General features: G+C 43.6%; 1 protein-coding gene and 1 long non-coding RNA gene across 3 annotated transcripts; one reads left to right on the forward strand and one right to left on the reverse strand.

The window, feature by feature from the left end:
• Nucleotides 1-26,141: 26,141 nt before the first annotated feature.
• On the reverse strand, nt 26,142-119,877 carry BLM (BLM RecQ like helicase). 2 transcript variants are annotated; one of them, XM_061394500.1, is made up of 22 exons: nt 118,446-119,876; nt 93,296-93,397; nt 91,376-92,076; nt 89,452-89,614; nt 86,683-86,804; nt 82,955-83,087; nt 81,344-82,047; nt 79,182-79,373; nt 77,627-77,745; nt 76,574-76,687; nt 73,652-73,750; nt 73,279-73,427; nt 63,070-63,176; nt 61,387-61,547; nt 52,433-52,628; nt 48,856-49,046; nt 42,070-42,217; nt 35,906-36,105; nt 35,249-35,441; nt 32,306-32,428; nt 30,188-30,389; nt 26,142-26,462 (listed from the first exon to the last, which is right to left on the reverse strand). In XM_061394500.1, the coding sequence occupies exons 2-22, from the start codon at nt 93,391-93,393 to the stop codon at nt 26,285-26,287; spliced, it is 4,293 nt and encodes a 1,430-aa protein (XP_061250484.1). In that variant the 5' UTR covers nt 93,394-93,397; nt 118,446-119,876; the 3' UTR covers nt 26,142-26,284. The 2 variants fall into 2 exon arrangements, with proteins under 2 accessions (XP_061250484.1, XP_061250485.1); XM_061394501.1 differs by lacking the exons at nt 42,070-42,217; nt 48,856-49,046 and having other exon boundaries at nt 118,446-119,877.
• On the forward strand, nt 81,836-108,312 carry LOC133234219 (uncharacterized). Its single transcript, XR_009732063.1, has 3 exons — nt 81,836-81,925; nt 83,370-83,418; nt 106,343-108,312. It is a non-coding gene; the product is annotated as an uncharacterized LOC133234219 (long non-coding RNA).
• Nucleotides 119,878-144,179: the final 24,302 nt, after the last annotated feature.

Here is a 144,179-nt window from a genome sequence, read left to right on the forward strand (position 1 = left end):
GCTCAATTATAATGTGCACTTTCAAAATGCATATTGTAATTAACAAAAGGTTTGTTTAAAAAAGAAATCTTTCCTTACCCTTAGGTCATAAAAATATTCTCTTAGATTTTCTCCTAAATGTGTTAAACGTTTTGTTTTTCACATGAAGCCTGGAATCCACCTGGAGTTGTGTGTGTGTGGTGTTAGTTGGGGATCTAATTTTACTTTTTCCATATGGATCACCACTTGTCCCAACACCATTTATAAAAGAGTCTGTCTTTTCCCCTCTGGCTAGTGATGCCTCCTTGTCATATAGCAAGTTCTCCTTTATGCACAGTCCTGCCTCTGGGCCCTTCTTCTGTTCATTTCATCTCTTTATAGCCCGATGCCAAAGCTGGTATCCTTAATTTCCTTTAAAAGGTTAAATATTCAGTAGGACCCCTCAGAGGGTTTGAGGACAGGAAATGGTGGAGTCAGAATGATGCTGTGTCGAGGTCACTCTGAGGAGTGGAGAATGGATTTTAGGCCAAGGCCAAGGGGTCAGGAGTCCAGTTGGTGGCTGCTGCAGTGTCCAAGCCAGAGGAGAGCAGCAAGGCTAAGGAATGGATTGATATTGGATCTAGAGAGGACGGGATCTGCTGACGGGTAAGAACTGGGGATCCAAGACGACTCCTTGTTTTTTGGCCACAGTGGCTAGTGGTGTCATTGGCTGAGATGGGAAGGTCTGGGGTGCAGCTGAGAGGTGGGGCCTTAGAAAGTGCTTGATAATTGACTGAATGAATGAATGAGTGGGGGCAGGTAGGAGGTGTGAACTGGCAGGGCCGCCCCACCTGCTACAGCTTTGCCATCGGATTCCTTGGGGAGGATGAAGCACCACCCTCTTTGTTTTTCACATGCTTTGGCTACCAGACCCTGAGGCTGGGAAAAGATTGAGGGCAGGAGAAGAAGGGGATGACAGAGGATGAGATGGTTGGATGGCATCACGGCCTCAATGGACTTGGGTCTGAGCAAACTTCAGGAGACAGTGAAGGACAGGGAAGCCTGGTGTGCTGTAGCCCATGGTATTGCAAAGAGCTGGACACGACTGAGTGACTGAACAAGTTTTTTCAGCACGTGTGTCATTTCCCCCAAGCAGGACTCTCATTGCTGGGGCAAGGGGCGGGGGGAGGGTCATCTTCCTCCCCACCCCCATCCTGGCTCAGCTCGGGGCCCTTGGATTCTTGGTCCCAGGATACTGGCTTCCAGACTCAGTGAACAGAGGCACCGGAAGGACTGAGCTGCGTCTGAGGCTGTAGGACCGACTTTGTTACTCACCTCCCTCCTCAGTTAAGGAAGTGGCCTGGATGAGTCTCCATGTAATTTTTGGGGGCGTGGGGGTAGGGAGTTTGTGTTATTATTTGCCAGGATGGAGGAGAAGCTTACAGCCTGGGAGGCCCTTGTGTGGGTGGGGCCTTAAACCAGGGCCATTTTTTTTTTTTTTGCTCTATTTACAGCCTGCTATTGATTCATCAACGCCGGCTGTTGTGAAAATACCTTTAGTCCATAAAATGTGGAAAATTGCATCTGAGCACTCATGCTGAGTCATTTCTCTGAGCATGTATTCAGCCAGGACAGCTTTCTTGAGGCCAGGCCCAGGGTGAGGCCTCTGTGTGGGTCTGTGTTTATTATTTTTTCTTTAAAATTTTTTTATTTATTTCTTAAAAAATTATTTATTTATTTGGCTAGGCCAGGTCTTAGTTGCAGCTTGGGGATCTTTTACGTTTTGGCATGTGGATCTAGTTCCCAGACCAGGGATCGAACCCAGGCCCCCTGCATTGGGCACACAGAGTCTTAGCCTGTGAACCACCAGGAAAGTCCCTGTGTCTATATTTAGCCTGTAGGCAGCCCCCGGTGGCCCCATCAGCCAGCTCACAGCACACAGGCTTCACTCATTCATTGAGTCAAGAATAATTTTAAGCCCTTTGTGTGTTGAGAGTGAAGCTGTGTCACCAAGATGGGGAAGAGCATGGAGGGACTCCTGGGGGTTCTCAAGTCTCCAAATAACTTCAGGGGTGTGTCAAGGGGTGGGGTGTGGGCAGGATGAAGAAGAGAAAGTGAAGGTAGCATCTCAGTTGTGGGGTGGGGAGGAAGCCTAGGCTTAGCCTGAGTCCTGCGGAACCCTTGGCCTGAGCGCTGTCCACTCCATCACAGCCCTGGCCAGGGGCGACCTAGACGCTGGGGCCTGGCATGACTCTCGGCTGGTAGGGAAGGAGGGAGGAAGGCAGGAGACGAGAAACCAGTCTTTCTTAAGCAACTACTTCATGCCAAGTCCTCGCCTGAGCTTGTTCTTAAGGTCTCGTGCCTGGTCCAGGAGCGCTGGTGGCTGGGACTACAAGGCCCTGGGCCAGGGACTTCACCCCTCAAGTCTTTTATCCTCGTCTGCCTCATCTTTCTCATCTGGCCTCAGGCTTGTTGCGAGGCTCAAGTGAGGCGATGCAAAGGCACAATCAATAAATGGCCCTTCGTGGTTTTATAAATAATAATGACACGGTTCACATTTATTGAGTACACCCTGTCCAGGCTCTATGCTAAGTGTTTTCCTTGCAGTAAATAATTTAACCTGCCCCCCTGCTGCAACTCTGAGGCGAGTTTAGTCCCATTGTACAGATGAAAACATCAAAGTGTAGAGACATTAACTTGTCCGAGGCCACAGGAACACTAATGGTGGAGCCAGGATTCTGACCCAGGTGATAATGATTTATATCTTGTTCAATACATCAAGCCAGTTGAATTAAATTGGTGTTTCTCAATGTGAATTCTCCAGAACCCTCACCTTTGCCCCATCTAAAAAATTCGCTTTACTATCTGATAAGCATGAAAAATGCTGGAACACTGCATTCTCTGGCACTCTGATATATCAGAGGCTCTCAGACATGTTGTGACAAAAAAGGAAAAAGCAAAGAACCTGTTTATGTGTAACCCAGCATTTTGAAGCTTGTTCGCTCTTGGTGTCCTACTTCTGAGTCTTACTTCTTACTTCTGGGATGCCCTTACTAAGATCAAGATGGAGACTTACACATTTTCCCTGACTTTCGCCTGCTGCATCAGGAGTCTTTTACTTTCTTAAAGGGGTGGGGGGCATCCTGTGGACCACCTGGTTTCTGTTGTTGTTTAGTTGCTCAGTTGTATCTGACTCCTTAGCGACCCTCATGGACTGTGGCCTGCCAGGTTCCTCTGTCCATGGGATTTCCCAGGCAAGAATACTGCAGTGGGTTGCCATTTCCTTCTCCAGGGGATCTTCCTGACTCAGGGATCAAACCTGGGTCTCCTGCGATGGCAGGTGGATTCCTTACCACTGAGCCACCAGTAAAGCCACCCTGATTTTAGGATGCCGTCTTTTTGCTTTGTTCTCTCATTCATTTTACTTATTCATTCAACAAACGTATCTTGAGTTCTCACAGGCACAATGAGAGCTGGAGAAGACGCAACTTCTCTTTTGAGAATCGCGTGGTCCGACGGAGGAGATAGTGTGACCAGAAGTTGCACAGACGGGGCTTCCCCAGTGTCTCAGTAGTAAAGAGTCCTCCTGCCAATGCAAGAGACACGGGTCCCATCCCTGGTCCAGGAAGATCCCGCGTGCCTTGGAGCAACTAAGCCTGTAGGCCACAGCTAGTGAGCCTGTGTTCAGGGCCCGGGAACCACAGCTACTGAGCCCACGTGCCTAGAGTCCATACTGTGTGACCCCATAAGTCCCCAAGCTGCAGTAAAAAGTAGCCCCCACTCTAGACAGCTGGAGAAAAAGCCCTCTCAGCAACGAAGATCCAGCACAGCCAAAAATAAATACATAAATAAAATTAGATATTAAAAAAAAAAGGAGTTGCAGGGGCTAGGGAAGCAGGATGGATAATACCCACCCTGTCTGAAGCCAGGGAGGGCATTCTAGGGGAGGCGTGACCTCAGCAGGTCAGGTGAAGGGCTTTGGGTGCTCAGGGTGGTGGGCAAATCATTGTACTATCTATGGAGAAGCCCTGCATTACTTCAACTCTGCAGGACTCCCCTGGGATTATCGGATTCCATTTTATGAAGGCTGTTTTACAGCTCCGCAGATCCTAGGTAACTGATGGTGACGCAAACCAACTTCGGTCTATACTGTGGATTCAGAGCCCGCCTGTGGAACATGGACTGACTGCCCCTCCCGGGTTTTGCCTCCATGTCTACATTCACTTCAGTAGTCCCGATCAATAAGTGTGTTTGTTCTTCACCTTCTCTTTTGAACTGGTTATATCTCCTAATTTTCCTATGGATTGAGGAGTGTAATAAACTCTTTAACACATGTTCATTTTTACATACGTGTGACAGTCATGATTTGACCTCTTTTTCAAAGGATAGTAGCTAGAGGCTTCTCAGGTACAGACCCAAAGGCTTGCTGTCAGCACTAGGCATTGAGTAGCAGGTGGCCCGACCCAGATCCTCACCCGACCAAACCGTTGGGAGCAACTGAAATGGGCTGTTTTTTCAGCCTCCACTCATGAAGAGTTGTCGTTCAGTTGCTAAATCGTATCTGACTCTTTTCGACCCCCATGGACTGCAGCACACCAGGCTTCCCTGTCCTTCACTATCTCCCAGAGTTTGCTCAAACTCATGTCCATTGAGTCAGTGATGCCATCCAACCATCTCATCCTCTGTCGTCCCTTTCTCCTCTTGCCTTCAATCTTTCCCAGCATCAGAGTCTTTTCCAATGAACAATCCCTCTGCATCAGATGGTCAAAGTATTGGAGCTTTAGCATCAGTCCTTCCAATGAATATTCAGGGCTGATTTCCTCTAGGATTGACTGGTTTGATCTCCTTGCAGTTCAATGGACTCTCAAGAGTCTTCTCCAGCACAACAATTTAAAAGCATCAATTCTTTGGCGCTCAACCTTCTTTATGGTTCAACACCCCCCGCCTCCAACCACCACCCCGGGTCTCCTGCATTGCAGGCAGATTCTTTACCATCTGAGCCACCAGGGAAGCCATGGGGGCAGCTAGAATAAAACAAAAACATTGTTGTTTAGTCACAACAATGTTGTGTTCGACTCTTTTGTGACCCCATGGTCTGAAGCCCGCCAGGCTCCTCTGTCCATGGAATTCTCCAGGCAAGAACACTGGAATGGTTTGCCATTTCCTTCTCTGGCAAATCTTCCCAACCCAGGGATTGAATCCAGGTCTCCTGCATTGTGGTGGATTCTTTACCACTGAGCCACCAGGGAAGCCCAGAACAAAAAACATGCTAATGATCGATTGACAGGCATCGATGTGCATGGAAACTGAATATTGCTTGGCTCCGTGTCACCTCCCAATTGGCATGTCTGCAGAGGAGCTGAACATGACTCTTCTCTGGTGAGATCCATAGCATCTTCTGATGCTGCCATCTATTCCTCAACAACAGTCAGGGAGCAGACAACAGACACAGCTAATTTGTTTAATGAGCTTGCCCTGAGCATAGATGCAGGCAAAACTCACCAAGAACAGAGGTGAGCAGGGACACCTGAAGCCTGCGTCTGAAACGAGGCTTGTTAGAATCGCCAATCTAGGCACCAGAGCCCTTAAGATAATAAGCCAAAAAACAATTCCTGAAATGCGCCAAAGAAGGTGAGAGAAACGACTCTATCTAGGAACGTCATGTAATATAGGCATTATTTGAAGGAAGCTGGCCTGGGCTCTTCCAGCCTCACCCCGCAGGCCTCGGGCTCCAGGAAAGGATTTCTTCATTTCTCTTCCTCCTCCCTCTTCTTCATTTGTTGCTAGTACCTCTGGCCGGAGAGCTGATGGGGCCCCATTTCTTGTCCTCCCTGGGGCCGGGCCCTGCTTGGGGGCCCTCAGCCAGACACGACTTTGCCCCACTCTCTGTCAGTGTGGGACTGGGAGGGTTTCCAGTGGGCCAGAGCACTGGGCATGTATGATGTACCCAGGCTCTGTGCCGGTGCCCATGACCTAGACCCATTCACTGTGCAGAAGGGTCAGGACTGTGGGCACAGGGCGCCCCCATCAAATATTCCTGCAATACCCAGGGACTCTGTAGGCATCTGAGGAGCCAGAATTGGCAAAGGGCAAGGAAACGGCCACACAGTCTCAGCACCCGCCCAGACTGGCTTCTGAGCTCTCTGGAGGGATTCCAGGAACGCAGGAGCTGGGGTGATGGCTGGACCCGTTTCCCTGTGTCCGGGTGGTCACTGTACCTTCCTTGAACCCCTCAGGACTCCTGCAGGGGTGGAGTCCCTAAGGTCCCCTTCCTCCCTGGCAGGCAACCCAGCAGGAAAGTGCCCCTGATCCCCAAGCTCGGCTTCCTCATCTGATTTGCTTAACAATCTGCCCAGACCAGCTCTGTCCATTGAGCACCCAGGGCTGGAGCCCAGCACTGCCCTTTGGCCAAAACCCCAACCAGCCAAACAAACAAACCTCTGATGTAAGGACAGGCTATCGGTGGTTCCTGGGCAGTCTTTCTGGGGAGCTGTCTCCTGGGGACTGGCTGGCTTTGGAGTAAGCTTGGGTCAGTCCCAAGTGAGGGGCCCTCCTGGAAACTGCATCCTCCTGGCGAGAGGCCCACCATCCCATCTGTGGGACCCAGATGGGGGGTTCCCACATCGACCCAGGGGCTGGAGGGAGCCCTGGGAGAATCTGTCACACACACACACACACACACACACACAGGCAGACACACACAGAGGCACGGAGAGGGATGTCATCACAGTGCTACCTGTCTTAGCAAGACTAGAAATAACCTCCTCCGTGTCCACGAGTGGGGGAAGGGATCAAGGATTCTGGGCTTCCCTGGCAACTCAGTGGTAAAGAATCCCCTGGCCAACGCAGGAGATGTAGATTCGACTCCTGGGTCCGGAAGATCCCCTGGAGAAGGAAATGGCAACCCACTCCAGTATTTTTGCATGAAAATTCCATAGACAGTGGAGCCTGGTGGGCTACATACAGTCCATGGGGTCGCAAAGAGTAGAACATGACGTAGCACGCAAGCACACGTTTCCGTGGAGTACTGCAAGCCCAGAAAAGGAATGAGGGTCTCCAGAGTGTGCTCACAAGGGGAGAGGGTAGCTTCTTCGCGCCCATCCCCTCAGTGCACTCAGCAGCTCAGTCATGCCCAACTCTTTGTGACCCATTGACTATAGCTCTCTAGGCTCCTCTGTCCATGAGATTCTCCAGGCAAGAATACTGGAGTGTGTTGCCATTTCCTCCTCCAGGGGATCTTCCCGACCCAGGGATAGAACCTGCGTCTCTTGCATCTCCTGCATTGGCAGGTGGATTCTTTACCACTGAGCCACCTGGGGAGCCCCCCATTTCCTCAGAGGCTGCCATAAACCCTGTAGCCAGGCTCCCATGTCCCTCAGAGACCCCACTCCCCCTGCAGCCTCACTCAGTGCTCCCTGTGTCTCACCACCCTGTTTCGGCCCAGCCCTGGGACTGGGGCAGAAGAGTGAGGCAGAAGAGCTCAGAGCCGGGTAGGCCTGCCAATCTCATCTGGGTGACCTAGAGCAACCCAGAGCCTGCTCTTTGCCTCAGTCTCCCTACCTGTAGAATGGGGACAATCTCCCCAGCTCGCAGGTGAGATGAGCTCCTGGTTCACAGAGTAGGAGTCCAATAGGGGTGAATGTGACTTAAGTTTTGCTCCCTGGGAACTATGGGGGTGCAGACCAGAGGCTGGGGGGATTGGGAAGGTGGGGGAGCCGTGGGCAGGGGTGGGGCAGGGGCTCAGACGGCGGCCTTGCCTGTCACACGCTCTGCGTGTGTGTCAGGGGTGCTGAGCCCAGCTCCTCGGGCCGCCCCCACAGCAGACGAGGGGAAGAGCTCACGCCACCGTTTCCTGGCGGAGTGGGGAGGAGGCGCATCAGGCGACACAGGATGACGGCCCCAGCCCTCCCGCCCGCCCCCGGCCTGCTCCAAGAGTCACTCGGCGCTGCTAGAGTGGGGAGACCTCAGTTCACCCACGGGCGCTGAGGGCTTTATCCCAGAGCCACGTTTGCTCGGCGAGCTCACTACATGGATAGAGACAACGGTTTTAGGGAACTTCTTGGGGAGCTGATGGACGCTGTGTGGGGTGATAATTCCCGGGGCTCTGAACGGGGCTGAGCTAGAAAAGCTGGGAGTCTGAGAATGAAGTTCCCACTGGGTCTGCAGGCGGGGATGCCCAGCCCTGCCTGTGATCTTCCATGAGCCTGACGGCATCCAACCCCTGGACCTGCAGACCGGCAGTGCGCTTTGGAGGGATTCTCTGTCCCCTCTGGAAAGTTAGACTTTTTTTCCCAATTAAACCTTTCCAACTTGATGATTTATTTTCCCCTTTCACTTTCCCTTCCTCCTTTAAGTGCATATCTCATTGCTATTCTTGCAACAGACCTTAAAATAAAGCAATATGAATTATATTCTTTATTCCCTTTGAGTGCCCCATGAGGAAGACTTGACAATGTCCTTGTTTTTCAGATGAGGAAACAGTCAGCAAGGACCAGGGACCTCGCTGAGGTCACCCAGATGGTAAGGGGCCAAGGCCCAGTCTCACCCACACGCTTTCCTGCCTCCCGGACAGCAGGCCCGGCTGGCACTGGGCTGTCCCAGGGGGCACTCAGCCCACAGCCAGAGGGCAGGGGCCTGACCTGAGGGGTTGGGAGGTATGTCAGGGAGGCTTCCAGAGGAAGGGGTCTGGGGATCTAGGGGCAAGGGAAGGAGGCAGGAAGAGGGTTCTGGTGGAGGAAAAAAGTGTGTGCAAAGGCAGGGTGGTGTGGGGAGGGTGGACTTAGGTTGGGGTGGCTAGAGTGAGGGGACAAACGGAGAAGGGCGGGGTCAGGGCTCCGCTCAAGAGGTGGGAGTGTGGAACTTCCTTGGAGGTCCAGTGACTAAGAATCCACCTTCCGGGCTTCCCTGGTGGCTCAGTGGTAGAGAATCTGCCTGCCAGTGAAGAGGACACAGGTTCGATCCCTGGTCCAGGATGATCCCACATGCCTCGGAGCAACTAAGCCCCTGCACTACAGCCACTGAGCCTGTGCTCTAGAGCCCAGGAGCCGCAACTTCTGAAGCCACCCTAGAGCCTGAGCTCCACAAGAGAAACCACTGCAGTGAGAACCCCATGCTCCGCAACTAGCAAGTAACCCCCACTCCCTGCAACTAGAGAAAAGCCTGTGCAGCAACAAAGACCCAGCACAGCCAAAAATGAATAAAATTAAGAAAAAAAAGAAACGCCCTTCCAATGCAGGGACATGGATTCAATTCCTGGTTGGGGAGCTAAGATCCTGCCTGCCTCAAAGTGTGGCCAAAAATTAAAAAAAAGAAAAAAGAAAAAGAGGTGGGAGTGGGAGGTGAGGGCAGTGGAGTCAGATGGGGCTCAGGCATCCCCAGGGCTGAGGGAGGAGAACCCTGGCCGGGCACTTCCCAGACACTTAGCAAGACTGGGCTGGGCCCCCAGCTGCCTGGTTCCGGTGCCTGGTAGAGTGGGCGTCTGTCTCATAGGCTTAGGATCCCAGGGCAAGGATGGGGTAGAGTGGGCGTCTGTCTCATAGGCTTAGGATCCCAGGGCAAGGATGGGAACTTCTGGCTGAGGGGCTCAGGAGACAAGCTCAGAGATTCTTTCAGCTGAGGGGGTCTGAAGACCTCGGGACCACCTCCCCTCTTCAGCTCTTCCCAGGAGTCAGGTTCCCCAGGTCAGGATCTGCAGAGACTCTGGGTCCTCATGCTGACTTTCTAAAAACCTTATTTACACTAAAGTGTTAATGACTCATATTGCTCACAAGGTAGTGGGTCTCAACTCTGACTGTTCAGAAAAGTCATCTGAGGTGTGTGTGAAGGTAATGACTGCTGTTTTTATAAGAATGATACACGCTCCTTCTCAGACAAAATAAGCAAGTTAGAAAAGTACAAAGAAGGAAGCCATAAATCCCCTGGCTAGAATGCCAACTTCCTGAGCGCAGGAGCTTTATCTCTTCTGTTCTGTACTGTGTTCCCAGATCCTAGAACTTTCTGGCATGGAGTAGATGCTTAATACAGCCAATTATCCACTGCTAACATTTGGTGAATGTCAACTGTACACAGAGAGCTTGGGGGAGATAATGAGGTACTGGTAGAAAGGTAAATTGGTGGTTGTCATTTAGTGGCTAAGTCGAGTCCGACTCTTTGTGACCCCATAAACTGTAGCCCATCAGGGTTCTCTGTCCATGGGCTTCTCCAGACAAGAATATTGGAGTGGGTTGGCATTTACTCCTCCAGGGATCGAACCCTATGTCTCCTGCCTTGCAGGCAGATTCTTCACCACTGAGCCACCTGGGAAGCCGAAATAATTTTAAAACGTGGGATTGTATCACACCTGCTCTATTTTAAACAAAAAGTATTTAATTTTTATTGAGTTTAATGGAAAGAAAATGAAAAAATTGCTGAATCTTAAATAAACTTCTATTTTCCACAGAGATATTCGTTCATAATGAATTTATGAAACATTAAGAAAAAAATCATGAAACCCATTAAGAGATTGGAGTCCTGGGGAAAAAGAATAAACCCTTCACTTTGGGCAGGCTCAGTATGTCCTGGGATTGCTTCTTCCTTTCCCACTCCCCACAGCTCCTGGTTTTGATGTTAATATTTTCACTTTGTCAGGGTTTATAACACTTATACTCTGTTCTGCATCTATAATTCTCCTAGTATTTTGGCTTAGTTCTGTACTTAAATAGATTTCATTCTTTCTTTTGAGCACATCGTGTCCCTGAATTTTGCGTTTGGAGTCATCTCCCGGTTGAATCAGTAAAACCTGTGAAAGACTTTGAATTTGGAGCAACAAAAACAACAAAAGCCTGGTGGGTGTCCTGTATCTAGAAATGCAAATTGGTTTTGTCCAGTGGAATGCAATTGACTGCTGTCTGTGGCCGTTGAGCAGTTCCTGCTCATACATGTAAATTCATTTCAGTATTTATCTGCCTATATATGTGTGTGTGTTGTTCCAATTTTCCTTTGAACTAGTTGGAAAGTATTGCTTGTTCTTCATTACTTAATGAGTTTAATAAAAATTTCGACGTGTTCATTTTATATTGTCTGAGAGTCATGATTTTACCCTTTTTAAAAAATAAAAAAATATTTATTTATTTGGTCGTTTCGGGTCTTAGTCGTGGCGCACTGACTCTAGTTGTGGTGTGGGGGCTCAGATGGCATGGGGGATCGAACCGGCGTGCCCTGCATTGTGAGGCAGGTTCTTAACCACTGGACCACAAGGGAAATCCTTGTTTTTTTTACCTTTGGAAAAAATGGACACTTTTTTTGGGTGAGGGTATCACTCTGCATGGCTGGTAGGATCTTAGTTCTCCAGCCAGGGATTGAACCCCGGGCCACGGCAGTGGAAGCACTGAGCCCTAACCACTGGACTGCCAGGGAATTCCCCAAAATGAACACTTCTAACAGTTAGCTGGATTCATGACTACGTTTTTTTTTTTTTTTTCCTTCAAAAAAAGGCTCAAGGATACTATTTCCATGGTGTCTACAAATCGAAACAACCCCAGCGGGTGTAACATTCTTGGTTTCCCCTTTCCATACCACTGTGAACACTCAGCTCTCTTGTCTTCTGGTCTTGAACGTTGCTGTGGAAGAATCTGAGGTTGTCAACCAAAAAAAAAAAAACAAAAAAACCCAGGGAAGACTACAAGTAAGAAAAGAGTTTATTTGGGGTCTTAAGAAGCTTAAGTCAGAAGAGATAGACTTGGGTAAAACTGAGTGTTCAGGAAAGAGGAAGAGTTGGGGGCTTGTAAAGACAAAAGCCACAAGGCTGGACTCTGACACAAGAAAGGAAATTATTTATACTTAAGGGATGGGCTGTCATGAGTTATTTTAGGGTAAGTAGTTATTTTAGGGTAACAAGTATCTGGAGTTTCTGGAACATGGGCAGATGTGTTGAGTAGATTCCATTTGGGCCGTGTGTGGGTGCTTGGTTGCTCAGTCGTGTCTGCCTCTTTTCAACCCCATGCACTGCAGCCCAGGGCTTCCCACATGGTCCTAGTAGTAAAGAACCCGCCTGCCAATGCAGAAGACATGAAAGATACAAGTTCGATCCCTGAGTGGGGAAGATCCCCTGGAGGAGGGCACTCAAGTGTTCTTGTCTGGAGAATCTCCATGGACAGAGGAGCTTGGCCAGCTACAGTCCATGGGGTCGCAAAGAGTCGGACGAGACTGAAGAGACTTAGCACGCATGCACAGACTGTTGCCTGCCAGGCTCCTCTGTCTATGGGATTTTTTTTTTTTTTTTTGTCTATGGGATTTTCCAGGCAAGAATACTGGAGTGAGTTGCCATTCCCTTCTCCAGGGGATCTTCCCAACCCAGGGATCAAACTCTGTCTCCTGCATTGGCAGGCAGATTCTTTACCACTGTGCCGCCAATTAACAACGCTGTGGTAGTTTTAGGTGAAGAGTGAAGGGACTCAGCCACACATACACATGTATCTATTCTCCCCCAAACTCCCCTCCCATCCAGGCTGCCACACAACATTGAGCAGAATTCCCTGTAGTTCAATAGTAGGTCCTGGTTAGTTATCCATTTAAAATGTAGCAGTGTGTACCTGTCCATCCCAAACTCACTAATTGTCGCTTCCTCCCCTCTCCCCCAGCATCCTCCACCATAATGACATGCCTTAAAGGTGGAATTCAAAAAGAAGTGATACAAATGAGCTTCATTACAAAACAGAAAGAGACTCACAGACTGGAGAACGAACTCCTGTGCTCTTTTTCCACTCCACTCATCTTACTGACGTTTCTCTCTCCTCAAGCTATTAGTTTCAAGGAAGCTGCCTTTGATCCTCGGCCCCATCCCCTTCCAACCATGCCCTCATGTGATTTCCTTCCCTTTCCTGGTGGTTGGCAGGGTGGCCTTGCAAGTTCTTTTCATCTTGCTCAGTTAATTCAAGCATCTCCTGCAAATGGTCCACTTCTCACTCGGGAACCACGCTGCCTTCCCCTGGAAGGATGGTTTTGAGGGCTGTGTTGTTCTCAGTTTTTTGGGAGCCCCAAGTGTGCAGGGGTTGGGGGAGAGGCCCCCCTTGCTCAAGGCACGGGTCTTCTGTTTCTTGCCCTTCACATACCCTGCACCCCAGACCCCCTCTGGCCAGCCAGGCCTGTGTCCTCCTCCTGGGATCCATGAGATCGGGGGGCCCTGGAGTCCTCTGCTGGAGACTGTTTTCTTAGCGTGTTGATTCATCTCTCATAATCTGTCATTCTTGTTCACGTTGTCAGGTACTGGGGTAGGGAGAGTCTGTGTTCTCCTCTCAGTCTGCCATCTAAAGCCTGAACTCCTCTCCTAGGCAGTCTCTTTGAAAGCAATTTAAAAAATATATATTTTTATTTTATTCTTTACCATCTGAGCCACCAGGGAAACTTCAGATGGAAAAGAATCCACCTGCAATGCATGAGACCTGGGTTTGATCCCTGGGTTGGGAAGATCCCCTGGAGAAGGGAATGGCAGCCCAGGAAATTCCAAGGACAGAGGAGCCTGGCAGGCTACAGTCCATGGGGTCGCAAAGAGTTGGACACGACTGAGTGACTAACACTGTTATTTTATTTATTTTTCTGGCTGCCTCGGGTCTTAGTTGCATCATGCAGGATCTAGTTCCCTGACCAGGGATGGGTCCCCTGTGTTGGGAGCGAGGAGTCTTAGCCACCGGACCACCAGGGAGGTCCCTGGGCGGCCTCTTAACGCAGATCTCCAGGCCCTGCTCACCCAGAGGCCCAGAGCCTCAGATTCTGTGAGTCTGGGTGGGACCTCTCCCTCTCCACTCCGAGAGAAATGGGTGGACAGGCCAGGGTTGAGGACTGCTGAGTCATCTACCGGGGTCATTTGCATTTTCGTCAAGTTAAAAGAATGTGGCTCTGATTATGTAAAATCACATATCTATAAACATATCACAGTTTTGGAATGTCCTAACAGATGGGCATATTGGATCATTCGTTCTAATGATGAGGCCACTGAGGCCCAGAGAGGGGAAGTGACTTGCCCAAGGTCACCCAGCATGTCAACAACAGGTCTGAAGACATGGAAATGCCAATCCCAAATGTGGGACCTCGGGAAGAGGGTAGCCCACCTCGAGGGCAGGAAGGTCTCTGCCTGTAGCAAGAGCAGCTCCCTTCCCACCTCGGGGCCTTGGAGAGAAGATATGGGTGTGGCTCTTCCCTGGGGGCATCGCTGGCGAGGGTGGCCAGGCCAGGAGGCACACCGCCAGTCCAGGAAGAGTGACCCCACTTCTCCTCCTGCCTGCCTCACCCCATCACCCACTGCCCCAAAGCCACGCTCTGCACATGAGTCCCAGATCTGGTCAGGACCATGGGCCGGGCGGCAGGTTGAGCCGTCCTGGTGAGAAAGCAGCCTCAGAACAAGTGGGGAACCTGGGATGAGGGCTGGAGAGGGGCTGGTCAGGCCTTTCTGGGAGGGATGCCTGCTGGCCCAGGGAAGGGGCTGCCGGCGCAGTTGGGCCATGACCAGGCAACACAGCTTGACCATCCATCAAGAGGATGGGCCTGGCAGTCCAGTGGTTAAGACTCTGTGCTTCTACTGGAGGGGGCACAGGTTCGATTCCTGGTCAGGGAAGGTTCCTGCCTGCTGAGTGGCTTGACTGAAAAAAAATATATACATAAGGATGGGACAGGACCCTCAGGCATTTAGGTCAGCCACGCCGGGTGTCCTGGGTATTATCAGCCCCCGGCCTTTTTCCTCCCGGGCTTGCTGTAGAGCCAGGAAGCCCATGCACATGGTGATGTGGTTAAGGCTGGCTGCAGCAGCAGCTGTGTTGGTGCAGCCCGAGTTGGCACCTCCTCCCCGGGCGCCCTGTGTGTGATGGAGTCCTGCTACGGGGTTACGTCCCTGTACTTCCCAGAGCGCAGCGAGCGCAGTGCAAGCCCCGGCCTCCCTCATGATTCACATATTCCCTGGGACATTCGCATGCTCCCTGGGACTCTGGCCAGCCTGATGACATCGGGCAGCCTGGGGAGAATCTGGACCCAACCCTGCCTGCTTTGATGGTTCCACCGCCTGCCTCAGGGACAAGCAGGACTCTCTCGAAGGTGGTGGGGAGGGTAGATTTCTGTAAAGGTGCTCTCCTGAGCTCAGAACAGGAGGTCTGTTTTTTGTATTTTTGCGAGGAGTTGAAAAGGAATCTCGCCATTCACCATAACAGAGCTGCGGCTGAGTTTCTCTCTGGGATGTCTCTGCTCTTTCCTTGCTCAACACGCCCCCCACCCTGTCCTTTCCCACTCCCGCCTGACCTGGAGTCCCCTCTACTGTTCAGCTTCAGCCCTCTGTTTGCACAGCTCTTACCACAACTGGGGGTGCTGACAGTGGCCCCCCGAGGGTGCCCCAGGGAGTGTATGAATCACGAGGGCAGCTGGGGCTTGCATGGGGCTCGCTGCACTCTGGCAAGTACGGGGAAGTGACCCCGAGGCAGGACCAGAGACTGTGCGCACCTTGCTCTGCAACTCCTTGGGCGGTTTTAGTCTGACTGCACCACGGACTCCAAGCACCTCTCCACACCCGACCTCCCAGCTGTCCCAGCCAGCCTGCCTAGCTTGCCATCCGCTGGGTTTGTGACAGGGCAGCTCCACTCCCTCTTCTCCAAGTCTTGTCTCCTCCTTGACATCACAGGCAGCTGGTCATTATGCCCAATTGTCATCAGACATTTTTGCCTGGGGTTTTACACTTTCTAATTTGCTCTCATTTTTAATTTTTTGGCTGCACCACAGCATGCTGTGTGCCAGTGGCAAGTGACTGAGCCCTTGAGCCTCAGTGTTCTCATCTGTAAAATAGGAGTATCCTATATAATAGCAGTATCCTAGGGCTTCATCGGAGAAGGCAATGGCACCCCACTCCAGTACTCTTGCCTGGAAAATCCCATGGATGGAGGAGCCTGGAAGGCTGCAGTCCATGGGGTCGCTGAGGGTCAGACACGACTGAGCGACTTCACTTTCACTTTTCACTTTCATGCATTGGAGAAGGAAATGGCAACCCACTCCAGTGTTCTTGCCTGGAGAATCCCAGGGACAGGGGAGCCTGGTAAGCTGCCGTCTATGGGGTCACACAGAGTCGGACACGACTGAAGTGACTTAGCAGCAGCAGCAGGGCTTCATAGGTGGCTCAGGGGTAAAGAATCTGCCTGCCAAGTAGGAGACACAGGTTCAACCACTGGGTCAGAAAGATCCCCTGGAGAAGGAAATGGCAATCCACTCCACTATTCTTGCATGGAGAATCCCATGCACAGTGGAGCCTGGCAGGCTGCAGTCCATGGGGTCACAAAGAGTTGGACGTGACTTAGCGACTAAACTACAACAGTGCGTTGGATCTTAGTTCTCTGACCAGGGATCAAACCCACCCACCCCTGCATTGGAAGTGCCGAGTCTTAAGCACCAAACCACCAGGGAAGTCCCGCTCTCATCATTTTATAGCGGTGAGTCCTCTCCTCACTGTGAAGAAGGCTTGGTTCTCAGGGAAGGAGATGCAGAGCTGAGCTGCTCCCATATTCTTCCTGGGTCTTGGTTTCAGGGACTCCCTGTGTGTTCCTCGGAGGGGCTATACTGTCCAGGGAGTCTGCTGAGGACTTCTTCAGCCTCTGAGGCAGGGTCTCTGGACCTTCCAGGTGTGCTGGCCTCTCTGACCATCTGATGAAGGTCTTGGCCCCTCTCCCAGAAATCTGCACAGATATACAGAAATAATACATACACTTTAGGGGTTTATACATCCTCTGCCATCCATCCCTGGATCTTCCAAGGGCTCCTAGAGTCTGCATGGAGACCTCTTATGTTAGGAGGTGCTGTCTGCCACTCTCTAGAACCCAGAGTCTGGCTGCTTATGATGGTTAGAGGGCTGGATGCTTCCACACCTGAAGGAGCCTTCTTTTACTGAGAGAGCAATTTCAAAAAAAGAACAGGTTTCGGGGGGCTTCCCTGGTGGTCCAGTGGGTGAGAATCCACCTGCCAGTGCAGGGGACATGGGTGGGATCTCTGGTCCAGGAAGATCCCACGTGCCTCGGAGTAACAAAGCCAGTGCACCCCAACTACTGAGCCTGAGCCCTACAGCCCCGGTTCCACAACAAGAGATGCCCCTTCAATGAGAAGCCTGAACTCGGCGACTGGAGAGTGCCCTTGAGCAGCAACAAAGACCCAGCACAGCCACGGGAAAAAAAGAATCAGGTTGAGAGTGGCTGAGCCCTCTGTGAGAGCGAAGTCCAGTGTATTCACCAGTCAACTTCTGCACAGATACATGCAACAGAAAACACAAACATAGGGGGGGTCCATGCCCCAGTACCAACAGTTCATGTTCAGTGAGTGCCAGGCATGGCACTGCCTGCCGACCATGCATTATCTCATTAAACACTCATCAGAGTAAATCTCACAGGGGTTATGCTCTTATGAGCACTCTGAGGCGCAAAGAAGTTAAGGAGCTTACTCGAGGTCACACAGTAAATTGTTTCAGTTGGCCTCTGACCTCAAGCACTCTGACTCCAGAACCACCTGATAGTCCTCATGCCTTTATGAAAGTGAAAGTGTTAGACTCTCAGTCGTGTCTGACTCTTGGCGATCCCCATGGGCTGTAGCCCGTCAGGCTCCTCTGTCCATGGGATTTCCCAGGTACGAATACTGGAGTGGGTTGCCATTCCCTTCTCCAGGGGATCTTCCTGACCCAGGGGTTGAACCCAGGTCTCCCAGATTGCAAGCAGATTCTTTACCATCTGAGCCACATTTCATAGCGGGTGGTGAAACACAGCCAGTGGGGTGGGGGCCGGGGGGCGGGGGGACTGGCCCTGTCCTCTCCTGAGACGTGGCTTTGGATGTTGTGGGGTCAAGGCAAGGAGAGCAGGCTCTAAGTGGATGCTGAAATGGTAATGTTCTGGAATGCCTCTGTAGCACGTTGGTGCCCCCAGCCCTGTATCACGAAGTGGTGTTTGCCTGGCTTGGAAGGGAGACAGAACTCCACTTCCCCCTGCAAATTTGGGTGGTGATGTGACCCCATTTGACCTCACAGGCTGGCAAAGCCTGCGGAACATCAGCCTACACTCCTTTCTAGTGCTTTTAAGTTTCCCTTTACCTCCAGTGCTCTCTGCAAACTGCCTGTGGGAAACCATGTTCCTGTCCCTGCTTCCTTGGTGAAGGCAGACTTGGGCGCTGGAGGAGCTTTTTCATGAGGCCAGACCACTTCCTGCAAATGGCTTTCCCACCCATGCATTCCTAAACACCCTCCGGAGGCTTCCGGCCCACCCGACAGGCTCAGCTGACGTTGCGGGGGAAATCAAAGCTGAAAGAGGTTGCCTTGGACTTCCCTGGTGGTACTGTGGATAAGAGTCCACTTGCCAATGTAGGAGACACAGGTTCGATCCCTGGTCCGGGAAGATGCCACATGGCGCAGAGCAACTAAGCCTACATGCTGCAACTACTGAGCCTGTGCACCTGGAGTCTGTGCTTTGAAACAAGAGAAGCCCGTGCACCACGACCAGAGAGCAGCCCCCACTCACCACAACCAGAGAAAGCTCAGGGGCAGTGGTGAAGACCCAGCACAGCCTAAATAAATAGATAAGAAAGAGGTTGCCTTGCCGACAGCCCAAAGCTACATTTCCAGCAGCCGAAGTTTGTATTCACCCTGAGGGCTGACTCCCGGGGCTCTCCCTCTGCCCGAGGCCAGCGGTTCTCAAAATGTGGGCCCCGGGGAGACTGATGGCCTCAGCATCACCAGGGAGCTTGTTAGAAATGCAGACCCTTTGGCCTCTCAGCCCAGATCTTCTGAATCAGAAACAGTGTTTACCCCACCCTCCAGGGATGCTGAAGCTTTGAGAACCGCTGCCCTGGGCTTCTGCCTTCTCCGCTGGGATGAAGCTCTGCACACATATTGATGATTGAAGGTTGAATTCCAAGCCCTCCCTGCATCGTGGTCCTCCCCAAAGCCTTCCCCATAAGACAGTGAAAACTCCACGTGCAGAGGCTAGAATGGGGAGCTAGAAGCAGACGCGGGTGGTTGTACGAACCTTAGCAAGCGGTGAATGGTGCACCTCCGAATCAGTAAACAGGGAAATCAGCTAGTTTTCTGAGAACAAACAAGACACTGAGAGCCAAAAACAACAACGCACACATACAAAAGGAAATGTAAGTGAATACCGAGGCCAAGAAAGTTGAGAAAAGTTGAAAGTGTTAGCTGTTCAGTCATGTCTGACTCTCCTTGACTCCATGGACCATAGCCCGCCCGGCTCCTCTGTCCCTGGAATTCTCCAGGAAAGGGTAGTGGAGTGTTACCATGTCCTCCTCCAGGGGATCTTCCCAACCCAGGGATCAAGCCCAGGTCTCCTGCACTGCGGGTGGATTCTCTACTGTCTGAGCTACCGGGGAAGCCACTGAAGCCAACTGGAAGGCAGCTTTCACTTCGTGAAGCCAACAGACGTGGTGAGGGGGGAGTGTCCCCACAGGCCTGGCAGTGCCAAATGGGCAGCGAGATTCTAAGATCCAGCAGGCCCCAGGCCCCGGTCCCCATCCTGCTATCTTACCCACCATGGGGAGGGGAGCCTGGGCAGGCGCCTTCGTATCGGCCCCTTCGCCCACTCATGCGTGAATATCATCTGGCGCCTGCTGTGTGCCAGGTCTTCTCAGCCAGAACCCTGGTCTGGGGCAAAGCACAGACCTCAGCTAAGGACTATGGGGGGAGTGGCAGGACTTGTAGGGTGGGGGTCCTTGCAAGCCATCTGGGGTCCTCTTCTCCTTGTCCCTGGGCACCACCCTCTCCTTGAGCCAGAGTTCCACTGTGCTCCTGGTTGTCACCTAGTCAGGAGACCCAGCCCAAGGCACTTGTCCCCTAGAAGCGAGAAGGATGGCCAGGTGGGGAAGTGTTGCTTTCTGTTCAGGAATGGGCAGGGTGGCCCCATCGGCAATGGCCAGACCCTGGGCTCCCCGGCCTGGAGGCCATGGGGCCACTCCAGCCTCAGCACCCTGTGCAAGTTAAAGTTCACTGACATCTGTTGGCTTTGCTTGATCCTGGCTGGTGCCGGCCCTGGGCAGGGGCATGCTCGTTCCTGGCCCCATGGCCCGTTCCTAGTCCACTGGAGGTTCCGACCCCACCATCCCCAGCCCTCCTGAGCAAAACTGAACCCCAGAGTGTCTGAACCCCAAAGTGTCCCTTGCTTTCTTCTGATTATAAAAATGATACAGGGCTTCCCTGGTGGTGCTCAGTGGCAAAGAATCTATCATGCCAAGGTGGGAGACACGGATTCAGTCTCTGGTCCCAGAAGATCCCGCACGCTGTGGAGCAACTGAGCCCATGTGCCACAACATCTGAGCCTGTGCTCTAGAGCCCGGGAGCTGAGCCCATGTGCTGCAGCTAGTAAAGCCCGTGTGCCTAGAGCCTGTGCTCTGCCACGAGAGAAGCCACCAGCATGAGAAGCCTGCGCGCTGCAAGTAGAGAGTAGCCCCTGCTCGCTACAACTAGAGAAAAGCCTGTGCAGCAACAAAGACCCAGCCCAGCCATAAATAAATAAATAAGGAAGCCTCAAAATTAAAAAAAAAAAAAATACAGAGCTTTTTTGTAAAAAATCAGGCAATTCAGAGAAGTAAAAATCACCTCAATCCCACCAACTGTTAATATTTTGGTGAGCAACCCTTTATCTAAACACATACACACACACAGATAAAGTGACAAAATCTTTACTAGCGATGTTGTTCTATAGCCTGCTTTAAAAAAAAAAATAACAAAAACAAAACGAGCTGTCGTTTAAGATGTCAATGCCAAGAGGGCTATGCCTATGACATGGCCCTTCCTGCAGACCATGAGGGACCCGGGGTCCCGGGCTGGGCAATCGGAGGCAGGGACTTACAGCAAAGCAATAGAACCCTGTTTGGCTCCTCACATATGTGCTGTGAATGATTTTCTAGGTCAATCAGCACAGCGTTCATTACATGCTCTTAAATATAAAAAATAAATTAGCACAGAGCTGGCTTTGTTGGTGGGGTGCTGGTGTGGCCTTTGGGGATTACTTGCCAAGCTCAGAGGAGGCCACGTGGGCTGCACGGACCACCATCACGCGCACACCAGGCACACCCCATACTTCGCAGGATATGGTGGACCCGGGGCTCCCAAACTGACCCCTCGGGCAACACAGCCTCTTCCTGCCTGGGAAGGGCAGGGTCTGTTGGTGTCCCTGGGTGGGAGCACCATCTCTCTGGGATGTCTTCAAAGCACGTCAACAGCCCCTGTCCCCACCCCATGTCCCCTCCTTGCCGGTGGGATCTGGCTTCTCCTGCCACTTGTTTCCCCGAGGACTGCTGCTTCTCTTCCTGGACAAGCATGAGCCTCCTGCCTCTCTGCTGGCGTCTGGCCTCACCTGCCTCAATCCGTTTCTGACCCTGTGATCAGAGTCATTTCTCAAACACAAATTGGATCATGTCTCTCTGGCTTCAGAGCCTTCCCCGGGGACAGGTCCCCACTCCTCAGCCAGGACCATCGCGGCTGGCTCGTCCACCTCCCGCCCTTGATTGGCTCGTCCTTCACCCCAGGGCGGCCCCCTCTCGGTCCAGGCTCCATCACACCTCCTGCCTTTACCTCTGCGGCTCCCCGGGGTCTCCTCCTCCTGTTCTGAATTCCTACTCATTCTCCAAGGCTCGAACTTCAGGCTGGACTAGGTCTCCCTTGGGGCTCCCGTGGCACCCCGTTCACCCAGTGCTGCTTCTCCTCTCCTTCCCCAGTGGTGAGTGAGCACGGCTTCCCTCTCTGATTGTGAAATCGCCCAAAGCCACGGCCATGCCGGGGTCTCTGGTTTCAGACCGGCAAACATTTGCGGGGCCTCTGACCAGAGGATACCATCACCACCTTGGGCGGCAGGGCCGGCTGTTAACGATTCCCATGCAGATGAGAAGCTGAGGCTCAGGAAGGCCAGGGGGCTTGCAAAGGTCACTCAGCGCGTGTGAAACGAGCAGGGCCGCGGGGCTGGGAGCTGGGACCAGCGGTGACGAGTGGATGGTGGTCCCCCACCGCCCCCCACCCCCACCACGGTCCCTCGTGGCGGAGCGCGTGCAGCTGCAGGTGGCGGCCCTTGGGGCTGGCGAGGGCGGCCTGCTCTCAGCTGTAACTGTCAAACCACGGCCGCCACAGACGTTCACACTTCCGTCTTGAGGTTGATGGGGTTCCCTGTCCCTCGGGTCACAAGATGCTTGGGGCCCTTGCTGGGGAAGGGTGCTGGGTGTGAGCGGGACTCCAGCCACAGGGCTCATTTCTCAGACATGCCTCCTTCCAGGCTAGGGTTCCAGACCTCTCCTCCTGAGAGCAGTGAAGACCACCAGGTCCTGTCGCCTACCGTGTGCCCAGAGGTGTGTGGCTTATTCCTGCCCCTCAGAGGGGACCTGCGTGCTCTGCTCCCGCCCAGAGCTGGGCCAGGGACCCCGACCTCTGTGGGGGCTTGAGGCTCCTGCCAGTGGCCGAGCCCCTGGGGCCGCGTGTGTGGGGGACCCAGGGGGATAGATGGAGCCCCACTGCGGGGGCGTCCATATCCAGAGTAGGCTGAGGGGCCACCCTAGTCACTGACGGTCACCACAGCCTCTGTGGGATGGGGCACCCATGCAGCTGAGCTGTTATGACACCAAAACCCCATCACCCACACCTCTGAGCAGCAAGGACGAGCCTCAGACCCTCCTCCCTACTTGGGAAACGCCTCCCTGCCCGAGGGTCTGCGGACTCAAGATTCCGCTTCTGCCCAGCCTCTCATCCTGTCCTCTGTCCTCTGCCCAGAACAGAGGCCCCATGGCCCACTCCAGCCCCTATGGGATTTTGTTCCCTCCTTCCTTTCTCTCTCGCCGACAGGGAACATAGGTCTGGCTGAGGAAAGCTGTTCTGGGGGTGGAGAGGACAGGAGAGTAAGTGGTTTTTGAAAAGCAGGAGCTTTCTAAAGGCCAAGGGTGCTGGTTCGAGCTGCTCTGGTGATGCCTGGCACAGCTGTAGAAGCTGAGCCCTTGATGCCTAGCCAGTCGGGGCTGGGTCCACGGCCTGGGGAACCTAGCAGGGGCCGGTTGAGGCTGGGGTCCCCCGAGCGTGTCCCACCGGCCTGCTTCTCCGAGTCCTGTCTGTGCAGCTATGTAGGGGACATGACTGCTGTCCTGAGGGGAAAGTGATGCCTCTTGGGGTCTCCACTGAGGGCCCAGGGGCAATGGCCCCCTGCTCAGAGGCCTCCACCAGGGTGGGAGCCCCAGAGTTCACTGAGATTCACCCCAGCATCAACCCAGACTGCTGCTCAGAGGAAAGCCAGGCTGGGGACCCAGCAAGCCTCTCGGCACAGGGTGGGCCCTGGGGGCTTCGAGCAGCTCCAGGCTGTAGGAAGAGAGGCAGTGTCTTGAGCAGAACGAGGGGGCCTGGACCACAGCCTCTGCTTTCTCTTCTGGAGAAAAACCACAGTTCAGCTGTGCTGGCTGATAAGCTCTGCTGCTTCTGTGCCTCGAGCCTGCCCCAAGGTTCTGAAGTTTTGAGCCCTAGGGTGGTCCTTGGGGCTTTGGGAGGGAAAACGGGCTGGGAGAGGAAGCTGGATTGTCCAGGGAAAGAGTACAGACCTGGATTCCTTATAATTTAGCATCGAAACTGGAGCGTTTTCAAGAATTGAAAGGGAGTTGTCTTATTACACCAGGGCAGCAGATACCAATTGGGACTCCTCAGGGCAAACCGAGACGTATGTTACCCTACTTACTAGCATTTCTGAGCTGTGTGCATTTGGGCAATTACATAACCTCTCTGAATTCCAATTTCTGCATAAAGGCTGATCCTGTGTGCCTGCCTCCCAGGGCTGGTGGAGGGAATGTTGTTGTTTAGTTGGTAAGTCCTGTCCAACTCTTTGTGACCCCATGAACTGCAGCACACCAGGCTTCCCTGTCCTTCACCATCTCCTGGAGTTTGCTCAAACTCATGTCCATTGGGTTGGTGATGCCATCCAACCATCTCGTCCCCTGCTGTCCCCTTTTCCTCTTGCCCTTGCTCTTTCTCAGCATCAGGCTGTTTGCACATCAGGTGGCCACAGTATCGGAGCTGAGGGATTGAAGGAGGCCATTAAGTTATGTGAAAATGCCTGAACAGCCCTCAGCATAGACTGGGCTCTCCGTTTGTTCTCTTTCAGAGAGGAAGGGGGCTCCTTGTCCTCGGAGGGAAGCAGGGACCTGTCACTCTCTGGAGGGACTTCTCGTGGGGAGCGGCCAGGGAAGGCATGCATGCAGCTGGACAGTCAGATTCCAGTCTTCGCTGTGCCTTCCCGCAGGGTGACAGTGCGGCCCCAGGACTGCCCCATCCTCAGGCCGACCTGTACCTGGGGACGGCGGGCCAGTGAAGGGTCCTAGGCGGCAACTCCCTTGTGGACTTGTCCCCTCCCCTCCTCCCAGGTGGTGGTCTTTGGTACTCATGGAGGACCCCTCCCAGCACCTGGCCTGAAGTGGCTTTGCTTTCTGCCAGAGGTCCCAGTTTTGGCTGAGAAAGCCTGTGTACTTCTGTTCTCTGAGGTTGCCCTGTATGAACACAGCTGTTTTCTGGGAGGTCCAGGAAGAATTTAAGGAGGCTGCCTGCACTTCCTGCGGCTGCTCCTGGGGACTGAGAAATTGACCAGAACCTGTGCCAACCCAGCATTTTGAACGAGGTGGTGAGGTGGGTGTGGGACCTGCCTCTGCCCCTTGACCCCGGGCTAGCCTGAGGTCTCCAGGCCCCAGGTTCCTGCAGGGAGTGCCTCCTCTGGGCTTGATGACAGGCATGGGTGGTGCTGCCCTGCTCAAATCCTCTGCATTTCACCCCAGGGCCCCCAGGCACCACCTCTGCCTGCCCCCTCCCCTCCACTGCCCTGGGAGCCCCTGAAGGCAGAGTGGGCACTGTGGAGAGGACAATTAGCTGAGTCTGGACAGAGGTGCCCAGTAGAGGACTGAATGAGTGCGGTCAGAGCTGGGAAGCAGTCCAGTGTGTGGCACACTCTGCATGGAGGCTGCCCCCACATTCCCTCTGTCCCCAAAGCCAGAGCTGCTGCAGGCGGAAGGTGCCAGATGCCCAGGTGCATGGTCAGCTCTCCATGGAGGCCTCAGGCCAGCAACATGAACCCTGCAGTCCAGACCACTGGCTACTTTGTTCTCCACTTCCTCCTCTCACCCCAAGGAGGCTCTTCCCGCCACATGAATCAGGACTTGCCAGAAAAGTGGTTTCTGAAGAGGTCAGCTCCAGGAGGCATCTGGATCTAACAGCGCATGGCCCTCAGCAGACTTCTGCCTCCCAGTCTCCTCCATTAAACGAAGGCCCAAGGCCTCAGTGGCAGGGGGTAGGCATGGAGCTCCGAGGGTGACCCCTTGGGGTGGGTGCAGGGTCGGCCTCAGCGTCATCTTCGGGCCAAGGCCGCAGACTCCCAGCCAACTCCTTCTTTAACAAGTTTGGCCCAGGCAAGGGCTCCCCAGCTCTATCCTCTTGACAAAGGACAAGAAGTGGGGTACCCAACAGGTGTCACCAAGATTACACGATAGCTGAGAAAAGATGTCTCCAAAAATGAGGGGCTGGAACTGCAAGAAGAGGTGCCAAAATCCCACTGTAAGACTTTCTGGCTAATCAGCCAGTTCAGGGAGGGTCTTGACAAGTAAGGCTTCTTTGATGCTAAAGGAAGACACCAGTATTAATACATGTTTTCACACAGAACTTCTGACCCTTCTCTTGCAGACCCCAGATTTATCATCTAGGGCTGACAATTTCATAGGCAAATGAATGGCAACTTGTTGTTCTAACTGATATTTTAAACAAGGGTGATTGAGCATTTTTCACATATTTGTGGGCTGTTTGCATTTCCTCTTCTGAGAACAGCTTATTCACATCCTTTGCTCATTTTTCTACTAGCTCGTCTTTTTTTCTTAATGATTTGTAGGTACTCTTTATATATTATGGATATGAACCCTGTGTGGTGCGTTTTCTTCCCTTTTTTCTGTCATTTACATTTTAATGTTGTTTATGTTGTCTTCTACAAAAAGTTTTACAGTTTCAAGCTGTCCCGTTTGAATCTTTCCCTCTGGCTTCTGTGTTTCATGTCGTGCTTAAGATTTCTCTCAATGAGATGATTCAGCTGCTGGTTCAGACATTCTGAGAAACAACGGCCACAGCGTTTGCAGTGGCAGCAAATTGTGCATGTATTTCAAAAGAAAATAAGAAAATGTTTATTGTAAAAAGCCAGAACTGTCACCCCGAGCATTTATTTAAATATTAATAGATATGGGTAAAAATTTACAAATGGTATAACGAAACTAACAGCTTTATATTCACAGATGGTCAGATGCTGACAAACAAGAAATGAGATCTATGTACATTGAGATTTGGTTGTTACGAAAATGCATATGAAGGCTTCAGAAATGGTCTATTTATAGGCTTTGGTGGAGCCATAATCCCCAGTTTCCTACTGACTCCTGATGCTGCTTGAGAACTATGAGAAGTGGAACTGGGTCCGATTATGTTGGAGGGTTTAGTTTTAGAAGGTATCCTTCGGCATGTGTTGGACCCCCTAAAATGTGACAAAGAAAAGAGAAGTAAAATGTCAAATGAAACCAAAAGCGAACAGTCATTTTTATCCTAACCTGCATTATTGTGATTTAGTTGCTCAGTCATGTCCCAGCTCTTTGCGACTCTATGGACTGTAGCCCACCAGGCTCCTCTGTCCATGGGATTCTCCAGGGAAGAATACTGGAGTGGGATGCCATTTCCTTCTCCAGGGGATCTTCCTGACCCAGAGATCAAACCCGTTTCTCCTGCTTGTCAGGCAGGTTCTTCACCACTGAGCCCCCAAGGAAGCCCTTTAACCTGTATGCACTGTATAATCCATGCTTTTCCTTGGTGTGACATGTCTCTCCATTTCTGGCCTATGATGGCCCTGGGGTGAGGTAAGTTTCCTTTGCAATTCAAGGAATAAAGGACTGCTGCCCTTTACACACACTTGTCCTAGACGTGTCTTCCTAAAATGTCAAGGCCTCTCTGACTTGAGCCCAGCCCCAGCTGCCTTCTCTCTCCTCTCCAGTCTTTCCACCCGCCCCTCCAGACATCTGAGCTGAGACTCACATTCCCCACCTACTCCAACCACACAGAAAGGTGACAGCACCTCGTCTCAGGCCCCAGCGCCTGGACGACAGGCGTGGTGGGACTACTGCACTCCCACAGCCCAGAGGAAGGGAGCTTTGTGGGTGGGCGGAGGCGGCGTGGAGCAGGGGGCCCGCCAGTCTCAGGCAGGCTGCAGACATGGCTCCTGGGCGGGAGCAGCTTAGGGCTGCCATGTCTTCATAGGACCCTGTTGCCAGTGGGTCGCTCGCTTGTCTACACTCCAAGGTCTGCCTGCTCTCACCTTCCACTCGCTACCTTTAAAACAGGTTGAGGAGCCCCTGCCACAGTCTACTACAGAGGCCTTCCAGCACCTCACTTCCCCCATTGATCTGAAGATAACAGCTTTTCTCTCCCCACCGAATAAACTGTTAAAAAAAAATCACAGGGCCAGTGTGTTTACAAGGCTAACAGCAGGCAGCATTTGCCACAGAAGCTTGTCCCTAAACCAGTATTTCCCGTCGCTTTGCAGCCAGGCTGAATTCCTGCCCCGTGTTAATTTCTGGTCATCAGGGCACCCAAGTGGCCCGGTGTCAGGGCCATCAGTCTGCTGATGATATTTTGGTGGGGCTGAGTGAAAAGTGGTTTTTCAACATTTTAAAACTCTTGCTCGAGGGCAGTTTTACTGCAGAACTGGTAAAGATCTGCTAAAACTAGCAGAGAAGCAGCCTTAAATCTCCCTATGCTGATTTCCTGCTGAGAAATTAAGCCCCGAGAGAAAACCTGCTGCTGATATTGATTTACAGAATGAATCTGCCAACTGCAGCCTCCATTTTCACCAGAGCCATCCATTTCACTGCCACTCAGGGCCCAGAACACAACCAGTTCATTGTGTGTTGTTCGGAAGATGTGAAACTCTGAGGGCAGGGTGGGGAGGTGAGGGCACTGGCAGGGAGCCATGTTGATCCCGTGGCCGCTCGGGGCCCCAGCCAGGTGAGCGGCCCGGACACGTGGGGAGCCACCACCTTGCAGAGTGGGTCAGTGGAAATGTGGAGAACTGGGCACGGAGACAGCGAGGCTGCTGCAGGGTAAAGCAGTATTACACAACTGCTGCTTTTCGCCAGCAGGGACTAGCAAAGAACCCTGCCGTAAACACACAGGCTAATTAAAAACCAGCATCACAACTGTGCTGGCTTTGGGACAAGTGTGAGTTTCTCTGTGCTGCTGAGTTCAGTCACTAAGGCATATTTGCGACACCCCACAGATTGTAGCCCACCAGGCTTCCCTGTCCATGGGATTTTCCAGGCAAGAATACTGAAGTGAGATCCCTTCTCCCAGGGATCTTCCCGACCCAGGGATCCAACCTGCGTTTCTTGCACTGGAGGCAGGTTCTTGACTACTGAGCCACCAGGGAAGGCCCTTACCAGCTTAGGTTCCAGGCCACAGGGCAAAGTGCTTCCCTCCGAAAAACAACAGTTGCGACAGCACTAAGGGAGACAACGGTCTGCTTTGTTCTAAAGCGCAGCAAGAGGAGGCCATGATGGAACCTCCGCGGGCCACGTGCAGCCGTGCAAGTGCTCTGGGCAGGCCTGGGCGAGCCAGTGTCCAGCCCCACCTGTGAGACAGGGGCCAGGCCAGGGGACACAGGCCTTTCCCAGGGGAAGCTTCAGGAAGCCCCCGTGTCCTCAGCGTGAGTCCCAGGGAGTGGGACAAAGGCCTTGCAAGGTCTTCTACTCTGTGTGAGTGCCTGAGCAAATGAGTCTTTCCCCAAATGGGGAAACAAGTGAAGAAATTAAGAAAACGTCCCCACGGAAGGGCACTGGTGGGTCACTTGCACATCAAAACCCACAGAAATTACTTAGCCATAAAAATGAATGAAATCCTGCTAGTTACAATACGTGTGGACCTCAAGGGAGTGAGCCTAAATGAAATAAATCAAATACTCTATGATCTCTCTCATAGATGGAACCTAAATACATATGAATATTTAAACCAAGTTCATAGATGCAGAGGACAGACTGGTGTGGTGGTTGCAAAAGGCATGGATGGGGTGGGGTGTAGGATAAATGGGTGAAGTTTAAAGTTTAAATAGAATTAAAATAGAGAAATAAAACCCACAAAGTTAAACTAATATTTACTAATGTCTTTAATTTCTGTCCCCCGACAGAAGGATTAGCACATACAAGATGTTTGTTTGCGGACTTAAGCAGAAAAGTCCTAGACGGTGAGGGCAGAGGACGTTCTTGAAGAAGATGGGAAAGAGCAGGGCAATGATGAAGAGACAAAAACGCTCTTCAGATCATCACCCCGGACCTGACGACAATGCTTTGTTCCGCCTTGGTGAGCAGACAGCACCCCAGTGCTGGGGCATCCCAGCCCCGGGGGCCAGGCAGACGTGGGAACAGGGAGATGGCAGGGCTGCACTGACCTCTGCAGGGTTCCAGTCCTCACCTCTTCTCTGCTACCCTGCTAAGGTCGGGAGGCTGGCCTCCCGGCTGCTACTGAATGACAGGGGTTGTGCGGGGCCTCCCGGTGGACGCCCTGCAGATGCTGCAGCAATAAAAGCAGTGTAGCAAGTACTGGCGGGATCATAAGAGTCATGAGGAAACAAAAGCCTTTTGTTTATTCAGCTAGCGAATGACTTACGGGCTTCCCTGGCGGCTCAGTGGTAAAGAATCTGCCTGCCAAGCAGGAGATGCAGGTTGATCCCTGGGTCGGAAAGATCCCCTGGAAAAGGAAATGGCAACCTACCTCCAGTACTCTTGCCTGGAGAATCCCGTGGACAGAGGAGCCTGGCGGGCTACAGTCCATGGTGTTGCAAACAGTTGGACACAACTTAGCAACTAAACAACAACAATATGGTTTACAGTATTTTAGGTGGAAAAGTCTCTTCAGTGCAAGTGTAAAAAAAAAAAAAAAAAAAAAAAAAAATTTTCCCCCCTTGAAGGTAAGGTCAAAATTGGAGCTTTTTTACAAACTAGAAAACTTCAGTGATAGTCAACCTAGGAGCAGATATAAAAATCCGCAACAAAAAAAATTTTTGTTTTGGATCAAAGCTTAATCCTGACTCCACGAGTTGGACCAGGCAACACTGAACAACGGCTTATTTTAGTGAACACTGCAAAGCAAAGCAGGGCAGCCCTGCTCCCTTCTATCCTCCCTTCCACCCGACACTGCAGACAAGGTGGCAGAACCTACCCTTTCGTCCTGGAACCACTGAAACCAGTTCTTCTCCTCTTGGCTTTTTGGGAGGCTGGCATCCTTTTCCTCTTTCTTTCGTTTCTGGTTTTATTTGCAAAGTAGTGAGAAGATATGGGTGCTCCCTCATCCGACTCCTCAGGAGTGTTTTTTCTGGTGCCTCTGCTGCTGGAGGGGCTTCTCCGTGGGGAGGTGTCCTCAGCTACAAAGGACAATACAGACATTTACTGGCGATGCCGCGCTGACAGTCTACGTGCAGACGCACAGCACAGGGCGCAGTTCAGCCGAGGCCCTGCTGCTTTCCTGGAGCACCCCGCCACTTGGGTTCAACCATCCCACAAGAACCTGCTCTTCTTTTATTTCAGAAAGCCCCAAAGTCATCAATGGCAATTCAGTTTTAAAGAATGGGGGGTCAGAATTCATGAAGAAAATAACCAGAGTCAGGTTTATTAGCTCACTCTCTGCAGCCCAAGTCCCTGCTGTTGTTTGTGCCATTAATCCCATTAAGCTCTCTGAAAAGTAGAAAGTGCTAACTAAAAGACAATTTATTAGTTTACATATGCTGAACATCTTCAGAGATAGTTACTTAGAAGTGAGTGTCGGAAAATTCTAGACTGTATTTTACTTTTCTTTGCATAATAGCTGTGAATGGTTTACATACTGTGCAGGAAATGGGCCTGTACAAAGCACACATTTGCAAAGAAGATGGTAATTTCCATAGGTATTTGCAAGCCAAGGCACTCCCAAAGCCTGAAATCTCCCCACCAACAGTGACTGGGTCTTCATTTCTGAAGGTACTTCTGGGCTGGCCTGGTTGGTTTTACCCTCGGGCTACCCTGCCTCACTGCCTGCTGGGAAGGGCGAAGAGCTCAGTCCTTCCAGCTGTGGGACTTTAGGAAAATGAAAAACCTCGCCCCTGTCCACCTCCAAATTGGGTGTGGGGAAGTCCCTGGCGGTCCAGTGGTTACGACTCTGCCCTTCACTGCCCGTGGGTCTGGGTTCAGTCCCTGCTTAGTGGACTAAGATCCCATAAGCTGCACGGCGTGGTCAAAAATAAAACAGGAAGGACTGAATGACACCAAACGGGCGAAGCTCTTCACTTAGCATCTCTCCCTCAGTAAGTGGGGTGGTCATCACGGCGATTTCTGCACAGCTGCCCTGTCTGACGTGGGTAAATACCCTCCCAAACAAGGTGCTACACTAACCAAGCGTTAAGTTCCCACCAAGAGTTCAATGTGTCTGAAGTAAGGCTTTTATGGAATAATTACCGTACAGAAGAACTAACGAGAACCTGACTCTTCGTGCCAAGGGATAAAAACGACTGTGGAGAGACAGAACGCGACTCGCTCGTTTCTCATCCCACTACCATTTCCCTCAGCCCTGGGAAGGACTGGAGTCACAGAACAGTTCTCTTGGCTCGTATGCATCATGATACCCTGGAGGCAGGCACCTGACTCCTGCACCTGACTTATCGCCCACAGCAGTCTTTGTTCTCCATTTTCCCTGCATCCACACTTTCCATCGTGATGAGCTCTGTTATCAGAGGTGCTACACGACAGGCCTCACGCAGCCTCTGGGAACGTCCATAAGGATGCACTTGCTCAGGCAGCGCCTTTCAACGCTTAGCGACAGTAGAGGCTCTCGCGTTCCAGTTACATGTTCATTTTCCAAAACATTTCAACTTAATCTTTAGACATGCTTTTCGGATAACACGTTCCTTCCTCAGATAAGGAAAGTGAAACACAAAAAGGTTATTCGTGGCCTGCCAAGGATCACACAGGGGGATCAATCTGACCAATCTGCAACCGGCACCTGGGGGCTCCAGGGTCCTCAGGCGCTTGCTTTAACAGAATCAACAAATGCTGGGCCCATAGGCCCTCCATTGGGTCCTATTAGCAGGTCTGCTAACTGGCACCCCCAGGGGACCTAAGCACCAGTGTTCTCTATGAAGTGCCTGGCACCCCACCGGGGTCTGCTCGGAGCACTTGGATGTCAGTGTGACGAAGTGTAGGAAGCAGTGACACAACCCAGAAACCACACAACTCTCATCCAGTGAGAGGCACTGCTTAACATTAAAAGAGGCTTTTGGAAAAACACGTATTTGGCTGTATACTGAACCTGGCAATGTCCACTCAGAGTATTTCTGTAATATTGGAATCACTTCAGCACCATATTTTTCCAGTTTGTCTTCGGTAACACCATCAATTTGAAGCAAAACCTCAGGATCAGAAGATAAAGATTCTGTACATGGGCATAAAATTAGAAATTTAAATTACCACCCAGAGAAAACCCACTGGATTTATGCTCATTCACCCATTCAGCGCCTGTGTGTTAAGTGCCAACTGACTGCAGAGCGCTGGGTACACGGGCCAATTTTCTACAAAGGCAGCTAATGCCAACAGAGGCAGCAGACAGGCCCAGAGGGCAGGCGCCCACCATCGCATTCCAGCAGCAAAGGTGTGTGGTCAGGGCAGAGAATAGGAGGGGGTCGAGGACGTTGGGGCGAGCAGAGTAGGGGGGTATCCGGTCTTTGCTCTCATCCACTGTTCACATTACAAAGACGAGTCTAGTTGCAATTATGGGGATCCTTTGTTTGCAGAGAAGGCCCACATGTGTGCTTCCTTCCACCTCTGACTTTTCCCCTGCACTCCTGACTTGCATCCACTGATCAGTAAGGCCTCAAATGAATTCTCACTCCCCCCTCAACCCAAACCTGTCCTTCCTCTGGCCTTTCTGCACATGGGCGAGGCAAGTAGGCCATTAAGAGTCCTCTGAGCACAGAAGGCACGTGAGTCTTACAGCTAGACAAGTCTGTCGTTGTAAATACCACTCTGGCTGCTGTATGCAAAATGGACTGTAAGGGAAAGAGGAGAAACTGGAGCCCTGAGGAAGCTGCTCAGGGGCAAGTGAGGATACTGTGAACTAGATGGAGAGAAGCAGCAGATTCGGACATGTTTTGGAGGCTAGGTCTGTAGGATTTATTGATGCACTGGCTATGGGGAGCAAGTGAGTATTCCCCACATATTTGAGTTGAGCAAAGGGTGGATTTCAAATCCGTGATTCTCGCATCATTTCTACATTTAGAGGAAAAAGAACAGACCTGTGGGACAGACCAGGGGGTTAGCAGAAGATAAAGTTAGGGAGGCAAGGAGAAATGCCGATCCCTGCAGGTTCCCTGGGGGTCCAGTGGTTAATGTTTGATCCCTGGTCACAGAACTAAGGTCCTATATGCCTCGGGGTGTGGCCAAAAAAAAAAAAAAAGAAATGCAAATCCCTGATAGAGTTTGTACTTTATCTGAAGAACTGCTGGAGCTTTAAAGAGTACTTAGAAGATTAAAATGAGTATCATGTTTATATCTGGAGTTAAGGAGTCCAGTTAAGAAACTTCAGTGAGAACCTAGGAACGAAATACAGTATTTTATTGATTCTAAGACATACACTTTTTTTTTTTTTTTTGCATTTTGGCATTCCTGAGGTCAAGCTGCGTCTTACCAGTGCAGATGGTCAGATGGCAGCTGTCCAGCGGCTGTCACCGCCTGTGCACGTGAGAACATAGTCACAGCATCAGTCAACAGCACCACTGCAGTGCTGGTTCCTCACAAGTTGAGTTTAACTGCACATGAATTGTCTTCAAAAAGACTAGACTGGGATGAGCACTGAGAAAATGATGTGGGGACGTCCCTGGTGACCCAGGGGTCAAGAATCCACCTTCCCAGGCAGGGGACACGGGTTCAATCCCTGGTCAGGGAACTAAGATCCCGTGCTGTGGGGTTGAGCCACAACAAAGACCCAAGGCAGCCAAAAAGAAAAAAATAATAATTAAAAAAAGAAAACGACTGTGAATGCAAAAAAGCTCAGACACGGAGTAATGGGGAATAAATGTGGCATTAACAAAGCAAATGATTTGTTCTGGAGGAGATGACAATTTCATAGTTTCTTGTAGGCAACAACCAAGTGCTTTACATGACTTGTGTTGCTAAGAGATGCGTGCCCATCTGTGGACAACTTCCTGGTATCATTAAGAAAACACCACCATCACATTGGAAGGGGTGATGGGGATTTTGATAAAAGTTTGGGGGATATAGTGGAACATGCTAAAAAGGCTGTATCACTAACGTCCCTGATGACATGAGGGAAAAACAGTGACAGCTGAGTCAAAAAAAAGGTTCAGAAGAGTCAGGCTTTGAATGTGAATTTTTACAAGTAGTTAAATCAACCTACTTTGACTTATGCGTTTTTCCACAGAGGCACAGTTATGTATGTTAAAAATCTAAATTAACTAGAATACAACTCTTTCAATAAAAGTACTGTGTCACAATTTAATTAGCAGAATTTTTTTCTTTCTCAATAGTCCATAAAATAACAACGTGGCATCTTAGAGTTGATGAGATACTATAATGACCTATGGTGGCCAGAGTGGGAATGGGAAAGAGGGAAGGTGGTGATTATGGGTTTTTATAAAGGATAAGCATGGAAGGAAATGTACACTCATCATCAGTCAACTACTGGCCAACTTATTTTCCAGGGACTTTACTACAAGAATTCTGGGTGGAGCTATCTGAAGCCATGGGGATAATTCAGGTCAGCAAGTATTTATCACAAAATACTTAAGACACAGCCATGTGCTAGGTCTGGATTCGGAGAAACATAAAACAAAATCTCTTTTCATAAGGAACTTATGTTTTAGGAATGTGAAGCTAAGGTCCTCACGAAAACAAAACAAAACCGTGTGCACAATTCATTAAAAATAAGGCAGGCAAGTAATGCACACAAAGTAAGAGACACCTGGTATTAGCAATTACAATTATCCATATCTTAACATGGAGCATTAAACCAAAGTATAAGATTAAAATTATATTAATACCATATGTCTGAAGAACAAAGTACTGTGTTTATCTTCAAGAATATATTTTATTTCAAGAATGAGTTTAAAATTGTTTGAGCTTTCAATTCAGAGATGAAAAAGACTGAGATACACTTATGCTCTTGATGAGTTCTTTATCAGGATTAACTTTGGCCCATTCATTTATGCTGTGCAGCAGGAGACACACACATACCAACCTGCGAGCTTCTTGAGAGTGACGGTATTAAAAATATTAAAGTAGTGGACGCCAAAAACTTTCCCCAGAGATTTGCAGACTTCTGTAAGTTCTCCAAGACATTTCTTCACCACCTCTTCCCTCTGAGACACCTTTGCCACTAACGCTTTTTGTTTTTTCACACTGCTGGAATTTTCCGTTTCCATAAAGTCTACCTTTGTGAGAGAAAAACAGAGCACAAGAGTGGGTGTGTGCATACTTGTAGCCAAACAGAGGCTTTATTTAATGCTTAATTACATTTCTTGGGGTCAGGGTAGGGGTATTTCTGTTATGTCAAGTAGATAGTAAGTCTCTTGGGAACAGGGGCTGTCCATTCTCCATCTTCACATTTCCAGTGACAGCACAGAAAAGCTTTTTAATAAATGTTTACTTAATGAATATATGATGATCTAATGATCTGATAGCCCATATAATTCATTTTGACAAGTATGACATTACTTGGGCTCAAGTTTAAGATCTCTTTCTAAACTAAGAAGAACAGAATATGTTCATATAGGGCAGTACATGTAAGTTCAATGTCCATCAGCTCATCAGCTTAGGAAAAGACACTTTAACTCACAGTAATATATTTCTATCTACTGTTTGGGAGATAATAAAATCAACATTTAAAAAATCATACCTTTAAATGCCCATTTAGTACGGTTTGTGCTTTACTTCCGAGCATCACATAGGCAATTGCTTGATCATTGGCATTGATATATAAGTCTTCATCCAAAATCCTGTCAAGTATCAGTTTTTTAAAAAGTCTTTCGGCGTTGTGTCTTGAATAAGTAGATCCTTTTCCAAATATTCCTGACTGAATTTTTGCACTCTTACTCCCTGGCAAGAAGGTACAAGAAGTTAGACTAGTAAATATAGGTATATCATAACTGAGGGCTTCCCTGGTGGCTCAGATGGAAAAGAATCTGCCTGCAAGGCAGGAGACCCAAGTTCGATCCCTGGGTTGGGAAGACCCCCTACAGAAGGCAACGGCAACCTACTACAGTATTCTTGCCTGGAGAATTCCATGCACAGGGGAGCCTGGCAGGCTACAGTCCACGGGGTCCCAAAGAGACAGACATGATTGAACAACTTTCCCTTTCACCATAACTGTAACAAAAGAAGCTAAAAAAAGTTATTTATGGGGACTTCCCTGATGGTCCATTGGTTAAGAAGCTGCCTTCCAGTGCAGGGGACATGGGTTCAATCCCTGCGTGGGGAACTAAGATCCCACATGGCATGGGGCAACGAAGCCCATGAGCCACAATCAAGAGCCTGCAGGCCACGACTAAGACCCAATGCAGCCAAATATATATATATATATATATATATATATATATATATATATATATATTTAAAAGTCATTTATGGACAGGTCTGGATAAAGGGATAGACAACTCTTCTTCAGGAAAACCTATGGCACAAACAGACACTCATTTCCATCAAGTAAGAATATTTGAGTAGAATTCTAAAATAATTTCATGTACTTCTCTTTATATAACAGGCATTGACCAAACACAGCAACAAAATTCAGTTGGTCATTTTAGGATGCTGCCTGTACACCTTATAAAATTATATGACAGCAAACAAATCAAAGACAAAGTTTATGTCAACTTTAATAGCTTCACATGACTGCTGCTGTATTAGGATAACTACGTATTGTTGATCTGGTTCCAAAAAATTTTTTTGACAATCAACTTTATAAATATCTCTGATCCTGTGATGAAAGTGCTACTCCTTTACAATCAAAGCATTTAAGTCTACACATTCTGTCATCCTCACAGATGAAACCTATATAAACTCCAAAACAAGAGCACAGCATTCCAGGAGGCCATGTACTTCCCTCCTCCCCCAGGGGGCTGACTGAGAGCTCCACAGAAGGCTGGATACTTGGTTTCACATCCCAGCTGCTGTGATGACAAGTGTCTGTTTTTTTTTAAATCATAAGCAGTTATTTTTTTCTTTAATAGCAATCTATTTATGAAGGTTGGAGAAGGAAATGGCAACCCACTCCAGTATTCTTGCCTGGAAAATGCTATGGACAGAGGAGCCTGATGGACTATAGTTCCGTGGGATCGCAGGAGTCAGACAAGACTTAGCAACTAAACCACCACCACTTAAGAAGGTTGGTGACACTGATTATAATCAGAATTAACAGCTATATTTTGTAAGGCTTTAGCTCTATTGTAAGAGCTCCAAATAGTTATGTTACTGTAAATTTCAGATGGCTTCTGGTCACAGGTGCTGAATGATGCAAGTTTTACTTCTTCAAGTGATCTGGACATAAAGGACTACTGCTCTGGTAAAGGCCTTGGTGACGTGGACCCAGTGCTAGTGCTGAGGGTAACTAAGAAAGCTGGATGGAACATAAACAGTTTTCTTAAAAACATACGAGAGCTGATAAGAAACTGAAGTATGTGTCAGAAAAATGTCTGACTTAGCGATCTTTCTAGGACCCTACGTGAAAGCTACAGAGATGCAGATGAAGGTGTACTTAAAAGGCTATTTATCACACATTCTACAGAATGTGAAAACAGAATAGGAAAACAGCGAGTTGGCCAAAAGTCCACTTGGGGTTTTCTGTAAGATGTTACGGAAAACCCCTAACAGACTTTTTCACCAACCCAATATGTCCTACAATAAAGCTATTAAAACATATTTCATCAACCTGATAAAATATAAACTAAAAACTACTTCAAGAGAGTAAAAAAATTTTAAAGTGCTTATATTATTAAATAAAAATGATAGAAATTATACATTCAATATGATAAATATGTAATTGTGAGCAAACGCATTAAAATATTAGTAGTTTTTTTTCTGGAGTTTGTATTTTTCAGTTCTCTACATGTAATAATGTAGAATGATTATGTATCATTCTTATAATAAACTGCTTAACCTACAACCCTTTGTGCTCCCAAACTAGAAGGCAAGAATCCAGAAAGGGGGTCCAGCATTAAAAGCTACTTTGTCCTGAGAAATGTGTGGATCCAGAAGCAGCAGCTTAGAAACTGAGCAAACCACCTCCCTTCCCCAGTGGAGGCTATTCGTGGTTTAACTGCTTTAGATTTTAAATTAAAGTAATACATGCACATAGGGAAAAATACAGTACAGGAGGGTTTGTAATTAAAAGCAACATTCCTCTATTGTACCCTTCCCCTCCCTAGTCTCACTCTTTTCCAAGTCAATCGCTTTTTTAAAAATTTCAATTTTTTTTCTGGCTGTGCCATGCAGTATGTAGGATCTCAGTTCCCCAATCCCTGGTCAAACCCCTGCCCCCTGCAATGGAAGCGTGGAGTCTTAACCACTGAACTTCCGGGGAAATCCCAAGGCAATCACTTTTTAAATGGCTTGTTTTCAGCTCTTCTGGTGGTTACCATTCATGGAACCCACACTTCTGCTGTCATTTCAAGCCATCTGTATACTCCCCTTTTATTTTTATCTGTTTATTGGTTTTGCGAAGGCGTTCTCTAGTTGCGGCAAGCAGAGCTACTCTTTGTTGCAGCGCATGGCCTTGTCATCGTGGTGACTTCTCTTGTGGAGCACAGGCTCTAGGTGAACCTACGCCCTAACGGGCCCGAACAGGCTCTAGCGAACATGGGATCGATAGCTGCAACTTGAGGGCTCGAGAGCATAGGTTTAGTTGTGGTGCTTGAGTTAGTTGCTCCACAGCATGTGGAATCTTCTTGGATCGGGGATCAAACTCATGTCCCCTGCATTGCCATGGCAGGTGGATTCTTACCCACTGTACCACCAGGGAAATCCCTATTTTTACTTATTCTACTTGCATTCTTATATCACCAGGATTAACCACTATATCCTGTCCTGTTCTCTAACCACGTTTAAGTCTATAAGTTGACTCTGCTGCTTATCAGCAGTGTTTAGATTAGGACAAGCTTCCTTTCCCTCTCAGAACTCCTGACTCTTGTGCAACTAAGGAGGATGTTCACTGTATCCAGACAGATTATTTTGTACATTTTATCAATTACGCAACACGGTGTGGCCACTTCCTTCATTTTCTAGTTGACCTCCGCTCTCTTGTATAATCTTTTCCCCGGAGTTTCTAAGTGCCTTTCTCCTTTTGTTGTTGAGAAGTAACATTTGTGGCCTTTTCTGTCATCAAAAAGAAAAAAAAAAAAATTCATTTCTTGTTCTTTCTCTATATTGCGTGGGACTTATTTTTCCGACTTTCTGTTAATAATTTCTACAGACTGCTTCAGGACGATCCCCTGGAGAAGGGCATGGCAACCCACTCCAGTATTCTTGCCTGGAGAATCCCATGGACAGAGGAACCTGGAGGGCTACAGTCCACAGAGTTGCAAAGAGCTGGACACAACTGACTGACTGAGCATGCATGTAAAGACTGCTTACTGTGACTCTGGGATTTCTTCTCCCTGGACCCATGGGTCTGTTCCTGTTTATGGTATAGATCACATCATCTTCTTTGCCTACAAGTCTCCAGGGTTGCTGGTATTAATATGATGTCCTTTGGTTTTGGTTGTCTTTTTCTTTCCAAAGCTTTTGGGAGTATCTTTGAAGGGGTTCAGAATATGCCACAATGGCATCAAAACTATTCTGAGCAGAAGGTATCTGAGCTCCTGAAATCTATCTGCCAAAAAGCAGACACTCCCCAAAGAACTCAATTGTCTTAAATCCTAGCCCCCGCCCCAGCCCCGGAGCAACCAGAAGACTGACTCACATCATCGGAGATGAGAACTTTCCATACAACACCCAGACACTGTTACAAAAATGACCACGTGTTCCCCTCCCCTCCCCCGCCATCTTTCTCCTAAGGGCCCTATGATCCCCCCCCTCCACATCATTTGTTTCCTCCTAACCCTTCCTGCCTCTCCTTCCCTTTAAAATGGTAGCTAAGCCTCAGATTCTAATGGCTCCTTTGAGTCACATTTTCCATGAATTCCCATTACATATCTGATTAAATCTGTCCTTTCTCTTGCTAATCTGCCTCTCCTAACTACAAGAGAAAAGGCTTTTCCTCCCTAACATGGCTTTACTTTTGGTATTCTTAAACCTCATCTTATAAAGCATTTATTTGGCATTAAGCAGGCTTTTTTTTTTTTTTAAATTTAAATTTTGGCACACCACACAGCTTGTGGGACCTCAGTTCCCTGACCAGGGACTGAACCCAGGCCATGGAAGTGAAAGTGCCGAATCCTAACCACTAGGGAACTCCCCCAGTGGGCAATTAAGGCTTTTTTCCTTTTCGGAGAAATTTCCTTTTATTGTTGGTTTATTTCCTATTTCAAAATTCTGTCAGATTTTACATTTCCTAAGAATTGATCTGTATTTTCTCTCTCACATTTTCCATATATTTTTGCTGAGGTCTTCAGAAAATTTTCTTGATGTTATCTTCCAGCCTTTCTACTAAATTTACTTTGTTAATCATTTAAAAATTTTAAAAGCTCTTTCTCCATCTTTGTTTCTTTTCCATACAAGTGAAAGTTGTTTAGTCATGTCTGACTGTGACCCCATGGACTGCAGCCCAACAGGTTCCTCTGTCCATGGAATTCTCCAGGTAAGAATACTGGGGTGGGTTGCCATGCTCTCCTCCACAGGATCTTCCCAACCCAGGGACTGAACCCATGTCTCCTGCATTGCAGGTGGATTCTTTACCATCCAAGACACCGTAACATTCTATTATTGTTTGTCTTTGTGAAGATACTAATGAAGAGTTCCCCTTCCTGTCTCCCCAGAAGTACTGCCTACTTTCTAAATTACCTCTATCCCCAGGATCAAATATGTTACTTCTTTGGCCTTTCTCTCATTTTTCTTTGTGGCACGCAAACTCTTAGTTAGGGCAGTGGGCTCTAGTTCCCTGACCGGGGATCGAACCCGGATTCCCTGCTCTGGGAGCACAGAGTCTTAGCCACTGGACCACCAGGGAAGTCTCTGGTCTTTTCTTGATCGTCTATTTATATTTACTCTTCAGGGACCAGATTAAACTTTTTAAGTGGATTTCTTATTATTTTGTATCAATGTCTGTTTCCCCCCAAATTTCTCCCTTAAAATGTAATGTCCAGTTATCAGGTTTGTTTTAGGGTAAATGCGCTGGTAGCCCCCAACTTGGCTGTCTTTCTGCTCCTCAAGCAGTTTGTTTATCTTTGTTCTAGAACGAGTTGCAGGCTGGTACTCCATGCAGTTCTTCTGTGAGCAGACTTTCTTCCAATTGTCCCCTCCTATTTGGAGCTCCCCTGCTTTCACTTCTACCCCTAGGTCTCTAGGACTCCAGGTTCGGGGCCTGGGGACAATGGCGTTCCGCCTGGTTGACAGTCCCTTGGCTGTAACTTTCTCCTACATTTATTTGCTCTGTGATTTATTGAATTTCATTCCATTCATCAATATGCTTTCATCCATTTTGTAAAAGATTTTTAAAACTTCTAATCCGATGATGGTCTCTTCCTGGTTCTTTATGCTGTTATGGATTGAGTCCTCCTTCTATTTCCTTGCTACTATTTTAAAAGGGCCTCAAGGAAGAAAAAAGAAGACAGATACTTAATGCTCAAGCTGCCGTCCCAAACTAGAAGCTCACTCACTCAGATGAAACTCCGTGAGCTTTCTTTTTTTTTCATTTGTGAAAACTGATTTTAGTGACTTATATAAATTCTATAAAAATAACTGTTATAATGCATAAAATGGCTTTTCCTTTATTACTCTAAAAGGTTTTTATTCTAAAGCCCTTAAATTCTTTAAGAAAGCGACAATAGAGGTGTTTCTATGTAGCTGTAATGACTTCTTTAATGTTCAAATTTAATTGATGTAATTCAAACGATAAAACAGCTGACTTACCCAAGAAAATGTCAACCAGCATGTTCATAGTGAACCTCCCAGAAGGACCTATATGCTTTATATTTCTTGTTCCCTGAGATGAACTGTGTTCTTGAACAAATCTTACAATATTTTTCACATCTTCAGTCACATCTTTTGTCTTAAAATCCTATGAATAAAAAGAGATTACCTTTTTATATTTATTAGCTTTTACTGTTATCTTTATAATTAAGATAACAATACCTAGATTGCTAGGGTTTAATACTAACTGAAACAGTCCCACAACACGCCATTCCCACACTAAAACCAAGAGCAAAAACTAAGGAAGTTGCAAATGTCCTTCTTTTCTAAGTTTTTATATTAATCTTGTGTCTAGAACAACTAGCAGTCTGCTCTATTTCATTAGTTTCACAGACTGTTACCGGAGAGCACTCTGTGGGTAGAAACATTTTTTTCCCCCAAAATCCTTCATATTTTCTCTGTCACTTACTGTATGGTGACCTCTGGAATGAAAAACACTGTCTAACCATGCAAATGTATGAGTTCTGATGTCCTTTGGGTCTTTGGTGCCACAGTCAATCCTTTTTGTTATTTCCAGTCAGTTTCCTTTATCATAGCCCTCAGTTCAGTTCAGTTGCTCAGTCGTGTCCGACTCTTTGCGACCCCACGAATCACAGCACAACAGGCCTCCCTGTCCATCACCAACTCCCGGAGTTCACCCAAATTCTTCTCCATTGAGTCGGTGAGGCCATCCAGCCATCTCATCCTCTGTTGTCCCCTTCTCCTCCTGCCCCTAATCCCTCCCAGCATCAGGGTCTTTTCCAATGAGTCAACTCTTTGCATGAGGTGGCCAAAGTACTGGAGTTTCAACTTTAGCATCATTCCTTCCAAAGAAATCCGAGGGCTGATCTCCTTTAGAATGGACTGGTTGGATCTCCTTGCAGTCCAAGGGACTCTCAAGAGTCTTCTCCAACACCACAGTTCAGAAGCATCAATTCTTTGGCACTCAGCTTTCTTCACAGTCCAACTCTCACACTCATACATGACCACTGGAAAAACCATAGCCTTGACTAGACAGACATTTGTTGGCAAAGTAATGTCTCTGCTTTTCAATATGCTATCTAGGTTGGTCGTAACTTTCCTTCCAAGGAGTAAGCGTCTTTTAATTTCATGGCTGCAATCACCATCTGCAGTGATTTTGGAGCCCCAAAACATAAAGTCAGCCACTGTTTCCCCATCTATTTGCCATGAAGTGATGGGACCGGATGTCATGATCTTCGTTTTCTGAATGTTGAGCTTTAAGCCAACTTTTTCACTCTCCACTTTCACTTTCATCAAGAGGCTTTTTAGTTCCTCTTCACTTTCTGCCATAAGGGTGGTATCATCTGCATATCTGAGGTGATTGATATTTCTCCTGGCAATCTTGATTCCAGCTTGTGCTTCTTCCAGCCCAGCGTTTCTCATGATGTACTCTGCATAGAAGTTAAATAAGCAGGGTGACAATATATAGCCTTGATGTATTCCTTTTCCTATTTGGAACCAGTCTGTTGTTCCATGTCCAGTTCTAACTGTTGCTTCCTGACCTGCATATAGGTTTCTCAAGAGGCAGGTCAGGTGATCTGGTATTCCCATCTCTTTCAGAATTTTCCACAGTTTCTTGTGATCTACATAGTCAAAGGCTTTTTGGCATAGTCAATAAAGCAGAAATAGATGTTTTTCTGGAACTCTCTTGCTTTTTCCATGATCCAGCGGATGTTGGCAATTTGATCGCTGGTTCCTCTGCCTTTAGCCCTCAGGTGTCTCCAAACTCTGCCAACCATTTTTTTCCTTTGCTCTTTGAATTTTATTTTATTTTCTTTTTTGGCTCTGCTGTGTCTTCATTGTGGGTTTTCTCTAGTTGTGCTTGGTGAGGGGGTGGCTCCTCTTCATTGCAGCGTGCTGGCTTCTCATCGCAGTGGCTGCTCTTGTCGCAGAGCACAGGCTCTAGGCGTGTGGGCTTTGGTAGTTGCAGCACAAGGGTTCAGTGTCTGTGGAGCACGGGCTTAGCTGATCTGCAGCATGTGGGGTCTTCTTGGACCAGGGACTGAACTCGAGTCTCCTGCACTGGCAGGTGGACTCAGCCACTGGACCACCAGGGAAGTCCCTCTGCCTTCCTCTTGGAAGTCCCCATTACTATGTGATGCTTTACTATCATCACATCACAGGATTGCTGAGCACCTGCAGTTCTCAGAAGTGGCATCGTGCTTCTGTATATGAGTCCCTCTACCTGCTAATCCCTGCTCAACCCCCACAGTCCTGAAGACAGGTGGGTTTTTCATCCTATACTAACAACTGGTAGTTATTCTGAGGCTCTACCTGGCATTGTCACGAGAGAGTGCCCCCATTGCTCTCTCCAACCTGACTCCTGTCTTAATTCTTGGTGACTTAGTACACAGAAATGATTCTCCCACATGTTGGCCTTGGGCAACTTGATCTCCTGTGCTCTAGTGATCCCATTCTCCACAAATGTGGCCACTCACTCTAATGGTCACGCCCACTACCTTAGTCTTACTAATATCAGCAACACTCTGTTCTCTGACCATCACCTCCTACCTTTCAAAATCAGGCCAGCTAGTATGCTGACTCCAACAATCCTCTGGGACTGCCTAGCCATTGACCCACCCTCTTAGATGTTCTCTAAGTACTAAGATATTCAGTTGATATCCCAGAGCCAATCTCTCGCTTTTTAAAAAAAATTGTAACACCACCTTTCACAGAACAGCTTCAACTCCCTTGCCCTTATGTCTCCTAGTTTGACAAACACATTACATCCCATTCTCCACCACTTCATGCCTGTATCTTTGTAGCTACACCTGGCTGGAGAAACACTTGGACAACTGAGCTGTTTTCACTTTCGACTTCATGGCTTCACTGACTTGATGGACATGAGTCTGAGCAAGCTCCAGGAGCTGGTGATGGACAGGGAAGCCAGGCGTGCTGCAGTCCATGGGGTCTCAAAGAGTCAGACACGACTGCTGAACAGAACTGACTTTCACTTTCAACACAGGGCCACAGATCTCAAGTGCACCCTTTGGTGATCATGACAGGTGTGTGGTCTATCTTCCTCCATTCTCTTAGAATAGGAGTCAGCAAATTATGGCCCATGCGCTATACACCTGCTTTTGTAAATCAAATTTTATCAAAATACGACCACGGAAAATCGATGTATTTATTGTGCTTTATGTCCCCCTTTGGGCTAAAATGGCAGAGTTGAGTAGCTGGGACAGAGACTGCCCACAAAGCCTGGAATGTCTGCTCTCTGGCCCTGTAAGGTAAGCCTGTGGACTCCTGTCTGATTTCACACTCTTGCTTCCTGCACACACCTTGCTTCCTACTTTGCTGAGAACAGTGAATCGATGAGAAGCAACTTTCGCAAACTCCCTCCACTACATCTGTCACCAGCGCCTCTCCCACATTTTCTCTCCTCCTTCCTGTTATTACAGATGAACTATCCAGGCTACTGTCTGAACCCATCTTGGTGCCCTCGACGAGCTCCCAGCCCCCCTCGCCACCCCAGGGACCCTGCTGCAGCACATCTTCCTGTCCTCACACATCAGTTTCCATCCTCTGTAGGTGTGTTCCTTTCAGCACACAACTACAGCATTTCTCCTATCTTTTCTTGACTCCAGCTCTCCTGGCAGATATTGTTTCTCTGTTCATCCCTGAAACAAAACTTGAAAGAATTTTCCATAAGCACACTGCCTCCAGCTTTGCCCCTCTCCACTGTAACTGGTCATGTCCAGGTCCCGTATTTCTGTAGGGCTACGTTCGTGGGGACGTCTTGGTCCTTATGATATGGGGTTGGCAGCAGTGTATGACCAGGCAGCACTCCCTTTTCCCTGAAGCTCTTCCACACTTAGCTGCCTTGCTCTTCTTCCTACCTCACTTGTTCTCTTTCCTGGGCTCCTTTCCTAATTCTCCCTCTTCTCCTCAGGCTTTTGAAGCACCAGGGCTCGGTCTTTCATTTTCTTTTCTTCCATGTAAACAGAAACCACTGAAGGTTTCACCTGCTTTTATGACTTTCAATTCAACCCCCGGGCCAAGCACTTCCAGCTATGGTATCACCAGCCTCCTTCCAGAATTCCTGAATCTAAGATAAGAGTGTCTAACTCACTGTGCCCCAGGCCGAACTCCTGATCTTCCCTGCCAATAGGTCTCCTCTGCTGAGGGTTGTTCTACTTGGCCAGTCTCTCCGCCCTCCAGATAATGCTATGGCTGGCTGTTACCTTTCCCCTGACTAACTCTTAGCCCAGGGCAGGCTTGTGAGTTCCCTTGCTATCTCTCAAACATACAGGCACATCCCCACCTCAGGGCCTTTTGTCTTGGCTTCTGCCAAGAATACCCATATTTGAGAGCTGCTCAGCTAAACTCCCTTCAAGTTTTTGCTGAGGTCTCATCACATCAGCAAGAGAGTTCCAGAAAAACATCTATTTCTGCTTTATTGACTATGCCAAAGCCTTTGACTGTGTGGGTCACAATACACTGTGGAAAATTCTGAAAGAGATGGGAATACCAGACCACCTGACCTGCCTCTTGAGAAACCTATATGCAGGTCAGGAAGCAACAGTTAGAACTGGACATGGAACAACAGACTGGTTCCAAATAGGAAAAGGAGTACGTCAAGGCTGTATATTGTCACCCTGCTTATTTAACTTATATTCAGAGTACATCATGAGAAACGCTGGGCTGGAAGAAGTACAAGCTGGAATCAAGATTGGAGAAATATCAATCACCTCAGATATGCAGATGACACCACCCTTATGGCAGAAAGCGAAGAGGAACTCAAAAGCCTCTTGATGAAAGTGAAAGAGGAGAGTGAAAAAGTTGGCTTAAAGCTCAACATTCAGAAAACGAAGATCATGGCATCTGGTCCCATCACTTCATGGGAAATAGATGGGGAAACAGTGGAAACAGTATCAGACTTTGTTTTTTTGGGCTCCAAAATCACTGCAGATGGTGATTCCAGCCATGAAATTAAAAGATGCTTACTCCTTGGAAGGAAAGTTATGACCAACCTAGATAGCATATTGAAAAGCAGAGACATTACTTTGCCAATAAAGGTCCATCTAGTCAAGGCTATGGTTTTTCCTATGGTCATGTATGGATGTGAGAGTTGGACTGTGAAGAAGGCTGAGCGCCGAAGAACTGATGCTTCTGAACTGTGGTCTTGGAGAAGACTCTTGAGAGTCCCTTGGACTGCAAGGAGATCCAACCAGTCCATTCTGAAGGAGTTCAGCCCTGGGATTTCTTTGGAAGGACTGGTGCTAAAGCTGAAACTCCAGTACTTTGGCCACCTCATGCAAAGAGTTGACTCACTGGAAAAGACTTGATGCTGGGAGGGATTGCGGGCAGGAGGAGAAGGGGACGACAGAGGATGAGATGGCTGGATGGCATCACCGACTCGATGGACGTGAGTTTGAGTGAACTCTGGGAGATGGTGATGGACAGGGAGGCCTGTTGTGCTGCGATTCATGGGGTCGCAAACAGTCGGACATGACTGAGCTACTGAATTGAACATCATTGTAATAGGACTTCCTAGGGCCACTGCCTCCTAAATCTCATTTATCATTCCTGACTCCTTATACTGCTGTACTTTTCACCAAGGCTCTTCCCTCTTCAAAAGACCCTGATGTTGGGAAAGATGGAGAGCAGGAGGAGAAGAGGGCGACAGAGGATGAAATGGTTGGATGGCACAATCAACTCAATGGACATGAGTTTGAACAAACTTCAGGAGATGGTGAAGGACAGGGAAACTTGGCATGCTGCAGTTCATGGGGTCTCAAAGAGTCAGACATGACTGAGCGACTGAACAGCAACAATTTCCCTCTTCACATGTACTTATAACGTATGTTGTCTTTATTCAGCCTTCCTCTGCTTGAAAGTGAGCTCCACAAGAGTTAGGGATCTTCATATGTTGCTCGGTGATATATCCCAAACTCCTAGAACAGTGTCTATCACAGAGCAGGCACTCAACAAATATTTGTTGAATGAGTGAACAGATTAGGAACATCTACAGAGTGGGGCGCGATGGGTGGAGATGGCTGGGAATCCACAGAGACAGAGTAAATTGCTGTCTGCTCGGCTAGTGCTGCCTATCTGTAACTGGATTTATAACACAGTATCACAATGATATGAATACAAACATGTCTTTCTCTCCTGTCTGTGAATCCCTAGCACCTTGCACAGACATTTCAAGTAATACATAAAACAAGAAAATGCTCCATAAACTGTGAAGTAGAGAAGACAAGGATTGAATTTAACCACCTCCCAAGGTTGTTTTTACGAAAATTGATAGCAAACTCATCTTGAAGCTATTGCCATTATTCTTTATAGTTTAAAACCAATTTACAGAGTAATCTAATTGATCTGAATTCAAACATATAAGTATACTAGTTATAACCCTTTTGAGAATGGGATGCTTAAATGTAACTACAATTGAATGGAAATTATTCTAGCTGCCCATATTGGATCTTTTTGGAAATTTATAGATTAACGACATTTCTAAAGTATCCTATAATTGCTGAAACAGGTACAGTATATATTTTTTAAACAGGCTTCGAATTCTAAGGGTATGTCACAGAATTATTATCAAAATGTTTCTATTTCCAATTAACATGGGGAGGAAGCCACTGTTCCCTTGTTAAACTCCTTAGGGCCGACTTGATTGCAGTCTAACCTATATCTAACTATTCTAAATTAAGAGAAGAAAAAAAAAAAAAATCTTGGCAATTTCCTTATTACAAAGAATTTAAAACCTGCTTATTTTACCTTTGTTTTATAGCAGTTATCACATGAAACATCTGGGTATTTCTTACAAAAATGAGGATTAAATTCATTTTCGCCAAAGTAAGCCAAAAGCTGTATTCTCCTACATTCTGTTATATTTTCACAGTAATGTACCATGCTATACAAATTATTGAAGTGGGTCTCTCGTGTATGACGGTTTCCATCTTTTTCCACTAAAAGAGATGAAGAACATAGTAAAACATACTTATTAAAGTAGAAACGTTGAATATATCACAGAAGTATTTCAAACAGATTCCTATAATTCTAAATATTTATATTATAATTAACTGAATGTTTATGTTCATCTCCAAGATTTATCTCAAGAGAAGACTCTTGAAGGTTCCTTGGACAGCAAGATCAAACCAGTCAATCCTAAAGGAAATCAACTCTGAATATTCATTGGAAGTACTGATGCTGAAGCTGAAGCTCCAATACTTTGGCTACCTGATGCTAAAAGCCAACTCATTAGAAAAGACCCTGATGCAGGGAAACACTGAAAGCAGGAGAAGGGGATGACAGAGGACAAGATGGTTGGGTGGCATCACTGACTCACTGGACATGAGTTTGAGCAAACTCTGGGAGATGGTGAAGGACAGGGAACCCTGGCATGCTGCAGTCCAGGGGGCTGAAAAGAGTCAAACACAACTGAGGGACTGAACAACAACAACCAAGAATTTAGTTTTATGGGAATAAACACAGGTTGTCAGGAGTAGCTGAAAACATTTTGCATATCTTCATTATTCCTAATGATAACTATCTCAACTATATTTACTACATTTATCAAGACAAGCATGAACTAAACCTAGCATCCAGAGTGAGCAGAGACGGGCCGTGGCAGTGGGCTGTGCATCTTCTGGAGTATTTGGGACCAAAGTGGTGAAGCCATTGGTTCTGAAACTGTGTGCGAAGGACCTCCTGGGCCAGGGTGGGTGCTGCAATGAATGCACACGGCTGCTGGTCGGTATTTTAAATTTAAGCGAAACACAGCAACACCTAACACATGTTGAACTCCACATACACAACTTGATTGAGCTAGTTCACAATGAGCTTGTTGTTTAGTCACTAAGTTGTGTCCAACTCTCGTGACCATACAGACTGTAGTCCGTCAGGCTCCTCTGTCCATAGATTTCCCAGACAAGAATACTGGAGTGGGTTGCCATTTCCTTCTCCAGAGGCTCTTTCTGATCCAGAGATTGAATCTGCCTCTCCTACACTGGCATGTGGGTTCTTTACCACTAAGCCACCAGGGAAGCCCTCATGATGTGCTACTTTTCTTCTGATGACATTGTTATTGTTTTTTATTTAATTTTTTTTTGTTTTCCTGCCCGTGCCAGGCAGCATGCGGCATCTTAGTTCCCTGACCAGGGATCGAACTCTCACCTCCTGCATTGGAAGCGTAGAGTCTTAGCTACTGGACCACCAAGGAAGTCCCTCTAAATGCCACTGTGAAGTTAAAATTTTGGCAGTTGCTATCATGAACACAATTCAGCTCAGTTCAGTTCAGTCACTCAGTTGTGTCCGACTCTTTGCGACCCCATGAACTGCAGCACGCCAGGCCTCCCTGTCCATCACCAACTCCCGGAGTTCACCCAAACCCATGTCCATTGAGTCGGTGACGCCATCCAACCATCTCATCCTCTGTCATCCCCTCTCCTTCTGCCCTCAATCTTTCCCAGCATCAGGGTCTTTTCAAATGTCTTTACCTCCAAAAAAATCAACCTGAAACAGGAAATGAGGGTGGTAGCGTGTACTCTGATTCCAAGGTTTGAGAACAACATGTTCATAATTTTCATTCATAAGCAACTGTGGTTCGTTAAAAAGGAAATTAAAAAAAATTTTTTTTTCTGCTTTATGAGTATTATTTTTTTCAGATGGCTTCTAAGTATTTAGGGTTTAAATACTTACTAAATTATTTGGACCTAACTTAATATAGGTTCTTTTCAAAAACACACTAAGTTTAAAAGTTTCACTTTTTTGGACACGCTAAGTTTAAAAGTTGCATTTTTTCACTGAGAATGATCTTGGTATAGTGCAAGGGAGGTGAATCTTGGATTCAGATGAACCTGGATTCCACCAGGGCTCTGCCACTTATCTAGCTCTGTATTTCGAGGAAATTCTTCTGTAAAATGAGAAGAGTAAGAGTAGTGTCTCTTAGGGATCTTGTGAACATTAAGTGATGTACGTAAAGCATTCCAGACAGTGGCATACAGTAAGTAAGTGCTAAGGAAACATTATCATTACCATGACAACTCCCCCTGCTACCGCTGCTGCTGCTATTGGGAGCAAGTTATAAAACTTTTCTGAAGTTCACTTTTCTCTTGGGACTGACTCTATCTCTAAAGCCAGTGGCTGGGAATTCCCTGGCGGTCCAATGGTTAGGACCCTGCCCTTGCTACCGGTTACGAGCAAAACAGGTCAACATTATCTGGCACAGAACTTGGTAAGCGTCATTTCACGCACTCAGTATCTTTGCCAGAGTTCCTTCAAAAGTGGTCTCAAAACAGGCAAGTTTACTTATCTATTAAAAGGGAACTGGTTCAATAAACAAGGAATATGATTCTATAGAATTCTATATAGTCAAGCTATGTGTACTTGTTGGAATCATAGTCACACCCTGGTGTTGACTAGAAAAAAATCTGGTCAATATACATATATATTTAAAAAAGCACATTTATATAATAACTGTATGTAAATAGAGTAGGCTTCCCTGGTGGCTCAGAGGGTAAGGAAGGCATCTGCCTGCAATACGGGAGACCTGGGTTTGATTCCTGAGTCGGGAAGATCACCTGGAGAAGGAAACGGCAACCCACTCCAGTACCCTTGCCTGGAAAATGCATGGACGGAGGAGCCTGCTGGCTACAGTCCATGGGGTCACAAAGAGTCGCACATGACTGAGCAACTTGACTTTCTTTCACTACATATATAGAGTATAACCTTTAAATCACTGTGTTGTACACCTGAATGACTCAACAATACTTCAGCGGGGTGGGGGTGGGGGGGGACGACACACATAATAGCATTTATACTGTGAAATACCTGCATTTGGGAACGTAAATATCAAATATAAAATACTGCCCCAAATTTAAAGCAATCACACCCCAATTTTTAAAAAATTATTAAAAATAAAAAGATACTGTTTAACTCCAATGTGGAAGTCAAGAGATGGGATATGAGAGGCTCTATAGGGAGTTTATTTCCTAACCTGGATGGGGGTACACGATAGCTTATTAGTTTTTCCATTTTACTTTTTTGCATGTCTGAAATATACATTATATACAAGGATCCAGGCAGAAAATGGGCCTAGAAGGATACAAAGGAAATTAGTAACTGGAGTTATTTCTTAGGATTGGACTGTATACAAGGCCTGGTTTGGAAATTTTCTAGTCTTCAACATGTTGAACAACATCTTTATCATACAGATGACCTAAAATAAAACTTCCATATCTACATAAGCATCTCTATTTTAAGAACACTGGACCAAAAGCACCATGACTGCAGGGGTGGACGACAGTCATGGGACTGAGCGGGACAGCACAGTCCCCCAGGGAGCCGAGCTTACTCAGGATAAGCCTCTTCAGCCGGGTCACGTCGTGGTAGGTGTAGAAGAGTATGCAGTGAGAGATCTCCCCGTCCCTTCCGGCTCGGCCAGACTCCTGGTAGTAACCCTCCACGGACTTCGGGAGGGAGGCGTGGATCACAAAGCGCACGTCCGGTTTGTCGATGCCCATTCCAAAGGCGATTGTCGCGCAGATGACCTGCCATACAAGCGAAAGCCAGTGAGGCTCTTAATGCATCTGAAGGAACATTTTAATAATAGATGCTTTGAAAACCTTCATCCTCTATTTTACTTAATTTTTTAAAAAGTAATTTTGTTATTTATTTTTGGCTGCCCTGGGTCTTCATGGCTATGCTTGGGCTTTTTCTAGTTGCTGCTCTTGGGCTCTAGAATGCGGGCTCAGTAGTTATGGCACACGGGCTCAGTAGGTGCGCAGGGGCTTAGCTGCCCCATAGAATCTTCCCAGATTAGGGATCAAACCCGTGTCCCTTGCATTGGCAGGTGGATTCTTAAACACTGGACCACCAGGGAAGTCTTCCTCTCTTTTACTTTGAAATGTACTCTATACAAGATTCTAATAACTTGATTTCATTATTGAGCATGACTAATTAGGAAAAGGTCAGTTTTCATTCCAATCCCAAAGAAAAGCAATGCCAAAGAATGCTCAAACTACCGCACAATTACACTCATCTCACATGCTAGCAAAGTCATGCTCAAAATTCTACAAGCCAGGCTTCACCAATATGTGAACCATGAATTTCCAGATGTTCAAGCTGGTTTTAGAAAAGGCAGAGGAACCAGAGATCAAATTGCCAACATCCGTTGGATCATCAAAAAAGCAACAGAGTTCCAGAAAAACATCTATTTCTGTTTATTGACTATGCCAAAGCCTTTGACTGTGTGGGTCACAATAAACTGTGGGAAATTCTGAAAGAGATGGGAATACCAGATCACCTGACCTGCCTCTTGAGAAACCTGTATGCAGGTCAGGAAGCAACAGTTAGAACTGGACAGGGACCAACAGACTGGTTCCAAATAGGAAAAGGAGTACGTCAAGGCTGTATATTGTCACCCTGCTCATTTAACTTATATGCAGAGTACATCATGAGAAACACTGGGCTGAAAGAAACACAAGTGGGAATCAAGATTGCCAGGAGAAATATCAATCACCTCAGATATGCAGATGACACCACCCTTATGGCAGAAAGTGAAGAGGAACTCAAAAGCCTCTTGATGAAAGTGAAAGAGGAGAGTGAAAAAGCTGGCTTAAAGCTCAACATTCAGAAAACGAAGATCATGGCATCTGGTCCCATCACTTCATGGGAAATAGATGGGGAAACAGTGGAAACAGCGTCGGACTTCGTTTTTTTGGGCTCCAGAATCACTGCAGATGGTGATTCCAGCCATGAAATTAAAAGATGCTTACTCCTTGGAGTAAAGTTATGACCAACCTAGATAGCATACTGAAAAGCAGAGACATTACTTTGCCAACAAAGGTCCGTCTAGTCAAGGCTATGGTTTTTCCAGTGGTCGTGTATGAGTGTGAGAGTTGGACTGTGAAGAAAGTTGAGTGCCGAAGAATTGATGCTTCTGAACTGTGGTCTTGGGGAAGACTCTTGAGAGTCCCTTGGACTGCAAGGAGATCCAACCAGTCCATTCTAAAGGAGATCAGTCCTGGGCATTCTTTGGAAGAAATGATGCTAAAGCTGAAACTCCAGCACTTTGGCCACCTCATGCGAAGAGTTGACTCATTGGAAAAGACTCTGATGCTGGGAGGGATTGGGGGCAGGAGGAGAAGGGGACGACAGAGCATGAGATGGCTGGATGGCATCACCGACTCGATGGATATGAATTTGAGTGAACTCCAGGAGTTGGTGAGGACAGGGAGGCCTGGTGTGCTGCAACTCACTGGGTCGCAAAGAGTCGGACACGACTGAGTGACTGAACTGAACTGAACTGAATTAGAGATTTTCATGTTGTTAATTTGCAACCCTGTTCAGACCCAAGAAGGCAGGGAGAAGCTTGGTGTGGCAGGCCCGTGCTTGCGTGACTAAGTGTTATCACCACGGGAGCCAAGGCCAATGGCAGTTGCCTCTCGATGTGTTGCCACTATTTGCTCTCTCATTTTTTTGACATGGATGTGCAAGAGTGGTGCTCACACAGCCATGATATCCATAATGCCCGGATAACCGTGTTGCTCTGAAGCTCTGGGTATTTCCAGGGCTGGGGCTGTCGGGGTCACTGCTGCTAGCTTTTCCAATGGCTCAGGAATAGTGGTGTTCTCACCTACTCCAGGGCTTACTAACCATTTTTCCAGCTGATCACACACCGGTTCCTTATATTCATCAGCTGGTTTCAGAGTCAAAATTTGTGAATTTTTTTACTGGAACTCAGATGGGCAATAAGTCTGAGAGTTGTTTATACTAAAAAAGAAAAAAAGACTAGAGACTGTGGATCTTTGTCTATCAAGTTACTCAGTGGAAGCAAACTGGCACTTAAATTTCAGGAGCCTGATAAATCAGTTTTTGGTAAAAAATCATCTTCAAGCCTATCTGTTTCAGTGGCAAATTTAGAGCCTATAACCCAGGTGAAGACACTGTATCTCCAGGCAAAATTATGTTACACAAATAAAGCTGCAAGTCTTTTTTTAGGACCTAAAAAGATGAATTGCAACTTCAAGAAGAGTATTTCAAAAAACAACTGGACGATGTGGCAGCCAGACTGAGGTTAATGACATGATTTCAGTCACTGTGAGTACCAGACCCGGGAAGAGCACAGCACGGAGCACACGGATGGCAGACAGGGTGCTCATCCATACCAGGAGCACTGATGGCTGTACTTCAGCTTATCCATCCACTGAAATTTACGGCACTGTGATCAAAGGTGAATCCCCTGGAAAGGGAAGGTCTACCGCAGCCTAGAGAGGTGGGAGAGCAGGTGGAGAGGCTGTGGAGCGAGCTGTGCCAGCCCACAGGTCTCCAGGAAGCCTGGGTGCACCTCCCAGGGTCTGCTGAGCACAGCCCTTCCAGGGAGCCCGCAGGCTCATAAGGTGACAGTGACCCCAACTCCTCCTGAGCCTCTCTTCTTCTAGTAACTGGGAACACTGGCTTTGCTGAACTGATAATTCCTTCTTTATATCTGTGTGGCTTTCAAAATTTCAGGGAACCATCATTTCTTTGTGAAGAAAAACAACCAAGTTTTATTCTGTCCCACAAATCTATTAAGATCAAGGCTGCCCAGTTGGTGATTACACCTTGACTATGAGGATTAGCTGCTCTGAGGCAGAAACAATTAGATTAAAAAAACTGAGTTAACTGATCAAAGTGTTTAAATATAAAAACATGTATACTGTAGAATATACTATATATAACGGGGCATCCCAGGTAGTGCAGTGGTAAAGAATCTGCCTGCAATGGTGGAGACTCAGGTTCGATTCCTAGGTTGGGAAGATCCCCGGGAGTAGGAAATGACAAGCCACTCCAGTATTCTTGGCTGGAAAATTCCATGGACAAAGGAGCTTGGCGGGCTACAGCCCATGGGGTCACAAAGAGTGGGACATGACTGAGCAATTGAGCACGTACATATATATAAAGAATTAAAGAAATTAAACAAATTGACTTACTTCTTTTTTCTTATCAGTTTTCTATCCGATTTTTTTATGGTTGAGATTACACACTTTTGAATTATATTTTTTCCTGCATTCATCTATCGTTAACATTCCAACATTTTCATACCATTAAAAAATTCTTCATAAACCACTTTTAATGGCAGGAATGTACTGCAATATAACCAATCATGGTCTCAGAACATTTATTATTAAAAATAACACTAAAGTAAATTCCACACCTGTTTCAGATTTGAGTGTAGTCCATCACATTGTTTTCCAGAAAAGGTCTCAGGATTACTATAGGAAATTGCCTCTCACAAAGCTGTTCCCGTCAGTTAACAAATGTTTGCCAATACAGAAGGTAAAAATCTCTGTTTTAAATGTTAATTCGATTATTAGTAAAGTTGCACTTAAAATAAATTTGTATTTAGCCCTCTGTGGTTTCTTCCTTTCCGATAGTCTCCTGACAGCCTCAGGTAATTGACTATTTGAGACTCATGCTTCTCTTATTACATTTTTACAAGGTCTTCATTATGTTTTATTTTTGAAGATATAGTTCCCAGTTTGCTGTTGCCTTTTGGTTTTGTTATAGATACAGAACTGTTTAGTTGTTTAGGTTTTTAATCATTTGGAGCAGTTACTTCCTGTCGGGTTTGTTTCTAAGCTTAGGTTCTCTTCCACATTTAAAAATATCAGTACTTGTATTTGCCTGTAATTTTTTTCTTGGTTACGTGGTATGTGGAATCTTTGTTCTTGGACCAGGGATTGAACCTATGCTCCCTGCTTTGGAAGCATGAAGTCTCAACATGGACAGCAAGGACGTCCCTACCTGTAATTACTTTTGATATGAGGACTCGGGATAATTCTCCCCATCAGGTAGCCAGTGCCACAAGTTGAATAAACTTCCCTTCCTGATTGTGCTGAGTGCCCAGTCGTGTCTGACTCTTTGCGACCCCATAGACTTATAGCCCGCCAGGCCTCTGTCCATGGAATTCTCCAGGTGAGAATACTGGAGTGGGTTGCCATTTTCTTCTCCAGGGGCTTCTCAATTAATTTTAAATTTTAATTAATTTATTTACTTTTGACTATCCTGGGTCTGTGCTGCTGTGCGGGCTTTTCTTTAGCGGTGGAGAGGAGAGCTACTCCCCTGTTGCGGTGCACAGGCTTCTCATTGTGGTGACTTCTCTTGCCGCAGAGCATGGGCTCTAGGGCATGCAGGCTTCAGTAGCTGCAGCACAGGAGCTCAGTAGCTGTGATACACTGGCTTAGCTGCTCCATGGCACGTGCGATCTTCCGAGACCACCCATGTCTTCTACACTGGCAGGCGGATTCTTTACCACTGAGCCAACAGGGAAGCTCCCAAATTAATTTTAAATGCCTTCCTTATCATATACTGTTTTTACATGTTTCTAGTCTATTTTTGGATTTATGTTTCATTGATCTATAATGTATTGCAAAGGCAGTGTTCATGAGTTATCATTTTCTTGCCAAATTCTTTTGGTTATTTTCACTTGAATGTTCATCCAGGCAAACTTTCAAAAAAGTTCATCAAAGGAAAAAAAAACTGCAATTTTTATTAGTTAAATATTAATTCGGAAAGAATGCCATCTATAGTTATGTCTGTGAAGACAAACCAGTATTTTCTGAACTTCTAAATATCTGAGAAAGCCGTTCCATTGTTTTCAACATAAATAACAATAAGCTGAGCATGAAGCCCCTCAGTCCCAGCCTTCTAGAGATAGTCTGGTTCTGTTTTTTTAATTTAGTGACAGTGCCTCAGGCAAATCTGTTTCTCATTCTTTGTAGAGTAACCTATTTCTTTATCTTAACGAATACAATTTCTTCAGTTCAGTTCAGTCGCCCAGTCGTGTCCGACTCTGTGACCCCATGAACCGCAGCACTCCAGGCCTCCCTGTCCATCACCAACTCCCAGAGTCTACCCAAACTCATGTCCATCGAGTCGGTGATGCCATCCAGCCATCTCATCCTCTGTCGTCCCCTTCTCCTCCTGCCCCCAATCCTCCCAGCATCAGTCTTTTCCAATGAGTCAACTCTTCGCATGAGGTGGCCGAAGTACTGGAGTTCCAGCTTTAGCATTATTCCTTCCAAAGAAATCCCAGGGCTGATCTCCTTCAGAATGGACTGGTTGGATCTCCTTGCAGTCCAAGGGACTCTCAAGAGTCTTCTCCAACACCACAGTTCAAAAGCATCAATTCTTCAGTGCTCAGCTTTCTTCACAGACCAACTCTCACATCCATACATGACTACTGGAAAAACCATAGCGTTGACTATACAGACCTTTGTTGGCAAAGTAATGTCTCTGCTTTTCAATATGCTATCTAGGTTGGTCAAAACTTTCCTTCCAAGCAGTAAGTGTCTTTTAATTTCATGGCTGGAATCATTACCTGCAGTGATTTTGGAGCCCCCCTACAATAAAGTCTGACACTGTTTCTTTCCACTGTTTCCCCATCTATTTCCCATGAAGTGATGGGACTAGATGCTATGATCTTAGTTTTCTGAATGTTGAGCTTTAAGCCAGCTTTTTCACTCTCCTCTTTCACTTTCATCAAGAGGCTTTTGAGTTCCTCTTCACTTTCTGCCATAAGGGTGGTATCATCTGCATATCTGAGGTGATTGATATTTCTCCCGGCAATCTTGATTCCAGCTTGTGCTTCTTCCAGCCCAGCGTTTCTCATGATGTACTCTGAATATAAGTTAAATAAGCAGGGTGACAATATACAGCCGTGATGTACTCCTTTTCCTATTTGGAACCAGTCTGTTGTTCCATGTCCAGTTCTAACTGTTGCTTCCTGACCTGCATATAGGTTTCTCAAGAGGCAGGTCAGGTGGTCTGGTATTCCCATCTCTTTCAGAATTTTCCACAGTGTATTGTGACCCACACAGTCAAAGGCTTTGGCATAGTCAATAAACAGAAATAGATGTTTTTCTGGAACTCTCTTGCTTTTTCCATGATCCAGCAGATGTTGGCAATTTGATCTCTGGTTCCTCTGCCTTTTCTAAAACCAGCTTGAACATCTGGAAGTTCACGGTTCACATATTGGTGAAGCCTGGCTTGGAGAATTTTGAGCGTTACTTTGCTGGCGTGTGAGATGAGTGCAATTGTGCGATAGTTTGAGCATTCTTTGGCATTGCCTTTCTTTGGGATTGGAATGAAAACTGACATTTTCCAGTTCTGTGGCCACTGATGAGTTTTCTAAATCTGCTGACATATTGAGTGCAGGACTTTCACAGTATCATCTTTTAGGATGTGAAATAACTCAACTGGAATTCCATCACCTCCACCAGCTTTGTTTGTAGTGATGCTTCCTAAGGCCCACAATTTCTTTCAACTTTGTAAATCAAACAAATATTCTGAATTATCTAAGTTTTTCCCTAGTGATTCTGAGATGACTCTTAATTTCTTATATATTTATTATGTATTTATTTATAATACATTTGACTATTCTATCAATCTCAACTCTCCCGATTTCATTCTTGGGTACACTTATTATTTTTAGGCTGAATATTACTCCCTGTTGCCAAACATTTTTCTGTTTGGCAAAAAAAAACCCCACACTTTCTTTGTTTTTTATTCCTTCAATTTTCGTATGTTTCTTTTTCCCTTTACAGTCTGAAGTTATTCACTACATCATTGATTCAAATGTCTGCATTGAATTGAACCGTGTGTGTCTTGATATATAATTCTATTTGTTTTGTTTTTTCTTGCATTTTCTTGTTTGCATACATGGAATTTTTATTTTTCCCTTCATGTCAGCCTTTTCATATCATCTTCTTATGGCAAACTGTTTCTAGTTCATACAAGTTTTCTTAAATCTTTCTAAGGATATTAAGTTGATATCCTCTAAGACTTCCTTTTATTTTCCCTCAGAAAATAATTTCAAAAGTTATTTTCTTTCTGAATCTTCAGGGTAATGATTTCTTTTTTTATGAGCTGAAAATTTCATGGGCTCCAAAAAAAAAGTTTAGTCATTCTCAGATTCATCCTTGTATGTAGAGGGATCTATCCAAGTGACAATATGGGATGCCTAGAGTGTTCTCGGCTTCTTTCTTGATCCACTTGGGTGACAAATCTGTCATATCAGAAGTAGATGCTCAGCATCACTAGTTATTAGGGGATGCAAGTAAAATCACAATGAGATACCACTTTACATCCACCAGGATGGATATAGCTTAAAAAAAGGACAATAATTAGTGTTGGTGAAGTAGAGGCATTGGAACCTCATACATTGCTGGGATGTCTAACTTTATAATTGCTTTGGAAAACGGGCAGTTCCTTAAAAAGTTAAACAATGAGCTTCCATATGACTAAGCAGTTCTACTTCTAGGTATTTTTTTATTTATAAATTAATTAACTTTTGGCTGTGTAGGCCTCTGTTGCCGTGCTCAGGTTTTCTCTAGTTGTGGCGAGCAGGGGCTGTCCTTCGCTGTGGGGCTTGGGCTCCTCATTGTGGTTGTGGGGCACAGGTTTAGGCTCGAGGGCTTCAGCAGCTGCAGTCTGAGGGCTTAGAGCACAGGTTCAGTAGTTGTGGTGCATGGGCTTAGTTGCTCCGCGGCATGTGCAATCTTCCCAGACCAGGGATGGAACCCGTGTCCCCTGGACTGGCAAGGGGATTCTTATCCATCATACCACCAGGGAAGTCCCTCCACTCCTAGGTATTTACCCAACAGAACTGAACGTATGTTTACATAAAAACTTGCACAGAAGCACTATTCATAAGAGTTAAACAGTGGATACAACCCAGATGCCTTCCAACTGATGAACAGATAAGAAATATGGTACCTCATACAATGGAATATTATCCAGACACAAAAAGGAGTCAAGTACTGATACACACTACAATGTGGATAAATCTCGAAAACATGCTAAGTAAGAGAAATCTGTCACAGAAGAATGCATACTCTATGATTCCATTTGTATGAAATGTCCAGGATAGGAAACTCTACGGAGACAGATTAATAGTAGTTAATAGATTAGTGAACTGGGGGTTGGGGGGTGTGGGGAGTGATGGCTAGTGGATATGCGGTTTCTTTCTGGGATGATGGAGTGTTCTGGAATTAGACAGTGGTAATGGTTGCACAACCTTGTGAATATACTAAAAACCACTGACTTGTAAACTCTGGGAGGGAGAATTTTATGGTATGCGAATTACATCCCAATAAGAAAATTTTTTTTTTAATTTAAGAAAGAAAAAGCAACTTTAGATGTCTCAAAGATCTACTTTTAGATCCGCCTTCTTTTGATGTTTACTATTTAAGGTAAAAACAATTTTCCACCCAAGGTGGCTTATATACTATAAAGCATTGTTTCCTTTATGTTAAGAGATGTTACCTGGCAGCCATCCTGATTAATCCACTTGTGCTGCACTTCGTCTCTGGCGGAGTCACTGAGGCCGGCGTGATAAGCCAGGGCAGCAAGGCCATCGTTCTGTAACGTTTCAGCCATTGTGTCACATTCTCGCCTGGAGAGGCAGTAAATTATCCCTGAGTCATCTGCCAAGAAACCAAGACAGTCTTGTGAAATGAGGACACGTAACATAAACGGCGACATGACTTACATGATGTCTTCAGAATTGTCTGAACTGTAAACAAACCTTCAGTTTTCTGACAGCAGAGGAGAATCACATAGGTAGAATAAATCAAGCAAGGAGTAACATGTGCTGGAAATGACAAGATTTGACTTGCAATCCTGTTCCTCCAAATGGACCTGGAGGCGCCCTGGCTCCGTTTCTCACTGCTATACAATAGGAAGGCACTCCTACACAGACTTTGTAGAAAGCATATGGTGATATGTATCAAGAGCCTTAGAAATTCTCCTTCCTTTTGACTCAGTTTCCTTCTGGGAAACAAATCGAAGAAATAAAGTGTCCCAAGGACTTATTTAACAAGTTCTGTTTATAATTTTTGGCCACATTGTGCAGCATGCAAGATCTTAGTTCCCCAAACAGGGACTGAACCCTGGCCCCCTGCAGGTGGAAGTGCACAGTCTTAACCACTGGACCACCAGGGAAGGCCCTATAGTTTTTAAGATTAAAAAAAAAAATTTAAGGGCCAACATAGGACATAATTAAGAAAGAAAATTATAAGCAATCATTCAGTGTTTTCTAAGTTTTTAAAAAGACACGAGAAAATGTTTAAGATTTAAAAGAGGTAAAGGGTAGAAAACACTGTATATACAGTAGGCTAATGGAAAGAAAAATACACACAAAAATTACTGGAAGGAAATAAGCCAAAATGGTAAGAGTAACTTAACTTGTCCTATGGTAAGGTCTGTCCTTTGATTCTTTCTTCCCTTCCTTTCTAAATTCTCTTCACTGTATTATATTTGCTGCTGTTTGTATGTATGTTATTTTTAAAAATCGGACAATAAAAGGCAGTAAAGAAAAAGACATCTCTCTGTGGAAGGGCCAAAGATACAGGTACACACAGAAGGCTATTTATATTAGCTCCCTGGGTGGCGGGGGCTGGGGGTGGGGGTATGGGAAAGGAAATTACTGACTTTTTCTTTGATCTATCTCTGTATTGTCTGATTTACTGAAACAAATTTGTATACAAATTAAAAAAAATAAAATAGAGATGTTTAACAGCAACAACAACAAATGCTCCATGGAAAAGTAGCTAAGAGGTTACATGGAAAACTACCATGAATCTCGGAATCTCATTCTAGTTAACAGGACTCAAAGGCAGACACACTTGGGAGAAGGCACTAGAACAGAGTTGCATAATTCACACACTGATAGCAGCCAGAAGAAAGACTGAAACCACGAATAATACAGGTGTGTAGGAGGCGGTATTTAATATGCTTTTTATTAGGGGTTATTGCTAGCAAACCGAATGAGGTTTTCTAATTTTCAGAACTGAGAGAGTTGCAATATTCTGTGCTATAAACAGCAAGTTAGTGCTACCATGATGAGAAAAGAAATGCTTAATAGGCGATTTTATATATTCAACCATGGTACTAAAAAGACATTTACTCATCACTTCTAGACATAGTTCATCACAAGGCTGTACTCACGTGGGTGATGCTTTCTGATCCATTCTAAGCAATCAAATGCCACCTTTTTAGGTTTTTTGGGTAACACGTAGTATTTTAGATTGTGTCTGTTGAAGCTCATGCTAAACCTAAAAGAAGTCAGAAACATAAAAATTTCACTATTATGAGAAAATATAGGTTTAGCCACCTTCAAAAACTGAACGCTGATTGGGCTTTCCTGGTGGCTCAGTGGTAAAGAATCTACCTGCAAATGCAGGAGACACGGTTTGATCCCTGGTCCAGAAGATCCCACACGCCTCGGAGCAACCATGCCCGTGCACCACAGCTATTGAGCCTGTGCTCCAGAGCCCGGAAACTGCAACTACAGAAGCCCAGGCGCCCGAGGGCCCGCCCGTGCGCCACAGCGAGAAGCCACTGCAACGAAAAGCCCGCACACCACAACTAGAGAGCTGCCCCCACTCCCCGAAATCAGAGGAAAGTTCTCACAGCAACAAAGACCCAGCACAGCCAAAATAAGTAAATGAACAAAATTATAAAATAAAAAAAATTAAGCACTGGTTTTCTACAATGCAAACCTAATCATCAAGTTGTCTTAAAGTGAATATAACTACTGGCAACTTACATAATAAAACACAGCTGGAAGTTAGGTTAAAGATTAAGGATGGTGATAAGGAAGGTATGTCTATGGGACTATGACAATCAGAAGGAGGGCCAAAGAAAAAAATATGCAGAAAAGACAGGAGTCCAGGTTCCAAAAACAAGGTAGATTAAAAGCAGAGATGGTTAAAATATTATGTAAAAGATGAGAAATTCATAGAGAAACCATACATAACTTTAGGCTACCAGTATCCCCCAATTCCAACTGTGCACAGACGAGTGGGGGCTTCCCGGGCGGTGCTAGTAGCAAAGAACCTGCCAGCCAATGAAGGGGATGCCAAGGGACGTGGGTTCGATCCCTGGGTCAGGAAGATCTCCTGGAGGAGGGCGTGGCAACCCACTTCAGTATTCCTGCCTGGAGAATCCCATGGACAGAAGAGCCTGGTTGGCTACAGTCCATGGGGTGGCAAAGAGTCGGACACAACTGAAGTGACTAGGCACGCATGCACACAAAGAGTGGAGAGCTGGCTGCAAGGCCCCAGGAGGTGAAGTCTGCAGACCCTGATCACTGCCCTTTGCTCTGTGCTCAGAGGGGGCGTGACTGACTCTGAGATGGATACACTCTTCGTCCTCTGGCCTTTCGCTCTTGGTCCCCCACGTCCCCTATCTCCTTTGTGAGCTCTGCCTCTCCATTATCTCCTTTCTTGTGCTCCAGTCTCTTCTGTGAATTCTTCCCTTTTATCTCTGTGTAGGTACCTGGACCTTCCAATCCTGAAAACAACAAAAGCTTCTCTTGACCCATCATACGTTCCACTGCAGCTAGCGTCCCACTTTGTTCTCTCCCTCCAAAGGCAGGTTTCTCAGAATCTTCTTGTGCCCCCAACCAGCTGGCTTTTGGCATTACCATTCTACCAAAATTGCTTTATCAGAGCTTTGAGAATCTGGAGAAGGATGATGGAATTGTTATAGGGTCCTTGGCCCTGGGGAGCCCCTGAATCTGTGCCAGGTTCCAACATGGCCCCAGGAAGGAGTGAGAACATGAAGTAAGGAGTTAAAGTTAGAGAATGAAGACATCTCAGTGCCTGGGTGGATGGAAGGGAACGAAGATGGTGAACTGCAATAACCTGTGGTAAGGAGGTGGTCTATACACAGCGGGTAGGGATCAGAGGAAGGAAAGATGGGGACTAAAACCACTGCCTTTCTGTTTTTGTATCTAAGTTCAAGCTAGATGGGTCCAGGTTTGGTTGCCATTGATATCAAGATACACACTTAATTTTAGGACTAAAGAATGCTTCACATGTGAGGCGGGCATGTTCCTGAGGGGACTGCTATGCAGATAAGATGGCCACGCAGCAGGCGGCAGAAATCAACTGCATCTGGTATCTGCCTGGTCTTCTGTCAGACCTCATTCTCCTACCTTTTCTTGTCACCGTCTGCTGTTTGCTAGTCTTACCAAAACCTCTACCTGGGGGGTTTCTCCCCACTTACAGGAGAATCAGCTCCCGAAACGCTTGGCTCTTTTCTTCTTCCCCTGTATTATCCTCTTCAGGGACTGCACTCTCACTGCTTTAAACAGCATCCAAATATCATACCTGCGAGTTCCAACTTCACTCCCACCTTAGACCTCTTTTCAGAGTTCTAAACCACTGTTCAACTTCTTCCAAATCAGTGGTCTAAATCTGGGGTATGCATACCCTTGCTGCTGCTGCTGCTAAGTCACTTGAGTCGTGTCCGACTCTGTGCGACCCCACAGTTGGCAGCCCACCAGGCTCCCCCATCCCTGGGATTCTCCAGGCAAGAACGCTGGAGTGGGTTGCCATTTCCTTCTCCAATGCATCAAAGTGAAAAGTGAAAGTGAAGTCGCTCAGTCGTGTCCGACTCTTTGAGACCCCATGGACTGCAGCCCACCAGGCTCCTCCGCCCATGGGATTTTCCAGGCAAGAGTATTGGAGTGGAGTGCCACTGCCTTCTCTGATGTATACCCCTAGGGGTTCACAAAGATTTTCTCAAGGTACATGAGCGAAGATAATCTTACAGGAATCAATTTCCAGATCCTGTTTTCACATGTATGAATTTTTCCCTAAAAGATGGATCTGAGGGACTTCCTGGTGGTCCAGTGGTTAAGAATTTGCCTTCCAATGCGGGGGACATGGGTTCAGTCCCTGGTGGGGGCACTAAGATTCCACATGCTGTGGGGCAACTAAGCCCCTGAGCTGCAACTACTGAGCCCTAGCACACCACAACAAAAGATCCTGCATGATACAACTAAGACCTGACACAGCCAAATATATAAACAAATATTAAAGACAAACAATCAAGAAAAGATGGATCTGAGAATGCTGGTAATCAGGACTTTCTGCTCATCGTTGTTTAGTTGCTAAGTTGTGTCTGACTCTTTTTTCGAATCCATGGACTGTAGCCCACCAGGCTCCTCTGTCCATGGGATTCTCCAGGCAAGAATACTGGAGCGGGTTACCATTTCCTTGTCCAGGGGATCTTCCCAACCCAGGGATAGAACCCAAATCTCCTGCAAGGCAGGCAGAGTCTTTATCGCTGAGCGACTAGGGAAGCCCTTTCTGCTCGATACTCCTGCCCCTTTTTTTCCCTTTTACAATTGTCTCTCACTTTTGAAAAACAAACTTTACTTTTCAGCCATTCTAAACTTACCACGTGCATTGTTCCAGATGTAAAAACCTCCCAACAAAACGACTGAAATGCAGTATGGGTGTAGGTACAACTTTCTCTAATCTAAGTACCAGAGACCCCGGGTGGGGCTTCCTGTCTCTCAGTGCTTTACACGTTTCTGTTAAGAGTAAACATCAGGAAAAAAGTATTGTGGCCTTTATTGGGATGATCTGATTTCAGATACACTGACAGGAAAGTGGCGGCAGAGAAGCTGATGCTCACTTTATGACATTGGCCGCTTTCATTCCTATTGTCATGAGATGCATTATGCACAGCGTCTTGTGAGATGACTGCTAAACCATACTGAGAATCCACTCCTCTTAAGACACCATGTATACGTACAAAGCACTCAGAGATCTTTCAGAGCTTGAGATGGCAGAAGAATGTGTGGCAGACTGCGGCAAGACGGTAGATGAGAGACTTGATACACCCACAGACTATTCTGATTGTTCTCAATTAATTATTTATAATCACTGCCACAGCAAAGGAAACTGCAGTCTTGATAAAATTTAGGCATAAAAAGAATTGCCCAGGAATACAAATGATGTAGATAATTTAAAAACTTGTATGATTTGGGCTTAAGCTGGGAATGCCATGTGAGTCTCCCTGCTGCTGCTGCTGCTGCTGCTGCTAAGTCGCTTCAGTCGTGTCCGACTCTGTGCGACCCCATAGACGGCAGCCCACCAGGCTCCCCCATCCCTGGGATTCTCCAGGCAAGAACACTGGAGTGGGTTGCCATTTCCTTCTCCAATGCATGAAAGTGAAAAGTGAAAGTGAAGTCGCTCAGTCGTGTCCGACCCTCAGCGACCCCATGGACTGCAGCCCACCAGGCTCCTCCATCCATGGGATTTTCCAGGCAAGAGTACTGGAGTGGGGTGCCATCGCCTTCTCTGTGAGTCTCCCTAGGAATGCTGAAATGATTATACACAAGAATGACCTTACTGATTTCCCCTACATTTTACACATTACATTTAATTTCAGAACGGTGTTTTATGCATTAAGCAAAAAAGTTTTGGGTCAAAAAAGGGGAGATAAAAGCACATGCTGTTGAATCCACTATATCACTGGTGGGAATGAAAAATGGTGCAGCCACTTTGGAAAGCTCTCAAGAGGTTAAAAATAGTTACAATACGACCCAACAATTCCACTTCTGGGGATATACCCAAGAGAACTGAAAACACAGGTACACACAAAAACATGTATGGGAAGTTACTATGCCTGTGTTCAAATTCATGTTGCTCAAGGGTCCACTGTATTCACACAATTTGTTATAATGAAAAAGTTAAATCTCTTAAAGAGTTCATCACATATAACAAATCTTACTTGGCTTGTTGGAAATGGGATGTTTGGAATTAACAGATACTCTAATTAGAGTTCACATCAGTTGATAAGTGGATAAATAAATGTGAAATGCCTATTCAAAAAAGATTATTACGCCATAAAAAGGAATGAAGGAATTTCAGGTGGTTTACTGACTAAAACTCTGTGCTCCCAATGCAGGGGGCCTAGGTTCAATCCCTGGTTGGGGAACTAGATCCTGTATACTGCAACTAAGAGCCGGCACAGTAAAATAAATGATTTTTTTTTAAAGGAATGAAATTCTGATATATGTTACAAAATAGATGAACCCTGAAAACAAGTGAAAGAAGCAGGGCAGAAACAGGAAGGAGAGAATGGGTGGTGACTACTGAGTACTAGGTTTCTTTCTGGGGTGATAAAAATGTTCTAAACTTAGATTTGGGGGATGGGTACACAGCCTGTGAAAGTACAAACAAACCAGTAAATTCTAACCTTGAAATGGGTGAATTCGGTGGTGTGTCAAATGTGTCTCAATATTTTTTTTAAAAAAGCTTTGGATCCCAAAATATCTTCACCGAGGGAATACTGGTGTAGACACTGAAATGGTAAATATTATTAGGTCCAGGGTGTCAAGCTCTAGCCATGCTAAGTGACGTTAGGAAATGGGATCAGTTTGTGCTCGGCTCTGCTTCTGGAACCGAGCCACCATCATGGGCATGTGTCCTAAGTAGTTTATGTGAGTTGAAAAACAAAGTCAGAATTTTTTTTTTTATATAAGAAAATAAGTCTAGTTTGGCCAATTGTTTTGGCAATGAAAACTGGCTTTGCCAATTAGGTTTCATGGTAGTCATGTCTCATTGTTTGAAAGAGCTAATTGGCAGCCATAAAGTTCTGACAAAACTATTATTTAAAAGCATATCACAGAATAAAAACATGTCAAAAATACACTAGAAAAGATGTACTGAAGTTAATAGTATTTTGATTTCCCTAACTCCTGGATAAAGGAATCATTTGAATGAAAAGAGTAACAAGGATATCTAATAGCCACTAGAAAAGTTTGGTAAAGCATATTTTTAAAGGTATATTTCCCAGAAAAAGTAAAGTGAATAAATAATGACCTGACTTATTTTGCCAAATGGTTCCAAATTCTTTCCTTTTCACAAAATTTGGAGGACTTAATTGAGATGTCAGCTGAGAGATCATTACAAATAATTTTCAATGACAGATCATTATATAATTTTGGCATATATATCAGGAGGAATTCAAATAACTGAGCATTAATGTAGAATAAAATGCTTTCCATTCCTATCTACATGCTTATATGAGCAACATTTCTCAATGCTATAAAATATACCTCTAAAAATAAGAAATATGAACTGACTTGATTGATCCATAGATAAATGTACTGAGAAAAAAGTCCTAGCTCATTAAGTTACACATTCCCCATCAAAATTTATCCCTAAGAATTATTTTCAAAAATGTATTTAAGCTGTTCTATCAGTCATGTACTACTAATGTTATATATAATTCATTTTTTCAGTTAGGAAGAAAATTTTACTATAGGAAATTAAAAAAAAAACAATTAATTTATATACATGTTTTTCTTTCAGGTAAATATGACAGAGTAAGCAATAAGACTTCATGCATAAAAATACATTACCTTAGGGTAAAATTCTATGGGGAAATTGAAAGAGAAACAGTATTCTTTTTTATATTAACTGCATAAATGTCTAACTCTTATTTTTCTTTCTCGGTTCATATTATAAGGCCTTGAAGAAAAGGGATAAAGCCAATCAATTTTACTTCCATCCTCATATTTCCCAAAGACAAAGAATGTTATCACAGACTGGCAGGAGGAGAGAAGAGCAGGGACCGTGGCTTCAACCCTAGGGGCACCTGTCTTCACTAGGGCCACGACACCACAGCAGTGGGGAAATTTAATCCAAACAAGGGGTCTATGGACAGAAAAGAAGATAAAAAAAAAAAGTAACAGAAAATGTTGGTTAATGTTGGGGGCCAGAGTGAGGTACTCCGCCCATGGCAAAGGTCATGAGGAAGGAGGCTCGACATACACAAAGGCGGGATAGAGCCTCAGGAGTCCCCCTGGAAATCCTCGAGCGTCTACCCCCATAACCAGAGCCTGCCTACTTTACTACTTTGTGCTCTTACCTACACCTCTGACTTTACGGGGGGCTGTCCCCCACCACCTCTTTCGGAGAAGGAGTTAACCTAGAGCTCCAGTCAATAAAAACTCTTGGGTGTGACAAGAGTGTTTTAACCTACAAACTCCTCTGAAGGTTCTCTAGCCTGCCTGACAGGCTCGTCGGGCCACATGTGATTGCTCACAGCCTCCCAACCGTGAGAGGCACGAGATGCTTTAAACCCTCTAAAAACAGGTTCTTTAGAGAAGTTAGAAAACTATAAGTATAGTGGGCTAATTAGAAATTGTGTTGGTGAAGGGTTTTTCATTTGTTGAGCCAATGTTTGTTGCTAAGTCTCCATATCTCCTGCCCTTACACACATTAATGAATATATAGAAGGAATAAGTATTAACCTTTGATATTAATCACGTTAGACCTTAGGCTAAGTCAATTCTTTCCTTAACTAAAACCCACTACACCCTCACCCTATAGGAATGTAACTTTATTTGGGTGGCGTCTGTTTTAAGAATAATCACCCCTGGAGAAATAAGTGTCCTGGTTGACTGACCGCTGTCACAAGGAGAGGGTCATAAATTGTCAGCAGGTCCCCCTGGCCAGAAGATGATGTAACACCCCTAAGACCTCTGTATACATTTGTATGAAGCACCTGACTTTGATAAAAGTCAGGACTGCTGACCCCACGTGACTTTTGCATAACATCTCAGTGTATAAAAGTAGACCATGGAAAATAAAGAATTGGGATCGGTTTCTCGAAAGACTGGTCTCCCCATGTCGCTCTCTCTCCCACTCTGGCTGAGTCTCCATCTGGAGCGCGGAACCCGCCATGCTTACTAATTATGCCTGGGCTTCTAAGATCCGACCGGGGAGGCCTCAGTGTCTCCTCTCCTTCGGGAGAACGGAAGGACGCCTGCGGCCTACGTAAGTGGTGCAAATTTCTTGTCTTGAAGTTTTATTGGTCTCCCGCGTAAACCAAGCTACTCAGCCTCTTTTCTCCACTGAATTTTCCTACTGAGCTATCCTCATCCTATTACTCTTTATATCTTTGATAAAATATTTAAATAAATAGGTCGCCGACGCCGTCCCCGCTTTGAATACCCTGGATCAGCCGGGGGTTAAAATCTTTTACTTTCAACTCAGGGATTTAAATTCTCCCAAATATAGAAGCACCAAATATATTAAAGGAGTCAACAGACCTGCCCAAATTTTCATATTTTACCCACATTTACCAAAATTCTTCCATACGTTTCATTTATTCATTCTTACCGAGTGCCAAGTATACACAGGGCACCACATGCTAGACTCAGGGAACGTACAACCCATGACTTTTCCAAGATCTCCCCCACACATCCTTGGGAGGACATATTAGAGGTGTCTACCTCTGAGCCTGTATGTGCAATGCTTACTCAAAGAACACAGATTCGATACTTCCAAAAAGCTATTCAAAAGGTGAATTGAATTTGCATCACTTCTCTTAATTATGGACGTTTGGTAATTAATATTACTGATTTAAAAGAATAGTAGATTGCATCTGATATCTATTGATGGAAAAATGCTACAAACACTGCCTATTTTTAAAAGGGATTTTTTAAACCAGTGGAAGACTTGCAGAAACAAATTTCCAGCATGTGGGTTCTTCACTAGAACCTAAACTTATAAGACATCTTAAATATAAAATGTTGTAATATAAATCAGTTATGGAAGAAACAATCTTTTTCTCTCCCAAATTTTATAAACACTCCTCTGCAAGTGAAATTAAAATATTGCATTCCAGTTTTTGTGATTACCTGCACAAAATTCTGAAGACTCTAAAATTCTTGGGCTTATGAATGCCAGTTTAATCTGCAAAAGGTCTCTGAAGCTATCTTAATCTCAAACCCCTTCACACTAGGGCTTCTCTCGTGGCTCAGATGGTGAAGAATCTGCTTGCTATGCAGGAGACCTAGGTTTGATCCTTGGGTTGGGAAGATCCCCTGGAGAAGGGAACGCTACCCACTCCAGTATTCTTACCTAGAGAATTTCAAGGACAGTGGAGCCTGGCTGGCTACAGTCCATGGAATTGCAAGGAGTCGGACATGACTGAGTGACTAATACCATCTTCACATCCGTCCCCACATATGGCACTTAAAGAGTTCTTCTGATAATCCACCAAAATGCTGCTGTTGTCTTTATTGATCATAATATTTACAGAGCCAGCTTATTTTCTTTATTTCCAAGTGAGTCAAGCTTTAAAAATTCACCCCAATACATTAGCAGCCATTATTCCCTCAGATATTCCTCAAAGCACCCACTAATAAATCAGAAGGAAAAAATACATTAACCTTGGTAGACAACAGCTGTTTAAGTAAATGTTTGCTGAGTAAATGGAACCTGTGAGAGAATGTACTTGTCTTTACAAAGTCATACAGAGATACAAAACAACTCAGTGCAACCTATACTGGGGATATTTTCTTATAGAAGTTTTTGTTATTGAACAGTTATGGTCAAATGGTGGCAAGCAGAAGCACTTTGCTGTTGAGATGAAAACAAAGTTAAAAAAAAAGCTGCTACATACACTTTCTGGACTGCTTTCAACATCCTGGATATAGTTGGGACTTCAGAGGAAAATGACAAAGCAGTATCATCTGTCCCTTTCATTATATACACTCTACGACAGCAGTCCCCACCCAACTTTTCTGGCGCCAGGGACTGTGCCAGAAAAGACGACTGGAAGACCATTTTTCCACAGGAGCTGGGGGGCGGGGATGGTTTCAGGATTGAAGCACATTACATTTATGATGCTGCCGCTGGTCTGACAGGGGGTGGAGCCCAGAAGGTAAAGGGAGCGATGGGGAGTGGCTGTAAATACAGATGAAGCTTTGCTTGTTTGCCCACGGCTCACCTCCTGCTGTGCAGCCTGTTAGTTCCTAACAGGCCACAGTCCAGTAGCAGTCTGCGACCCCGGGTTGGGGTCCCCTGTTCTAGAATACACAGGAGCCAAAATTGGATAAATAAAAGCTAATTTATTTCTGAGACCATCCTAAGGTTTAACAAGTATGGCATGCACTTTATCCCTACTTCCAAAATTGGTACTGGGATGAGAGTTTTAATTTCAGTGACTGACTAAAAGCCCCAGGGTCTTGGTTCCCAAATTCTCCTGCACATTGGAATCACCTGAGAATTAAAAAAAATTTTTTTTAAATACAACAACAATACATACTGGCTCCCAGCTCCTCAAATCCTGATGTAATTGGCATTAGAGATGGAAATACACCTTGGAGATGGAAACGGCTGCCCACTCCAGTACTCTTGCCTGGGGAGTCCCACAGACAGAGGAGCTTGGCAGGCTACAATCCATAGGGTTGCAAAGAGTTAGAGACAACTGAAGTGACTTAGCACGCATGCACCCCAGGCACTGGGATTTTTGAAGACTCCACAAATGATCCTATTGTGCAACAATCGGGGAACCATGGCCCCCAGGTTTTAAAACGAATAACTTTTGACAACTTACACCTGAGGCCTGAGAATCTTCAGCTGAGTGAGTATGTCCTTCTGTACCCGGGGGTTGGCCGTGGCAGTGAGAGCCATCACTGGAACAGAAGGGAACTTCTGGCGAAGAATATTCATTCTTTTGTAATCTGGACGAAAATCATGTCCCCACTAGTTGGGGAAAAAAAAAACAAAACAAAACACTACTGCTTTTCAGATTACTCGGATCTTCTTTATATACAGCATACACTTAATACACATATTAAGAACCACATTATTCTTCAGTGACATAGCAGAATAATTCAATCAATATTTCTTCTCTTGGCACTCAAAATCTAAATACTGTTGGCGGTATGTATTTACTGGTATGTCAAGATGTAGAGAACGGTACTTACCTGACTCACACAGTGCGCTTCATCAATGACAAAACGTGCCAAGAGCTTCCTCTCATACAGATTCTCCAGAGTAGAGATCAGCCTGTTACTCGCACAGACCTAGACGGGAAGTATGTCAGTCAGACATTTAAAACCATTTGAACACATCACCGTAAGGATCTGGTTGTCTTTAAGTTCCACTGTGACTTAAGTTGCATTAAAACCACATAAAATTGGTTCTGATTTCAATCTATGAACTGAATTAGAAAAAGTAATAGAAAATAGCAGATGAGACATTCTAGAATGTTCACCCACATTTAGCAAACAGTTATGTATTAGGTCAGTGCTTCTAAAACAATTTTTCTGCCTCAGTGTATCTGGGAGCCACCACAGGTTTATACGGGTGACAGTGTTACAGACGTGTTACATGTGTGCATGTTGTTTGGGGGAATCATATACAAACATATGTACAATATATACACACATGTGTGCATGCTCAGTCGAGTCCAACTCTATGACCCCATGGACTGTAGACCACCAGGCTCCTCTGTCCATGGGATTTTCCAGGCAAGAATACTGGAGTGGGTTGCCATTTCCTCATTCAGGAGATCTTCGAGACCCAGAGATGGAACCTGCGTCTCATGTCTCCTACACTGGCAGGTGGATTCTTTATCACTGTGCTACCTGGGAAGCCTGTATATGCGTGGCTTGTACGTACAAGCCTGTATGTACGTATATTTCATAGCTCAGTCCATAACTGGGTCTAGAAACAATGACATCCCAGTAGCAGTGACCATATCTGGCACCCATGTCTTGACAGACATGTTGGAAGGACACAGAAGCCAGTGTGATGGAGCTTTTCCACTGGCCAAACCTAGAACAATTAAAACATCAAAACACACAATGGTAACTGATTATAACCCACTGATTAACTTAAGAATTCATGATTTCATATTGATATAAATAAATATGTGGGTAAAATGAAAAGCTTGTCCTTACAGGAGAATACCAATTAAATTAGAAGAATCATCACTTGGCACTCACTACAATAACAACTGGTGGGGACAATAAAACTCAAGTCAAAGTCTCACCAGACATAGGATATGTACACAGTTTCAGAATATTCCACAATAAGAGATCTACAATTACAAAAAAATTACATTTATTCTTGTAATGAATAATTAACAACAAAAAAAGTAATTTTACAGTGGAGAAATCTGGCAGACACCATATTAACCAAATTATCGAAGTTAACAATACCAATAATAGAATGAATTGACATCAAATGCCTCCTGATAAGCTGCACTGAGAACATATCACCACTTCTGTGATATTCTCCCCAAAATGAACAATGCAAATCTAATCAAGAGGAAATATAAAATCAAATTGTGTGACAGTCCACAAAACAACTGGTTTTCACTCAACTGTCAAGACCATGAAAGACAGAAATTGTTTGAAGAGACATGAAGAAAATGGATAATGTAGGAATTTATTTTGCTATAAAGGATATTATTGGGATAACTAGTGAAATTAGAATAAGGTTTCATAAAGTAACAGTATTGTAGCAATTAATATTTTCCAATTTTGTTAATTATACTGAGAATTCCTTGTTTTTAGGACATGCAATGAAGTATTTAGGGTTGAAAGGATATCATGTCTGCAACTTACTCTGAAATGTTTAAGGGAAAAACAGAGAAAGAATAATAGAGCAGTTACAATAAAACGTTACCATGTGGGTTTCTCAGTGAAAGTTATAGAGGAATTCTTATACTACACGCATCAGAAATTATGTCAAAAATTTAAAAACATGTGTTTTAGTGGGCTTTAATGAGATAACAGAAAAAATATACTGGTCCCTGCTCCCAGTTCCTGGAATAGGGTTCCTGAAACCCTTGTAAATTCTTAAGTGGTTAGAGCACTGGGGCTCCCCTGGTGGCTCAGTGGTAAAGAATCCGTCTACAATTCAGGAGACAGGGGTTCAATTCCTGGGTCAGGAAGATCCCCTGGAGGAGGATAAATGGCAACCCACTCCAGTACTCTTGCCTGGGAAAATGCCATGGACAGAGGAGCCTGCGGGCTACAGTTCGTGGGGTCACAAAGAGTTGGATATGACTGAGCGACTGAACAACAAGAGCACTGGGAGCACCTTTGATCCTATTGAGGCAACGCTGGTTGGGCTCCTGGGTGGGAACTGGTCGCTAGAAAGACTACACCAGGATTAAAAGCTTGGGATTTTGAGTTCTACTCCCATCCTCCAGAGAAGGGAGTCAGTGTAGAAATGGAGACTATAATTGATCATACCTATGTGAGGAAGCCTCCATAAAATACCAAAAGTATGGGGTTCAGAGAAGTTCTAGGTTGGCAAACACATCCACGTGTTTGGGGGCTGACACACCCCAATTCCACAGGGACAGAAGCTCCTGTGCTTAGGACCCGCCTCATATACCTCTTCATCTGGCTGTTTATCTGAAGGCCTTTACCACAGCCTTCAATAAACTGGTGAATGTAGCTAAATGTCTCCCTGAGTTCTGTGAGCTGCTCTTGCAAGTCACTGAATTCAAGCAGGAGGAGGTCACAGGAACCTCAGATTTGCAGCTAAGTCAGACGGAAGTTGTGGGTAACCTGTGGCTTGGCACCTGGAGCAGGGTGGTAATCTCGAGAGACTGAGCCCTTAACCTGTGGGGTCCGACACTATCTCTGGGTAGGTAGTGTCAGAATTGAGTTAAACTGTAGGACCCCTAGCTGGTGTCACAGAGGACCACTTGATGGAAGCAAAGACCTCCGTATCTTTGCTGACTAGCGTGTAATATTCTATGTGAGAAGTAAAGGAGAGAAACACGGGAGGGAAAGACTCAGTATTTCCTCACTTGGTAAAGGAGAACTGGGTTGCTTTTCTAAACTAGCTGTAATATCATATTTTAAAATAATGATAGAAATACAAACCTTCTCTGGCGTAACATACAGAAGTTTTATAATTGGGTCTTTTTTTGATAACTGGAGGTAAATACTTGTAGCTTCTGAGTCCGTCTTATCACCTGTCAGATATGTAGCTGGGATCTAAGCATAAAAGTAGTAAACAATTTAAATTTTACACATTAATCTGACTCAAGCTTACATTTATCTTTAGGTTTTATAAATATTTTATAAGTCACATATCAAACCTGTCAAAGGAAAAGAGAATCTCAACATAATAATCAGTACATATTTTTTACAAACCCTTGTTAACTGTAAGTCAAATAGTCTTCCCACTGTTTATTTCCTTTTCTTTTTCCCTGTTTCTTTACTTTCTTAGCTCTTCAGATTTGTAAGGAAGATAAATGTGAATTCATCATCTAAGAGATTCCAATTCTAATGTATGGCCATATTATTTTTTCAAGTAAATGCATCTTCTGGGTTTTAACGCACCACGACACTAAAAGGACCACAACCTCATGAATGGCTGAACAATGGCTACCATCTCTGTACTGAGACATCATCTTTGGGAAGAAAAATCAAAGCAGTGGTCTTGTTGATGGGTGATGGTTCATAACCCTGAGAAGAGTTCTGTTTGGTCACAGTATGTAGGATTTAATAGACTGCATTCATAAACTTTTCTTAACCTCAGCCAGGAGGAAAAAGGACATACGTGTGTAGGCATGCACATGTGTGTGCATTTTAAGATATTAAGGGAGTGAGAACTAAGCTGATCTGACAGTAGTATAAAAAGAAATTCTTCCATATTAGAAAAAACAAATTTACATCAGCAATACAGGTTAAAGGTTCATACTAAAATGTGTTCTTCCAGAGTAAAACCAGATTGAACTCTAGAAAGTCATCTGTACCAGAATTCCCAAAGACTTGTACTTAAATGTAACAACCTAATATAACTGCTGTGCTTTAGTCATATAGTTCATGAACTATTTAATAAAAAAGGTTACCCAGAGTACTAAAATATAACTGTTTTTAAGTTATGCTATTCGTAGTATTTTTATTATAATTGGCAGTGTTTTAACTTACATCCAAGGAAGTCAGCTTTTGGACTTGATCTACTATAAGTGATCTCAAAGGGGAAATGACAATAGTGACCCCAGGAGAAACACAGGCAGGAAGCTGGTAACACAGGCTTTTACCACCTCCTAAAGGAAATGACCAAAAAAAAAAAAAAAAATCCGTCAAGTTCTATGTTGAGAGCATGAAGGCAAAATGTACAATGCAAATGACATATAAAATTTAAAGTAACTAATAGGACACCAAGTGATATTCTCCACGGTGCCAAAATACGCCATATTTGAATGAGCCAAAGTATGTGGGCAACTTAAATGCATAAAAATTATCTTTAGGACAATCTTACATAGGTATACATGACAGCAAAAGCAAGCATCAGGGCAGGAAACTTAAATGCATCAGAAATACTTTAAAAGTCTGCTTGAGAAGGATACCCCGAAAAATGCCCCCTCGAAACCCTAGGGGGTCTTGGAAAGCCTTGAATGAAAACTGCTGGATGAGGAGGGTGAGAATTCCACCACCGAACTGCCAATGCCTCAGACTGCTGGACGAGGAGAATGCCAGGGCCCTCCCTCTCCAGCTTTAGTTCTGCAGTGCCAAACTGGAGTCAAAACAGAAGACACACACTGAACGGCAATAGAAGTATGGAAAGCTGCTGACTAAACAAACCAACAGCATCTACAGTGTAAGGTCAGTGTGAGAAAATTCAGACGCCCAGTCAATGCTACTAATGACGATGGCGACACCTGATTGCTGGAGGTCACAACTAAGGCAAGTAAGAGGCAGAGGGAAGACTCGTCTGGTAATGAAACCCCAACCTCCCACATTGCCGCGTGCTTTCTTTTCATTAATCGAAGCATAGGTGATTTACAATGCTCCCCTGCTTCTTATCCTAATGGCTAATTTAATATTCTTATTTGGATGACTGTACATCAATCACTCGACAGCTGTTATACACTTTAACAGCACAATGAAAAGTCTTGGATCTCTTCAAAACTGAAGACAAGAAAGAACTATGTTCCAGGCTTTTCACTTAATCCTCATGACACTCTGTGAAGTGGGTGCTTTGGTATTATTCCCACTGCACAAACGAGGAGCCTGGGTTTGGGGGATGAAGTGCCTTGCTCACAGCCACACCGTTAATAAATGGCAGAGCTGTGCTTTGAGCCCAGGGCATCACTCCAGAGCCAATGATTTCAACCACCAGGCCACACGAGGTTGTGCCAAATAAACTGCCAGAAGGGGTTGTGGTCTCTGACAGTAATTTTTTTGTTCTTGTTCCAGGCTAATTTAGACTAGAAAAAAAGAAAAATTCCCAAAGGAAAATCCTTGATCAATTCAACACAATGAGCTTTGAGGTGAGGATCTTAAAGGGCAATAAATGTTATCATGTCAACAACCAGAACAGAGGATATGAAATAATATACTTTCCCAACTGTGGCATGGGAGGATCAGAGGCCCCTAAATGATAGAAATATGGTGTAGGTGTTCTTTTTATTTCTATTAAAGGGCTTTCATTTAACATCTGCCAATGGATTCCTGCCAATTCATATCTAAAAATACATACCAGTGGGCATTAAAATGAAACAGTCTTCACCAAGCAGTGCAGCATTGATCGCCTCTAGCTGATTAGTTCTAAAATTATGCAGGCCAAATTTCTTATGAAAAATCTTCATCATTTCTTTTGTATGAGGAAAATTAAGACTCTGGAAACGCTCATGTTTCGGATTTCTGGATGCTAAATTCTGCTCCATCTTGTCTAAGAAAATAATCAATGTTAAGAGAAATCGGGGCGTTATTGTAACCAGTAAGCTTTAGCATCTGAGCCCACTGCCCTGCAGAAGCGCTGGTGTGCGGTTTGCCACAGCACACCCTTCTTTACCTGTTTATCGGGGTCTCCTTGCTGCCCAGTGTCAAGGCCACCAGAGACTTCCTAAGGGCCAAGTTCAAATTTTTCCTTGATTTTTTTTTACAGCACCTACCCCTCCTATATATTCTCTCCTCCTTCTCTTTTGAACTTCAAGACAATCATGGGGGGACTTCCCTGGTGTTCCAGTGGCTAAGACCCTGTACTCCCAATGCAGGGGGTCGGGGTTCTATCCCTGGTCAGGGTTCTATCCCTGCTCAGGGAACTAGATCCCACATGCCTCAACTAACAGTTTGCATGTGGTACTAAGACCCCCATGCAATGCATGTACATGGAACAGTCAAATACATACATACAGATTAAAAAAAAAAAAAAAAAGACAGTCCTGGGTTTTCTACTCACTTTAACTTCCTTTTCCTGGCTCCATTTCCATCTGTCCCTGAAATGTGGGAGTCTCTGACACTTGGGACTGGGCTCAGTAGACATTCTTTTTTGGAATTTTCCTAGTTCTTTGACCTTAAACATCGCTGATGTGCACAGAATGCCCAGATCTCTTTCTCAAGATTAGACTGACGCCCTCCTAAGTCCCAGGGCTGCACGCACCTCCAACTGTCTGCAAGATACTTCCACCTGAATGACTTCCCAACACTTGAAGCTCAGCAAGCCTTAAAATAGCCCTCCTCAGCTCTGCTCCAAATCTGCCTCTGCCTCCTGACTTCTCTTTCTGTTCACGGTGTCACAGCTTTCTCAGTTACCGGGTCTGAAAGCTCAGAGTCATCCTAGCTCCCTATGAATCTCCCTCCATCATGCCACTCGCCTCTGCCCCCACTTCCGCCCCCTCGCTGTCGCAACTCTGGGTGGGTGCCCACAGAGTGCAAAAAGTGCTCACTCCAGCTCTGGCAGTTCCTTTTACCCCAGCCCTCAACTGTCTCAAAGATAACTGCGAACACCAGGCATGACACACTCAAACATGACATAGAAATAAATCCATTAATGGTTATTTTAAAGGTCAATAGCATAGCTGTAAGAACAACCTCTGTGGGATTAAGTCATCAATGGCAAAAATAGGGAGGAATGCACTTTACACCATACACATACAAACTTAAAAAAGAAAACCACCTTTTGATAACTTTATAAGGTCAATGAAAGGTTTTAAAATCAATTTTGGCTTTTCTCTGCAGCCTTTACAATGGCTAATTTCACTATTCCAAAAAGTTCTCTCACTAAACTGTGAGCTCCAAGCAGGTAGGAACTCTTCATTATCCATCTATCACTAGGACCTGAGCATAGCACATGGTGGCCACTCAGGAAATATTTGCTGAGCGGATTAAAATGATCCTAGACCAAAAAAATGATTTGACTGACTTAAGAAATTTCTGACTTCTTAGGTTTCTTAGGTTGCTGTAAATTTTAGTATTTTGACATAAAACCTGTTCCACAGCTTTATAAACATCATTTCTTATCAATCCAGGATTCTAAAAATACACACAACGACATTTTTAACATATAAATTCAGCTTTGCTTTTTATCCATCCCCCAAATTGTTAAAAGTTGGCCCTCCTGAGCTTTATTGTTTTAGGGACTAAAAAACGTTAAAGGCAAAGCACATTTGTAACGACTTTTGGAGCTTTACTACAATAGGTTATAATTACACATTTTATAAAACTACAGCTGGTACCCAGACAAAGAGCAACTTGCTTCTGAAACTGTGATTTGTAATGCATATTATCAGCAGAAATTTGCATAGAAACAATGTCATTCTCAGGCAATGATGATTTGCTATGGTTTCTCTTGTACAATTCCTATTTTGGACAGTTTTGTTGTCAAAGAAAATATAAGCATTCCATTTATTGTAAACTTACCAGGGTAATTCGGAATTGACTCTGAGAAGTTTTTATTTTGAGTGGTAGATGCCCCTGGAAGGCAGTCTGTCTTGGCGGAAGAGGGTCTTTCTGACACAGATTTAACTGGTCGACCTTCCTTAATGGGTGGGTAGGCAGCTGTGGAAGATTTGCTGGCTGCTAAATTTTGCATCAGATTTTCCCAGTCATCATCATCATCGTCAAAGTCATCTATGTCAAAATTGTCAATCTCGCAAGCAGCCTGGAGCTCTCTTTCCAAGTCATTTATGGAGGTGGTATATTTATTCTGATCTTTCACAGCCGTGCTTGTGAGAACATTTCCTGGGAAATCAGGGCTTTCATTTCTTTTCTCTGCCCTCGGTGTTTCAGCCCAGTTGCTACTTACAAAGGACTTCTGTAAATGGGAACTGAATAGCGGTCTTTCAAAGGGACTCTTTGTGGTGGCTAAGACTCCTGTCTTTCCTAGGGGAGGAGTCAGTAAACGTTCCCGGGTGGACATGGAATTTGAGGGGAGGTGTGGAAGAGTAAACTCCTTCACAGCATTCCCTGCAAGACAGGAGTCACCCTTCCGAAACGCGTAAGGTAAGGAAACAGAGGCCAAGTCCTTCACAGGGCTCTCCAGGGGATCAGGCCTACACCCCCACATGGCGCTAAGAACACTGGCATCACTGGGATCAAAATCCGCTTCAGCTAGGAGTTTCCTTCTGAAGAGAGAACACAGGATGCCAAATTAACAATGAGTAGTTGGCAATGGTGTGGGCTTTCCTGGTAGCTCAGTGATAAAGAATCTGCCTGCCAGGCAGGAGATACAAGTGCGATCCCTGGGTGGGGAAGATCCCCTGGAGGAGGAAATGGTAACCTCCTCCAGTATTCCTGCCTGGAGAATCCCATGGACAGAGGAGCCTGGTGGGCTACAGTCCATGGGGTTGCAAAGATTCGGACATTACTTAGCAACTAAACAACAACAGGCTGGCAATGGTAGGGTACACACAAGTTTATATTTAATTTTCATGCCGAACTGGCAAAATATTTCCAACCTTAAAAATCTGAATACAAATGCTAAAGGAACAGTTTGAAAAAGTAAATTAAGACATAATGCAGAGCACAGGGAACTCTACTCAATACTCTGTAACAACATATGTGTGTGCTCAGTTGCTCAGGCATGTCTGACTTTTTGAGAACCCATGGACTGTAGCCCAGTAGGATCCTCTGTCCATGGAATTTTCCAGGCAAGAATACTGGAGTGGGCTGCCATTTCTTCCTCCAGGGGATCTTCCCGATCCAGGGATTGAACCCATGTCTCTTACATCTCCTGCACTGGCAAGCAGGTTCTTTACCTGGGAAGCCCTGTAATAACGTATTTGGGAAAAGAATCCGAAAAAGAATAGATACATGTATATGTATAACTAAGTCATTTTTTTGGTATACCTGAAACTAACAACATTGTAAATCAACTATATTCCAATCATAGAATTAAAAAAAAAAAATGACAGTGATAAGTATGCTACACCATTTGTGGGGCAGAATGCCTGGAAATCTTGCCCTGTATCTTTGACACTTACAATGTCGGTGGAAATGCAATCAGATCCAGAAGGAGAAAAGTCAAGATACCTTATGTCCCGCTGCTGGAGCAGCTCGTTCCCACAATCCAAAGCTTTCAGCTCATCATCAGGAACAGCATCAACTAATTTACAGATTCGGTCCATCACACGGATAAGCTGCTGCTGTAAACTTGTCTGTCTAGCTGTAAAGTAATTATGCTATGAATATTTTTCACCACCAACAAAAAAAGACTTAAAATCTTGAAAGCCCTGCATGTAACACCTGAAGTAGTTTAAAAACAGGATTCTGAACAATAATATATTCTCCGTTATCTGCCTCTGAAATCATCTGAAATCAGACTGGCTCTAATCTGTATCATGAGAGCTAAAAACTGTTATCGTTTCATTTCCTGCTAATTCTTATAAGGTAACCAAGGTTGCGGTAAGATAGTAAAGTTTTATGGGTTTTTTTTGTACTTTTTCAGATGTAAATCTCACCATGCCCACACAGAATACGTCATACAGTTTGGACAGGTAAGAACTCCACTTGTTGCTCTCGTCTGCCTGCCAACCAGAGCTTCCTAACAGCACGGCACTTACACTTTCCTTTTGGAGACCACTCCCACCCTCCACCCCAACCCCTACCTCCTCAGTGGGCATGTGACGTGAGGCAGTTCAATGAGAATTAGATCTGAGAGTTTTTTGACTGAATGGAAAAGAGGACCTCTCTCTTCAACAAGCTGGACTGGCTGCAGGTGGCCAACTCTGCCACCCTGAGGGAAAATACAAGCTTGAAAATAAGGCCAAGGTAAGGGAAAGCAGAAAACAGAGATGGAGGGAAACGGAAGATTGAGATGGGGAGACGTGAGAGGCAGGTGTGAGAGAGAGATGCCTGCTAACACCCGTACAGACATGTGGATCCAGCCAGCCCACTCCACACTTTCACATTTCAGCTGTATAACTAAGAAATAGATAGAGGAGGGATGGCTTTAGATGAGGCAAAGGAAAAACAATGGGTTAGGGGAGCAATGGGAAGCAAGAAACATGCCTACCGACCCCTGGGGCCTAAGGTGTTCAGGTGAAATAAACAGTTTAGGCAGCTACAGAGGCAACAGTGTTCTCAGAGACAATCAGAGAAGAGGCGGCGGCTACTGGGAAATTATTGAGCAAGGGAGCCAGCTGATGGGTCTAAGGAGAGGAAGCGAGGACAGATGAGCATGGGGGTGTGGACACGACTCTCGTGAGGGGACCCGCATGTCCATGTGAAAACGATGTGGGAGTGAGGACTTTCACTAGTGACTGACGTAAACAGGGTCCCGAAGTATGAAGTGGTACAAGTGCACTCACCGCGCTCCTGTTTGACATCTGTTTTCTCTGGAAGGAGAACGGGCATTGGATTGGAAAGAGTAGCATAAACAACAGTCCAAAGGAAATGAAAACCAAGACAGGCTCAGAGATACAGTTATTGGAAAGGAGCTCAAGTCTCTTTGTCTAGACAGATTACACCTCAGAGTACAAACGAAACCTGCAAAAGAAAATCTCACTAATACATGAGGCGTCTAGTTAATAGGAGAGTTGAAGGGAGAGTGAAGACAGTCAAACATTGTTCTAATTTTCAAAAAAATTCTAAAGGGATGCCAAAAGCTACAGGCTGGCGTTCTTAAAGTTAATTCAAGGCAAAATTCTAGAACATGTTATCAAATGGCTGCTTTGTGAGCTCTAAGAAAAAGAGGAAACAATTACAGAGTTCGCAAGAGTTCATAAAAATACAACAGCCATCTCAACGTAGTTCCTTTTTTGAAAGGATCACTAGACTGGCAGATAACAGAAGCCCCCATTTATTGAAGGCCCGCAGTGCAAGGGGCACTTTACCTTGAACCCTGACAACAACCAGGCAAGGCAGATACTATTCTCATTTAACAGAAGGAACAGAAACTGCGGTCCAAAGAGGCTGAACTACTTTGGCACAGTCACCAGCCAGGAGTGGGAAGAGGGAGGCTTGCACACAAGGTCAGCATTGCTCTAGAGCCAGTGGCCCACCTTTTTCCTCTCGCTGCCTCAGACTTTCAAATTCTGGAGTCAATTGAGCGAGTCTTTCGTATCCCCAGGGACAAGGGAGAGAAACACAGTCTGAAGGCAGATTTGTAACAAGATGAACACGAGGTGGTGATGAACAGACTGCTGTCAGCTGAGAGGGAGGCCGCTAAGGACATTGTGTAGGACTCTGTCCTTGCTCTCGTCTTAGCCAACCATTTCATCAGTGAAACCTGATGATGCAGGAGCAGTATGGTGCAGTGGCTACCAGTGCAAATTCAAGAGTCTCAAGACTGCTGGGTCCATATCCTAGCTCTGCTGCTGTCTAACTCTATGACCATGAGTATTATTTAGCTCTCTGGTACCTCGTACCTTGGTTTCCTTATTTGTAAAATGGGATAACAGAAACTATCTTAAAGGATCATTGTGAGGATTAAATTAATTAATGTTGTAATGCACTTGGAAGAGTGCCTACATCAGGTATTTCAGGAGCATCTTTAACAATAAATTCAGAGACGAAAATAAACAAAAATCCAGAGGAAACAGGAACCACACCAAGAGACCACTGCACATGTATGTGCGCACACACACACACACACACACACACACACACACACACACACCGTAAGTACAGCAACTCTCAAACACACATTCACATACCCCCTAAGTATAATACCCATCAAATAAGAATAGAAAACATTACAGAAATACTCATAGATTACAATGCAGCTGTTGGAAATTAATCTGATAAAAATGAAAAATTCCATGCAAGAGTTAATTTAAAAACCGAGGACATCTCTCAGAAAGCAAAAAAGGCAAGAGATAAAAATCAGAAAAGTTAATTAACGGAGGTCTAATGGTCCAATAGCTGAAGTTCCGGGAAGAGTGAAAGAGAAAAGAGGAAACAAAAAGAAGAAAACAAAAAGAAATAATACCAGGAAAAATTCAGACTGCTGCCACTAAGTCACTTCAGTCATGTCTGACTCTGTGCGACCCCACAGACAGCAGCCCACCAGGCTCCCCCGTCCCTGGGATTCTCCAGGCAAGAATACTGGAGTGGGTTGCCATTTCCTTCGCCAATGTATGAAAGTGAAAAGTGAAAATGAAGTCGCTCAGTCATGTCCAACTCCTAGCGGGTCACCCCATGGACTGCAGCCCACCAGGCTCCTCCATTCAGACTAGAAGGAAACAAATTTCTAGTCTGAAAAAGCCTTTGGGAAACAGAAATCAGGAGTGGGAAGGAGACAAAGCAGTTTTTCAAAGCCTTTAGGTGCTACTGGATTATTTATACTAGATATTTAATAGAAAATTTAAAAATGAATTAGAAATAAATCAAGCAAACAAAAAGTACTAAACTTTAAGTGAACACCGAACCCAGAGAACTTGGAGGATGGTCTAGAAATCAGTACCTATAAAAAAGAGGTAAAAGATCTAATATTTAGCTCTAGGCACTTCACATTTATCTCACAAAGATTAAAGCTACAGGAAGGCAAAATTTTGGTGCAGTATGAGAAAAAAAATTCCTCCTCTATTCTAAAAACACTACTTATTAGAGAGTCATTTGGTGAGAAAACAAGTTTCTGAGTTTCAGAGTTATCTGAGCAAATGCTGGTGGTTGGTTATTACGAATGATTCACTATTAGATCAAAAGAAACTACAGATTCATCATCTTATACTATACAGTCACAGGCTGAGAATACAACCTTACTTTGTTTTCAAAAGTAAGCAGCTACAACATGTGTTACGTCTAAAATTCTTTTGTACCTTCACAGCTTGTGCTGGTTTCTTGATTAGGCTGTTGTGTGGCCATTTCCTTGAGTTTTGACAAGTCTTCTGATGTGCTAAGACTATGCTTTTTGTCAGAGGTGTCAAGATCCTTCAACATACTACAAATTAAAAAAACATTAAACTGATCAGAGTACAGACTAGACCAAATGCATACTTTTCCCTCTAATATTTCCCACAACTGGTTAGACACTATGTAACAGAAAAGAGAAACATGTCTCTGTATCTCTATTGTAAAACCTCTTAGGTGGTGGTTTAGTTGCTACGTCATGTCCGACTCTTTTGTGAATCCATGGACTGTAGCCCACCAGGTTCCTCTGTCCATGGAATTTCCCAGGCAAAAATACTGGAGTGGGTGCCATTCCTTCTCTAAGGGATCTTCTCAGTCCAGGGATCGAACCCTCGTCTCCTGCACTGCAGGTGGGTCCTTTACCAACTGATCCACCTGGGAAGCCCTAGCTGGCCCTCAAAGTTTGCCATCTTTTGGCCCTGATATTAACACACATAAACATGGTCATTCGGGCTGGATATAAAAAATACTTTAAAGTAACAAAATAAATTAGTATTAACTAAGTGTTAGAGAGAGGATACTGTGGCAATCCGAAGAAAGCTAAAGCTTATGAAGGAGGGAGACTGTCAGTTTACTCTCATTAGGCAATAGAGCTCAGGGTTACCATAGGAACATAACTGGAGATAAAGCTGTAAAGACAATTTGGGGTCTGCAGAGAGAGGATTTTGAGGGCCATCTAAAGAGGTATAGGAATACAGGAGATACAAAAATATGTTCTCCTTTTTGTTATATATTTTCTAACCATTACATCTCTGAAATAAGTTCAGAAGTCACAACCAGCACTTTAAAATGTAATAAAATATAACAAAATGTAAGTGTGCACTGCACATAAAGCATTTGTGAAAATCCTCTTTTAGTTTTATAATATATACAAATATGTATACAAGGTTGCAGTTGAAAATATATACAGAGAATTTATCTCAGAAACCACCTTAGAAAGAACCATTTTCCAACTGCTGAATATCTAGGTAAAATATACTAAATTGTAGTATGACAACTCAATAAATTATGTAGCCATTAAGAGGAATAAAAATAATGACTATGCGGCAATATGGAAAACGTTTTAAAAATAATGTCAAAAGAAAAGCAGATTGAAAAATGACAGCAACATGTTGATTATGGCAATGTAAAAATCATACACACGTATAGAGAAGGAACAAAACAATGTGGACAGGGAGAGGGAGGAACGAATCAGGAGGACGGGGTGCAAATACAAACTGGGCTTCCCTGGCGGCTCATAAAAAAGCTGCCTGCAGCTCAGGAGACCTCGATTCAATCCCTGGGTTGGGAAGATCCCCTGAAGAGAATGGCTATCCACTCCACTATTCTTGCCTGGAAAATTCCATGGACAGTACAGTACATGGGGTCGCAAAGAACTGGACATGACTGAGCAACTAACACTTTCACTTTCATATACAAAATAGACAACATACAAGGATTTACTGTATAGCACAGAGCATTATATTCAATATCTTTTAACAATCTATATAGGAGTATAATCAGAAAAAGAAAAATACAAACCCTAAATCGCTATGCTGTACACCTGAAACTAACACAATATTGCAAATCAACTATACTGCAATTTAAAAAATAAATAAATAAATAAATAAACTTAATGTGGATAAAGAAAATGTTTGGTTTGTTGGACTCTAAGACTATCAGTCAATATCCTGTTAAAGTGGCTACAGTGTTATCTGTGCAATACACACTTGAAATAACCCTACACTGGATCTTAGCCCATTTGCCATTAATGACGTCATCTTAGACAATCCCCTGTTCCTCCCTAGGCTTCAACTCCTTCACCTGAGAAATAAGAATGCTGTTGAATAATGCTATGTGAACTTTTGCTGAGTTTTTTCCCCACAACTCTGTCTGCATTTTTATGGGGGAGATGAAAGAGGGGAACTTTTGGAGTTTTTCTGTTTTGTTGTCAAATAGCAATCACGCTTCACCCTCTCCCACCTCTGTAAACATCTCAACCCACCTGTTAAAACAAAAACCCAGAGAAACCAGCTTATGTAGACAAACACCTCCTTCCTGTCTGCCTTCCTTCCTTCAGGTGATGTACTAGAGGGATTTGTTTCTCATCAAAATATGGTTAGCAGCATAGTATGTAACAGACCTCTCAACTGAGTGGATTTAGGCTGGAGCCAGTATGGCAGTAACAACGACTATTAGTATTTTAAGCTATTAATGAACTATGTGGATTCTCTCTTTTGCCATAACACCACCAATTAATCACAATCATGTCACAAATTTATCAAAATTCAGTGAATAACAAATACCAATGGTCAATTCTATTAATATTTGGATTAAGAAAAATTTTTAAAAGAAGAAGAAAGGACACTTAGTAAAAGTCACTTCGCAAAGAAGGTGTTAGTTTGGGGTCATTTCAGGTCTAGGAAATCAGTATCTTTAGGACTACATTCCACATATCAAGATCAACTACATAAAACCATTTGGAGGTGCCATGTAATTAATGATAATTGGACTATATAGTTTTAGAATGCCAACAATTAAATAAAATTTATATAAATAGGAATTTCTTGATGTGTTCATTTGAATACAAAACAAACTGCATTAGCATGAAATTAGTCAATTCTGAGGTGACATTACACAACTAAAATTATTTCAGCTATCTCAGAAACAATGTTTATTAATTAATAAAACTATTTTACCTAGAGCATTTTAAAGAGGATGAGGAGGTAGAAGTCATTCCTTCTTCTGGAGAAGGTGGGACAAAATCTATGTCATAATCATCTTCGTCAAGCTCAATACATGAAGACTTCTCCACTGAACGTAATTCTGTTTCTTCCAAGTTTTTCTTCTTTTCACAATTACCTAAGTAAAACAATTGATGGTTATCCACTTTAAACATAGCAGTGTGTACATGCCACCCCAAACTCCCCAACCAACAGGATCCGACTGTGCAGCACAGGGAACTCTGCTCAATGTGATGTGGCAGCCTGGATGGGAGGGGAGTTGGTGGGTGGGATGGATACATGGATGTCTATCGCTGAGTCCCTTCACTGTTCCTCTAAAATTATCACAACACTGTTAATTGGCTACACCCCAATACAAAATAAAAAGTTTAAAAAACAAAGTAAAATAGTTGATAAGTGTAGGTTATTTTAATATTAACGAGCCAGAAAGAACAGGGTGTGAGCGCTTAAAAGTGAGTGCTTTGGACAAGGTAAAAGCATTCGCAGCACTTTGTACTGATGAGTTCTCTCCTTTCACACGTTGATGTTGGCTTGTTTCTTCATGGAAGAGGACTGAATCAACTGGATTAAGTCCACCAGAAGCTGGACTGAGGCTGATGATTTGCTTAAGGATTTTCATGACTGTCTCCAGTCAAATTAAGAAACTCATATTTAGTATCAGTCCTTTCATTTCTATTTTTCATTCATATTTAAATAAGGGTAAAGTACAGTAAATAAGCCTGAGGGTTATACAAGTACCATTATTGATACAGATAAACTATGTCTGCCTTATCCCAAAGGCGTCTTAGTTATTTAAGTCTCCCAGAATACATGTCTCTCTCAACTATGTGGGAAAACAGTGCCAAATCGTTGCTCTCTAGTTTACCTTTTGCCAAATCTTCTCTTCATAAATAATAACACATTTGATTAGACTATAGTCTTGCTTATAATCAGTCACTTTTCAGTCCCCTCTTACCCTGCAGTAACCTTGATGGGATTCGGTGTTTAAAAATATTAGTCTCATATTTACAATTATTTCATAATGTGGGTACCTCCACATATGGCTGATCTCAGCTATTAAGTTCTAGACATCTAATAACTATGAGACCTAAACAGAAAACTATTTGAATGTAATTTATAATACTTGAATAGCATGATTATATTGTATTATTCATCAGTATTAGGCAGTGCAAATCATAAAAGAATCATAACACAAAGGCTTCGTTTTATCCCAATTCTACTACCAACTAGTTAGCACACCATCATGAAGCCACTTGAACTTCTATGGAAACTTCTCTTCTTTTTATTGAAGTATAGTTGATTTACAATATTGGGTTAGTTTCAGGTGTACAGCCAAGTGATTCAGTTTTTTGCAGATTTTATTTCATCACAGGACATTACCAGATAATGGGTATAACTCCCTGTGCTACACAATAAATCCCTACTGCTTATCTATTTTATGTATAGTAGTTTGTATCTATTAATTTCATATTTCTAATTTGTCCCCCCCTCTACTTCCCTCTCCCTTTTGGTAACCATAAGTTTGTTTTCTATGTCCCTGCTTCTGTTTTGTATACTTATTTTTATTATTTTTTAGATTCCACATGTGATATCACAGTAATTTTCTTTCTCTCTCTGACTTATTCCATTAAGCATTATATTCTCTACATATTTCTTTGTATTTAAAATCACAGAACTATCCTTGCTAATATAAAAACTATATTAGCAGAATAAAATCTTTCATTTCCTTAGTATGCAAGAACGTGGCCCACAGATGGTTCAATAAGCACCTCTATATATCCTAAGGACAAAAGTTAAATCATATTTGTGACTCTTCCCAATGTCTAGCTTTGAATAAACTAATACAATCAACCTTTTGAAATGAAATAATAATTTTTACCTCTTTCCGCTCCCAAATGAGTTTTTAACGAGTGATTTTCCTGAGTATCTTCATTTATCAGCTCTTCGGGATCGGGGTCATCATCAATGCAAATCACATCACTACTTAACCATTCTGAGTCATCCTTCTGTTTCTCAGTCAAATGTTCCTGCTTGCTCTCAGAGGAGAAGGGAGCCAAATCAGTCTCCCCTGTATGTGTTTTATTAAGCTGCGCTTTTACTAAGTTCCTCTTAGACTTTTTTGATTTCTGAGCAGTGCTTACTCTTACGAAGTGGTTTTTACATGGTGTCACAAATGCTTTAGAATTTCCAGAAGTATCGAAGTCATCCATATCATCCCAATCATTGAAGGCAATAAGAGAATCTGATGAGGAACTAAATTCTAATTTCTTGAAAGTAGCATTGAGGGATTGCTTTATAACCGGTGTGTTCTGGGCCGTACATGAAACTTCCTGGGGAACCTGCGACAAACTTGGCAATAATGGTTTTGAACCAACTCTCTTAGTTTGCGGTCCGGATGGAGCACTTTTAAAGTCATTGATCCCCGTCTGCTGATTGGTGGTGTGGGGTAAAGGTTCACTGAAGGAAAAGGCCTCAGTGATATTAACATCTTTATCACTCAACACAGGTGTTTTTGCCACTGACACACTAGTTACAGAGACATCGTTGGCTGAAGGCACTTTCTTTTTAAAAGTGAAACCTCTGAAAAAGAATTGAAAAACTGAATTAGATGGATTCATTTTAACAAACCCAGAAAGTATACAAAACTCTGATTTTTTTTTTTACTAATTTATATAATGACTTACCTTCATTGTATCCCAAATGAGCAAAGAATCTATATGCCTCTCTGACTTTAAAATATGTAAGGAAACTTACATTATGCTTTGTATGCTCTGATCCTTCCTATTCAGGAGCTCATTACTCAGCTTTGAGACTATCCAGGCCATTCCCATTACTTTGCCTCTCAGGCTCATAGTCCTTAATTAACAACCTCTCCAGAGAGGGGGAAAGCAGAAGCAAAGAAGAGAAAAGACGCAAATGTGACTACTTGTTGCGACTCTGATAAAAGTTTTATGGGGAAAAGAATTAAAAACTTCCAGCTCTGCTGAAATCTGAAAGACAAGTGAAAGGGGCAAGGGCCCTGGACATCTGCGGGCTTTACTGACATGAAGGTCAATGGTAACTTTAAAGTCAAGCACAAAGAATGTGCCTAGAACCTGCTAAGGGCACAATGAGGGCTCTACATCATTAGGTCTGTTAGAAGGACTTTGGAGTACAGCTTGAAGGAAAGAACAGAACTGGAGAGCTATAGTTTCCTTACAGATGGTTTTCGAAAAGGACATAAAATTATATTAAGATACTAAAAACACCGATTTGGGTCTTCCCTGCTGGCTTAGTGGTAAAGAGTCCACCTACTAATGCAAGAGACATCGGTTCGATCCCTGGTCTGGGACGATCCCACGTGCCAGGGAGGAACTCAGCTCGGCTGTCACAACTACTGGTTCTGTACTCTAGAGCCCAGGAACCACGACAAGAGAAGTCACCACAAGGAGAAGCCCGTGTACTGCAACTAGAGAGCAGCCCCCATGCATCATAACCAGAGAAAAACCCACACAGCAATGAAGAGCCAGCACTGCCAAAAAAAAATTTTTTTAAATAAAAAATACCAATTTGCTCATATTTACAAGATTCATTGTTCACTCAACGAATATTCATTGAGCAAATATCACGTGCTAGAAACTGTGCAAAGGTGCTGAACAATTCATTACCTGGTGTTGCTAAAAGATGCTCTATTATTATTTTGCAAGTGGGAAAACCACTGACCCTCTCATTTTCTCATCTCTACAATGAAAGAGTTGTAAGAGATGTTTCTTTTCACTTGAGTGCTGGTGCCTGTATGAAAGCAAACTAAAGTACTTACGAAGATTTCGGTTTTGAAAGACTCAATTTATTGTTAAGCTTTCTTGCCGAATGACGTTCCAGTTGTTCCTGTAGATTATTTTGAGGAACAGCAGCCATGATCCTGAAAAATGAGGGAGAAAAATATCAGTGGAATTACACGCTTTGCATTAATCACAATATTTACTGTTCCAACTGTGCCCAGAGTAATGAGACTTTTTTTTGGACAAAAAACTGTTTTGACATTTAAAACAGGTGACATTTGAAATACATAATCTTTAACTAACTGAAAGCTCACTTATAGCAAAATGACCTGGTTTTCCCCCAATGCTAAAAAAAGCACAAAAGATATTTTTAGGGAAGGGCTTATTAGGAAAAGGCTTGCAGAAAAAGGGGACCTGGCCTAGGTCTGAAGAATAGAGGGAAGGCAAATGGGGAGAGAAGTGTGAGAAAATGATCAAAGCACACTGAAAATCCAAAGAACAAAGGAATAACTGAGTTCTCCGCCCCAGGGGAAATCGGAAAAGAAGGATGAGCACTGTCAATGAGAGCAATGGTTTACCAGCAAGATGCTGTGCTTTGGAATCATCTGGTCTCAACCTGAAAGAATACTTTTACCAAGCATATAAATTGTGACACGGCTGAGCTAATTCCTGGGATAATATGTAGCTTAGAGGCTTCCCAGGTGGTGCTAGTGGTAAAGAATCCAACTGTCAATGCAGGAGATTAGATGCGGGCTCGATCCCTAGGTTGGGAAGATCTACAGAAGGAGGAAATGGCAACCTGCTTCGGTATTCTTGCCTGGGAAATCCCACGGACAGAGGAACCTGGCAGGCCACAGTCCATGGGGTCACAAAGAGTTGGACATAACTGAGCACCACCCCCGCAAGCATTAACCATCAATGTGTAGGTTAAGCCGTCTTAAAATTAAGGGGGCCGGAGACATTCCTGGTGATCCAGTGGCTAAGACTCTGTGCTCCCAATGCAGGGGGCCTGGGTTCAAAACCTGCTCAGGGAACTAGATCCCACATGCGACAACTAAGACCCAGTGAAGCCAAATAAATAAAAATTTTAAAAAATTACTGAGGCCTGGGGTGAGAGGTGGGAGGGAAATTCAATAGGGAGGGGACACATGTATACATACCTATGGCTGATTCATGTTGATGTATGGCAGAAACCAACACCATATTGTAAAGCAATTATCTTCCAATTAAAAGTAAACAATTTTTTAAAAATTACTGGGGCCAAATCAGGATGGAATAGCAGAATATATGGACAGTAATCAATTCTTATTTGAGCAAAGAGATATAACCTTCTTTCTCATTTTATCTTTACCAAAGATCTTCTTTTATTTTATGCCATATAGCTTAGGAGGAAGGGCTAACAATACCAAATGATATTCATGGAAATATGAAGTTTTACATGTATCACAGTCCACTCACTAATTATTAAATTATGTTTAACAAGTCTTTAGATAATAGTGAAAAAAGGAGAACTTTGAAGCAAGTGCAGTGGAAGAAATCTTCATGTGTTGAGCTTGATGAAGATGATTACAATATTGATTTTGTTCCACCTTCCCTGGAAGAAAAAATGATGTTTGCCTTTTCTTCCTCTTTCAAATGCCTTCAGTAAAATAACTAATTATGCTAAGTTGCTTCAGTCATGTCCAAGCCTGGTGTGTTGCAGTCCACAGAGTCACAAAGAGTCAGATACGACTTGGCGACTAAACAAGAAGTCGCTTCAGTCATGTCCAGCTCTTTAGACCCTATGGACTGTAGCTCCTCTGTTCATGGGGTTCTCCAGGCAAGATACTGGCGTGAGTTGCCATGCCCTCCTCCAGGGGATCTTCCCCACCCAGGGGTCAAACCCATGTCTCTGATGTCTCCTGCATTGGCAGGAGTTCTTTACCATTCATACCACCTGGGAAGCCCAATTAATAAACACTGAATAACTATGTGAATTATATCTTAATAAAGTTGTTACAAAATAAACTCCAGTACTCTTGCCTGGAAAATCCCATGGACGGAGGAGCCTGGTAGGCTGCAGTCCATGGGGTCTCAAAGAGTCGGACACGACTGAGAGACTTCACTTTCACTTTTCCCTTTCATGCTTTGGAGAAGGAAATGGCAACCCACTCCAGTGTTCTTGCCTGGAGAATCCCAGGGACGGGGGAGCCTCATGGGCTGCCGTCTATGGGGTCGCACAGAGTCGGACACGACTGAAGCAACTTAGCAGCAGCAAACACCAGAAAGTAGACAGAAGGGTATAATGAACTCTTATGTACTCATTATCAACATTTATCAAAAACTGTCAACTCATCCAATATTGTTTCATCTGCACACACATCCCAGGGTCCCCACTTCACCATTCCAGAAGCCAACCTCTCAAAATAGTCATATTTTAATTCTGTCATTCCTTCTTTGTTCATTAGCTGGACTATTTCTACCAAGAGAAACGTACTCTGATCTACTATTTTTTTACCCAGCAGCACAGCTCACATAGGAAAGACAGGATAAATGTTGCATTTTTTTTCCCTTTATTAGTTTTCAAAATAATGAGTTAATTCTCTGGTAACCTCTATTGGTCAATTTTTTTTCTCAGTATCATTATAAATTCATGGATTAAACATTAGGTATGTTTCAATTCAATATAATTATCACCCTTATTGATTTTCAAACTATTTCAAAACTGTTCAGAGGGAGCGTTTCCAGTTTGACTCTTCAGTCCTTTTTACTTCTTTAGTTTTGATTTTTATTGGGCTCTAGAGGATGGGCTGGGAAATACCTCCACACATTATGCCCCATGAGGGAGACGCCCATTCTAATTTCCCTGGGATTTTTCTTTTCTTGGAGCCACTGCTCCTGCTGGCAGTAGCCTCTTCAGGTCTACTGCTGAGAGGCCCCTCCTTGGAGGACAATTTCCTCTTTGTCCGACTCTGTGTGACCCCACAGACAGCAGCCCACCAGGCTCCCCCGTCCCTGGGATTCTCCAGGCAAGAACAATGGAGTGGGTTACCATTTCCTTCTCCAATGCATGAAAGTGAAAAGTGAAAGTGAAGACGTTCAGTCATATCCTACCCTCAGCGACCCCATAGACTGCAGCCTTCCAGGTTCCTCCATCCATGGGATTGTCCAGGCAATTACTGGAGTGGGGTGCCATTGCCTTCTTTGTCCTCTTTTCCTTGGGGACTCTCTTATTTCCTGACTCTTGGGGTCACTAACTGGTTTCTTTTTGGGGAAAGATTTCTTCCTCTTGGGAAGATTTCCAGTGCCACCTCTTTTCAAGATCACTACTGACCAGCTCCTCCCTGGAAAAAGATTTTTTTTTCTTGGGTTTGGAAAAAGAGACAGACAGGTCTTCCATTCCATATTCCAGAGGAGCCTCCTGTTAGCGTTAGTAATAGTCGCTAAGTGTTTGATTCTTTGTGATTCCATGGACTGCAGCCTGCCAGCTCCTCTGTCCATGGAATTCCAGGCAAGAACACTAGAGTGGGTAGCTGTTCCCCTCTCCAGGGGATCTTCCCAACCCAGGGATCGAACCCGGGTCTCCTGCACTGCAAGCAGTTTAACATCTGAACCACCAAGGAAGCCTCCTGGGGCTTTTGTTTTTTCTTCTTTTTGGGTCTTTCACTTGTCTCCTCATACTCCTCTGGGGCACGACTATTTTCTGAAGATGCCAGGGCAATTGCAGCCAGCCTTTTCTTTTCCTTCTTCAAGCGTTTCTTCTCCTGTTTCTCTAGCTTCCTAGTAATCTCAGTAGCCGCTTCCTCTGCCTGAACCATTGCCTCCGTCATGACACCCAGATTCTTTTGTGGAATTTCTCCTGTCTCACAGAAGGACAGATGCTCCTCAACTTGTTTTTGAAGTTTCTCCCTAAATACACCAGTCAGTACCTCAGAGAAGCAATCAATTTGTGAGGCAATACTGGATTTGTTTGCCAGGTTATCAGGAGATGCGGCCTTTGTTCTTAGCAGTTGCTCAGCCAATGAAGGTAGAGTGGAAAATGTGTCCATGTTTTGGGGTGTTACCCCTTGTCTTCAAGTCTCTGGAAACTTGGTTCCTTTGCTGGGCCCAGGGAATCACTCAGATACCAGGACTGGCTCTTCAGTCCTTTTGACATAAAGTTAGGCTTTGAGAGCTTCTTTACTATTTGGAATAAAAAGATGCCCCAGACTTCTCTTGAGGCAGTTTTTTGCCCCAGACTCAGAATCAGGCATCTCTCCAAAGAGCCTTGATTTGTGTGTGTGTATGTGTGTGTGTGCGCCATGCTGCACAACATATAGGATCTTCATTCCCCAACCAGGGATTGAATCCTCACCCCGCTCAGTGGAAGCAGAGTCTTAACCACTGGACCACCAGGGAATTCCCCACCCTGATTTTTTTTTTTTTAGTGGAGAAGGTATATATTTTTTTATTTTTAAAAGATTTTTTTATGTGAACCATTTAAAAAGTCTTTATTGAATTTATTCCAATATTGCTTCTGTATTTTATGTTTTGACTTTTTGGCTATAAGGCATGTGGGATCTTAAGCTCCTGGACCAGAGACTGAACCTACACTCCCCACATGGGAAGGTCGAGTCTTAAGCACTAGGCCACCAAGGGAGTCTCAGTGGAGAGTATTTTAAGACCATCATTCCCTGCATATCCAAAGGCACCTCCCCATTTTACATCCAGTTTAAAAGCACCGGCCTTTTGCCAAAGTATGTTTTCTCCAAGGCCCAGTCCAACATGGAAGTTTTTCACAGAATAAAGCCACACTACTGATCTCTACCAATGACGCGGAGACAGAGGCACACAGCCCTTCAGCCTTCAGACAAAGCAGGACAAAAGGTCCACGGTATCATTACACAACCTTTCCTAGCATTCCTTCTCAGGTTTTACTGTTCCTGTCTCATCCCTCTGCAAAATTTTCACACTTTATTGATTTTTGGATCAAAACTAGCCACAGTAGTCTATAATAAAGATTTCTAACATTATTCCATGGCACGATTTGATGTGTATATTTGACCATCTTGGTAGTACCTACGTTTGACTAAGTATTTTGTAACTGCAGTGACAGATCGTGGATTCACAGTTAGCACGCAGTCAGTAGTAGTGTTCGCTGCTCGGCTGTGTCGGACTCTTTGCAGCCCCATGGACTGCAGCCCCGCCAGGTTCCTGTGTCCATGGGATTCTCTGGGCAAGAATACTGGAGTGGGTTGCCATTTCCTTCTCCAGGGGATCTTCCCAACCCAGGATCAAACCCAGGTCTCCTGCACTGCAGGCAGATTCTTTACCATCTCAACCTTAATGTATCCTTCCCTACTTTCAAGCTACACTGCTCTTTGGTTATTCCTCACAGGGTGGCGTCCTCTAGTCAGTTATATTCTGAAGCACGGCAGCAAGGACATAATTTTCCTATGCCACCAGCCTTCAGCAGTAATGCTTTTAAGAAGAGGTACAGAACATTTCTAGCACATTAGTATGCTTTCCCATGCTCTTTCCCAGTTGATACACACCATATATAACCACTATCTGACTATCACCATAGATTAGTTTTGCCTGTTCTTGAATTTCTTGATTCGTATATATGGATTCACACAGTATGTATTATTAATGTATATTTGAAATGGTGTCTGTTAAATCATTTCTAATAGGTACACTAAAACATGAAATTAGAAGTACTTAAAATCAAGACCCAATACAATATCTTATATTTTATAATAGAGGTGAACCCATTAAAAACAGGGGCAAAAATGAGACTGTTCTCTTATTTTCACTCTCATGCTGGACATTCTTGCTAATGCAAAAATATGCAAAAAGAGAAATATACTAGAAAGGATGAGAATATCATCACATGTAGACAATTTGATTATATACTACTAACTCAATCCAAAGAAAATCAGTCATTAACAATAGACAATTAAAACTTCAGGAAAGTGGGTAAATAAAAGATAAATATAAATCCACAAAAGTCAAATGTATTTTCATGTAATAGTAATAACTAACTAGAACATATAATTTTAAAAAAGTGTTCAATTAACAATAGCATGAAAAACATTAAGCTACCAATTAACCTAACAAAAGACATACGTCTTCATGATATAAAGAAAATGACCAAATATTACTGGGAAGAATAAAGAAAGATTTGGATCAAGAAATATATTTCATATTCTTAAAAGAAAGGTTTAAATATAGCAAAGATATTTCGTTCTATATTAGTGAGTTTAATAAAATTCCAATTAAAATACCACAAGAATATTTCACAAAATTCAACCAAAACACTTCATTTGACAAAAGCATGAGGCAAGAATACAAAATAACAATCGGATGGGAACTAGCATTAGAAATATTATAATCATATTAAGTGTAACTAATTTAAACAGCATGGTACTCAACTTTGAAAAAGAAAAACCAAAATATGTTTAGTGTGTAATGAGAGAAACATAACAAAATAAGGAAAGTAACCAATATTTAACAAATGTTATTAACATAATGAACACACAATATATTCTAGATCAGGAGTTGAAAAAACTATGACCTGTAGGCCAAAACGTGCCTGCAGCCTGTGTTTCTTAAATAAAGTTTTACTGAAACACAACAATGCCTGTTTATTCACATACTGCATGGTTGGGAAGTTACAACAGAGAATGTCTAGCCTGCAAAGCCTAAAACATTTACTATTTGGCCCCTCACAGAAAAGGCTTATTGACAATTGATCCTACTAGATTAGTGCTGGATAAAATAAGAAATTATTAAGTATTGGGTGGGGGGAATAGACTGTGAGTTCGGGATTGACATGGACACACAGCTTTATTTAAAACTGATAACCAACAAGGGTCTACTGTATAGCACAGGGAACTCAATACTCTGTGGTAACCTAAAAGGGAAGAGAATCTGAAAAGGGATGCATGTGGATGTATGTATAACTGAATCACTGCTGTACAGGTGAAACTAACATAACACTGTTATTCAACTATGCTTCAATATAAAATATAATTTTTTATAAAGTTAAAAAAAAGAAGAAATGATTATATACAGTGAATCTCTGACAAGAAGATAAAATGATCAAGTCAAAAGTGAGAACCCAGAGAGGTAAGGAGAATACTGACAGTTATTTTTGTCCTGAGGACAGCTGTCTAATTCTGAGAATCTGAACATCAGTTTTGCTAGCCTTGGAGGGAAAAGATGGAGAGAATCAAAGTCAAGGCAAAACCATGGTGGGAACTGTTTCCCCATAAAACTGTCACCCCAAAGGGCTCTATCATTTGGGCAAAGGTAAACTAAAATTAAACCCCACCTCTATCCCCAGGTATCTACAAATAAAGTTACCAATCAGTGAGGTGCTGAGTGGGAAAGACCCTGAAACCACAGGCCCAAATTTTGAAAATCTTTTCAACCCAATTTTATCAATCACATATTTTAAAAAAAATTCAAGTCATGAATTTAGATTAAAGCAATCCTAACCCCAAGGCACCTGGCAGAAACAAATGCAAAAATGTCTCTGGAGGACAAGCCCTTTATCTTATGCCTTAAATAGTTACCACGAGACAATGTGTAGCAAACAAAAATAGTCAAGCACAAAATGGAAACAAGGCACCAGGAATGAGAACTAGTTGTAACAGAAATAAACAGTATCACACATAGCAGTATAAAGCTATTAAACCTCGTTTACAAAAATAAAAGACAAGCTTGAAAATATCTGCAGTAAACACAACTGTTAGATTGACCTTGTCAACAGAACTTTTAGGAATGAAAGCTACAACAACCAAAATTCAGAATTCAACAGATAGACTTTGTAGAACAGTAGACTGTTCAGTTGCTCAGTCGTGTCCAACTCTGCAACCCCATGGACTATACAGTATACCAGGCTCCTCTGTCCTCCACTGTCTCCTAGAGTTTGCTCAAATTCATGTCCACTGAGTCAGTGGATGATGCTATCTATTTCATCCTCTGCCACACCCTTCTTTTGCTTTCTATCCTTCCCAGCATCAGGGTCTTCTGCAATGAGTCAGCTCTTAGCATCAGGTGGCCAAAATACTAGAGCTTCAGCATCAGTCTTTCCAATGAATATTCAGGGTTGATTTCCTTTAGGATTGACTGGTTTGATCTCCTTGCAGTCCAAGGGACTCTCAAGAATCTTCTCCAGCACCAAATTCAAAAGTATAGATTCTTCAGTGATCAGCCTTCTTCTTCATGGTACAGCTCTCACATCTGTACATGACTACCAGAAAAAGCAGACTATACAGTAGGTTTGTCATAGCTTTCCTTCCAAGGAGCAAGCAGCTTAAATTTGTGGCTGTAATCACCGTCCACAATGATTTTGGAGCCCAAGAAAATATAATTTGTCACTGCTTCCACTTTTCCCCCTTCTATTCGTCATGAACTGATGGGACCGGATGCCGTGATCTTAGTTTTCTGAATGCTGAGTTTCAAGCCAGCTTTTTCACTCTCCTTTTCACCCTCATTAAGAGGCTCTTTAGTTCCTCTTTGCTTTCTGTCATTAAAGTGGTATCATCTACATATCTAAAGTTATTGATATTTCTCCCAGCAATCTTGATTCCAGCTTGTGAGTCATCCAGCCAGCACTTTGCATGATGTACTCTGTATGTAAGTTAGGTAAGCAGGGTGACAATATACAGCCTTGATGTATTCCTTTCCCAATTTTGAACCAGTACACTGTTTCAGCAGACAACACAAAGCTGAAGAAGAGGAAATTAGTAACCTGGGGGGAAAACCAGAAGAAAAGTGTCCAGGATCTGTCTCCATGGATTTCTCACACTCCTGCATGGTCCAAGCCTTCTGAGCAAAGGACATGTTAAGTAGCAAATGGCCTTGGTGGCTGTATTCCTCTGGAGGAATTAGGGGTCACACACTCCCCAGAGATATCTCACAGTAGCAAAGATAAAGCCCTTTCTTTTCTCTCCCTGGAGACGTTTCCCTACATTCAGGATAACAAATCTCAAGGTCCCTTCCTCTCTCAGCCAGGGGAGATTTACCTACATCTCAAGGTAAAAAGTAATCTCTCTGGAAGATATCCCAGAAACCCTCAAGTGCTCACAGTCTCTGAATTTTGGGGTTCCTTTCCTGGGATGCACACAACTGTATGCACAGGTATCATGTAGCTCTTATCACATCACCTTGTAGGAATTAGGGTGTAGGGAATGGATGCAAGGTATTGCCATAATAAACCACCTGTATCCCTCCCCAGGTGTCTGTGTCATTAGTACATGTTTAAGCACCTCTGTATGTGTCTGGCTAACTTGTGAGCTGAAAAACAGGGTAAAATTTAAGATCCTTCATAGTTTCTGACTTAATAGATGCATACACAGAATGATAAAGAAAACAGATGGAAAATATGAGAAGTTAAAAGACACGAAAGATAGAGTAAGAAAGTCTAACATAAATCTAGCTCCAGAAAGAGGAGAAACTGGGGCAGAATATTTAAAAACATAACAGCTGGAACGTTTCCAGAATGAATGACACAAATCTTCAGATTCAAGAAAGGAAATATATTCCGAGCAAGACAGATAAAAATAAATCCACACCAAAATATATCAACTGCAAAATTTGTGGGGTGTTTTTCCCCCCTTTTCTTTTTTGGCTATACCAAGCAGCTTATGGGATCTTAGTTCTGCAACCAGGGATTGAACCTGGGCCCTGGCATTGAAAGTGTAGAGTCCTAACCACTGGACTGCCAGGGACTTCCCCTAATCATACAATACTTGGATAGACTTTTGGATAGATTTCTCTTCAGTAAAATTGGAAATCCTAAGACAGTGGAATGGAACACAACATTATAAATCTATACTTCCGACAATGACAGTGGATTGATTAACATCTTTCAATCTGCTGAAAGTAAGCTAGGACTCTTTTCCCAGCAAAAACAGCGTTCAAAAATTGAGGCTGAATTGTAAATTACATCACAATAAGGCTGTTATTTTTTAAACTGGCTATCATGAAAGAAGGAAATGGAACCCACTCCATTTGGCAACCCCCTCCAGTACTCTTGCCTGGAAAACCCATGGACAGAGGGGCACAACTGAGCAACTTCACTTTCACTTTTCATAATTAAAGAAACAGAGTACTGGTGAGGATGTGAAGTGAAACCCTTATCCACTGCTGGCGGGAATGTAAAATGGTGCAGTTACTTTAGAAAACAGTCTGGCAGTTCCTCAAAAAGTTAAACACTGAGTTATCATATGATCCAGCAACTCCACTGCTAGATATACACTCAAAAAAGCTGAAAACAGGTATTCAAACAAATACTTGTATCTGAATGCTTACTGGGGCATTATTTATAATAGCCCCAAACTAGAAACAACCCAAATGCCCATCAACTGATGAATGAATGGATAAAGGAAATGTGGATAACCATATAATGGAATATTACTTGCTCATACAAAGGAATGTAGTACCGATAAATGCTACAATGATGATGAACCTTGAAATACTAAGCTAAGAGAAAGAAGCCAGGCACAAGGAACAACATATGGTATGACCCCATTTATATGACATGTCAAAAATAAGCAAACCTATAGAGTAATTAGTGATTGCCTGGGGCAGGGGTGCTGGTTAGATTGTGGTTTGATGGCTAGGGGTGTGGTGTTTTTCTTTGGGCTGACAAAGCTGTTCTAAGATTCAGTGTGACAACTGCTGCACCGGTGAATATACTAAAAGCCTCTGAATTCTATACTTAAAATGGGTGAATTTTATGGTATGTGAGTTACAGCTAACAAAGTTGTTATTTAAAAGTCAAGACAGGGGACTTCCCTGGTGGTCCAGTGGTTAAAACTTCGCCTTCCAATGTACGGGGTACGGGTTTGCTCCCCCGTCAGGAAGCTGAGATCCCATGTGCCTGGTGGTCAAAACACTAGAACACAGACAACAGAAACAATATCGTAACAAATTCAATACAGACTTAAAAAAAAATGGTCCACATGAAAAAAAAAATCTTTAAAAAATAATCAAGGCAAAATAAAGATATTTTCAGATAATCAAAAACCAAGAGTTTACCACCAGCAGACTCTCATTAGATGCAATTCTGAAGGATGTACTTTCATGTAGCAGAAAAGTGAGCCTGGATGGATGACAGCTAGACTGAAGGACAAAGAAAGTGGCGGACATTCGGTTAAATCTATGCAAACCTTGACTGTACAAAATAACAGTGTCCAGTGGGGTTAAAAAAATAGGTAAAACACCCAACAATAGATGACCCATAAATGAGGGAGGCAAAGACAGTGAATGTGTTCCAAGGCCCTTGTCTTGTCTGTGAGGAGTGTAATAAGTGTTGATAAGCTTAAAACTTTGAGAGCATAAATATGCATTTGTACTTTCTAGGGTAACTACCAAAGAACAAAAGCAGAGTATGTAACTTAAAATCTAGAAGGGAAAAATGATTAAAAACAAACAAACAAAAAAACTTTCACCTGTAAGAAAGCTACATAAAAGAGGAAAAAAATAATACAAAGGAAAAAATAAGGTAGTAGATTTAAATCCAAAAATTTATAAATTATAATAAATGTAAACAGACTGTCTTGATTAAAAGATTACAATCTGAATAAATGGTATCTAATATTTGCAGATTATTAGAGTCACATGTAAAAAATTAGGTGTATAGGAAGGCTGAAAGAAGATGGAAAAAATATACAAAAACTGCCCCAAAAAAGCTGATGGCTATATTCATATCAAAGAAAATAAATTTTAAGACATAAAGCTTCAGTAGAGATAAAGAATATAATGATAAAGAATTCAATTCACCAGGAAGATTCACTACTTTAAATTGGTATGGCTCATAAAATAACTGCAAAAATACATGCAGCAAAACTGATAGAATGACAAGAAACAGAAAAAAGCCTGTAATTATAGATTTAAAATTAGCGCTCTGTAAATGACAGAACAAGTAACTAAACAATCAGTAACAATCCAGAAATTTGAATAACACAAACTTGACAACTACACCATGTACACTTTTCAAGAACAGACATTTATAAAAACCAACCCTGTACTGGGTCACAAGGCAAGTCTCAACAAATTTCAAAGGACTGAATAATAATGACATGCTTCCAACCAATTGTAATTAAGCCCGAAATCAGCAATAAAAAGATAACTAGGAAAAAAAAAAACTGTTTTCATATCCATTGATGATTCATACCTGAAGAAATAATATGGTTATATAATGAAGGCTTTTCTAATCCCATTCTTTAGCAGCTGGCATTACCATTTAGTAGTTGGCATTCCACTATCAAGAACTTTCCTGTCTCCCCTATTTGTTTTCTATCAGTAAAGATTCTTCATTTATTCAGTGGGTTGTAATCTATCCTGTCATTATTTATGTTGATGCTCTAATTGTTTCATATATGGATTATATATATATAGATTCTGAACTGGGGGAAAGGGAGCAGGAGTGAGGCATGACACCGGGGCATGCAGAGACTTTTGGGAGAGATGGGTATGTTCGCTAACCCGATTGTGGTGATGATATCAAAGCTGATCAAATCATAACTCAAATGTGTGCAGTTTATTATAGGTCAACAAAACAGCTTCAAAAAAGGCAAACTCAAGGAGCATCTCTAGAAGACTGAATTTTACTTCACTCTAGCTGTTTGATAACACTTGGGGCTTCCCTGGTGGCTCAGTGATAAAAGAATCTGCCTGCAATGCAGGAGACGAGGGTTCGATCCCTGGGTTGGGAAGATCCCCTGGAGGAGGAAATGGCAGTATTCTGTCCTGGGAAATCCCATGGACAGAGAAGCCTGGCAGCCTACAGTCCACGGGGTTGCAAAGTATCGGACACAACTGAGCACGAGCACAAGAGACAGATGACTAAATCAATAACAGTAATATGAAGCACCCAATAAGATGTTTTTGAAGTTTCCCTTCATTGGTCTGAAACAATTTATTAGCATTGTGGTTACCTAGACTTTTGAAGTTTAGTAGAATTTTCCCTATGAAACCATTTGCACCTAATGCTTTTTGTTTTCAATGAAATGGTTCTTTCAAAACTGTTTATCCTATGGAAATTGAACTATTTAACTTATAATCTTTATGAGGATCCATTTTATCAAATTCTATTTCTCTACCCATTTCAGATGGTGACTGCAGCTATGAAATTAAAAGACGCTTACTGCTTGGAAAAATAGTTATGACCAACCTAGACAGCATATTAAAAAGCAGAGACATTACTTTGCCACAAAGGTCCATCTAGTCAAAGCTATGGTTTTTCCAATAGTCATGTATGGATGTGAGAGCTGGACTATAAAGAAAGCTGAGCGCCGAAAAATTGATGCTTTTGAACCGTGGTGTTGGAAAAGACTCTTGAGTCAGATCCAACCCGTCCATCCTAAAGGAGATGAGTCCTGAGTGTTCATTGGAAGGACTGATGTTGAAGTTGAAACTCCAATACTTTGGCTACCTGATGTGAAGAGCTGACTCATCTGAAAAGACCTTGATGCTGGGAAATATTGAAGGCGGGAGAAGAAGGGGATGACAGAGAATGAGATGGTTGGATGGCATCACTGACTCAATGGACATGAGTTTGAGTAAACTCCGGGAGTTGGTGATGGACAGGGAGGCCTGGTGTGCTGCAGTCCATGGGGTTGCAAAGAGTCGGAAACGACAGAGCAACTGATCTGAACTGAACCCATTTCATATAAATATTCAAATATGTTTAGAGGTATGCAAATTAATCTCATCAGTTCAGTCGCTCAGTCATGTCCAACTCTTTGTGACCCCATGAATAGCAGCATGCCAGGCCTCCCTGTCCATCACCAACTCCCAGAGTTTCTTTTCTATCAGTGAGTTTTTCCCCATTTGTCATTTTGTATTTGCGATTTCCCCCTATTTTCTTTAATTTTTAAAACTTGATTTATTTTGGCTGCACTGGGTCTTTGTTGCAGCAGGTGGGCTTTTTCTAGGTGGGGTGAACAGAGGCTGTCTTCCTTGCGGTGCGTGGGCTTCTCATTGCAGTGGCTTCTCTTGTTGTGAAGCACGGGCTCCAGGCATGTAGTAGTAGTTCCAGGGCTTGGGCTCAGTAGTTGTGGCGCACTGATTAGTTGCTCTGTGGCATGTAGGATCTTCCCAGACTAGGGCTCAAATCCGTGTCTCCTGCATTGGCAGGCAGATTCTTAACCACTGGACCACGAGGGAAGCCCAATCCCCCCGCCTATTTTCTTAAGTTAGGCAGTAGTTTGCTAGTTTGCTAAATTTTTCAAGATACAAGATTTTGATTGATTAATCACGTTTTTCAGTTCTCTATCTCATTAATTTCTCTGTCTTTATTATATTTTTGCCTCTTGTGCTTTCATTTGGTTTACTTTGTTGTCCTTTTTCTAACTTTCCAAGCTTGCAATTTAGTTCATCTATTTTCTTTCCTTCATTTATAATGGCTTTAAAGCTATAAATTCCCCCCTTCATCACTTCATTATGTGTCTTACAGAATCTGATTTGTTGTTTTCATTTCATTAATTTTCAAGAATCCTTTATTTCTATCTGTATTTCCCTTCTGTCCGACAGTATGTTAATAGAAAGTTTTTAATTTTCTAGATGAAGAGTCTTTGCCTTTTTAAAAAAAGAAAAAAACATTCTAAATTTCTAGTTTTGTTGTACAATGACAAGAACAGTTCAAAATATTTGTACTTTTGGGGAAATACTAATGTTTTCTTTGTGACCAAACATATTGCAAAAATTAAAAAAGGGAGAAATTTCACTGAAAACAGTTGCAAAGTCTTGAAGGGGGTGCTCTCCTCACATGTTCTTCTTTCATAGCTTGCTTTACGTTCCTGGGCAGGAAGCTTACTTTATCACCTGATTTTCTCCTTGTTAAGCAACAGCGCAGTCGATGAGATCTGCAACTCAGCCACTCTGAACTCGTGCTTTCCTCCAATGGTCTTGGGTTCAGAGCATCCCTTTCCAACTTCTTTCTCCATATAAAGTAAGGTTGTTCTCCTATGTTTTCTGGGCTTACCTGTGGTTTGCTATAGTTTGCATGTCCTAAATTGCAATTCCTCTGCCATTCCTGAATAAGTTCATTTTGCCAGTAAAATAACTATTTTATTTTTTAGGTTGATAACATGAACTATTTTTATGAATATAAAATGCACACTTGAGTAGATACATTATTACTGGACTAATCCTACAATTTTCCCATAAAAATTACTTTAATTTTTCAAAGTAAAAAAAAGAGATAGAGAAAGGAGGAAAGAGATCCAGGAAATCCTTATGTTTGGAAATAAAGGAATATACTTATTAAAAAAGCATGCATCAAATAAGATAACAGAATGGGCATTAGTATATATTTTTGAACTGAACAATAATGAAAGTTTACATATAAAAACTTGTGCTCTGCAACTAAAGATGCACTTACAGGGAAATGCACAGCCTTAACTATTCTATCTCATATGTTTTTCATTTTCACAAATGAAAAACAAAATAAGTCCAATGAACATAGAAAGAAGAAAATTATAAAGAGCCAAAATAATGAACAAATAATAGTCAGTAAACAAGGTTTGTTCTGTGAAAAGACTTATCAAAAACAAGAGAAAAGGCATGCATAACTCACTATCAGGACTAAAAGAAGAAACTCAATCACATATAATATAGACATTAAAATATAATAGGTTGTTATGAACAACTTTGAGCCAGTGAAATTTAAAGTTTAGATGAAAGGGACAAATTTCTTTACAAACATAGTTATCAAAACTCATTCAAAAAGACAGAAAGCCTACAGCCTTACAATTAAAGAAATATCTGTGGTTAAAAATCTACCCATAAAGATACTATCATCACCCAAGAGCTGGTGAATTCTTCTGAGCATTTATGACAATAGAATATTCTAATTATAAAATACTTTATTTAAAATTCCAAATTTTAGAATGATTCCAAAGTACAGAAAGACTGAACCTCCCAACTCTATGAAACTAGCATAATTTTGGTACAGAATTCTGCAAGGGCAGTTAACAAGAAAAATTACAAGTCAATTCTCATGCATGAATGTAGCCACAAAAAATCCCAAACAATATGTTAGCAAACCAAATCCAGTCATGTATAAAATATATTATGACCAAGTCGCACTGTTTCAGGAGTGCATGGTTGGCAACATTAATAAATCAAATTATTAAAGCAGAAGAATCTTATGATTTTTCTCAAGAGCTGCAGAATAAGCATATGGTAAAATCAAATAAATATCCATTCACAATGAGATCCATTCTTTATGAAAACTCTTATCAAAGAAGGAATAAAAGGGAACTTCCCTAACCCTAGAGGGGATATACAATTACAAAATAAACAAGCCTCCATCCAGTGGGATGAAATTTAGAAAGCTTTTCCTTTTAGATCAGGAACACTACAGCGATGCCCACTCTCACTGCTTCCATACGATGTGCACCGGAAGTTTAAGCCAAAGCAGCACAGCAAGAACAGTAAACAAACAGCACAGGAGGACTGGAAAGAAGCAAGAACATTAACATTCACAAATGACACACTGTGTATATAGAAGGACTAGGAGATCTTCAGATTAATGGAGGGGGAAAGCCTCAAGAAGATGCAAAGGGCAAGGAAACAGATTCTTCCGTAGAGGTTCCAGAAAGGAACACAGGGAACACCAATACCTTGATTTTAGCCCAACGAGACCCATTCAACTTTGGGACTACAGACTGTAAGATAATAAATCTGTGTTGTTTCAAGCCACTGAATTTGTGGTTACTTGTTACAGCAGAAAACAAATGCAGTGAGTTTAGGCAGACTGTGAGTATACAAAAATTAATTCTATTTTTATATATCACCAATAAACAGAAAATTTCAGAAAGCTTACCATTTACAATGGCATAAAAATTTTAAAGTCCAAAAAATAAATCTACCAAACTATGTCTATGATTCTGTTCAGAAAATTATAAACAATTATTAAGAGAAATTAAGGAGTAATCAAAGGACTCTTTGAGACCCCATGGAATTCTCCAGGCAAGAATACTGGAGTGAGTTGCCGTGCCCTTCACCAGGGACTCTTTCCAACCCAGGGGCCAAACCCAGGTCTCCTGCATTGCAGGCAGATTCTTTACCGTTTGAGCTACCCAGAAAGCCCACAAGGAGTAAACAAATATTTGAATCATAGTCATGACTGGAAGACAACAACACTATCAAGATGTCCATTCTCCCCAAACTGATGTATAACTTCATGCAACTCTAATCAAAATTCTATTTTTTTCCCTTGAAGGAATTTAATAGATGAATGTATAGTTTATATGGTGATACAAAATTCCAAAAATAGCCAAGACACTCTTGAAGACCTACAGGGTCAGAAGACTAGCGCCAGCAGACATATGAGGACTTACTAAAAACCTACTTTAACAACAGTGAGATACTGATGCAAGGATAGGCAAATAGATCAGTTTCTCTTTGGTCTAAAGAGACTAAAGAATCCACAAGCAAGGCAATATACAGACACTTAACTGATGACAAAAGTGGCGCTGCAGAACGCTAGGGAAGGAGTCTTTCAGTAAATGGGGCTGGGGCACTGGATATCTACATAAGAAATGAAATTTAAACACTACTTCACTCCACACACATAAATCATTTTCAAATGAACTGCAGCTCTAAATGTAAAGGGCAAAACAATAAAGTTTCTGGAAAAGAATACAGAATAATTGTATAATCACCAAGAGATTTATCAAACAAGATATAAAAAGCACTAACAAAAAAGATAAAGATAAGAAAAACTGAACTGTCATTTTAATTAAGAATCTTCTGTGTGCCAACTAGTTTAAAATAACTTGCTTGGTGGCTCAAACCGTAAAGAATCTGTCTGTGATATGTGAGACCTGGGTTTGATCCCTGGGTTGGGAAGATGTCCTGGAGAAGGGAATGCCAACCCACTCCAGTATTCTGGCCTGGAGAATTCCATGGACAGAGGAGCCTGGCAGGCTACAGTCCATAGGGTTGCAGAGTCAGACATGACTGAGCGACTTGCACTTTCAGGACCTGACATCTGAAAATAAAGAAAAATAAGATCCTGATTGGGCTTCCCAGGTGGCACAGTGGTCAAGAGTCCACCTGCGATGCAGGAGACTCAGGTTAGATGCCTGTGTTGGGAAGATCCCCTGGAGGAGGAAACGGCAACTCACTGCAGTATTCTTGCCTGGGAAATCCCATGGACAGAGGAGCCGGTGGGATACAGTAGAGGGGGTTGCAAAGAGTTGGACACGACTGAAACAAGCACAAGCAAGCAAGCAAGGTCCTGATCAGCACACAAATTAGGATAATTGTTCTCTTTGGGGATGAGGATGAGACTGGGGCAGAGAGGAGGCTTTTGAAGGTGCTAGCAATGTTCTAACCTGGGACATGGGTACAGGGGTGTTTGCTTTGATACATGTCATTAACATGCTGTTGGTGGAGTCCCCAGAGACCACTCCCTCATGTTCAGTGATGAAGGACCCCCACGCATACAGTCCCAATACACAGCTAATTTTCATTACAACAGGCGGTAAAGACACACCATCAGATCAGCAAGGGGAAAAGACACGCCAGTCTCTAGGAATCCATGCTGGCTTTACATACTCTCTCCCTACTAGACAGCATGCTCTCTCTCAAGGAAAGCGTAGCTACATGTGCACAATGGTTCTTCCCTAGGGAACTCACCAGAGATGCAATGGTTAGGGTCTTTATCTAGGGCTGGTCACATGAGAACCCTTTAACCCCAAAATGTCAGCTTCCCAGAATGAAAGCAAGTGTTAGTGCTCCCCGTAGGCAAAAGGACCTTATTAGCTTAAGAGAGGTTCCAAAAGGTTCCAAGAGTTCCTAGACACCAGTCAAGGGCCAATCTTGCGTGCAGGTCTAAGGATAATTCTCAGGCCTACTATGTTAACTACTCCCACAAAGCTTATGGGCTTCCTTGGTGGCTCAGCAGTAAAGAATACGCCTGCTAATGGCAGGAGATGCGAGTTCGATCCCTGGGTTGTTAAGATCCCCTAGAGAAGGAAATGGCAACCTACTCCAGTATTTTTGCCTGGGAAATCCCACAGATAGTGCCTGGTGGGCTACAGTCCATGGGGTCACAAAAAAGAGCTGGACATGACTTAGCGACTAAACAACAACACAGTTTATATGGATGTTTTCTACACTTTTCCCCATGAAATATAATGTATATTATTTCACAGTAGGGTGGAGGAGAGGAACTTAAGAGTTTGGGATTGTACATATTGCTGTATTTAAAATGCATAACCATCAAGGACAAACTGTATAACACAGGGAACTCTGCTCAATGTTAAGTAACAACCTAAACGGGGAAAGAATTTGAGAAAGAATAGATACATGTGTGTATAACTAAATCACTTCACTGAACAACTAAAACTATCACAACACTGTTAATCAACTATACTCCAATGTAAAATAAAAAGTCAAAAAATTTTCATAATAAAAATGTTTAAAAATAATTGACTAAAATTATATTAAATCCACTTTTAAGAGCCACAGACGAGAAGATATCAGCAATATGTATAACAAATAAAAACTATGTGGAATGTAAAAATATCTCCTACAAAACAAGAAAGACAACTGCACAGAAAAGACAGAATACTTGAAGAGTCACTTTAAAAAAGAGGAAACAGTCCATAAATACAAGGTGCTCAACTTCATTAGTAATCCAGGAACTAAAACCATAAGAAAACACATACACGTACTTGACAGGCAAAAAACAAAATCACAGTATCAAATATTAGAAAGGATGTGGGGTAATGAAAAGTCTAATACACGTAGGAGTGCAACCACTTTTGAAGACCATCTGGCTTCAGATCAAAAAGTAAAACCTAAACATACCCTTAGACCCAGTGCTTCTACTCCTAGTTATATACAAACTAAAGAACGTTTGCAGCAGGAGTATATACAAGATCATTCAGAGCAACATTAATAGCCAAAATCTGAAACCAGCCCAAACGCCATCAAAAGCAGGGTGGATAAACTGAGGCACAATCAGACAACAGGATATTCTATGGCAACAAAATAAGCTTTTATTCTAAATCATTAAATTATTTAAAAAATTAGAAAACCTATATCTGCGCCTTCCCTGGTGGGCGAATGGTAAAGACTCAATGTGTTCACTGCAGAGGGCACAGGTGCGATCCCTTAAGCTAATAAGGTCCTTCTGCCTATGTGGGGCACTAACACTTGCTTTTATTCTGAGAAGCTGACGTTTTGGGGCTAAAGGGTTCCTATTAGTTATCCCTGGGGGAACTAATATCCCCCATGCCACAGGGCATGGCCAAAAAATTAAAGAAGAAAAGGAAAACTTGTATCTACAATATGGAAGAGTCTCACAAACGTAACATTGAATCGAAGAAGAAAGACAAAGTAGAAACAAACCATCAAGCCATTTACTGAGTTCAAAACCAGGCAAAACTGAATTAACTGCATTACTTACACGTGCAGACAGGGGGTACTGGGGGTACTGATAATGTTATATTTCTTCATCTGGGTGACAGTTACATGTAATTACAGTTTTATAATTATTCTTTACATTTACATAATTTTAATATAAAGTTAAACTCTATATTCTTTATTGTATATATACACACACAATGTACTTAAAAAATGTATCTACTTTCACACACAAATTTTTTTTGCAAAAACAGCAACAAATAACAAATAAAGCATTAATATTAAAAACACATAAAGCTCCAAAGAACAAATGATCAGGGAGTATAAATACACAGTTAACCAGAATATACACATACAAAATAATCTTATGGAAAAATGTTCAACTTTTCTAATAATTAATACCATGAGACATTTCACACCTATTAAAACAAGAAGAAGAATGGAATACTGTGATAATTTACAAGATAAATGACAACCACAAAGACTGAGAAGCTACGTGGAATAACTTAAAACTGGGGAAAAAAACAGTAAATTATGAATACACAAAGGTTATTTAGAAATTTTAAAATTTAAATTTCATGAGAAAATAAAAACAGCTGAAGTGAGTGAAAGACAGATTATGACTGCAAAATTTTTTTCTTGATATTGAGAACATGGTTCATTAAGATATAGGACTTTTTAGATAAAGTAAACTCAATAGTTCCTTGCTATTCTTTAAGAACAAAGTCCCTATGTCATAATGCCAAGAACTTCCACTAGCTGCTTTTAACTTGTATTTTCACTCTGTGCCAGAGATTGTAGGAAGCACTAGAGGACAGAGATAGGCAAGACATAATTATTACCCTCAATGAGCTTCTAGATGAGTAGGAAATAGCCATGCCAATAAATAATTATAATGGAATGGGGTAAGTCCTACAAAGTCCTTGTAAAGTCTTTTCTTACAAGTCTTATGACTTCCCAGATGAAGGTAAAATTCAGGAAAATCACAGAGCAGCTTTCCAAAGAATACTGAATTGGATCTTGAAGGACAACTGGAACCTTTCAGACAGGGTGGAAGTTGTGAAGAGTAGTCAATGCACTATTTGTGCAAAGACTGGTGTGGACTAGCAAGGGTTAGAAGAGACTGTTCAAAGGCCTCATGTATCAAGCTACAAGCAATGGAGACCCACAATGGCTTTTCCCATTTTGCTCCCCAAAATACTCTGCAGTTACCCATGGACCTCTTTTTCTATCCTTTCTTCCCTTAAACAGAATAAATACAAAATACAACCCAAGTAACATACAGCTGTAATGCAATCCCATGAAATTTTTCACAGAATTAGAACAAATAATTCTAAAATTCATACAGAATCATAAAAGACCCCAAACTGCCAAAGCAATTGTGAGAAAAAAGAACAAAGCTGGAGGTATTGCTCTCTGAGACTTCTGACTATACTACAAAGCCACAGAAATCAAAACAGCACAGTACTGGCATAAGCACAGACACATAGATCAGTGCATCAGGATAGAGGGCGCAGAAATAAACCCACACACCCGTGATCAATTAATTGATAATAAAGAAGGCAACAATATACAACGGAGAAGAGTCTCCTCAACAAGTGTGCTGAGTAAACAAAAAGCCAATCAAAAAATGGGCAGAAGACTTAAACAGACATTTTTCAAAGACATACAGATGGCTAACAAGTACATGAAAAGATGCTCAAAACTGCTAATTGTGAGAGAAAATGCAGGTCAAAACAATGAGATAACACCTCATAATATTAGTGATATCTGACTCAAGATATCAGTCAGAATGGCTGTCATCAAAAAGCCTACAGACGATAAATATAGGAGAGAAAGTGGAGAAAAGAGAACCCTTGTATACTATTGATGGGAATGGTGCAGCCAGCAAGCAAAGCAATATGGAGGGTCCTCAAAAACTGAACTACCATATGATCCAGCAATTCTACTTCTGGGCATATATCTAAGAAAAATGAAAATACTAATTCAAAAAGATACATTCATCCCAATGTTCATAGCAGCACTATTTACAGCAGCCAAAACATCAAAGTAATGCATCAGCAGATGAATGAATAAAAAAGATGTGGTGTGTACACACACACACAAATAAATAATACTCAGCCATAAAAAACATGAAATTCCACCATTTGTAGCGATATCAGTGGACTCCGACCATTATCCTGCAGTAACACTTAATGGAGTATAATCTGCAAAAATACCGAATTGCTGTGCTGTATACCTGACACAAATACAATACTGTAAATCACCTATACTTCAAAGGAAAATGTTACATGTTAAAATATATAGTTAACTAGTGCTACTACTAAGTTGCTTCAGTCGTGTTCGACTCTGTGGGACCCCACAGACGGCAGCCCACCAGGCTCCGCCGTCCCTGGGATTCTCCAGGCAAGAATACTGGAGTGGGTTGCCATTGCCTTCTCCAAAATACCTACTATCTACATCAAAGGTCTCTCTCCTAACCTTAGAAGTAAATTAGGGCATTACTAACATATGCAAGAAAAATAATAAATTATTGCTTGGAGAGAAAGACAAACAGGTCTATTCCCTGCTGGTCCAGTGGTTAAGACTCTGCACTTTCCTTGCAGGAAAGTGAAAGTGAAGTCGCTCAGTCGTGTCCAACTCTTTGCGACCCCATGGACTGTAGCCTACCAGGCTCCTCCATCCGTGGGATTTTCCAGGCAAGAGTATTGGAATGGGTTGCCATTTCCTTCTCCAACTAGTACTACTATATTTAATATAGTGTTTATATTTAATTTTGTACTATATATTTCCTTTAAAAACTTTTTAAAAATATTTCAAACATACAGAAAAGTACAGAAAATAGAACAATTCCCATGTACCCACCAACCAAATTTAAGAATTTCTAAGTTCTGTCCTGTTGTTGTTTAGAAGCCATGGACTGTAGCCCGCCAAGCTCCTCTGTCCATGAGATTTCCCAGGCAATACTGGAGTAGGTATCTCCAGGGGAATATTCCAGAATCAGGGATCAAACCTGCATTTCCTGTATTAGCAGGCGAATTCTTTACCACAGAGCCACCAAGAAAGTCCAAACTCTATCCTATTTCTCTTTTAAAGGCATAAAACGTTTCAGATATATTTAAAATCCTATTCACTTCCCCTATCTTCCTCTCCAGAGACTGTGACTATCCTAAAGTGGATGTGTATAATTTCCCTGCACATTATTCTTTTACTGCACATCTAACACTACAGTCTTTTTCCAATTTTTAAATCCTGGGTTTCCTCATCAGTAAAATGAAGGCAATAGCTTCCGGTTGCTGGGAGGATGAGAAATATTATGCATAAAGTGGTTATCATGGGGACTGATGCTGAAAATGATTCAAGATCCAGAAATTTCCTTTCCTCCTACTAGACTATAAGTTACTTTTTGACAGTTAGCAACCTGGCTAACTAAATGTTGTTTCAATTTAATTCTACTTATTATTTCACACAGAATACTCTGCCTCTCCCTTCTCCAATTTTGGCTTTCTCACTATGTCCCTTAACCTTTTTTTTTAAATTGAAGTCTAATTGCTTTACAATGTTGAGTTAGTTTCTGCTGTACAATAAAGTGAATCAGTTACATAAATTGCTCCTTACTCTTGACAGGGGCACAGGAGTGCTATTTATCCATGTTGGTGGCACCAGGAGCTGGCTGTTGTTTTTCTCCATAACTTGTGGCTGACTTTTGCAAACCCATGGACTGTAGCCCGCCAAGCTAAGCCCCTCCATCCGTGGGATTTCCCAAGCAAGAATACTGGAGTGGGTTGCCATTTCCTTCTCCAGGGGATCTTCCCAATCTTGGGATCAAATCCACATCTCCTGCATTGGCAGGAAGATTCTTTACCACGAGGGAAGCCCAAGCTGTCAGGTACCATTTCAGGCCACTAGACATCCAAAGTTGCAAGTAACCTAAGGGCAAGTAAGGGGTACATGAAGAATCCCCCGGTTGTACAAGGTGTTTTGGGGTCTGGCAGTTCTTAATTAAAATCCTATCTCTAGCATTTACAAATGCCCTTTCACAAAGACACGTGTTTGTGCTCTAGTCTCAATGGCTAAAGTGAGAACAATCCTACCTAGTTCTCTGGGTGGTGATAAAAGAATCCTTACTAAGTAGTAAGTACTCTATGAAGCATTTACTGGCATATACAGCATTAAGTCGGTTCAATACTAACAAAAACTCCAAGACGTAAAATAGGTCATCTCCTTCATGTAAGAAGGAAACTGAGGTACTTTATGAGTTGGAGAGCCACAGACCTAGTATGTGCAGAGGCTGGCATCTGAACTCAGGAAATCTGATACAGTCTGTGCCCTTAACCATTTCCCTTTGCTGGAGGTAAGCTACAGTTAAGATAAAGGGGTGCCGGGCGCGTGGTACACAGCACTCAAAACACCACTGCCTGGCTCATGATTGTGGAAGGCCATTTAGAAACGTACAGTGTTTTGGTTTTCCCTCGGTAGAGAAACGGGGTAGTGCCAGGAATCTAGACAGTTGACTGTTCTGTGCCAGGCATCAGGGCAGGCACTGGAGCACACGAACAAGAACATAGTGGGTGCCAGGCCGGCTCTGCCCCCGACGCCCTGGGACAGCCTGGTAAAGTTAGCCCCCGCCCCCGGGCCTCTGTTTCCGCATCTGAGGATCTTCTCTCATGCCGCTCGCGGGACTGGAGGACTCCGGACTCTGGCCTAGCCGAACCGAGGGAGACAACGGAAGGAACCGGAGAGGCCTCCCTCTCCATCCCTGGGCCGGATGGCCAGGAACGGAGCTGGGCCAGGCGGACAACCCGTAAGTTGGCGTGTGCGGGAACTCACCTCTCCTACAGTCTGGAAGCGGGTGGAACCAGGATCTAAACTACCCGCGTCGCTGCCACAGCCCCGGGGCCGCGCGCCAGCTCATTTCGCGCCGGAAGCCGACAGATTCCGATTGGCTGCGTCCCGAAGAAGCCGACCAATACTGTCCCTCGGTGGCACCTGTCCCCCGCCCCATGGGCTGCTGGGGCAGGATACGCGTACAGGGCCGAGAGGGGCACGTATTCGCAAAGCCCAATCAAAGCCCGGAATTCGAGGTCAGGTGACTACAGTTAATCCCCCGGGCTTCCGGCCTTGGCAGAGTCCTTTGTTTTTAGTGAGTTAAAAAGTGTGTTGCAAAAGGCTGTCAGTGAGAAAGCCTCCTGGAACACGACTGTGGCTGAATTGAAAACCCCCGCGTTTAAGGGGAGCCTGAGATTTTTGAGTTCCCATAGGCCCCGCCAAGGCTCTGCGCCCCGGTCTTTTTGGTTCTGTCTCTGAGTCTTGAACTCCTGTCCTCTCCACCTGCTTGGTAACGCTGGCCTCTACCCCACACAGTATGTTCTAAGTGAGCAACTGGAAATTGTTATTGATGGAGAAAAGGGTGTCAAACTCAGATGCATGCAGGGATATGTGCAGTAGCTGAGTGAAAACCCATGCTGAGGTTCCAAGTGATTTTTTTCATCAGGAAACTGTGGGCCTTCTGATGCCAGATTTTCTTTACTCCCTAAAGAAATGAATTTATTTGTCCTTTAAAAAAAAAACTGAAAAATCTGTTTCAGTCCTATTTTGTGATTGAAATCTGCTAGGTTTTTTTCCATTTTCTAAAATTAGAGTATAATTGCTTTACAATGTTGTGTTTCTGCTGTACAACAGAAGTGAATCAGCTGGATGTATACATATATCCCCTCTCTCTTGAATCTCCCTCCTTCATCACCACCCCCACTGCACCCCTCTAGGTCATCACAGAGAACAGAGTTGAGCTCACTATGCGATACAGCAGCTTCCCTTTAGCTATCTAAATCTGTTTTTCAAATGTTCAGAAACAAAGCCTAATGGGACAATCAGAACACATCACTGTTGAATTACTCTAGGAAAAAAATGCAAAAGCAGAGTCAGCTAAGCAGACTTTTAATAGCAAAATGATCAAACAGGAAGCAGGATAGGGATAAAGAACAAAGAGTGAATAATTTACCAAAAGAATAAAGCGTTAACTTTTAAATTCAAAGGGTACCACAAGTAGGATCCTCTCTCAGAATTCAATAAAGTTTGACCCTCAGCTGAAATCACCTAAACCACACACTGCCTGAATTCTCCTTCGCTTTTTTCTTCACTGTCTTTCAACTTTGTGCTCTTTTCCAGTGCGAGGCATTGTGCCAGGCCCTGGAGAGTGTCCTTGAGGAGCATACATTCTTTTAGACATCTTTTGAGGAGGCAGACACTTGTACACTTTATGACAACAACACAAGCGCTAACAATGCTGACCTATGTTACAGAGGTACCTAGGAGGGCAGATTTGTCAGGTTAGGTGAGGATTTCAAAAGGTGTGCTGATAGCTGAGTGATAAATAGCATGTATGATCTGTAGGCAGAGGCCAGGAGATGAAAAACTATGTAAGGTAGCTTTAAGAAACTATCAGAAAAGGGGAAAATAGAAATTACACATTAGAGGAAACAGATGACACACCTCAGTTTGGACTTCACTCTGAAGACAAATAACAATTGTTGGTTTTGGGGGCAAGAGAGATAGGGAGACGTTTGTGTACTACTCTTAGGTAAAATCAATGATTTTATATATATGTATATCACTTTATACATATATATAAATAAATGTATCTTCACCACTCAAGTTATATACCATTTCCAGCACCCCATAAGATTCTCTTGTGGAACTTCCATTGCGGAGTTAATTTCTACCCTTTTTCTCCCTGAACATAGTATCTTCAAGCTTCACCTGTCTGTGTACCAGTAGTTCATTCTCTTTTATTACTGTGTAATGTAGAGGAAAACTGAAAAATTTTGAAATGGTCTAAAAACATGAGCTCTGAAATGGTTTAAAAATTGAGTATCCAGTGAAACCATGGTGCTGCTAGCACACCCTTCTGGGATACCTGACTTGATATTTGACTTGAGTGTTCCATACCTTTCATCATCATGGAAATAACTTAGTGTTTTTAAAGATCTATTATTGTGTATAGAAATGCAAATTGTGTTCAGTGCAATGTATTTTATTACTGCACTGTGGGTTCGATCAGTTCTGCCAGGTTTTGCATCTATTTGTAAAACATTTCATTATTCCTCATTTATTATGTGCCTGCCTGCAGTACTTTGAACTTTTCTTTGAACTTTGTATTAATATCTTCCTGGGTCTCAATAATTAATGACTTAAATATTAATAAAAACCTTTGATACATTCATTTTATATCTATGTGAGAGCTTGATTAAACTAGATTTTTAAAATTATTCTTTAACAACAGTGTGCAGTTGTATGAACACAGTACAGTTTATTTATCCATTCATCTGCTGATGGACATTTTAATTTTTTCCCTTTGCCTATTATAAAGCTGCTATGGATGCCTTTGTATAAATCTTTTTGTGAATAAATGCATTAATTTTTCTTGGTAAGTATCTAGGAATGGAATTTCTGAGTCATGGAGTAACTTTGGTGAAAACAGACTTGTTTTCAAAGTGTAACTTTTTACACTCCCACCAACACCATATGAGTTTCTTACTTTCTGCATCCTTGCCAACACTGGGAATGGTCAATCTTTTTCGTTTTAGCTATCTGTAGTTATTCTGTGGTATCTCATTGTGGTTCAATTCACCGTTACCAGAGAAGGTTTTTATGAAGGAAGGGACTGAGTAAATTTACATTTTAGAAAATTTTTTCTGGCTTTTATGTAGAGAATGATACTTGTATACCAAAGCTCATAGCAGCATTATTCATAATAGCCAAAATGTGGAAAGAAGCCAAGTGTCCATTGGCAGATGAATGGATAAACAAATGTGGTCTATACATGCAAAGGAATATTATTCGATCTTAAGAAGGAATGAAATTCTGATATATGCCACAACATGAATTGAACTTTTCATACTGTTCATGGAGTTATCAAAGCAAGAATACTGAAGTGGTTTGCCATTCCCTCCTCCAGTGGACCACGTTTTTCCAGAACTCTCCACCATGACCCGTCTGTCTTGGGTGGCCCTACACAGCATGGCTCATAATTTCATTGAGTTAGAAAAGGCTGTGGTCCATGTGATCAGATTGGTTAGTTTTCTGTGACTGTGGTTTTCATTCAGTTTGTCTGCCCTCTGATGGATAAGGATAAGAGGCTTATGGAAGCTTCCTGATGGGAGAGACTGATTGAGGGGGAAACTGGGTCTTGCTCTGATGGGCAGGGCCATGCTCAGTAAATCTTTAATCCAATTTTCTGTTGATGGGTGGAGCTGTGTTCCCTCCCTATTGTTTGACCTGAGGCCAAACTATGGTGGAGGTAATGAAGATAATGTTGACCTTCTTCAAAAGGTCCATGCAATACCACACTCAGTGCCCCCAACCCCACAGCAGGCCACCACCAACCCACACCTCCGCTGGAGACTCCTGAACACTCACAGGCAAGCCTGGGTCAGTCTCTTGTCGGGGCACTGCTCCCTCCTCCTGTGTCCTGGTGTGCACAAACTTTTGTTTGTGCCCTCCAAGAGTCTGTTTCCCCAGTCCTGTGTAAGTTCTGGCAGCTCTATGGTGGGGTTAACGGCAACTTCTAAGAGGGCGTATGCCATACCCAGGTCTACAGCACCCAGAGCCCCTGCCTCTGCAGCAGTCCACTGCTGACCCATACCTCCACAAGTGACACTCAAACACAGTTCTGGCTCAGTTTCTATGGGGTCTCTGTGTCCTGGTGCTCACCAGGTTTGTTAGAGCCCTCCAATCATCTCTGGTGGGTATGGGGTTTGATTCTAAATGCAATTTTGCCCCTCCTACTGTCTTACTTGGGCTTCTCCTCTGCCCTTGGACATGGGGTATCTTTTTTGGTGTGATCCAACATTCTCCTGTCGATGGTTGTTCAGCAGCGAGTTGTAATTTTGGAGTTCTCCCAGGAGATGAGCACATGTCCTTCTACTCTGCCATCTCAAAAGGCAAGATGGATGAGGATGTTTGCTATGACCAGCGCATTCTCTTGGCAAAACTCTGTTAGCCTTTGACCTGCTTCATTTTGTACTCCGAGGCCAAATTTGCCTGTTACTCCAGGTATCTCTTGACTTCCATTGGAATGGGTGAATTTGACTCAGATGACCATTATATCTACTACTGTGGGAAAGAAGCCCTTAGAGGACATGGAGTAGCCATCATAGTCAACAGAAAAGTCCAAAATGCAGTACTTGGATGCAATCTCAAAAATGACAGAATGATCTCTGTTCGTTTCCTAGGCAAACCACTCAATATCACAGTAATCCAAGCCTATGTCCTGACCAGTAATGCTGAAGAAGCTGAAGTTGAATGGTTCTATGAAGACCTACAAGACTTTCTAGAACTAACACCCAAAAAAGATGTCCTTTTCATTATAGGGGACTTGAATGCAAAAGTAGGAAGTCAAGAGATACCTGGAGTAACAGGGAAATTTGGCCCTGGAGTATGAAACAAAGCAGGTCAAAGGCTGACAAAGTTTTGTCAAGAGAATGCACTGGTCATAGCAAACACCCTCTTCCAACAACACAAGAGAAGACTCTACACATGGACATCACCAGATGGCCAACACCGAAATCAGATTGATTATATTCTTTGCAGCCAAAGATGGAGAAGCTCTATACAGTCAGCAAAAATAAGACCAGGAGCTGACTGTAGCTCAGATCATGAACTCCTTGTTGCCAAATTCAGACTGAAATTGAAACAAGTAGGGAAAACCACTAGACCATTCAGGTATGACCTAAATCAAATCCCATATGATTATACAGTGGAAGTGGGAAATAGATTCAAGGGATTAGATCTGATAGATCTGAAGAACTGTAGACAGAGGTTCATGACATTGTACAGGAGACAGGGATCAAGACCATCCCCATGGAAAAGAAATGCAAAAAGGGAAAGTGGTTGTCTAAGGAGGCCTTACAAACAGCTGAGAAAAGAAAGATGCAAAAGGCAAAGGAGAAAAGGAAAGATACACCCATTCGAATGCAGAGGTCCAAAGAATAGCAAGGAGAGGTAAGAAAGCCTTCCTCGGTGATCAATGCAAAGAAATAGAGGAAAACAATAGAATGGGAAAGACTAGAGATCTCTTCAAGAAAATTAGAGATACCAAGGGAACATTTCATGCAAAGATGGGCACAATAAAGGACAGAAATGGTATGGACCTAACAGAAGCAGAAGATATTAAGAAGAGGTGGCAATAATACACAGAAGAACTATACAATGAAGATCTTCATGACCCAGATTACCACGAAGGTGTGATCACTCACCTAGAGCCAGACATCCTGGAATGTGAAGTCAAGTGGGCCTTAGGAAGCATCACTATGAACAAAGCTAATGGAGGTGATGGAATTCCAGTTGAGCTATTTCAAATCATAAAAGATGATGCTATGAAAGTGCTTCACTCAATATGCCAGCAAATATGAAAAACTCAGCAGTGGCCACAGGACTGGAAAAGATCTGTTTTCATTCCAATCCCAAAGAAAGGCAATGCCAAAGAATGCTCAAACTACTGCACAATTGCACTCATCTCACATGCTAGCAAAGTAATGCTCAAAATCTCCAAGCCAGGCTTCAACAGTATGTGAACCGTGAACTTCCAGATGGTCAAGCTGGATTTAGAAAATGCAGAGGAACCAGAGATCAAATTGCCAATATCTGTTGGGTCATTGAAAAAGCAAGAGAGTTCCAGAAAAACATCTACTTCTGCTTTATTAACTATGCCAAAGCCTTTGACTGTGTGGATCACAACAAACTGTGGGAAATTCTTCAAGAGATGGAAATACCAGACCACCTGACCTGCGTCCTGAAAAATCTGTATGCAGGTCAAGAAGCAACAGTTAGAACTGGACATGGAACAACAGACTGGTTCCAAATAGGAAAAGGAGTACGTTAAGGCTGTATATTGTCACCCTGCTTATTTAACTTATATGCAGAGTACATCTTGAGAAATGCTGGGCTGGAAGGAGCACAAGCTGGAATCAAGATTGCCAGGAGAAATATCAATAACCTCAGATATGCAGATGACACCATCCTTATGGCAGAAAGCAAAGAAGAACTAAAGACCCTCTTGATGAAAGTGAAAGAGGAGAGTGAAAGAAGTTGGCTTGAAATACAATATTCAGAAAACTAAGATCATGGCATCTGGTCCCATCACTTCATGGCAAATAGAAGAGGAAATGATGGAAACAGGGACAGATTTTATTTTGGGGGGCTCCAAAATCACTGCAGATGGTGATTGCAGCCAAGAAATTTAAAAACGCTTGCTCGCTCCTTGGAAGAAAAGTTATGACCAACCTAGACAGCATATTAAAAAGCAGAAACATTACTTTGCCAACAAAAGTCTATCTAGTCAAAGCTATGGTTTTTCCAGTAGTCATGTATGGATGTGAAAGTTGGACTATAAAGAAATCTGAGTGCCAAAAAATTGATGCTTTTGAATTGTGGCATTGGAGAAGACTCTTGGGAGTCCCTTGGACTGCAAGGAGATCCAACCAGTCAATCCTAAAGGAAATCAGTCCTGACTATTCATTGGAAGTACTGATGCTGAAAGGTGAAGGTCCAATACTTTGGCCACCTGATGTGAAGAAGTGACTGATTGGAAAAGACCCTGATGCTGGGAAAGATTGAATGCAGGAGGAGAAAGGGACGACAGAGGATGAGATGGTTGGATGGCATCACTGACTTGATGGACATGAGTTTAAATAAGCTCTGGGAGTTGGTGATGGACAGGGAAGCCTGGCATGCTGCAGTCCATTGGGTCGCAAAGAGTCAGACATGACTGAGCAACTGAACTGAACAGATGAATGAACTTCAAAAACATTATGCTAAATGAAATGTCAGTCACAAAAGGACAAATATTTTATGGTTTCCGCTTATATGTGGTACTTAGCATTCAGAGAGAGAAAGTAGAATAATGGTTACTAGGATTTGGGGGCGAGGGGTGTCATAAGGAGTTACTGTTTAATAGTGGTGATAAGTTCTTCAGTTGCACAGTAGTGGTGGGTGCACAACAATGCAAATGTGATTGATGCCATGGAACTGTATATTTAGAAGTGGTCGGTGTAGTAAAGTTTATATCACATGTGCTTTAACACACACACATATATGCACAAGGCTGGTGTTCAGCAGTGGCAGTTCTTGTCTCAACTATAACTGCAGAATTTTAATTTTTGGAAGTGACTGAGTGATGGCATGGAAAGAAGTCATGGCATTCGAAGAAGAACTTATTACTTATGTTTCCCAAGAAACACCACATAGGGCCATATGGGGAAGCACCAGGTTTGGTCAGGAGTCAGAAAGGAACAAGGGGATGCCCCAGTCAAAGCCTTTACCAGGGTTTCTTCAGGAAAGGGCAGGTATATCAGGGAAAATATGGGGTTAGCCAAGAAGTTCTAAGAAACTTTCAACCCAATAGTTTAGGATCAGTTAGTTTAAAGAATTCTTTTGAACTTTACGGCTTTGGAGCTGTCCCTAAAAGTCTGGTACCTGGCCTTGATGTAGATCCCAGAGGAGAGCTAGACAAATTTGGCTGTTAGTTTGGCCTTGTCGGAGAAGGCAATGGCACTCCACTCCAGTACTCTTGCCTGGAAAATCCCATGGACGGAGAGCCCCCAAGGCAGTCCATGGGGTCGCTGAGGGTCGGGCACGACTGAGCGACTTCACTTTCACTTTTCACTTTCATGCACTGGAGAAGGAAATGGCAACCCACTCCAGTGTTCTTGCCTGGAGAATCCCAGGGACGGGGGAGCCTGGTGGGCTGCCGTCTCTGGGGTCGCACAGAGTCGAACCCAACTGAAGCGACTTAGCAGTAGCAGCAGTAGCAATTGGCCTTGTGATTAGTAGACATTAAATAGATAAATGTAGAGTCTAAGAAAACAGCAACCCCTCTCCACCTAGGGGCACTTTCCAAGCAGCCAGTGCTAGGGGCCATGTGTGGCCTCAGCTACACATGTTAGGCATAAAATAGCAGCTTCCCTAGCTTCACCGTATATCCTTTCATATCTTTTTACACTTGTACATTTGGGATTGTTACCTTTTAATAGTATTAATTACATAATTTAAAATAAAAAGCTAGAGGTTGCAATGGTATTGTATAAGCCTTAGTAAGAACAAAGCCTATTATACCAAATACATTAAATGTTCCAAGTATGTAAGATAAGTATATTTATACTTCTAACCACTTGGGAGCAAAGTAAACAGAACAAAGTCAAGAGACCAAGTAGATGGGAAAAGATCTTAATTAAATTTAAAGCTATGCATAGTCTGTCTTTTGTTATGTTTGCTAAGGAGATGCAAGAAGCTTTCTGAGATATCCAGTGGTAACTACAAAGTTCTTCTCAGAATATTCAGTGTTATCCATAAAGAACTCCTGCTTCTGTGTAGGATGTAGTCAGTATCAGTAGGTCTTCATTTGTGTGGCAACAATTGCAAAGAAAAAAAAAAGGATAAATTAAAAAACTCACAATTTAAAAGACATCAGAGGGTTTCTCTGGTGACTCAGTGGTAAAGAATCCACCTTCCAGTGCAGGAGACACGGGTTCGAGTGGAAAGATCCCACATGCCTCAGAGTACCTAAGCCTGTGAACCACAACTATTGACCTGTGCTCTAGAGCCCAAGAGCAGAAACTATTGAGCCCACGTGTGGCAACTACTGAAGCCCACATGCCCTACAGCCTGTGCTCCACACCAAGACAAACCACTGCAACGAGAAGTCCGCGCACTGCAGCTAGCGAGTAGCCACAGCTCCTCGCAGCTAGAGAAAAGCCCAAGCAGCAACGAAGACCCAGCACAGCCAAAATACATAAAATAAAATAAAATTTAAAAAAGACTTCAGAGAGCAGTAGGAACAGAGCAGGAAGATCTCATTCTAGATGAGCTGAGATTGTTGGTCATTTTTTCCGAGTCACTGCCGTGCTGAAGATTGGGTTTGCTTTACGGTGAACGATTGAAGCCATTCAGGCTCCTATTACAGACTAGAATCTAGATGCGAGGCTCTTTTTCCTATGGGATATTTGGTGAGTGACAGGGGAGACTAGGGGTGATGATGGTGGGGCCGGGGTAGGGCCTGGCTGGGGACCTGGGCTGGAAAGGTAGCACAAGGTCCGCAGTCGTTTGGTAATTGGAGGGTGGAGTCTCACTGGGGAGAAGAGCCTGCAAAAACACAAGATAGATCTCACACTCAGGATAACTAAATCAGAGGTGGACTGAATCCAACTAAGGCTGCAGCTCACCCCAACTCAGCTCAGTTCCTGATTTCACTGAGGCACCCATCCCTTTAAGATATATTGTCTAACATAGGAGACATCAACCCTCTAGGGGAAAATGGGCTTCCCAGCTGGCCCAGTTGTAAAGAATCTGCTGCCAATGCAGGAGATGCAAGAGGCGTGGGTTTGACCCCTGGGTTGGAAAGATCCCCTGGAGCAGGAAATGGCAACCCACTCCAGTATTCTTGCCTGAAAAACCCCATGGACAGAGGAGCCTGGCGGGCTACAGTCCATGGGGTCACAAAGGGTCCGACACAACCAAGCACACACACACACACACTAGTGGGGAATATGGTTAACTTCACTGTCTGTGATTCTTTCATATACAATATTTGGCATATGATTAAAAAATTACAAGTCATAGAAAAAGCCAGTATGGTAGACTGAGCAATGTCCTCCCAAAGATGTGTCTGTCCTAATTCTCAGAACCTGTAGGGACTCTGCTGATGTGATTCAGGATCTTGAGATGGAGAGAGTATTGTGGCTTATCCAGGGGGGCCCAATAAAATCACAAGGTCAGAGTCAGTAGTAGGTGGAAGGATAGAAGTGAGAGTTTGGAGTTATGTGGACAAGGGGCCACAAGCCTAAGGAAGCAGGTGGCCATCAGAGTTGAAAAAGACAAGGAAAAGGATTCTTCCCTACAGTTTCCAGAAGGGACCCACCCCGCTGACACCTTGACTCTAGCCCAGTGAGACCGATTTTGGATTTCTGACCCCCAGAACTATAAGATAATAAATCACTGCTGTCTTAGACTTCTAAATTTGTAGTAATTTATTAACTAGTAGTGGGAAACTAATACAACTGGACAATGTGACTGATAATCAAGAGGAAACATGAGGCAATAGAAGCAGACCCATATCTGATCTGGATATCATGGACTTTAAAATAACCATTTAAGGGAATATAAACTGGTACAGCTGTGTTTTCACTACAGAAAATAAGGAGGCTCTTCCAAAAACTGAAAATAGAGTTGTCATATGATCCTGCAATCACAGTCTTAGGCACATATTCAGAAAAAAACTATTAATATAATTCAAAAACATATATGTACCCCAATGTTCATTGCAGCACTATGTACAATAGCTAAGACATGGCAGCAACCAAGCACACATTGACAGATGAACAGATAAAGATGTGGCATATATATACACTGGAATACTACTCAGCCATAAAGAAGAATGAAATGATGCAATTTGCCACAACATGGATAGACTAGGAAGTTATCATACTGAGTGAAGTAAGTTAGAAAGAAAGGAAAATGCCGTATGATATCACCTATGTTTCAGTTCAGTTCAGTTGCTCAGTTGTGTCCGACTCCTCGCGACCCCATGAATTGCAGCAGGCCAGGCCTCCCTGTCCATCACCAACTCCCAGAGTTCACCCAAACTCATGTCCATCGAGTCATGAGTGATGCCATCCAGCCATCTCATTCTCTGTCGTCCCCTTCTCCTCCTGCCCGCAATCCCTCCCAGCATCAAGTCTTTTCCAGTGAGTCAACTCTTCGCATGAGGTGGCCAAAGTACTGGAGTTTCAGCTTTAGCATCATTCCTTCCAAAGAACACCCAGGACTGATCTCCTTTAGGATGGACTGGTTTGATCTCCTTGCAGTCCAAGGGACTCTCAAGAGTCTTCTCCAACACCACAGTTCAAAAGCATCCATTCTTCGGCCCTCAGCTTTCTTCACAGTCCACCTCTCACATCCATACATGACCACTGGAAAAACCATAGCCTTGACTAGACGGACCTTTGTTGGATCTCAAATATAACACAAATAAACTTTTATGAAATAGAAACAGACTCACAGACATAAATAACAGATGTGTGGTTGTCAAGGGGTAGAGGAGGATAGGAGAGAGATGGATTGGGAGTTTGGGATTAGCAGATGCAAATTATTATTTATACAATGAATAAACAGCACAGGGAACTATATTCAATGTCCTGTGATAAACCATGATGGAAGAGAATGTGGAAAAGAATGTATATACATAAAACTGAATCATTTTGCCATATGGCAGAAATTAACACATTGTAAAGCAACTATACTTCAATAAAATAAATTTTAACAATGAAATAACCATTGAAATATGTTAAAGAAAATAGGAGGATCAATGAACAAATGGTGGCAAGCTATGAAATTTCAACAGAGACTATGTAAATATATAAAAACCAAATGAACATCCTAGGATTAACAATATCTGAAAGGAAGCATTCAGATGTGCTGAGCAACAGACCAGACGCAGCAGAGGCAAGAGATTAGTAAACTTGAAGACAGGCCAATAGAAAATATCCAAACTAAAGTACAGAAAGATAAAGGAATAGAAAGAACAATGCTAACTACAAAGTTTTTGTTTGATGTCTTCCCAGCATACAATATTTAGCCAAGAAGATTATTCATTTCATCTTCGAATGTTTGTTGTAGCAGATATAAGGGAATTTGTTTACTTAAATTGTAAGTAAACTCACTTTGGGAATCGTATCGCAGACATTCCTACTAGACTCTTGGACCTAGTTTTCTTCCACAGATTGCACGTAATATAAAGTAAAGCTTCTAGTGGATTTGAATCTAAAAATCACTTCATTGTCTGACTCTAAAATCCAGTTTTCATATTTGCAAAATGAAGGTAATAGTATATATCTCATAGCTTTAGCATGAAGATTAAGGGACATAAAGCCCTTAGCATAATAATGCCTGGCACAGAGTAAATGTACACTTTTATTAGCATTTTTTCCTCAAGCAGGTACATCTGTATGTCAGAAGAAGCATCAGAGGGAGTATGAGGTAAAGGACTTTCATTAAATGAAATAAGCTTAAATGAAATCAGGGATGTAAAGCTCTCATAAGGAGATGTGATGGTGCTCTTGACTATTTTTACAAACCTTTTGTTTATTTTTCTTTTTGGCTGTGCTGGGTGTTCGTCGCTGCTCTTGGGCTTTCTCTTGGTGCAGCCAGAGGGGCCTACTCTTGGTTGCAGTGCTCAGGCTTCTCTTGTTGCAGTGCACGGACTTCAGGGCACACTGGCTTCAGTGGCTGCGGCTCTTGGGCTCTGGACCACAGGCTCAGTAGTTGTGGCACGTGGGGTTAGTTGCTCTATGGCATGTGGGATCTTCCCAGACCAGGAATTGAACCTATGTCTCCTGCGTTGGCGGACAGGTTCTTTACCACTGAGCTGTCAGGGAAGCCCAGGACTTTGTTTTCTTGAACCCACTTCATCATTGCTATTAGAAATCAATCTCTCATTCCTCTTTCTCCCTGCTTAAGGCTTAAGGGGCTCTTATCTGATCTCCTTAGAGAACCCTACCTTCTCAATAGGCTTGGTTTTTTTGAACTGTATTTTTGGACTATTGTTTTCTACTTTCATTATCACCTTCTCTTTCCTCTGAGCCAATAAACACAGAACTGACTTAAATTGATGAAGTGGAGGGGAAGGGATGATAAAAGAAAGAAATAAAAGTGTATCAAGTAAGGGACTTTCCTGGTCGTATGGTGACTAAGAACCCGTGTTCCCAATGCAGGGGGCTTTGGTTTGATCCCTGGTTGAGGAAGTAGATCCCGCATGCCACAACTAAGTGTTCGCACGTCACAGGTAAAGTTGCTTGCCACAACTAAGACCCAGTGCAGCCAAATAAAGAAATATGTATTTTAAAGTATATCAGGTAAGGAAGGGTTCCAGCTATGATACAAACTTTGGTACCAGATTAGCCTCAAACAACCATAAAACTGGACAAAAAAATATGGGCAACCATTCTCATTTGCCTTGGACAACAGACAGTACCTGCCACTGATCCTTGAGAGAAGGGAAACTCATTAGATGTGCCCCCAAATCATTTTTGTTCTCTGCTGGGAAACAGTTTTCAACCATAGCACAGCAAGCTGAAGTCCTAGCAGAGTAGGAATGCCTTGCTGAGTTGAAGAGATAGAGATCAGAGTTCAGGGTTGTTGAAACAGCTACAGTCTACAGGTCATGGCGCTGACAAAGATGTTGCTATGAAGTGTGGGAGGCAAAAATCTATATGTGTGGGGGGTCCCCTGTGAACACTTGGCTCAGGTCTGGGATGCACATGTATAAGAGAAGACCACCTGAGGCTTTCCAGAGAGAGGCTCCTACTAAGTTGAGGATAAAATAGATACTAGAAGTCAAGCAGATAACAGAATCTAGAGCCTCTAAAATGTACCAGCCACAGTGGCCATTAAATTGTCTAAAATTTCTACATATGTCAAAAACAAAAACAAGGAAATGTGAACCATAGTAAAAACAACAAAAAAGAGTCAATAGAAACTGACTGCAAGATGGCCCAGATGCTGAATTTAGCAAAGACTTTAAGGAAATCATTATAAATATGTTCAAAAACCTAAAACAAAATGTGTTCAAGGAATTAAAAGAAAATATGGTCATAAGGAGTGAAGTAACGGGGAATCCAGCCCAAATGCATGCAGTGGGGTAGGGGGATCTAGGGATCTTTCAAACTGCTTTTGCCCAATCCTCATTAATTTATACACTTCTTTACTCCCAATTCCAGAGATTCCTGGTTCCGTCAGTGGCTGTGCCTTTTCAGAATTCCATATTAACTGGGTTGGTTTTCACTTTTGCCCACTACTAGTCCAGGACCTGTCTCTTCCTGGATCTGCTAAAAGTCACCATTCCTCTTCTGCTAACTTCCAAAATTTTGTTACTGCTGTCTTCTCTGTTCCCTCATCTTTGTAGATATATTGTAGCTTAAAAAAATTACTATGATTTTAGCAGGAGTTTTAGAGGGAATGAATCTAGATGTGAATGTTTAATCTGCAGTTTCAGCCTGCAACTCCTGTATTAGTTCTTAAAAGTGATTTAAATAATGTAACGTTTCCTGGAAACTGTTCTCATCCAATATGTTAACAGCCTTCTGTTGGCCTCCTCCTCACTAAAAGGCCCAAATGAGATTTCCTATTCTCTTTCTTCTTGTGCTGTCAAGGGCCACAAAGACTCTAAAATTAATTACAATTATGCCTGTCCCAAGCCCATTAGTTGGACACGACAAATCAGTTTAAAAAAAAAAAAAAAGACGTTCATTTTCTTCTAGGGAAGTAGCCATCCTCAAGGGACCTGGGCTCACCACAGTCTCACAAATGCATACCTTCTTGGACATGTCTGGCTTTTGCTGACAGTAAATATTAAATCATGCTTCAAATATAAACCCTCTACTGCATCTAACTCAAGCTAACCACATTACATGATTACCTAGGTCTTAAAATCTAAATGGATTTTCTTCCCTTAAACAAGTCCTGTCAGCTGTGTATTAGGTACCCTTGATTCTGCAGTAAGCAATACACTCTTTTCTGCCATTAAAAAGCAATACTTACGTTTGTTGTACAAAGACTGATGGAGACAATTTCCATTGCTGTTATAATCCTCTGTACAACTGGTAGCACCAGATGTGCCTCTGGACTCTGTCCTGTCTAGAGCCACAGCCAGTGACCAGGACATCTGTCTCATTGGAGTCTCCCTCTGTTTTTGTCTTTGTTGTTGTTCATTGTTCAGTCACTAAGTCATGTCAGACTCTTTGTGACCCCAGGGACAGTACCGCACCAGCTTCCTCTGTCCTCCGCTATCTCCTGGAGTTTGCTCAAATTCATGTCCATTGAGTTGGGGTTGCTATCTAACCATCTCATTCTTTACCGCCCTCTTCTTTTGCCTTCAAACTTTCCCAGCATCAGGATCTTTTCCAGTGAGTCAACTCCTTCCATCAGGTAGCCAAAGTACTGGAGCTTCAGCTTCAGCATCAGTCTTTCCAATGAATATTCAGGACTGATTTCTTTTAGGATTGACTGGTTTGATCTCCTTGCAATCCAAGGGACTCTCAAGAGTCTTCTCCAACACCACAGTTTGAAAGCATCAATTCTTCGGTGTTCCACCTTCTTTATGAGCCAACTCTCACATCTGTCCATGACTACCTCTAAATGGGGAGAGGTCTGCTCCTCTTCAGGTACAGCACTCCCTCTGAAAACCAAAATACAATTCCCATCTACTGTCCAAGTATGTTAGTATTACATTTCACTCATCTTGGCTGGTCATATTACCCTTACACATCGTCCCCAACTAAATCCAACAATTTCACTTCCAACTCCAATATATTCAAAACCTCGTATTTGTCTTACTGTTTTTGAAAACATACCTGTTTGCCTTTATACAACCCTTCTCCCCTCTTTTTTGTTAACAGAATCTTGGTTTCTTGCAGACATCTCTATATATATCCCTCCTCCCCTAGAAACTACCACTTTTCCCAGTCCAGGGGCAAATCTTGATTAATTGCGTACCATTCCCCCGAACAGGGATTGATCCAGTGTGGATACAGTTCTGCCAGTGAGATATGGGGAGGAATCTCCTGGGGAAACTTCTGAGAAAAGTTTCTTCACTCCCCCTCACAGACCCCCACAGAGTCGTTTTCTTTCGGAGCTGCAGCCACCTTCTTGTGACGGTGGTCTGGGCTGAGGCGGGCAGAGGAGAAAGACGGAGGACATCTTACTGTCGACTTTTACACAGATGGATCTCTTCATTGGTTTCAGTGTCATTCCCCTTCGATGTTCCCCTTAGATGTGTGACGTCTGCATAGGTCACTGACTGCTTTCCTCAAAACACACACCCTTCATATAAATCTGCCAATGTCTTTATTTGTTCCAGCTGACTTTGGGCTTGCTCATATTTGTGGCCAACTGGAAAGCAACAAAGTGAAAAGAAGTCTCCAAATGTCTTTAGATTAATGACTTTCCCCGCCTTCTAACTTCTTCTAAAGAAGTCATGAGGTGCTCCAAGTCAAAATGCCATGGCTACCGCAACCATTTTCTCTCTTCTCGGGCCATGACTTTATTTCCTTCACTTTCAACTGGCTCCTCTGAAACTTTAACTTTCTTGAATGCTGTTCTGCTCTGAAACCAGGCTGCAAGTTTACAGGGACATCTGTTGAGGCCAAATGGTCTTCAACCAGCTCACCTTCATTCCCCAGATGGCCACTTGATGGCGCCCAAGAATCTTCACTTCAGTGGCAAGACCGGTGGGGATGGCTCACGTGAATTAAGCGGTGGGCTATGATAAAGGAGGTCTCATAAAAGGTATCGGTGTGTTCCAACATGTTTTGTGAGTGGTAATACTGTCATGTCAGCCACTTTTAAGGATATAATGGGAGGGGGAAATCCACAATAGAATCATTCTGTTTGGTTTCATCCAGATGAACAAATACTGATCACATAAATACATATTCATGGGAAATACAAAAATATCACCACATGCAAAATATCATATACTCCCATCATCAAAGAGCTGTGAAAAGTTACCACACTCCGATTTGAAATACTGCTATTATTTAATATAATGGAACACACACTTCATTGGTCAAACTGGAAGTCTTTCAGAAACAGCAAGAACTTAACTGTCAACTCTCACTGTAGATTCATCAAGGGGGTAAAATGATAAAAAAGTATCTTAAAAACTATGTTGGCCAATATATACGCAGGAACCTGAGTCAGATGGCCTAGATATTGCCCTTAGTTCTTGGGAGTATAAGATGAGTGGTTATCAAAGAGGCAAGACTTTCTCATCTTGATATATTAATGGGTTGGCCCATGAAACATCCCACTATGTTCTCACAGGCACACACTGAAAAGAAATCGTATTAACTGACTTTCTACTGAAGTTACGCATTTTTTTGGAAATTTTGTCAGGGCCTTTCGTTCATAACTGTCCTATCACAGCAAATGCTGTTGGTGCTTCACCTACATCCCCTTGGGTACCTCTGATTCTAATTCTGATGTGTGTTTTCTCCCCCCATATATCAAGCAATTCTTCCACATCAGCTGTGTGTCCTACAATTCAACTCAGTTCTGATACTACCTACCTAAAGATAGATAACCACAGTTTAAGGCTAAATCTTACAAGACTCTCCCCCACCCCAGATGCCAATCATAATTCCAGGTTTTCACCTGGGTTTCCGACCAACCACTCAAGATAGGAGGTTTCTATGACCCCCTTCTTGGATTTCATTAATTTGCCAAAGCAGCTTAGAACCCAGAGAAATATTTTACTTGGTAGATTACCAGTGTTTTATAAAAGGATATAACTCAGAAACGGTCAGAAGAGATACACACGGCAAAGTGTGTGGGCAGGGTGCAGAGCTTTCATGCCCTCTCTGAGCACCTCTCCCTGAATTTCCACATGTTCACCAGCCCAGAAACTCTCCAAATCCTGTCCTTTGGGGGTTTTTATGGAACCTTCATTACCTAGGCATGATTGATTAGATCATTGACCATTGAATGGTCATTGAATGATTGAACTCAATCTCCAGCCCCTCTCCCCTCTCTGGAGGTCAGGGGAGTGGAACTCAAAGTTCGAAACCTCTAATCACATGGTTTGTTCCCCTGGCAACTAGCTCATCCTTAGATGACCCAACAGCTTCCCAAGTCACTTCATTAACACAACTTGAAAAGAAACCTTTATGGTGTCTTTATCACATAGGAAGTCCCAAGGATTTTAGGAGCCCTACGCCAGGAACAGGGTCAAAGACCAAATATATATTTCTTATTATAAATCACAATATCAATTCCTTTCACCCTTTCTATTTTGTCATTCTTTAGCTTCCATGCCTTGGGTTTCTAATGGCTTATATCTGCGACTTCATTCAGAGGATCTCCCTTGGGCTATGGGAGCTACTTTGAACATCATCATACAAACAGAACAGGAATTCCCTGAGAGTTTGTGTTCTTCTCCCTACTGGGTCCATGCTACTGGTTGGTTCAGGAGTATGAAAGTACAGATCTCTTGTTTAAGAAGGATGAACTACGTGAGGTATAATTTACCCTTCAGAACTGCCCCCTGGATCAGGCCGAAGCTGGGGCTTGGCCAACATCATCCTCTTCCTGGCTGCTTCCCTTTCTATACCTCTTTTCCCCATTTTTTCCTTGTTTTCCCTGGAGCACTTCTGTTGCAGTGAAAAGGAAAAAAAAAGAAATGGGTTTTTCTCTTTCCCTTTCTTGAGAACAAAGAATATAAGAGAACAGTGAGCAGGCCTGAACATTCCTAGCTTTCTTTTTATTTTACTTTAACTGCTTCTAACTCTGCATGTCTATAACTAAGTTTGCTTTTCTGCCTCCTAACTCTGCAGGAGCTACACTTCACACGTCTTTTCCCTTGACTCTTTGCTAAATACACCCCCTATCTGGTGTTTATCCTTACAACACCCTTCCCCCTGTAGTTACATATCAGAAGGAAGGCGGCAGAGCCACTGAACTGCCAGACTCAATTACCGGGTTGCTGTAATTGAGTAAGCTGACACCAGTTTATGACTGTCATTGAAACAATGCAAGAGGAAGAAATCAAGATCCTGTCACTTTTGTTTCTCATCACCAACTCCTGACTGCCAGCCCTTGCCTCATATGAACCCCTAAACCCCTCATGGCTCAGATGGTAAAGTGTCTGTCTGCAATGCAGGAGACCCGGGTTCGATCCCTGGGTTGGGAAGATCCCCTGGAGAAGGAAATGGCAATCCACTCCAGTTTTCTTGCCTGGAAAATCCCTTGGACCGCTGAGTCTGGTAGGTTACCCTCCATGGGGTCGCAAAGAGTTGGACACGACTGAGCGACTGAGTGACTTCACTTTCACTTTCAAACCCCTCATGGCAGAGGGCACAGTTCTCAAGGCACGGGCCTACCCCGTTCCCCTCTCCACTGGCTGAGAATAAAAGCCACCTTTCTATTTCCTCTAAACTCTGTCTCTGTATTTTTCATTTGGCTTCAGTGGGCAAAGAAAGCCAAGATTTTGGATGGCAACACTTCCTTAATAAATCATTTGTACCTCCCTCCTGTTTCAACATGTGCTTTTAGGAACCCAACTTAAGAAAGCAACCACCCTGATAAACCACGTTGCCATAGAAACTTGGGATACACATTAAAGTTTACCAGCAAAAAACGTCACTGAAACATCGCTGAAAAGAAGTCTTTGGCTTTGCAGAATGTAATGAATTAAGAGCATGTATTGTAATCCCCTAGAGCTAAACTAATAACATTATACAAAAAGGAAGAGCTAAAAAAGCAAATAGAGGAAATAAAATAAACTACTAAAAATATTTAATTAATTGAAGACAGAAGAACAAAAATCAGGTAGGACAAATATAAAACAAATGGCAAGATGGTAGATTTAAACCAAACCATGTCAATAATTATATTAGTTGTAAAATGAACACTTCCATTAAAAGGCAGAGATTATCAAATTGGACACAAATGACCCAAATCTCTGCTGTCTGAAGAGACACACTTTAAACATACAGACACTGATAAAGGAAAAGTAAAAGGATGGAAAAATACATTATAAGATGAAATTTCATATTGATTAAAGAGTCAATCCATCAAGAAGATCTAACAATCCTAAATACGTGCACTCAGTAAGCTATATAACTTTGCTAGCAAGTTGGGTTAGTTGGGCCATAACAAAGTACCTCAGACTGTGTGGCTTACACAACAAAAATTTATTTTCTCATTGTTCTGGAGGCTGGAAGTGTGATATCCAGGTGGTGGCTGTGTTAGTTCCCTCTGGAGCCTGTCTTCCCTGTATCTTAACATCGTCTTCCTTCTGTCCATGTCTGTGTCTAGAACACTATACCCGAAAACTGCAGAATACAGATGTTTCTTTTCAAGGACACAAGAATGTTCCTTGAGATAGACCATACGCTGGATGATAACATAAATAAATATTAAAGCACTGATAGTTGATGGAATATGTTATAAAAGAAATCTAGAAAGGCCCCGAGTATTTGGAAATCAGATAACACACTACTAATAAAAAAATCATAAGAGAAATTTTAAGATATCTTAAACCGGAAGCTACTACAACATATCAAAATATGTGGGATATAGCTAAAGCTATTCCTAGAGGGAAATTTATAGCTTTAAATGCTTATATTACAGAAGAAGAAAAGTTTTGAACAATAATCTAACTTTCCACTTTAAGTAGCTAGAAAAAGAACAAATTAAATCCAAATTAACAGGAATAAACTGACTTCTACACATTACTATATATTAAATTAATAACTAACGAGGACCTACCATATAGCACAGGGAGCTCTACTCCATTCTCTGTCATGGCCTACGTGGGTAACGAATCTAAAAATGAGTGGATTTATGTGTATGTATAACTGATTCGCTTTGCTGTACATCTGAAACTAACACCACATTGTAAATCAACTATACTCCAATAAAAAAAATTTTTAAAGAAAAAAAAGTAGCAGGAAGAAAGGAAATTTAATAAAAATGAGCAGAAGTCAGTGAAAGAGAAAGCCAATAAAAAAAAGAGAAAAACAAAAAGTTTCCTTGTAAAGATTAATGAAATCGATAAAATCAGCAAGATTTAGAAATAAAGAAAAATAGAGGGAAAATAAAAGTAAGACCAGGGTAAAGGCCATATCGTGGTTCCTTAACACTGTTTTCATAGGTCTTCTGTACGTTTCAAATTGTGTCAAAATAAAATTTTAAACAAAGTGGGTGAAATGTGCAAACTGATAATATTAAAAAATTCAGATTTTGGTCAAGAGAGATTGTCTTTTTCTGTGAAAATGAAGCTAGGAGTGGGGAAGGTGTGGGAAAGAATGGTTGAAGAAATGGGAGGGCTGAGTTCTTAGATGTATCATAACAATGCCCGTAACTGTTAGGCTCTAGAGCTCTGCCATTCTAACCCTGAGACCTGAAGAGGCTGTGCAGTGTCTTTATAATATGCAGTTTTCTCTGCATCAGGTTTCCATGCCAGTTTGCATTCTCTCCTTGATGTTTCTTGCACTCAACACTTAAACTCCTCTTGTATCTTTAACCTAAACACCATGGTGAAGCCAGGGGTTTTTTCTACAGTGTTATGGGGAAGAGGATTAAGTTTTAGAGGGGGAGAAGACAGGCATCTAAATTTAGATGTGGATGAAAGCAAATTTCATATTGCATGTGAATCAGAAAGGAGGCAGAGTCACTTCTTTATTCTGAAAGCCAACAGCTGCTCAGAGACAAGCAGATTGAACCACTTCCTCCTGCTCAGAAATTCTCAGCGCGCATACACACACATTTATATACACATATGGTTAGAAGAACAAAGAAAAGGAGCACAAGGAAAAATAATTCATTGATGATGTCATTTGCAGCTTCAGTGCACAGTCCCATGTTTCATAGCACATGATTTCCTGCAAAAAGCATGCTCATGAAAGTCCAGGCAATTCTCTCCAACCAGGAGGTTAAGGATTACGTTCAGATAAGTGCTAACCAGCCAGTTAAGACCAGTGTTTTGTTTTGTTTTTTTTTTTAAAGAGAGAGATATTATTTCTTTTTTAGATTTTTATTATGAAAAATTTCAAACATACACAGAAAAGTACAACGGTCCCCCTCACATAACCAGCACCCAGAATGAGCGATCCAATTACACTGAGTTGGAAGAAATCATAAAAGAAGAAGTCTGCAGTTTGGGATACAGTTAAATTTAGCTTTACTGGGAGCTTGCTCCAACTTGATTAATCAGCTAATCAAAGCTCTTTGTTTAATTTTAGCTTCTTTATCGTGGTAAAGAAAGGCTATTCATGACTCAACAACTGCACCAAGTTTCTGTAGGTCTGGGTCAAATTCTCAAGTTCTGTTCAAGATTGTCTTATTGTTGTAGCCACGTGTTCTGGGAAACAAACCCACTCAGGACGATGCAGATAGTGAAGTCCCGTTTATTACACCTGCACGCCCAAGGCAGAGTCTCCTCTTAGCCAAGAACCCCAACCAGATTTTGTGAAAACCTTATATACCCTAAGTGTACATGCCCAAACCCACCTCCCCAAATTCCCTGAAACTAATCTGAACAAAGGAAGAGAAGGATACAATCAAAGTTAACCCGTGATTCATATGCCTTAAGCCTAGGTAGTTAACAGTGGACAGTTATCAATGGGCCTGTGGTCATACCCCAGTAAGCATAATAGAATCTATGATTCTATTTGGTTACACAGATAATTAGGGTATTCTTTTAGGCAGTGGAGAGTCTAGGTATGAGCCCTGGGGCTCTTCCATCCAGGAGGTCTGGTTTTCCAGTTGGTATGTCGTTTCCATAGATACTGGGCATATAGCTCAAAGTCCACAGTCCGGCCCGAGATGGAGTCCTGCTTTCAAGATGGAGCCTGTTCTATTTCCTCCTACATTATTAATCACGGTTGGGGAAAAAAGGTAACATTACATTACTGTCTATATGTCGTTCAACAAAAGTGAAGGTTACATTTTAAAACTACAATCCACTGTGTTTGAAATGGTGGCAGGGTGTCTGCATGGAGTTGACCATTGGGCAAATGAGACTATAAACCTGGGACTTCCCTGGCAGCCTAGTGTTTAGCGCTTCTGAGCTTCCACTGCAGAGGGCACAGATTAGATCCCTGGTCAGGGAGCCAAATCCTGCTGCTGAATAATGCAGCCACAAACAAAACAAAAACACCCCCTGAAAACCTGGGAGAGATTTCTGAGATTGGAGATGTGTTGGGAGTGGTAGTCTCATAAAACTGGGAGACAGTGTCAAGGAAGAAGTGGGTGGGGATGAGGGTAAGGCCTGTGTGGAACTCTGTGGAACATCCACTTTCAGGTTATAGGAGAAGCGGCAGGAGCCAGGCCGTGAACACACAGCCTTGGGAGCTAAAAGGGAATAAAAGGGGTTAACCATATAGGGGGCCCAGGGGGCCAAAGTCCCTAGAATGAGGCAGGAGAAGGTCATGGCACAAAGGCTATGAGGCAGAGACAAAAATCTAATTTCTATCTAGAGTGTCTCACCGCCTTCCCCCACCCGCTTCCAGTTTCTGGGTTGGGGGAGGTGATTCCCTGGTCTCTGGGGGGAACATTGTTCTTACTCCTTTCCTCCAACACTTTTTTTTTTCTTTTAACACTGTTTTGGATACACCTCACGGCATGTGGGGTTTAATTCCCTGACACAGGGATCAAACCCGCACCCCTTGCCTCAAAAGTGCAGAGTGTTAGGCGCTAGAACACCAGGGAAGTCCCTTTCTCCCAAACCTTTTTAAAAATTAATTAATTATTTTTAAATGGGAAGATAAGTGCTTTACATGTTGTATTGGTTTCTCCCAATGCTTTTAATGTCTTTCTCCTCCTTCTGCCTGGACTAGCTAATTCCTACCCATCAATCTGATCTCAGCTTCGAAATCTCTCTTCCAGTGAGATCAGATCCTATCATTCCACACTGTGTACCTCTATAAAATGTCTAGGTTGTCATGGGGTATTCTCATGACTCTTTGACTAATTCCCACTCCCCTAATAGATGGGTATCTCTGTGAAGGTAGAAGCCACACCTGGATCCTTCAAAGCGTAACATAAGTGCCTGCCTCAGGGCCTGACTCAAGCCGTACTCAGTCAAGACCAAGTGAATGAAAGAGGGCAAGGAGGTGGGGGCACTTTCCCAGGACTCATGGCCCGATGTTCTTTCTGGAACATCTCAGAAGTTCCGCTCTATCATCTGTGGTTCCCCCCGGGTAATGTCAACCACCAACTGTCCCCTGCCACTGGTCCTATGGCCAGTGTCCTGACTGGGGTCGGGTCAGCCTCCTGCACTCCAGCCTCAGCTCAGCTCTGCAGAAATTGCTGACCACACTGGCGAGAGCTGTTTCAGGGGACTGATGAGGGTGGAAGCCAGACTGGAAAGAGTGGGAGGTGAGGAAAGGGAGACGGTGGGTGTAGACAGCTTTTCCACTAGTTTGGCTTTGAAGGGGAGGAGAATTAGAGTGGTAGCTGCAAGGAGCTTTGTGGTCAAAGCATTTTTTTTTTTTTTAATGGCAGTGACTTAAACCTGTTTAAATGTCAGTGGGAAGGTTCCAATCAGGAAGGAGAGGTTGAATAAATCGAAGTGAGAAAGGATCCTGAGAGGAAGAGAGAAGGCATTTCTAAGGAACACACGGATGTTAATAATAATATTAAACCTATTGCAAGCTCTCTGCCACTCTGTTGGCTGAGGTCCCCGCAAGGAAGGCAGCCGCTCCACTGCTCCAACGTGGGATGCTAGACCACCTCAGCAGGACTGGAAAGGGAAATGTCTGAGAACTAGCTCTGAGTCACTATATTGACCGCCCACTTCCAGCTTATAAAGAGGATGGATGGAAAGCCCCAGAGAGGACCAGACCCTCTGAGGGAGATTTCTGGAGGAGAGGCTTTTACTGTGGAGAGAAGCGGGGGTGGTGGGGGTGGTGTACTTCTTGTTTTCTGAAATCAACTAGAGGGCCAACTGGAGAACTTGAAGTGTGGTCCCTAGAGCCAGGGGAGGAGGTCTACATCGGGGGCTTGGCTGTCAGTGGCCTGGCTTTTACAAAGTGCTCTATATGAGAGGCAGGTGAAGGTCGGTTCTATGTGTGCACTTCCTGTGGGGCCGATGTGGGCTACAAATTCAAGACAGAGCAGCTAGAGGTTGTTCTGGGTCAAGTTCTCACCTAGAGATTTCCCTGGGGGTCCAGTGGTTAAGATTTTGAGCTCCGGATGCAGAGAACATGAGTTCGATCCCTGGTCAGGGAACTAGATCCCACATGCTGCAACCAAGAGTTCACATGCTACAACTAAGACCCAGCGTGGCCAAATAAAAAAATATATATATTTAAAAACAAACAAACAAAAAGCGTTCTCACCTGGGTGACTTAATACCCCTGGGACATTTGGCAATGTCTGGAGACGTGCTTGATCAACACCTCTAGGAGGCGCTACAAGCAGGGCTCATCTAGTGCAAGGCCAGGCATGCTGCTACATATCCAAAACAGCACAGGTCAGGGCAAGTTCAAGGGCAGGACCGTGCAGGTTTGGTGTTGGGAAGTTGAAAGAGTCCCCATATGATGGTCTAAACTTTTTCTGTGGAGTTAGAAATTCACCTTCTGCTGGGAATGAGAGGCATGGGAGGGCCATGGAGATTTGAAAGAATGAAGAATGGAAATAGTCCTTGTAGGAGTGGGGAGCTAGGCGACACATGGTAGGGTTGCCAACAACCAGACAATGCAGGGGTCCAAGGCACAATCCAGACAGACCCCTGCAGGGCACACGGGCTCGGGGTCCTGCGGCAGAGCCTGCGTGCCCAGCCTCCTCCACGGAGCACTGCCGGAGGGCCCCAGGGGCTCTCTGCTCTTCTTCTGGTGCCGCAGGTCTTAGGTGTCCACTAGTCCACCTCAGCGGAGAAGGCGATGGCACCTCACTCCAGCGCTCTTGCCTGGAAAATCCCATGGACAGAGGAGCCTGGTGGGCCGCAGTCCATGGGGCCACTAAGAGTCAGACAAGACTGAGCGACTACACTTTCACTTTTCACTTTGATGC

The sequence above is a fragment of the Bos javanicus genome, chromosome 21, assembly GCF_032452875.1.
Source record: "Bos javanicus breed banteng chromosome 21, ARS-OSU_banteng_1.0, whole genome shotgun sequence".
Taxonomy (NCBI): Eukaryota; Metazoa; Chordata; class Mammalia; order Artiodactyla; family Bovidae; genus Bos; species Bos javanicus.

Excerpts from the sequence above, each read along its gene's own strand:
- BLM (XM_061394500.1), bottom strand. The coding sequence starts at position 93,393 with ATGGCTGCTGTTCCTCAAAATAATCTACAGGAACAACTGGAACGTCAT. Across the intron at positions 77,746-79,181 it reads TTTCATTTTAATGCCCACTG|GAGGTGGTAAAAGCCTGTGT; the intron begins GTATGTATTTTT and ends CATTTCCTTTAG. Across the intron at positions 32,429-35,248 it reads CACTCTCAAGAAGCTCGCAG|AATCTTTATCTTCTGATCCT; the intron begins GTTGGTATGTGT and ends GCCCATGTACAG.